A 144,179-nucleotide genomic window follows, 5' to 3' on the forward strand; every position below is an offset into this window, starting at 1 on the left:
GTTAATTACCTTTGTTTACAATACAGTTGTAATTAGACATTAACGTTCCCACAGTCTTTCTGTGTTCACTTTTAAACCGTCGCTGATAAAATAAAATAAAAACTGAATCCTGTCATCTTTCTTCTTATCACATGGGTTTTGTGTTTTTTTCTAACCTTATTGATGTTCTTCATTATCTTAATGGTGACTGTAAAAAATCAGTTTATGGTGTTGGAGTTGGTGTTGGTGGAATCTCCTGGTTCAGTGGGAGGGGAGGGGTTGGAGTCCCACTGAGATGGGGAGTTTCCCCTTTACCACCTGCAGTGCACACACACACACGCACACATGCACATACATATGCACACCATAATCATGACACACTCCTACACTGCTCTAATGTCCTTTCTTACCTGTTCTTACCGACAGTTATATAGCCTACATTGTCACTCTTATATTTTCCTATTCAGTACCAAACTACTGCTGTTTATCTTAGCTTAGCATAAAGACTGGAAACAGGGGGAAACAGCTAGCATAGCTCTTCCCATACAGTAGGTGACAGAAAAACAGCACCTTTAAAGTCCACAACTTAAAATGTTGGTAGGGTGGATGGATGGATGGATGGATGGATGGATGGATGGATGGATGGATGGATGGATGGATGGATGGATGGATGGCACAGAAACATCTGAAAAATTGCAAATTGTGTAGTATGAAAATGTAGTAGCCACATATTAACTGTGTGTAACTCTGATATCAGAGGCCCACACAGAGAATATGAGTATGTCCACACATGTTACAGAAATGTGCACTGACTTGCCATCTGGTGCAACAGAAACAGTTCGCTTATAATGCTTCAATTCAATGTAGTCTTGTGCCTTTGTGTTGTATTTCCCAGCTGACAGGCGCTGCAGAAACAAGTATTGTTTGAAACATGTCCGTTTATCCGCTCCACCTACCGGTCCATACAGGTACAGGTGTCACCTGGTGTCAGTTTGAATTTGAATCCCTCCCTGTTCCCTGGCACAGGCAGAGAGACTTTTACCGGTCACTTCATTCTCTCTCTCACTCAACACAAATGAACTTGAATACAATGTTATGGTTCGTGTGGTTAAGTATCTCCCTGCAGGAGATACATTTGCATATTCCTCAGAGAGATTTTCTTCACTGAGGGGTTCGCTCCACCTGCTGCATAAAATTAACAATTGTTTCCTACAGTTAGTAGAGATAATCTTTACATTTTGGACAAGTACTAATGTGAGTTTCTGTATCAGTTTACCTGTTTGTCACTAGAGCTGGCCGTGGGGACTCTAACTGCAGAACCTCATTGTTCCTCTTCCTAACGTTCAGGATGTACCTGATTACCTCTCTGTTCAAACAACCGTGTCTCTTTGTTTATGTACATCATGGACGAGCCAACAGGGCCTGATCACTGCAAGAAAAAGCAAACTACACTGAACTATCTAGAATGAGAGCTTTGAATACTGAGAAATATTTGAATAATAAAAAAAATTGGTGTAGTAAAAATCAGACTTGTTTATAGATTCTCACTAACTGATGCATTACTATGCTGAAGATTAACAAAGGTGCAAAATGTACAGAAAACAGGGGCTATTCAACAGTTTCAACGGTGCTCAGCCTCCTCCACACTGGGCCAGGCTGTGGTCACATCAGCGACAACAGGAGAAGAGATAAGACTAAGCCGCAGGTCGGAGGATAAGCCTTTTCTGCTGGGTGGCACTGCACAACCGGTCCTGGTACAAAGAAAGGAGTATTTATCAAACTGTGGAAGCTTTAACATGGTAACATGATCCACTGACTAAAGGCTCTGTATGTTGTAACTGCTACTAAATCTCATTGTGAAAAACATCCAAGATGTGAAATCATGTTATTCTATACTGACACTTGGAGAAGTTACACTCTTTGGTTGAGAAATATCAATTCAGTTACTTCCCGTTCTTCATCGACCCCTTAGGTTTGATGGAAAAGGTTGTGACGTTATGCTGCTTCTCTGGAACAACTATGATAAATGATCTGTTTTGTCCATGGAAAGACATGCTCGTATTTGCTCAGAAACCAGTTTACTTCCTGGGGAGGGGAAGCCGGCGCTGCCTTCTCTCTTTTCTCTGACATAAGACAATAATGGACCAGTGAGGTCAGTGTTGTATTTACCCAGGCTTATATCATCTAATCCAGCCACGACAGCTACTGTTGCTGCCCGGCGAAACTTTTAGAGATACTGTGGTTTTGAGTTGATCCTATTGAACCTTAAAGCCAAGCCAAGCCCCCTCCTTTTGACTTTTTCTAATCCACCAATCAGTTTGAATTCAAATCGGGGTTTTGAAAAGTACAATAACACAAATGAAACCGATTGTGCTCAGGCCACGCCCTCGCGGCGTCACCTGGTAGATGTGAGGTAAGTGAGACTGAACTTCTAGTCGGACCAGCTGGCAGCAGATAAGAGAGGTGAAGCCTGCTCTACAGGTCTGACAGCACGGAGCCACCTGCAAACACACCTCTGCTTTCTCTGTGTGTCTCCAGAGAAGAGAGCCAAGCCATTGTCAGGAGTGCGTGTGTGTGTGTGTGTGTGTGTTTATGTGTATGACAGCAGGCCTAAACTGCCATATTCAAATCTAGTCATGTTTAAAAGTTGTTGCAAATCTGATTGGCCCTGATCGTGCCTTTGTATAGTCTGTGTTTGTGTGTTCTCATCACATTGCACTATTCCCGCTCTCCGATATCAGTCATAAACTATTGCTGTTCACTCTCTTCTCGACAATGATGCCACAGAGTTTGTGACAAGCGATCGAGTCAGAATCAATTTGGAGGTAATAAATTAATAAATGATAATTAATGGAACTATGACTTCAGAGACATCCATTAATTCATTGAGCTTTTGTTTAGCTTTTAATATTAATCATGAAAACGAAGCAAATTGTGAACGAGACCATCATCTGTTTTGACTCTGATGACTCCATGTCATGTTTACGTGGTGATTCTCCCTATCGTTGTGGACCATCCAACTCCTCCTCCTACAGACGGCTATGGATGGATGTCGTGACAGGCCTGCTTCCTTCATGTCTGATAATAGATAGGCATGTGCAGATATGAGCACCAGGGATAAGTGTGCCTGCTCTGTAATCTGCTTTTGTGGAGATGCGACTTTTGAAGATGCTATGTCATTTGTTCAGGAGTTACCCTCATGGCTGCCACATACCAGCAGCATGAGCTCCACTTGTTAAATGACATCAGAAGTAGGCTATCACTAGACAAGATTAGAGAGGATTAGAAAACAGTCAATATGAGGATGAAGGATGGAAAACTGTATGACGGTCTCACCTGTGTTCTTTGGAAAACATGGTTCTTCCCTGGTAAGCGCTGTGAATGAGTCACCAAGAGGAAAACAACCCGTCTCTAAATTACCACATGAGCTCAGGTCAGACTTTTGAAACCCCACTTACAGTTTATTGAATGTATACAATAACATGAGAATGACCTAACACCACATGATTAATCTGTAGCTACCCCTGGACTGAGTGTCAACAGTGAAGGAGTGAGGACCATGTATCACTCTGGCTGTGAGAGGCCCCACAGCAAGTTTCAGTGTTGTGTCATCATGAAAACATGACGCACCAATGTGACAGCTGTGGAGAGTTGTTTCCAATCATGCTAAGCTAAAAATAAGCTAAGCTAAACTAGCTAAACCTGGTTGTAGTTTACCAAACACGCACAAGAGTAGTAGCCTAAATCTGGTCAAGGAAGTGAATAAATAGGCTACCATCAGTTCAGTTTAGTTCAATGTTGAATTTTCAACTTGACAAATTTGTTCTGAGGGAGCGATTTAAAAAGCACCTTAAAAAGCACGTTAAAGGGATAGTTCAGCTTTTTTGAAGTGGGGTTGTATGAGCTACAAATGCCCATTTACTAGCCTACACTAAATGCAGTAGAAATCCCCCCCCCCCCCCCCCCCCCCCCCCATCTGGCCGGGAAAAAAAGTTTGTCTATCTGGAACTAACCAACTCACTCAGTATTCTTCGGTAGGCTACTCCTCCAAACCGACAGGCTCCACAACGCGCTGTAGATTAGATTAGAAAAATGATATTGTTTTATCACAGAAAATCATCTTTAGCGTGGCTCAAAACATTAAAAGAAGACAGACACTCCTCAGCCATGATAAAAGAAATAAAACAAAATCAGGTGTTCATACAGTATGGGGGGGGGGGGGCAGCTTTCTACTGTAGATTTTATACTTTATGTAGCCTAGAAATCTAGACGCACCCTAGCGGCAGCAAATATATTTGCTCCGTAGGTGGGTCTAGAAACGAGCCATAGGAAGTTTTTGAGTCTCGAACACCGTTTGTGTTCACCAATCACAGCGCTCTATCTGTTTTAGAGAGTCGTTGGGCGGGCTTAACGCGATGCCGACTTACATTTTAATTGGCTTGTCAGGCTAATGTCATCCTGCTCTTTGCTCTGATTAGTAGGCTAGTAGCGCTATCCTATTGCGTGCAGATGTAGCCGATGTCGATCTGGCCCTCTGCGTTGTGTTTCTCACGGCCTGCCCTAGGTGGGGTTCGATCCCACGACCTCCCGCACCGGAGGCGACGATACTAACCTCTTCGCCAAGAGGTTGACAACCACTTGGCGGGTTGGTTAGCACGTCCTTTATGGGTGGAGTGAGTGCACATCCGTTACGCAGAGGCAGTTTGAAAGACAGCCAATCCTGCCCCCTGGATTGAGCCGAGGTCTAGCTACCGGTTGTTGCCAGACTATACATTTCAATGATATAGTCTGGTTTGTCAGGCTATACTTTATTTAAAAACTGAACTATCCCTTTAAACATTTCTCCAAAGTCACATTATTAGGCTGTGTGAAAATGATGTGGATCCTTCTTCCATCCACAGACAATTCGTTGTCAGTGGAGCAGCTCCTGGCTGTCTGTAACTCACTGTGTCCATAGTCTTTTAACATTGAGGGATATGGTGATTCATATGAAAGTGAAGTTATCTCACTCTTTCTGGGTAAATGTGCCCCAACCACACGCGCGCACACACACACACACACACACACACACACACACACACACACACACACACACACACACACACACACACACACATGCACACTGCTTTGATGGTGGTGACACAAACACACTGACTAAGCCGATTTACTGTGACTAACCGGACAACAACCAGTCATTCTCTGTTGAACAAGTCCTGACAGAACTTATCTCAGAAAGCTGAGTGAAACACACATTATCTATTGTCATTAACCCATTAAACGACATCATGTGTCGGCCAACAGTCATCCCCTGTCTGCCTGTCTGTGTGTACCCATCACAGTCACACTCATGCTGTTCACCTTTGCCTTTTTGCTGGTGTTTGTATGTTTGTTGAACGTATAGTATGTGTGCGTATCCACACGTGTGTAAAGCAGAGGTTTTGGAGCTGCGCTGACTTGCACAGTGTCCTCGCTTGCTTCACCGCTGCCATGTGTGATGCGTAGATGTCACAACATCCCCCACTTGCCTCTCTCCTCTCTTCACCCGCCCCCCCCTCCTCCTCCAACACCGCTGTGAGAACACCTCACCCCCTTGATTCCCAGACGTGGACACACCCAATATACAGACTCACCGCCAATCAAACCCAGCACTTCCCGTATGCAAATGGTGCCGAGTGTTCCCTCAATAACTGTCACTTGTCATATTAAACTCTCCTCTCTCTGGTCCAGTTAAGCGTCAGATTAAGATCCAGCTTGATAAACAGCATGAAACCAAACTAATGTCAATAAGTGTCATATAAGTGTAATATTAAAGCTTTAAATTCACTTTAATGTTAACTTTCACTTACTTGGCACAGTAGGGAAGGATTTATTCCTTAATGGTGTCATATTGGATCTTTCCTTTTTTTCTTTATCCATCACAGTAATTCTGCTATATATATATTTTAATGAGCTTATTCTTGGAAGAAATCCCCCATTCTGTCCAGCCAGATCATTACACAAACGATCTGAACCAGCCAAAATCTCCCCTATTGTCTCACTACTCTTGTAAAAAGGTCAAACACTTCCAGCTTTCTTCAACCATGTGCTGCGAATGTATTCTGTCACAGTCACATAGAAGTTGATGAGGAAAAGAAACTCATTACAAAGGCCGAGACACTTTTGTTTTTAATCCACAACCAATGTGTATCTCACACTTGGTAATGATGACCATGCAGTCGTGTCACTCGCACAACCCCCACCAAGCTTTTCAGGACAGATAGCGTTGACTCTTTTCATTCAAATCAGAGGGAAGGTGTTAAGATCTGACGTTGTTGAGCACCACTCTCTATTCTGGTCAGATAATACAGTTGTTTATGGGTGATCTTCAAGACAATACACAGGCAGATGTGTCCTGTAGAGAGGACAGTGTGTTGATAAGACTGTGACACGCTCAGTGAGTAAACCATCACTCACACTTCTTAGCTTTCACAAGATGATAGTTTCACAATATACAACATCAAAGATTTTACAACATCACATGATAGGTGAATCTACAATAACATTCAAGATAGTACTGTTTAAATGTTGTATTTAAGTAGCCTTTATATTTTTATAATCTTAGGACTTTTTACAATAACATTTCTATTTTCATACAATGGGTGGGTGTGAGTCTCAACAGACTGTGTATAATGATTATTTGACGTTGTGTAGGCCTAACACGAGTTACAGCATGGTGCAGACGTACAGGAGTACGATATCCAGAATTTCTAGTTCTGTGAGCTGCTTATTGCTGCATTAATTGTCCTGTGTGTATACATAAGCCGGTTCTCACATCATGTATAAGTTGTGCATTGTGGTGCTGCTTATTAGTGCAGTCAGTCATATAATGATTTGTCACAGGACGGTCGTGAATTCAGGAAAGGCAAATATAAACAGACCTGCTTTCCACACTTTACACCATAAACACAACTGTTGATTGCACGGCTTTCTCACAGCTTCCAGCGTCCTGTGTGTCCCGAACTGAATCGTTTTTCAATGTGTCTGCAGGTCGTCAGTGAGATAATGAAGCCTGAGATGAGGCCTGAGTGAAGTGCTAATGTCCTCGTCACTGGCTGAGTGCTGAATGCGCTCTTCAGCCGTCTCATCTCACGAAGCTGCATGTGCTTCACTATAGTACACGGCTTTGATCATGTGTGGTTACTGATGGTCACTATGAAGTCATTATGTCCCCTGATGACTGAAGATTAACTGACAACGCACTGTGGAACTGTGTCTGATAATGCAATGAACGGCCTACATGTATTTCACACCCTTGGATGTGACATTTTGTGGTCTTACAATGCAAAACCAGCAACACATTGTAATGATCCACAGCTGCGGACTGTGCTGTTTGCACGTCAGCCTCCTTGTGTTACCCAACTACACCAATGACGAAGTCAGCAGATTAAAGCTGTAAACTGTGGGACAGGAATAATAGTTGTTGCCTCCAGGCATAGTCACAATCAGGAACTGGGACAATTCTCACTGGCTTTGCTTTAGACCGAAACTGACAGTTTATGTTTTGAAGAGGATAATGACAGGGTTTTTAATAAACAGACACATGCAGTTAATGTGAGTGATAGGTCAGCTTTTCTGATGCATTAACTCTACATGTGAATGGTATGGGAAATAGTAAGCAATACACAAAAAACACTTTAAAAACATACTTTTTTTTAGATTGATAATGTACACTATTCCTCGGACTATCTTTGGTGAAAGTGCCTTTAAAGCATTCACACCCTCATCCTGGTATAAATTATAGAGTCATATTAAATTTGATTACCTCCCAAATATGGGAGATTTTAAAGCTAAGATCAAGGACTATTTGACTACTGAATGCACATGTCCTCTTACCGAACGCAGCTGGTGATTATAATGTAATGATGTGATTTGCCAAACTGTTTGTTTTGTTGTTGTTTTTCAAGTGTATTTTTTCAAGTGTTTATGTAGACCTACTGTGCTGCTCTCTTGGCCAGAATCCCCTTGCAAAAGAGATTCTGAATCTCAATGGGATTATTCCTGGTTAAATAAAAGTTAAAATTAAAAAAAAAAAAAAAAAAATGTGTTGTCTGATATGTTTGTCTGTAAACACAATTTTTCATGGTTATGTTTTATCCTCATTTGCCTTTGATCATTATTCAAATAATGTCACACACACCTGTCACCTTTTCTCAGAAATACAGCCAGTCAGTTAAGGTGAAAATACAACAATAACAACAACATCAAATCACAACACAACGTTTTTTTTTTCTCTCTCTCTGTGTGAAAGGGACACTCGGAGCCATGCCAAGTCCTCCCCAAAGCGTAACTGTTCAAACTGCCAATTGATCTGAGTGAGCGGCAGCAGCGCTCAGCCAATGGGCTTCGCCCTCATCTAGGCAGACCTGTCTGTGCACCTGCTGATTCCCAGGCCTCCTTGCCAAACTTCGACTACAGTGAAACCCAGCCGAGTGAAACTGGCCCGGAGCCAGAGGAAGAGTTGGTTGACTACTCCTGACACAATCACTAGAAGCAGGGGATCCAGGGAGGAGGACCAGCCCTGTGTGTGGATGTGAGAACCATATGACTAACCATGAGAAGAGAAAGAGAGGAGGAGAAACACTTCACTTAACTCCTGGGAACCTAAAACCTGTCTGACATGGGCTTCACGATTGCTCAATGAGTTTACTATGACTGCACAGTGTCTGTGTTTGCATCTTGTGTGTGTGTGTGTGTGTGTGTGTGTGTGTGTGTGTGTGTGCACAGCCACATGCATGCAGTGCTGTTGAACATGTCCCCTATTTGATATTTCTAAGTAAAATAATTTTACAAGGCATCTGTGTTTTTCCTTCAATGAGGAACTGGAAGAGTCATAAATAAGACGTGACACTCAAGTGTGTTTATCAGAGAGTCTCACGACCTGTCGTGACCCTGAACTGCAACCTTTCAACCATGACCATAGAGCTCCTGACTTTCATCTGCCATCGCACAAAACCCAACATCCCTCACCTTCACTTTCAGCAAAACACAGAGACGCATGGAGTGATCACATTTCAAAGTGTTACTCAGTATTACTCCACATTTAGGAACAGTCTATCACAGCCTTATACATTAATTGCTGAATTGTCAGGGCAAGAAACACAACAATCAGACAGGTTGTAAACAAGACAAGACATTGGTTTAGCCACAGGTTTAACTTAACCACTTGTAAATGGAAATAAAATGGAAAGTGATCGGCACAGAAGTCATCTAAGTTGAACCAAAAAGTCTGTCTAAACTGTAAAGTGGATTTTTAGATAATAACTCTGTTGATGTGTTTTCCAGAATTTTAATTTAGTTTTTTTTTTCTGGCTACTTTCCATAATCATAACTTGTTAGCAAGTAAATCTAGTGGTCATCATTATAAGTGATCCCTTACATGTTCATTTCATTCATTTGATGAACTGAATATCCTTCGTCCTGTTGTGCTAGCTTTCTGCTACCATGTCTTGCGTTAGGGTCGGTTTTGACCCCAGTCTTAAATTCATCTCTTTTTATTCACACATGCAACGATCATAATTAATTGGATAGTCACATTGTAGCCAATTTCAGGTATATGAACTGGTCTCCTGGGGAAGCTAACTGAAGCTTATGGTAAGAGCCAAATCAGCTGTAAAACACAGTAAAACAATTATTTATCATCCCATTTGTTTCTCATCTCTTGGTTACATTGTCAGGCTTCCTTATCCATGAAAAGGTTGGTTTTGCGCTTATGATTTCAATTTTAACTCTCATTATTATTCTTATTGTTATAAACGGGTCGTAACTGACCCTAACAATAAATGTCATGATTTTAACCAGAGCATTTTAGAATTTTGTTAAAAAAGAATTTTGTTTTATTTTGTTGAAATATAAGTTCCTAACAAAGTCAAAACGCCTTTATGTGGTCCTTTTATGCATTAAAAACCCTAAAAACAGGTCAGTGGCGACCCTAACACAAGAGAAAGGATATAAGAATATTGATTTGAGCGGTTCTTATTCCTTTTAATATGTCAGTAGAGCAGCACATGTGATAACTACTCCCTGAAAGTCCAGAGATAGTTCACGAGTCCACTTGTGTCAGATGACAAAACGCCACAACACTTCCCCTGTGGCCTCTCCATGTGAGGTCAAAAGGCCGAGGAGGAGGACGTTGTGTCTTTGACCCACTGATAACAGCCGTTCAAACAGAACCCTGACACATGACTGTGTGACGGACAGCGCACTGACTAATGGCAAACAGATTGCTGATGTATTGGGGTGAGTGCATGTTTTTTTTTTTTGTGCATATCTGTGACTCATCCACCCTGCTCAGAACAAATAGACTGTTGGGCCTACAAGTGTTTTGCAGCTCTCTGTGCTCCATCCCCATGTGTCCCGCTGTCACGTTCACCCAAGCCTAAAAACAAGCTGAGCTGCCTTTTGTAAAAGTCATACAGGCTGTTAAAATTCATAAACAATGCGCCAGCTCCATTGTAAAAAAAAAAACAGCAACTGCTATTTAATTGTAACCAGTGAGTCATTCTCCTCTGAATGTCACTCTCCCATGTCTCTTTGGAGCAAGACACAACCACACAAAGCAATCAGTCACAGCGTGGCACTGCCAGACTCCATCAGCAGTCATGTGGATTGCATTAGAATTGGTGGCACAGCGTGAGGCCAGAGGTTACTTATCATATCCTTGGGACAGGGAGACGGTTCAGGAAAGGTACCTGGCGTGGTGATGAGGATTATTCAGACTCCTGTGGAGAGCTGCGCCGCTGCTTTTCAATGCTTTTGGTGTCTCTTTGTAAAAACTCTTCCCTGAATGTAAAGTAGCTGCTTCTATCAGATGCGATCGCAAAACATCGCCATTCTAAAAATACACATAACACAGGAGGTATAATTTCCACTTCATTTATTTGCATCACATCCCTGTGACATGTGCTAAACAGTCACATGTTAGAGAGGATATGGATATGGATACAAAATAGAACAACAAAGAGTTTATGGAGTACATAGATGCATTTAAAATCCACATCTTATCTGATATTTCATAAACATATACACAACAAATAAACTGTTTTTAACAAACAGACTAGAATATACATTAAACTGACTTCTACAAGAAGCATAGTGAATCTTTGCTCTGTCACATATATCCACCAGATTATTACACTGCGTTTGAAAATATGATCTACTGCTGTGCAGATGTCACAGGCACAAAGCTCCTTTACCTACACTTCCATTCACACAGAGGCTGTTTAGCATCTATTCAAGAGAAAGGGAGTGTATTGAGCATGTAAACAAAGAGGGGTGTATAAAAAAAGCCAGGCTGATGGTGGAGGTGGTGGGAGGATCAGCAGGATGGAAGTGAAGCCTCCTGCAGTGCTTACTTTTACAGATGCAGATTGATGAGACAGGAACAAAAAGCCAAAGGTTAGAGTTCCCGTGGAAACCTTTCACATTAGACAAGAGGATTTTCAAATTAGTTCCTGCGCTGATCTGAAGATTCAAAAGAATGATCTGTTTCTGATTTGCCACAAACAAATGCTCCGCCTGTGCTTCTTCTTTTTTTAAATGTTAAAAGAGCCGACAGGACTCAATGACTGACAGGTCAAAATGAATGTTGGTGTTGATAAGTTTGTCAGCTGAATAATTTAAGGTCCGGTAAAATATCCACCCAAACCAGCCCGGGGAGCTTCCATACACACACACACAGGTAAGAATGTGGCACATTCGCACTGCAACCTGAACTTGCAGCTGCTGCATATCAATCAGCTGCAGTGGCAAAACATAAAACAAAGAAGTGGCTGACACCCATCTGCTCAGATACAGCCAGACACTTTCTGTTTCACTCTCCCCAACGTTAAAAGGCTGCAGTTGCTAACAAAGCACACCATGCAAATTCATTGAATTTACATGATGCCCATGGTTTGTCTCTGTGGCTGCACATTCAGCAGGTTAACTCGATATGTTCACCTCCTCCAGGTCTCAGTTCAACATCACATCCTCTCTAATGGTTCACCGGCGATTCATATTCATGAAAACAGTATTCATATCTCTTTTTTCATATGTAAACTTTGTATTTTCTGTTTGGAACAATGATTAATTTGAATATTATGCAAACAACATTGCCTCTAATGGGTTGTGTGATCAGACCCTGGCTGAGAATAACCCACAATCCTCTCCGTTGTCTCCACTGATGTTCGTTTCCCAGTGTCCACTGCACCAATCTCTCGGTTCCCTTGCGCAATTTGGCATCCCAGTGTGAAATAAAACCAAATACTTAACAGGGACAGATGCTTAACTACCACCAATGGGCTTGTGACATTAAGTGAAAGTAAAGAATTTAAATAAATTAAGATGTTTGTTCTCAACCCACAGGGTTAACAGTCAGAGTTCAGATGAAGCAAAAGAACTTCTTCCAGCTGCACCTGGAGAAAGCTTTGGTGCGTCTGTCAGAAAACCTCCTCTTCTTGGTTTTCCGTGTTTTGTTCTTAATGGCAGCAAAGATGGCTGCGTCGAACGCCTCCTTCAAGTTCTTCTGCGTGAGCGAGGAGCACTCGATATAGTCTGCAGCTCTGATCTTGTCCGCCATGCTCCGTGCCCGGGAGCTCAGAACCGGTTTGACATTTGACTTGTCCAGGTTGATGAGGACGTTCACGTCCAGTAAGAGGTCCGACTGGGTCCCCACGAGGATGATGGGAGAGGACGGGTTCTGAGCCCGGATCTCTGGAACCCACTTCTTGGTGATGTTGTGAAACGACGTGGGGTTGACCATGCTGAAGCACAGGAGGAAGACGTCGGTGTGGGCGTAGGACAGAGCCCTGAACTCATCAAACTCTTCCTGGAGGGAACATGACAACAAGAAACATGAGTTAGTGTCAATCAAATGATGAACACTCACATGAGTGAGTCACTACAGCATTAGAAAAAGATCATCCATCTAAATGCATTGTGAAGCCTTGTTACTGAGTCACACATCGGATTAGGCAACAAGCTTGTGACACACTTTGTACCGTCATAGCTTATCTGTCATAACATTAAATTAATTAGTTTATTCAATTAATGTTGGTGGTTTGATGTTATATATTATGTGTAACAGATTTAATTATCAATAATTAGCCTACTTGTTACAATGAACTCAACATCTGAAAGCTGAAGACATTGGGACTACACAGTGAGAAATCACATAGCCCGTAAAATGGTCTTCTGGTGATTGTCTACATTATGTTATGTTACAAACAAACAGTCTTACCTGTCCAGCAGTGTCCACAAGCTGAACTTTAACAGGAGCTCCTTCTACTTGGACCTGACCTGTTGGAAACAGAAGAGATTGATCAGTCAGTTTATTTCAGAAAACACATTACACTCGTAGATAGATAGCCTTTATTGTCATTTCACAAGGTACAACAAAATTGAGGATTATTATTATTATTTTAGATAGATAGATAGATAGATAGATAGATAGATAGATAGATAGATAGATAGATAGATAGATAGATAGATAGATAGATAGATAGATAGATAACCTGTAAGGTGCGACACACTGAAGAACAAACATATGTTTAAATTCTACAAGTCCTGCTTCAAATGAAAGTCTCGCCTTAGAGTCTGTCAATGACAGGAAGTCCAACACTCCCAGAGAAAACCTTCACAGCAGCATTTGTTTAGTTTCAAATAGGCTATAGGCCTATTGAATATACCTGTATGCAGTAACATTTCATTTTTTTTTATTATAATAGTTTATAATACACACTATTGAACCTAACATAGTAAATCCCTATAATATTATACTTTCTCAAAATGACCTTGGAGGGTGTGTAAATGCAAGAGTGGGATGAAAACACTGACCAGAGAAGACATCGAAGCCGGTCTGTCTGTACTCCGCCGGGTATCCGTTGGAGGTGTAGCTGACGACCATGCTCGTCTTCCCGACGGCTCCGTCTCCGACCAGCATACAGCTGATTACCCCGGGCTCGAGCTCATCCTCCCGGGTCAACCCGCAAGCGGAGGGGACTCGGGACTCTTGGTAGAAGTAATCCATCTGAGGTGGCATGTCGAGCCGCGCATTAAACTTCTGACTGCAAACTCTGTCCTGTCTGATACTGTGTGAGGGGACTGGATACCTGGATACTGAGAGGCAGCTGAGTGATGAATCTCACATACCTGCAGGCTGACGGTCTCTTGACTGATAGCGACATTTGGGGAGGTGGGGTAGTTTCTAGTGCGCGCAGACAGGTTGTGATTTGCATAGACACGCCCACCGAGAAAAGAAAAAGAAAGTCACAGATCTCTCAGATAGGTCTTCAAATTTCTGACTTTAATTTATTTCAAATTTAATGTAAACTTAGGTATAATATAATCATTTTGTTTTTCATGTTTTTATGCTATCTGCAATAGTCATTGTTGAATATAAATTAATTTCATACAGAATAACTTTGGATAATATAGAATAACTTGCCAGTACAATACATAACGTATAAAGTAAAATAAGGTAAGAATCGCTTTATTAAAAATTAAAATTCATTTGTCTGGCAGCTAATTATCAGTAGGTTAATTCTTGTAATAAAAACATCACAACAACGAACCTGTGGTGTAAATCTGGACAATCAGCGCCCCCTGGTGTCGCAGACTGACACTACACTGAATGTGAATCACATGACTCCGTGTCACCTGACTATCCGAGTCCACCCTGTGTTGTCGTGCGGTTGGTAGCTAGGCTAACAGCTGTTGTGATAATATGAATGGGATTGTATGTATACTTTATTTTTCCTGAGATAAAAATCTACACTTTTGCTCTCGGTTCAGACGCTCGTGCGGGGCGGAAGTGCGCCGCTGAGCAGGGGGGAAGCTGGGATAGCTAGCAGCTAGCCATTTAGCCTTTTAGCCATGTCGTCTTAGAATTGACTGTTCGCCTTCAGTCTTTTATCTGAAGAGGACTTGTTTACATGCGTTGTAATCAGCTGAAATAAGCTTTGCCTCACCATGGCTTCAATTCTTGACGAGTACGAGGACCAGCAAAACACGAGGCAGAGTGCGCAGCAGCACAGCCGCCTGTCAAGCACCAACATCGGGATAGCACATTCAGGTGGGTCGGTCTCCTCTCAAGTCATGGTCTGTCTGATATAATACATACATAGATACACTTTAGGGCCGTTAATGTGTTATAATCGCTATTGACCAGACTATAATTATTATTGTTAGACTGTCTTTGTTAACACAAACATGTTCTTTCACGTCAGGTTTTGTAAATGTGAGACTTGAAGAAGAGAAACCGATATTCAACAAGCAAAGGATCGATTTCACTCCGCCGGAGAGGATCAACCACCTCGCAGTCTGCAACAATCAGCTGTGCATGAGTCTGGGGAAGGACACCCTGCTGAGGCAAATAACACCGTCATACACGCCGTGCTAACGGTCACTGTGGTTGTGTGGTTCAGATGGGCGTTGGAGCTGATGTCTGCTGCTCTTCACTGTCATTAGGATTCATTTCCTGTTGTGTTCTTACCTTATTTCTTCCAATCGCTGTGATTCATTCCTGGCAGATCTTTAGCCAATTTACTGCACCAGACACCCACCACATGTTTGTCTGACAGATTGTGATAACTGAATGGATCGTTTTGCAGAGGATGCTCCATCCATGAAAAACTGTTTATAAGATGAAGAGTGACAATTTCACTGAGAATCAACTGATAATTTTTCATCAGTGAGCCATGTACAATTGATTTTTGTGCAGATTTATGGAGACTTCCACACATGTCAGACCAATAGAATTTGCTTTTAGGAATTCCGATCTCTTGTTATTGATGAACTTATTGTGTATTACTAGTTAATGTTTGGAAAAATGTTCTTCTCTTTTGAGAACTGCGCCATAAGTGAATGAGTAAAAACTGATAGAAGAGTTGTTATTGCTGATGACATTAATGTGTTCATGTCCTGGTGTATGCAGGATTGACTTGGCCAAACCGGATCAGCCGAACCAGATTGAATTAGGAAGGAAAGATGACAATAAAGTGCACAAGCTGTTTCTGGATCCCACAGGTGAGGAAAGCCACAGCTCAAAGTATTCAGATTGTCTTCTACATACACTGCCCACAGGCCACATTTATATGACTTACGGTAGTCATTGTTGGTTATTGTGTTGTAACTCGCGTCGTAAAATATATGGGAGTGTTGAAAGTCATGAAAGTTCTGCATGTTATGGGTTAGTTTGGATTCATGCAATGTATCTGAAGCTACACTGACATCAGCGACCCAAGGTTGATGCTACTGCATAATTTATAACATTAATCTTGCAGTGTTGTGGTTATGACTTCTTACCAACAGCAGCTGTATCCTCCTCCATATTTTTTCCACCACAGGCTCCCATGTGCTGATCAGCCTGAGCACCAGTGAGTGTCTGTACCTCAACAGGAACACCCAGAAGGTGCGCAGTCTGTCCCGCTGGAGAGGCCACCTCATCGAGAGCGTGGGCTGGAACAAGCTGCTGGGCAATGAGACCAGCACCGGGCCCATCCTGGTTGGCACCAGTCAAGGCATCATCTTCGAGGCTGAGATCTCTGCCAATGAGGGCAGCCTGTTCAACACCAACCCAGACCAATACTTCAGACAGGTCAGGGGATGCTCAGTTACCTGAGAACGCAGTGTATTGCAATAAGCCAGTGGTTCTCAAAGTGGGGTCCTTGAGAGTGTTCAAGGTGGTCCCCAACTTTTCCTTGAAATTTCTCAAAATTTTTCTAGAAATTCTATGACTTTTTTTTTCCAGAAATATTACATTTTCTTCCAGAAATGTCTCTAAAATCATCCACAAATTCACGCCAATGGTCCTAATTTGAATATACATTGACTAAAAAAGTAACATTATTCAGTCTTAGAACAAATATTTACGTATTTCTGATGTGTGTTTCAAAATTTTGTCCAGTGGAGGTCCGTGGTCTAATTTGTGTCGGTTTAGGGGATCTTGATGTGAAAAAGTTTCAGAACCACTGCAATAAGCAATAATATGCTATAATTGGTGATGATGCTAGGTTTGTCCCTAAACACCGACCTATATACTTTATTTCTTCCTAAACATTCCCATGTTTTTCTGCTGAGGCAGGTCCACTCCCTGGAGGAGGATGGGAGGCCAGCTCCTGTCTGCTGCCTGGAGGTGGAGCGCGGCCTGGAGAACAAGTACTTCATCATCGCCACAACGCGCAAACGCCTGTTCCAGTTTGTCGGTAAGGTGGCCGAGGGCTCGGAGCAGCAAGGCTTCAGCTCCATCTTCAACCAGAACCAGGACCTGTTGCCGAGCTTCCAGGAGTTCCCGGCCAACATGGGCTACAGCGAGATCACCTTCTACACTTCAAAGCTGCGGACCTCTCCTAAGGCGTTTGCCTGGATGATGGGTAATGGAGTCCTTTATGGTCAGCTGGACTACGTCAGGCCTGATTCCCTGCTAAGTGATGTGCAGGTAAATGTCTGTGTAGGAGAATCTCCAGATATCTCATCAATGTTTAGTTCTATGGACCCGTTTACAGCCTACGTCATCGAAAAGCTGTGCGTGCAGTTTGGTAACAGCAGTACTATTTTGCCCCAGCCATTCTGTCTACAGCATCAAAATGTTGGGTTGTTGTGTTACAGTGGGTGATCGAGCACCGGAGCAACCACATGATTGGCGCCTCTGGTATCTGAAGTTCTGTAGCCTTCGTGACCGTAGATAATAGTGATTTGTATGCTCATACACGCTAGGTTTCTCCACCAAATACATGTCACAAATAGTATACAGATCTGAAAGCCGGCTGCCATTTGATAAATTAGGTTTATTGTGGTAGCATTCTCGATCTTTGCTAGATAAAACCCTATAGCTGACAAGCTGTTATACTTCCGTTACCCGAATGCGTGCACAGCTCACATTCGTCATCATTGCTTACAAACAGTAAATGGGTATATAACCTCATTTCTCCTACTTCTCCATATTTCCTTCCTCACAACTAAACAGGTATGGGAGTACACCGCAGATATCGACATTAATCTCAAGAAGCCCATCTCCATTGTGCTGACCCAGTTCCACTTCCTCTTGCTGCTCCACGATCGAGTGAAGGCCATCTGTACTCTGAATGGACAGGTGGTATTCGAGGATGTGTTCCCAGATAAATTTGGCCCTCTCAAGAGGATGATCAAGGACCCGGTGGGCGGGTTGGTGTGGATCTACACCGAGCGGGCAGTCTTCCGGTACCACATCCAGCGCGAGGCCAGGGACGTGTGGCAGATGTACATGAGTATGAATAAATTTGACCTGGCCAAGGAGTACTGCCGCGACCGGCCTGAGTGCATGGACATGGTGCTGGCCAAGGAGGCTGAGCACTGCTTCCAGAACAAGCGCTACCTGGAGAGCGCCAAGTGCTACGCGCTGACACAGAACTACTTTGAAGAGATAGCGCTCAAGTTCATCGAAGCCAAACAAGAGGAAGCCCTGAAGGAGTTCTTGCTGAAGAAACTAAATAATTTGAAGCAGAGCGAGAGAACGCAGATCACCCTGCTGGTCACGTGGCTGGCCGAGCTCTACCTGAACAGCCTGGGACAGCTGGAGAGTGACGGCAACAGCATCATCTTCCAGGAGACCCGCGATGAGTTCCGCCAATTCCTCGGCAGCCCGAAACACAAAGAGTGCCTCTACAACAACCGCAGCACCATCTACGACCTTCTGGCAAGCCACGGCAACGTGGACGACATGGTTTACTTCTCGGTCGTCATGCAGGACTACGAGAGGGTGATATCCCACTACTGCCAGCACGACGACTTCAGCGCAGCTCTGGATGTGCTCTCCAAGCACTGCGACGAAAAGCTTTTTTACAAGTTCTCCCCCGTCCTCATGCAGCACATTCCCAAAAAAGTGGTGGACGCGTGGATTCAGGTGGGCAAGAAGCTGGATCCGAAGAAGCTGATCCCGGCTCTGATGAACTACAGCCAGATGGGCAGCACCCAGCAGATCAACGAGACCATCCGCTACATGGAGTTCTGTGTGTATGAGCTCAATGTGACAGAGGAGGCCATCCACAACTACCTCCTGTCACTCTACGCTAAATATAAGCCGGACTCTCTGCTGTTGTATCTGGAGCAGGCGGGGACACACGCCTCAGAGATACACTACGACCTCAAGTATGCTCTCAGGTTGTGTGCTGAACACGGTTACCTCCGGGCCTGTGTCCTGGTGTACAGGATCATGGAACTGTATGAGGAGGCAGTGGATCTTGCATTAAAAGTAATTATTTAATTATTAAGGGGATATTTCAACATTTTGGCAAACTTACCTATTGCCATAATCCCTGTAGTAGGAGTAGGTTAATTACCTTTTATTGTGGGTGCAAGCTGTTTTTAGATCATCGGGACAGAGACGCGAGCTGCATGGTATTTCCACGTTTCCCTCATCAAACTAAATACACAATCCAACAACTCCAAAACGCTCTGGTGGACAAGTTGTTATCTGCACATTCACCACGCTATGAAATAATAACGTATAATTATGTAACATTACGACACATGAAGCAAATACTCAGAACTACTTGTTTTTGAAATCACTCCGCCCAGCAGCCGTGTCTGGGATGTAGTTCTCGTTATGCATTTATTTGCCTCGAAAACAACTCCGTCACGTAACGTTACATTATTATTTCATAGCGTAGTGAATGTGCAGGTCACAAATTGTCCACCAGAGCGTTTTGGAGTTGTTGGATTGTGGTTTTAGTTTGATGAGAGAAACGTGGAAATACCATGCAGCTCGCGTCTCTGCTCTGCTGATCTAAAAACAGCTTGCACCCACAATTAAAGGTAATGAACCTACTCCTAAGACTATAGGGATTGTGGCAAGAGGAGAATTTGTCAAAATGTTGAAATATCCCATTAAAATTCTTTACAGATTATTATCAAAATTTCCTGTTGGCAAAGTTTGACAGTGCAGCTAAGTTATTATGTATTTATTACTTACAGGTAGATGTAGACTTGGCTAAATCATGCGCTGACCTGCCAGAGGATGACGAGGAATTGAGGAAAAAGCTTTGGCTGAAGATCGCCCGGCATGTGGTGCAAGAGGAGAAAGATGTGAAGAAAGCCATGAACTGTCTGTCCAGCTGCAACCTGCTCAAGATAGAAGACATCCTGCCCTTCTTCCCAGACTTCGTCACCATTGACCACTTTAAGGTTAGTCACCTAGTCTTTACTTGCATGTTTTATTTTTTTTAAGGAAATCTGTCATTGTCACTACATATTATTATCTATTTACTCTGGTTCCTCAGGAGGCCATCTGCAGCTCCCTGGAGGAGTACAACCAGCACATCGAGGAGCTGAAGCAGGAAATGGAGGAGGCCACAGAAAGCGCTAAACGCATCAGAGAAGATATTCAAGAAATGAGGAACAAATACGGCGTAGTTGATTCCCAAGAGAAGTGTGCTGCCTGTGACTTCCCATTACTCAACAGGCCCTTCTACCTATTTCTGTGTGGACACATGTTCCACTATGACTGCCTGTTGCAGGTAAGCATTTCATTGAAAATCAGTCAACTCAATTAAAAAAAAAAATCCAGTATTTATTATAATAATGTTACTCATATGTTCTTTTCTTTATCTTATAGGAGGTGAGCCCTCACCTGACGGCCTACAAGCAGGGCCGCTTGGAGGAGCTGCAGAAAAAGCTGGCTGCAACCACACAATCCTCCAAGTCACGCCACCGCTCAGTGCCCAAGGACGAAGGAGACACTTCCAGCCTGGGAAAGGGCACTGCAGGAACAAGCCGGGAGCAAATAAAATCAGATATTGATGACATCATTGCATCTGAGTGCGTGTACTGCGGTGAACTGATGATCAAATCCATCGACAAACCTTTCATTGATCCAGTGAAATTTGAGGAGGAGAAATCCAGCTGGCTGTGAATGAAACCTCCTCTTCTCCCAGGGTGGAAAACTTGACACATTAACAGCCCACTATCTGTATGTTAGTGAAACTGCATCACCCACATGACAGTCAGTCAGTGGTACTACTGATTTCCTCTTGGCAGTGCCTATATTGTGTCGGCTTCAGTTGCTCTCTACAGAATGCACCTTTTTTGTTGGCAGTATTTGAAGCTGATGTAAAGACCTTTGCACTTTGTATGGGAGCATTTTGTTAAAGGTGGATATGAATTGACAAGTAATATAACACCAGGGCTGTTCAGCGTATACATGTGCCTGCACCTCTAATTATTACAGTGGTAGAAAGGTATTCAGATAATAACTGCACTATATCTCTGTTAATTGCATTAGCTAATGCTCTTGTTTTGGCCAATAAACATAACATGCACTTAGACGATTATCTGTGTCTCCTTAACCGAGATCAACCGCTCTAATCTACAGCCCTGTGTTAATGTGAGACAGATTAACAAACTGTTATTTGTTATGTTTGCTGTTTTGCAGATAAATTGATGCACATTAAAGCTTGACCATACTGATGGACTGATTATTTTTATTTGTTAAAGCACAATTCATTTTTAAGAAATAAATTCAGCTGTGGCTGAGGAGGTAAAGCAGGTGGTCCGCCCATCAGAGGGTCCTGTGGGTTCACTTAGCTTCTCCAGCCCATATGTCAGAAGTGTCCACAATCAAGATACTGAACCCCAAATTGCCTCTGATATATCATTGGTGTGTAAAAAGTGGGAAAGCACTATGTGAATATGTGAACATGACTAGTAATATAAAGTGCTTTGAGTGATTGTCAAGACTTGGAAAGATCATCCTTCATCACAGTTCCTCAGAAAGCCATCTACAGCTTAGTATAAATTAAAAGGGGGCAGAGGCAGGATATGAACCATAGTAACACACAGGATAAGATAAAACAAGGTAATTAGTGGTTTGGGTTCAGGCTGTGCTTTGACAGGAAGGTCTGAGCCTGAATCACAGTGACAGTACCATTATGTCTCTACCAGCTTTATGATTTTCCTGAAAATGTGGTCTATATCACAACAAAGTGCGTTTTTAAATGTCTTCGTATGAATAACTTTGTCATGTATAACCATTCCTGGACTTAACTGTCGCTTAATTAAGTCAGAAAATAACTTTATGACTGTCATTTTTTGTGGGGATCCAACTGCCTCACTTCACTTAAAACGGTGTTTCCTTCTGATGACGTAAGACGTAGCTCGGTAATCTTCGCAGTGGGCAGACACTATTAATCAACATCGGAAATTCATCGATGCGTTTGTAATAGTTGTGCATATATGATCCCAAACGGCTTATATGGCAAAGATGTATCTCACTCTTTCGCCGAGAGATAACAGTGAGGTTTATTATCGCATTTTCGTCCTGGGAGAGCTCGACTAGCGTACATCCCTCTCTCTGCGATTGATTAAAACGCCTGCTCCTTGCTGTACCCTCGCCATGGCGTCGTGTCTCTGCTCTCTCAGTAACAGAAAGTGGCCGCCTCTCTGCTGTTGCTGCCGACTCAAAGCTCACAGACTCGCTCGGCGCCTCAAACCGCCATTTTGGAGTCAGAGAACTGAGAGTCGGCAGCAGCGACGAGAGAGACGAAAAGGGGGACACGGGGCCGAGGTGAGATACTCCGTGGTGGTTGTTATGGCGAAGGAGCAATGGGGGAAGATGGCCGGGAGGGAGAAAGAATTAAAACATGGGGATCATTCGTTCACCAGGCAACCAAGTCCCCGCTCGCGTCCGCAGTCAGGGTACGGGAGGCGCGGGCGGCGGGCCTGGCTGCGGCAACTAGCCAGCTAAAGAATCGACATTAAACCAATATCATATCTTAATACATTGTTTAGGAAGGAGGTGGTGGCCTTAAAGAGACAGAGTCGATTTGAATACTTCATATTAATGGTGTGAGAGGACGTCTGAGTCAAAACGCCTTAGAATGTCATAAGCTAACATTAATGCTGGAAAGCTACATTAGACAGGAGGTAGCAGGGAGGCAGTGTCCCTGTATCAAGGCGCGGAGGCTAAGCTAAACAAACACCAAGGCTAAACGGTGAATTAACCGTGGTCTACATATGCTAGTAAGCTGTCTGCAAGTGCATACCAGCACCTTGACCCTTTACAATCATTGATCGGAGGCTGCTTGTGCTTACATAGCGAGGCAGCTAACGGTCGTTAGCTGGCCAGCTACAATCCAGTGCACCATCCAAGGTTAGCTAGCAAAGACTAGCGAATGCTGGATATGCTAGTTAGCTAATGATAACATATCGACATGAAATGCGGCATAACACAGCTCTCAGGTTTTCTTCATCTTAAATATCAGACCAAACTCTTGTTTGTCCATAGACTCAAGATTCAAGATACTTTGTTGTCATTGCACTGGTGAAACAACACAACGAAATTTAGTTTGGGCAACAATCCATCCATATAGCAGCATTTGTTCCTACACATTTATTATTCTATACATAATGTGATGTCTTTGTTGCAAAGTGTGTTAAAAAATAACCTTAAAATTAAGCCTATTAAAATAACCTTAAAATAGTCAGAATAACCCTTCCCCCCATAATCATAAAAATAAAAGAATAGAATAGAGAGAATATTGCACTGCATATTCCTGGGTCCACTGTCAGAGGGAAAAAGTTCTTTCCATTTGGCTCCATGAGGGGCAATGAACTTGTTTCAGAAAGTCTGAGTGGTAATTACAAAGGGCAAGTTGTATAACTTAACCATAGCAGTGTTACTATCGTAATAATCTCTGTCCACAATAGAATAATAAGTTGTACATTATAGTCATTTATCAAAGTATTTACTCATACATTTCCCCCGTCCGATTTTTAATAATCTAAAACCAAAGTAAAATAGTGAGCTGTATAATTGCCTGACATATCTTCACTGGATTTATAAAGACATCCTATGAAGTAGATAAAGAAATAACTCAGTATTCCTCAGTATTAGTGTGTATATTACGAAAGTGATCACTTACTATAAATCCATAGTTGTGAATGGTGAGCTGTATTTATTTGTTCATCTTTTACATTTTTATATGAATGGTCCCTTATTTGAAAGCCACACTCACATTTTCTGTAAGTCATAATAATAACTCCTTATAACTTGTGTAAGCACATCAGCTTGACATAGACACTTAACACTTGTCATTTCAGTATCAGTGTATGATGGCATGTTTTGTGTTTTACAGGGTTATTTCACTTTTGATCATTAATCTTGGAATCGAGAACAATGACATCCTTTACTGAGAAGGTAGGTCCTCTACATGTACTACTGTTTTGAACAACAATTAACTAGATGGTGCAAAATTGTTGTTTCTTTACCTCCGCAACATCCAAGATGAAGATGTGATGATTGCTTTAAACAAAGGCGAATATCTCCCGTATACAGTATTTGAGTAGTTCTGAAAATGTGGATTAGCAGTGAACCATTTGCTCATCCCTTTCCCTTTGTCTCCTCAGTAAAAGTTCCTGCCCTGCTGGGCAGAGGTGTCTGTGCTGCATGGCGTCAGGGCAGGGTGGCCGTCTGGAGGTTGGGGCATCAGGGAGCTCCGGCCTGGCCAAACCTCTCTACCTGCAGCGCTTAGAAAGATCCCTGAGGTTGGACACTTTCCTGCGCCAGACCGACACCGTCTTCAACAGAGACATAACCAGGTACAGACGGGAGGGAGAGCTGGGAGTGGACACAACATTTAGCTCTACTCAAGCTGCTGGTTCCTGCCAAGGCTCGGTCTAGGATCAGTTTCAGTGGGTGTGAGACTTTGAGACAGCTCCTGCTTGGATGTAGGGATTAGTGCTGTAAATGCAATTTTGTTGTTACTGGGTTGTAAGCTGAACCGATTGCAGCTAAATGGATTAAAAGCGCATTCTAGCAATATTTCATCCTGTTTGTAGACTAACTGTGAAATTCCAGCATGACTTATGCTCCTATCTTTTTTAGATTACATCCAGTAGATCAGGTGGTTAATATTCTACCAAAATATGTCCCTCTGTCTGGATTATAGTATTTATACTGTCAGATGCACATCCAAAGAACAGATACCAGATACAGGATGCAAATTGTAGGCTCATGGATGCATATTTCTGATATTTTAGCGATGACAGCGATGACAGCGATGATGCACTGGGGACGGGACTATCCCTGGACGGCTCCACTCAACACGCAACTTTGACAGTGAAGAGTGAGCCATGTGAGCAGGTGGATGGGTTGGCAGAGGGCAAACCCCTCAACGGGGTTCTGCTGCAAGGTAAAGGTAAGATACATACATTTATTAATAGTGTTAATATATTACTACACAATCATTTCTTGCTTCTGCCTGTCGCCTTGTCATCGTGGATGTGGTCAGGTCATATGTGTGATGCCTCTCTCTCTCTTTTAAACCCAACAGACCAAAAGGCAGATAAAACAAGTCTCTATAATTTCTCCAAGCTGAAGAAAAACAGGAAGTGGCTTAAGGTATTTAATAAACATGCTCCACATCGCAGTGAATAGTTAAGCAATGAATGAGTAGATGATGATTACTAGTTGCATCCCTTTGCTGACATTTTCCCCTGCAGTACCTCTTTGTTTACACCATTTCATTCCTGTTTTCCTTCCCTTTCTTACCAACTACCCTCAGCTTCCTGTAACCACATTCTTCTCCTGTCTCCTGCAGAGCATCCTGTTGACTGATGACACCACAGACTCGGACACAGACTCCGATGACTCTGATTTCTGTTTATCCCGGGAGGAGCTGCATGACATGCTGAGGCTCCATCGCTACACCCGGCAGCATCAGAGCAAGTTCCACTCGGACCGGGAGGTAGACGCGCTCATAAACACACTGCTTAGAAATATTAAGGCTACTATTGATTTATGTTCTTGAAATGTCATTACTATATTTATTTTCCTGTTTGTATATATTTGCCCCGCAGCTTCACCAATATCAGTACTACAGCACTGGACTCCTTTCTACTCATGATCCCTTCTATGAGCAACAGCGCCACCTACTGGGCCCCAAGAAGAAAAAGATCAAAGATGAGAAGAAATTCAAGGGTAAAAAACAAGACAAATCTATAGCCATTATTATATCAACACAGCAGGGGAAAAGAATGGGCAATTACTGTGGAACCAACAAGATTTTTTTATTTTTTCTTACATTTTTGTCCTTTTTTCCCCCCTCTAGCTAAATTAAAAAAGGTAAAGAAGAAGAAGAAACGTGGAGAGGGAGAGTTTTTAGACGAGGGACGTTCTTATGTCACCAAGATCTTTGCCAAGTTTTCCCATGATGCACCGCTGCCCGTGGTAAAGAAGAAACATCTGACTATTGAGCAGCTGAACGCGCGGCGGCGGAAGGTGTGGCTCACCATTGCCAAGAAGGAGATCCCCAAGGTTAGAATGCATGACAACAAACAGTCAAAAATGAACGCGCATACATTTTCTGTTTCTGTGAAATGTTCAATAACATTTTCTGAAGTTCATTTCTTCTAATCGTCCCATTTATTTCATTTTTGCATTAGACTTTCAAGCAGAAAACATCTGCCAAGAATCTAGTGCTGACCAATGCTAAAAAGGTAAACCGTCCACTCTGATGTGTTTCAGAGAAATTGTATCACACTTTCCAGCTGAGAGTTGACACTGACTGTGAAGAGTAAATCATGGCTTCCTCTGTTTTGCTTTTACCAGCTGGCTCATCAGTGCATGCGAGAAGTGCGGCGTGCAGCTATCCAGGCTCAGAAGAACTGCAAAGAAACGTTACCCCGAGAGCGACGCCTCACCAAGGAGATGATGCTGTACTGGAAGAAATATGAGAAAGTGGAGAAGGAGCACAGAAAGAGGGCAGAGAAGGAAGCCCTGGAGCAACGTAAACTGGACGAGGAAATGAGAGAGGTAGATGGATTAGTGAAGTCGGTCATTTGTCTTTTGCTGTCTACAGCTGATTATTATTTTTTTTCGGTACTACCATAATTATAACCTGTCAAATAAAGCTAACAAATGATTTAGTTCAAAATTTTACTACACTGTGTTAGAAAATCCTAGATGGTGACGAATGCCTTTCTCCGTCTCTCGCAGGCCAAGCGTCAGCAGCGCAAACTGAATTTCCTCATCACCCAGACGGAGCTTTACGCTCACTTTATGAGCGGTAAAGCCACCGCGGGGGGTCCAGGGGGGGAAACGGCTCAGGAGGAAATTCTTAGCAAGCTCGAAGACACTGGAGCTCAGAGACAGATAGACATCGGAGGAGGCGTGATGGTCAACATGGGACAGGAGGACTATGGTATGAACATCTCAGTCAGGTTTGCAGTGAATCAGTTGGTAATTGAAAGTCAGTTGACATTTATACATCCTGAGTCTCTCTGTGGAAATGTTGACCAAGTTCTCTGGAGCTACATATCGAGTGTCAAATTAAATGTCACTGGGCCCAGTTATCATTGTATTTATTGCCTCTTTAGCCAGTTTCCTTTCTGTAGATTATATTTCATGAGTTTTCCTTCCTGTAGTTTGAGCCAGGGGCTACTGAAAATATCAAGAAAGTCACTTAGGGGACGAGCGTTTGCCAGCGCACAGATTACATACCACTGCCAATAACAATCTGTTATTACTAATGATATTTTAAATTTGTTCTCTGATGAATTAGAAATACACAGTAATATTTTCCCCTAGAATCCCAGTGATGTTTCTGTGTGTTTGGCAGGATGCTCTTATAGTGGGGGAAAAAAAAAAAAGGTCTGATGGTTTTATGAACAAGTTAATGATGTGATTTCAGATAGTGAATACTACAAGTCTCAGGCCTTGAGGAACGCCAAAGAAGCCTACCAGATTCATCAAGAAAGAGTAAGATGATGCAAACGCAGCCTCATGGGAGCATTTACCCCCCCCTCCCACACACACACACACACACACTGTGCTAATATCTGCTAATGCTAACCTCTCCACCGTAGACACGAATGTTTGATGAGGAGGCAAAAGACAGCCGCTGTGCGTCTCTGCACGTAGCTGTTGGCCCGTCCTCAGGTCTCGGCTCTGGGTTTGGAGAGAGCTACAGTCTGTCCAACCCGTCCATCCACGCCGGTGACGACATTCCTCAGCCCACCATCTTCAACGGCAAACTCAAGGGATACCAACTTAAGGGCATGAACTGGCTGGCAAACCTCTACGAACAGGTAACATATGTCTGATTCTGACCTGCGTATTTTCTGTAACCTTTATTATCTTTCTGAAATATTTATGTGGACCTTATTATAGAAGTTTGGAAAAGTTTGAGGTTATGAATTGCTATTCAAGCGTTAGAAAGACTTGGAGTTGTTCACTCTTATGATGTGAAACCATTAGCTACAGTGTCATTTTTGCCAAGCAGCGGTTGCATCGATTCCTAGTTCAAGATTTATGAATAGAAATTTATTTTACAGTCAACGCAGGATATTTTTTGGAAGTCAAAGGACTGTGCTTATTTTTACCCACTGAGTGATTTATTTTCTCCTTTGTTTTCTTATCTCTCTTCAGGGAATCAATGGAATCCTGGCAGATGAGATGGGGCTGGGGAAGACAGTGCAGAGTATTGCACTTTTGGCTCACCTAGCAGAGGTGAGAGAGCACTCCGGGCCAAAGGGCTTCGTTTGCCACACAGCTCACAAAAACTGAGCGGAATATTTGATTGTCTCTGCTGTTAGTACGTCCTTGTGCACCTGCATCCTTTAAATAAGTTCTGAGTTTCTGGCCCAGCTTTTTGCAGGTGTTGGAATATTTCACCCAGTGAGACAGATGAATTATATATCATTGTTGTGAGAAGCCCATTCGGTCCCCGAACTCCACAGGGAGAAAACGTGGAATTTAAGGGGAAATTTGAGCATTTCAGCATTGAACTGTCGCTGACAGGAAGATGTATGAGCGTGTTCCTCCGGGGCTTCCTGTTATTGGGTGCCCGGCGCTCGCACAGGCACACACAAAGACCACCTGTTTCGGCGGCTGACGGCGTTTTCTCTTTTTTCTGTTCCTGCGCAGAGAGACAACATCTGGGGTCCGTTCCTGATCATCTCTCCCGCGTCCACGCTCAACAACTGGCACCAGGAGTTCACCCGCTTTGTGCCCAAATTCAAGGTGAGAACCAGGCAAGCGCCCCACCCAGCGGAAACACCTGCTAAAACATGTCTGAAGGAATCCTGCCCTCCTCTGGTCTGCTGCTATTTTGTACTCCTCTAATAAACCCAGTGCTGGTTTGCTCAAGCGAGAAATGCTGTTTAAAGGGATAGTTCAGTATTTTGGAAAAATTATCCTGTTGCCATAATTCCTATAGTCATAGGAGTAGGTTCATTACCTTTAATTGTCGGTGCATCTGTGAGATCCGCAGGGCAGAGCTGCTAAGTGCCTGTCCCTCATCAAGCTCATTAAATACACAATCCAACAACTCCAAAACGTTTGGTGGACAAGTTGTGAGCTGCACATTCACCACGCTATAAAATAATTATGTACTATGTAACATTAAGACGCATGAAGCAAATATTCGGAACTACTTGCACTTTTGAAATCCCTCCGCCCAGCAGCCATGCCTGGAATGTAGTTCCGGCTGCATTTGCCTCTAAAACAACTCTGTCTCTAATGTTACATGATTATTTCATAGTGTGGTGAATGTGCAGGTCACAACTTGTCCACCAGAGTGTTTTGGAGTTGTTGGATTGTGTATTTGATGAGTTTGAAGAGGGACAGTGGACCTGTACCATTCACCCCCATTGTGTTTACTGAGCAGCTCACGTCTCTGCCCCGCAGATCTCAAAACAACATGCACCGATAATTAAAGGTAATGAACCTACTGCTATGATTATAGGGATTATGGCAATAGGCGAATTTGCCAAAATGTTGAACTATCTCTTTAACAACCGAAATCAGGTGCAAACATATGTGGAACTATCCATTAGGGGGCAGTATTGTAGCACAGTTTACATTAACACACACTTCAAAGATGTAAGTAGCCAGATTGTTGGGTGGCTGTTGTGAAAAAAACCTCTTGCATGCTTTTACAGGCTGTGTGCATTCTTTGAGAACATTTATCAAACACATCAATGTGTCAGCTGTGCTTGAGTGCACACACAAACACACACACACACACAATAACTCCTTGTGTTCAGCACTCAACTATGCCCATTTTCTTTGCTCGTTTGGAAATAAATCAATCTCAGTATGTTTTGCTAATGAGGTGTGAAAAGACCCTATTACACAATTTGAAGATAAGCTTCCTGAAAACTCAAAGCTGGACCGTCTGAAAACAATGGAATGCCAGCTTGCGTTGAGCGATGTAATGATGTGTAAATCTTTTCACATCGCATTCTATACCAGCAACTCAACAACTGAGGCGGTGATTCATACGTGATGCTATGCCTAAATGTTTCCTCTGGGTACATCAGCGGAGCTCTGGTTTCATTGCATTGCTCACTGCCGTACTGTGGAGCAGGCGTGGAATATTATAGATTAGATGAAACAGATTCACACGCACCATCAGTGCCTCTGAAATGTATCGACAGAGCTGACCCACTTCTCATTGATGCGTCCTCCAGGTGTTGCCGTACTGGGGAAACCCTCACGATCGCAAGGTGATTCGGAAGTTCTGGAGCCAGGTGAGGACGAGAGAGTTTCTCAAGATTGCCATGGCGCCGCCATGTGTGGCTTGGTCAGTAGAAGTTGAGCTCCCTTTGTTTTTCTTCATCATTTTAACCTGTAGCTCTGTGTCTCCCTCTCTTTGTGTATGCTTACGCAGAAAACCCTTTACACACAAAATGCACCATTCCACGTGGTTATCACAAGCTACCAGCTGGTGGTCCAGGATGTCAAATACTTCCAGAGGGTCAAGTGGCAGTACATGGTTCTGGATGAGGCCCAAGCCTTGAAAAGCAGCACCAGGTAACGTGTTAAAATACAACAGATAATAGATGGATGGATGGATGGATGGATTTACCACCTGCAGTCTACACACACAAACACACACACACACACACACACACTCAAACTATAGTCATAACACACTCAGCCTAGTGTCCTTTTGTACAGAGAGTTATATACATATCTTTTCTATTTTACTATTTAGCACCAAGCTACTGCTGGTTAGCTTAGCTTAGCATAGCATAGCATAAAGACTGGAAACAAGGGGAAGCAGCTAGCATAGCTCCTCCCGTAGATGACAAAATCCACCTACCAGTACCTTTAAAGTCCACAAGCTAACATGTTACATTTAGTTTGTGCGGATGGATGGATGGATGGATGGATGGATAGATGGATAGATGGATAGATAGATAGATAGATAGATAGATAGATAGATAGATAGATAGATAGATAGATAGATAGATAGATAGATAGATAGATAGATAGATAGACTTTATTCCAGACTGAAGACTTCCAGACTGCTTCCAAAGCTGAGATTTTTAGAATCATTTAGTCGACAAATAAACTTTTCTCAAAAGTTTCTCCAAACAGTTTGAAGAGTGTTTAGTTATATCGAGTTATGAAGATGAGTTTCAGGTCTGTATGTTGCGAACATGTAGAGAGGTTCAGCAGCTGTTGGAAGAGAGGAGCCATGCATTCCTCTACACATACTTCCATGTGCTGTGGGAGTTGATGTCAGTAATGTAAAGGAGCTCAATTTGTTATAAATTGGCCACAAAAAGCACAACAACCTTTTTTTTTTTTTTTATAGTTTGGAAATCAACAAAAAAAATTCGGACAGATTGTGTAAAAAAAGTTCTTGTTAATGTGTTACAACTGCAAAGAATGCATGGCTTCATGGCGCCCACTGGACGCCAACCAAAACCTATAAATCTCTTCAGAAAATGTTTTGAAAAAGTGTGTGTGTGTGAGGAAATTGTCATCCCACGCATACAAACCAGTTTGAGTAATTGTTGGGATTACAGTTCAGTTAAGCGTTAAATAATGATGATAAACTTGTGCAGCAGATCACCCGTCAATGTTTCTGTCTGGTTTCAGCGTTCGGTGGAAAATCCTCCTGCAGTTCCAGTGTCGGAACAGGCTGCTGCTCACCGGGACGCCCATCCAGAACACCATGGCTGAGGTGTGTGTGTGTGTGTGTGTGTGTGTGTGTGTGTGTGTGTGTGTGTGTGTGTGTGTGTGTGTGTGTGTGTGTGTGTGTGTGTGTGTGTGTGTGTGTGTGTGTGTGTGTGTGTGTGTGTGTGTGTGTGTGTGTGTGTGTGTGTGTGTGTGTGTGTGTGTGTGTGTGTGTGTGTGTGTGTGTATGAGAGAGAGAGTTGGTATGTAGTGACACAGATGTTGACAAGTGTATGTTATTACTGTCTCTCAGCTGTGGGCCCTGCTGCACTTCATCATGCCTACGCTGTTTGATTCCCATGAAGAGTTTAATGAGTGGTTCTCCAAGGACATCGAGAGTCACGCTGAAAACAAGTCGGCCATCGATGAGAGTGAGTACAACTCTGAGAAAAAGAAAACAATGCTGCTCTTGGCTGCGTGTTCGACTTCTCTCCCACTTCTCCAGCTGACAACACAAAAATGTGTTGTTGTATTTTTTTTCATTCTATTTGTGCAGAAAATTCTATTATTTGTGTGCCAGCACTGATCTCTGATTCCCGCTCACTGTTGCATGCAATATATTTTGGACCTAAACAAAGCTGTTTGAAATTTGTATTTCAGACCAACTCTCCAGATTGCACATGATCCTGAAGCCTTTCATGCTGCGCAGGATCAAGAAGGACGTGGAGAACGAGCTCTCAGACAAGGTAGAGGAGTGAACGCTCTTCTCTCTGCTCACTGAACCACTCTGCTCCACAATGACATGAACACAGTTAAATACAGACAAAAGTTCAGTTTCTGTAGATAATTTGATGGACAAAGGTGTAAAATCTCACGTCAATCTGATCAAATTAAACAAACAAAAAAGAAAATACAGTGCACTGAATGTTCACGCCTGTACACAGTCAGTACGTTTACATGACAGTTGAAAAAACAGATTTATTGCCCTAATCCGACTATAACTGGACAACTGAAGTGTATGTAGTTAGTCCGACTACTACCAGACTTCTCCAAATCTGACTAAAACACCCGGATAATGCGATTGGAAACCAGTTTTCTTCTGCATGTATACGCCTAAATCTGACTGAAACTGGACAATGCATGTTCGCATGCTTCACAACAGCAGAGACGGCACAAAGTGAAGCATAGAAGCCGGCCTGAAGGAAAGGAAGCCAGAGGTCCGACCTGTCCAGAGTCATTTGTAGCCTACAGACCGGCGCGTCCGGTCGAGAACTGTAGTTGAGAACTCCAAGTTATTTATTTTCAGTAAGGCCTATTTATTAAGTGACAGAAAAGCAGTGTTGGGCACGTTACTTTTAAAAAGTAATTGGTTATAGTTACTTAAACTTAGTTAGTAACTGAATTACTACATTATAAAAGTAACTAATTGCCAGGGAAACAGTAACTTACTTGATTACTCTTTACTGAGAAAAGTAATGCAATTAGTATCACCGTTATTTTATAACACCATTATTCCCATCATTGCAGAAAAGTCAACTGTAAATTGGGACAAGGACAGAATTCCAATCAGACGCTCAAATAGAGCCATGAGCATAGCTCGACTTAGCTGTGCATGTGAACATACTAAGTGTTTGACGTACTACATAATAAATACAGCATTATATTTAGTCAATACCATAAGAAGCCTGACTTGTTCGCTCCACCAGTCGTCCATTTGTCTTCTCATACACCAGTGTGACACAGAAAGTGTTGTAATACGCCTGTGAGCGATGCTGCTGCTGGCAGATCCTCCCGACAGATGTTGGACTGTGGGTCTCTCGCTGTCACACATACTCACTCATGCGCTGTGGGAGTCTCCATGCACAGAGTCAGAGAGGGATGGCAGAGTTCACCACACCCCCACATCTGTCTTCTTCACTTCCCCCTCGCACCCACACACAATCCTGCCAGCCCACTTTTAGTTCCCTTTCCCCTGCTCTGGTTGGTTCCTCTTGTTTGGTCGACCTCCTGTAGTCAGTAGTGACTGGTCAAGTTCGCTCACGGTTCATGGCTGAATGTTTTTTTATGGTATGTTGCTGCTCAGCTTTCACTGCTTTCAGCAAAGCAGGACGCCTGATAAAACCAGAGATTTTGATGTGTGTGTAAAGAATGTGGGTTGAGCCGGGCATGAAGTCAGCAGCCGTAATCCGTTTTTGGTTGAACCCATGTGAAAATACTGTATGTGTCTCAAAGGAGGAGCAATATGATGGTAAATCATAAAGTGGATAATTTTCTTTTGCTTTAGACTTACTTTATGCATGAGTCTTCTGTCCTAACCAGAACCAAGTGAGAATGAGACTGTTCTCATATTACAGATTCTCTCTTTTTTTAGTCTTCGCTGTTTACGCCCTAAACTTCTCCTGACTAATTCAAGACAATTTACAGACTCACTCGTTAATCGGAAATCACTTTTGCATCCTAAACATTCAGGTTTGAAGAAGAGAGCTAATCTCCAACCATAAATTCTCCAATAAAAGCTGAGTCTCACACCGGTCTCCTATACTGGTCGGATCTGGCTACGGGTTTGAGCAAATGGTGTCAATTGGAAGCCGGGTCTGTTTCTATTGTCTGCAAGTTCTTATGAATGTACAAAACCTCTCAAAGCCCTCGGTCGCCCAGTTTGAGCAGTTTCTAACTTCTTAATTCATGCTAGAGTTCTAAACGGGCCTTAAAATTAAGACCTGACCCGATCCGAGCTGCGGGTGTTGAAGCTTGGACCCGATGCGGCTGAACTCATGAGCAGTAATTCTTGGCCCGGACGCAGCCAAAAACAAAGGAAGCCCGTGGTCCGACCCGGCCGGAGTTATTAAATGTTTTCGACCCAAACCCGTCTGGTCATGTTGTTGGGGCTGGTCCGGCCCAATGAAATCTCCGACTGGAGCCTATGCAGTCAGTGGTCTGTATTTACAGGGTTATTCTGTTATTTACAGGGCTCCAGACTGCCCCTAACATTTGGGACTGTGCAAGTAAATTTTTCATCTACTTGCAAACAGCAAGATTTGCTGGGGGTGACTCAAAGAATCTGGAATCTGTCATTACAGGCCAGTGTGTGTGAGGATCTGCAAGTCGATTTACAGTGTGTGCCGCTAAACTTTCTGCTTTCACTCCTATAATTTTAAGTTAAGGGGCCACTGTGCTCCTAGTAAAAAAAAAAGTAAGTAAGTCTGGAGCCCTGAAAGAAGTGTAATTGGTGCAGTTTAAAGGGGCTACGAGGAGTTTTGGAAAGCGAAGTGTTTTCACACTACATTTCCCATGAGCCTCCGCGCACACGGTGAAATTCTTGGAACGGCGCAAGATGCACGAAAGCGAAAACATTTGCCAAGAATGTTTTCATTAATCAAGAATGAAAGTCGGAGTTCGAAGCTGATCAGATACCGTCGTAGTTCCGACCATAAACGGCGATTTGGCGGCGTTATTCCCATGACCCGCCGGGCAGCGTCTGCGAAACCGAAAGTAGGAAATGCTGGGCGAGCCGACCACTAAATAATAATAACAAAATAACGATAAAGACTAAACGATATATTTATCGAAAATGGACCCATGAACAAGTGTGGGTAACGTAGATTCATCCACATTAATATGAGACTTTTTTATAACCAAATACAAACTCCTTGTAAACTTGTAAATGAATGCATTTACTTCTCACTCTTTAAAACGGTAGGAACGATTTGACTGTCTTTTCCATCCTTGCTGAGCATAGATTTGTTCAAAATGAAAGAAAAGCCTGTCTCATATACTGTAGACGCCTATCTCTAACATACGCAGGGTCAGTTCGGTGAAGTGAAGCAAATAGCAGCCCGGGCTTTATTTGAGAATTTACGGTCCATTATTACGTCAGTGTCAGTCTGCTGCTTTAGACACACACACACACATCACATCTCATCCCCTGTTCTTCTTCCACAGATTGAGATCCTGACCTACTGCCAGCTGACGTCCCGGCAGAGGCTGCTGTACCAGGCCCTCAGGAACAAGATCTCCATCGAGGACCTGCTGCAGTCGTCCATGGGCACGTCCCAGCAGTCCCACACCACCACCTCCTCCCTCATGAACCTGGTCATGCAGTTCAGGAAGGTACCCATTCTTCCCTATTAGACCGTCTCCTCGGTTACCGCTCCCAAAAACAGCATGATCTGATTATTTGTCTAACGCAGCAGTCACGATGATTGATGACAGCTATTGACTTAATGATCTAATAAACATTTTCAGTGTCATGTTACTATTGTTCTGATGACTAAGCTTTTCAGGAATTTGAATGTTCCGATAGTCATAAAGTCACTACACCTCATCCCTTCAACAATGAGTTGTCAGCTGTAAAATAAACACCAGTGATGCCTGATCCTTTGTGTGTTTCACCCACTGCCCCGTCTCTCTCTGTGTGTGTGTTCTGTGTAGGTGTGTAATCACCCCGACCTCTTCGAGCGCCAAGAGACTCGCTCTCCTTTCCACATGTCCATCAAGCCCTACAACATGTCGAAGTTCCTCTACCGTCACGGCCTGATCCACTCGCACAACCAGGCCAAGAACAAGTAAGTGGTACCACGCGGATACCAGCCCACAGGCACGCTCGAATCGCGCCGTGGGTCTCGACAAAAACACCCATCAACTCCAACGTAAACCATTAAAGAAAAATTTCCTCCTGCGTTGTTTTTTAAATTGCTGCAAATTTGCCGTCAGCACTGTTTGTTTTCTCAGTAAATCTTGACTCTTTTGAATATTTGCTGATCTGGGAGCCTCACAGGGCTATTATCCCAGTTTGAGCTTTCACACAGACATTTTGTGGGTTGGATTGAAATCACTTTGTCATCCCACATTGAGTCGCTTGCTCTTTTCTCACATTCAGCGGTGTAACCCTGTCTTCCTCTCTACATCCTCCTCAGATTACTTCAGCTGCTGTTGTCTCCCTTCTCTCCAAATCACATCCAGCAGTCTCTTTTTCACAGAGAAGGTGAGCACAGATCACGCTTTGATCCCAGACTACACAAGACTCGTGAAGTGTGTGTTTTCCTGTGAGACGTTCTCCTTCGTTTGTCCTTCAAAGCTCAGTCTCACCCCAGTTTCCCCCTCTGTCCTTTGATGTTTTTTTGTTATTCCTTCCTCCAACAAGTTATTTCCATCTTTTGGCTTTTCCTCTGTATGTGTTGCTCATTGTCATACTCTTTATTCTGCATTTTATTTTTACTCCCCCAGGTAATGACAAAGGAAGTTGCTTCTCCTTCCTGCGCTTCATCGATGTATCACCAGCTGAAATGTCCAACCTTATGCTGCAAGGCACCTTAGTGAGGTGGGCGTCGAGTTTCCATCTTTCCATCTGTTACTTACTCTTACTCAAGGTCTCTTAGAAAGACACACAGAGTCTGCCAGTAAACCCGGAACTCCGTTAGCGTTCACCGTACTAAAAGTCAATACGTTTTTTGAATGGGATTTTGGTAAAATACCTCAAAATTTAGGTCTGTGGTTAACAAAAGCTTAAAGGGATAGTTCAACATTTGGCAAATTGGGCCATTGCCGTTATAATCCCTATAGTTTTAGCAGTAGGTTCGTTACCTTTAATTGTAGGTGCAAGCTATTTTTAGAACGGCGGAGCAGAGCCGTGAGCTGCTCAGAGCTACGCTACGGAGGCTCATGGGATTTCTTGGTTTCCCTCGTCAAACTCATCAAATACACAGTCCAACAACTCCAAAACGCTCCGGTGGACAAGTTGTGACCTGCACATTCACCACTGAAACTCGCTGAAGCTTTTGTTAACCACAGACCTAATTTGAGGTATTTTACCAAAATCCTGTTCAAAATATATTGACTTTTAGACAAGAGAACTGGGAGCGCTAACAGGGTTCTGGGTTTACTGGCAGACTCTATGTCTATCAGAGAAATAAGTGAGGGAAATGGGATGGGGGTGAGGGCAGAAGGAGAAAAGGACACATCAAAGCTGTTGAGTTGTTTAGATGTGTTATGATTGCTTTTTATAAAAATGGTTGGGATTGTTGGAGTCAACCATAATCAACAAAAAGCAACACTTTCATATCATTTTCTAAAATGAAGGTCGTCACAGCCCCCTCATGTAGTTATTACTTATTACAGCTGTTTTGCCCTTGAACTACTAAAGAACATACTTACACCTTATAGAGATGGTATCATTATCCATGTTTCATATTACATTATATCTAATGATGGCAAATCTCACTCAGGTCTTTTCTTTGACAGTTCTCTTTGTAATTGCACTTCCTTCACAGATGGTTAGCCCTTTTTCTGTCCTTGAAAGCTGCGTACCGGCTCCACTATCAACGCCTGTTTGGCCTTGAAGAAGAGAAGCGGGAGGAAGCCGGAGATGGGGAGGGGGGCAGCGGGAGGTCGGAGCCCAGGACTAAGTGTCTGTCTCGCAGGGACCTGATTCTGTGGCTGAACAGACCCACCTCCTTCCCCAGCGCGAGCACCAGCCCTGTCTTCCAGGTGAGAGACACAGAAGACACACACACACACACACAAGCTGCCCCGTCGAGAAGCCATCTGCGGGACACGCTGCTGTGTGACAGATAGGTGAAACTCCAGTAGGGTTTTTGCGCGTGTCGCTGACGTTGCTGAAATTTCCCCCCAGAGCATGGGGCCGTGTTGGGCCACACAGCGCGCCCTCTGCCCCAGGCTCCCTCTCCCTCCTCAGGGATCCGATGTGGAACCTAATCCCCGCGTAGCCCTGTGACCCAGTAACACTGTCCTCCTTCTCTCTGTACTGTATGTTTCCAGGCTCAGTGCACACCAGAGCAAGGTTAACTTATTACCGTTAATGAAAACGAACAAAATGATGAAAACTAGAATTGGAAAAACATTTTCGTTAACTGAAATAAATAAAAACTATAATTAAAAGAAAAAACGATAGCCAACTGAAACTTTATTGTGTGTTTACAAAACTAACTAAAACACACTGAAATTATAGATAAAATTCCCTTTATTTTCATCTTTGTCAATTTTGGATTGATATGAAATCGATTTATTTTGCTCAAGCAATTTTTCGGAGCTGCCGGCACCTCATGGCCCCTCACGGTCCGTCACTTCTCGCTTAGAGTCGGCTTCTCGTCACCACTCCACTTGGCAAAACAGCGACAAAAATTAGGAGAAAGTCCTCTATGGGATTTACTTGAATACGACGGCGAGAAAGGAAAAAAAAGCAAGTGCAGTGTAGGTTAAGGTCATATTTTTTTCTCATGGCACAATTCAATTGGATCACGAAAACATTTTTTGACTACCGGTCACTTACATGGAGATTTTTTCCAAATTGAGGTTCCATGGCAACGTTACTTCCTGCTTCCGCTTAGGCTCTCTATACCATATGCCATCCAGTTTTTTCTTCACTGTGATTGGTCAGCTGATAACAAGCTGTCGACGTTAGAGTGGATCCCATCAGGTTATATGTCAAACATGTTGTGACAGTTGTGGAAAAATGTTAACAAGTTGTCAACTGAACATGTGAAAGAAGGGTTTCTTTGTTTGTTGTGTAGTGATACAAACTAAACTAAAATTGAGCATTTAGAAAAAATGAAAAGTAACAAAAACTAGCAAACCCGCTTTAAAAACTAATTAAAACTAACTGAATTAGAAAAAATAATAAAACTAAACTATAATGAGAAATCCAAAACTATTATAGAATAGATAGAATAGAAAAAACTTTATTGTCTGTTAATCACAGAAAATCATCTTTGGCGTGGCTCAAAAACACATTAACAGAAGACAGACGCTCTTCAGACATAATAAAAGAAATAAAACCAAGTTATTTTTATATTTTAAATATTTTTATAACCTTTTTATAACCTTGCGCCAGAGTCGGTCTGTGCTCTTACTGACAGACATGCAAGGAGAAGGCTCCAGGAATCATCAAACACGTGTCAAGATTAAAAATTAAGATTTAAAGGAGATTAAAGGTCACGTCTACGGTGACGGCATCCTCTGAAACACTTGTACCTTGTTTGCCAGAATAGGTAATGGGCGTGTCCACTCACAGTAACTGTCCATCAACATGGCACCCCATCTGTTTTTGATTTACTCTTTTAAAATCAAGCTATTCTCCTGTGTTGTGATGTGATATGAAAACAATTTGGTTTACTGCTGCTCCCTCGGTACCTCAGAGACTGAAATGCTCAGCGAAACAATGGAGGAGAAAGATTGAAGCTGAAGTAGCAGTTGGTGTGGATTAGATAGATTGTTTGTTTACAGCATCATTATCCAGCAGTAGCATCTGTATCTTTGGGATGTAGTACACTGCCGTTCTTTTTAGCTGCACTCACATGTTTTTATGTGTTGGATGCTGCAGCTGAGGATCACAGGCTTATGTTGAGATTTCCTCTGTCTTTTTTAAATTATTTTTTTTACGGGAATACGGGAATCTAATTGTTAGTGGGAACGAGACACTAAAGAGACATAGGTGCCAGTTCAAATATACAGACAAGCTGGAAAAATGTGAACAGCTGCATGGACGCTGTGCAGATCCTCTGCTCTAAGACTGTTTTAGTCACTCAGCTTAGCTAAAAGAAATCAGTGAAAATACATCTCATCAGACCGTTCATCCAGCAAACAGCTTCCCATTTCCAGATATGTATCACATTACCGGCCTCCGCTAATTCTAACTTAACTTGCTGGGTGGAAAATACTCCGGAGAAAATGCTGTTGGGCCGGGGTAATTCCATCCCACTCTTCCTCTCCTGGCCTCATCACAGGCAGCTGCCTCACATCTTAGGTCCAACCCCCCCCCCTCCACCCCCCACAGCAGTTTAAGAACTAAAAGACGAGAAAAATATAAGAAAGTTTTAAAATATGAGAGAGAAACAAAGAAACTTCCTGACACCTGGAGAGCTCCTACTCTCCCGTATGATCATGCTGACCCTGGATTCCCTCTTGAGCTTCTAGAAATGACTCTTTCCCCACAGTTTCCACTAACTTCTCTCAGCCCCCGGTTCTTCTTTTTGAAGCTGCACGTAGCTGGCACACAGTGTCTCTCCTCTTCGTCTTGGCTCATCTCTGTCTGGCTGGGTACTTGACAGTGTGGTCAGCGCTGCTCTCGGCTCTCCCGCTGCTCCTGTCGAGGGTTTTTGAGAGAACCGGGCGACTTGAAAAGCTCCTCGCTGTGCCCCGAGGTTTCAACTCTGTCTGTGGGGCACTGCTTCACATGGTCTCTCTGTCTCTTTGTATCAAATCCATCCCAACATGACTCACATCTGCCACTCACATTACATTTGTAATACGTTTTTTTTCAGTCTTCTTCTTATTTCTTACTTCTCTTATCATCCATCTATGCCGCAGAAACGCTCCTCCTGCCTCTTCCGTTCCCTCGCGGCAGACCGCTGGAACATGAGGCTGCACTGATCCCACTGTTGCACTGTCAGCATCGTTTCTAAATTTCCGTCTGATACTGAACAACAGTATCAGTGAATTACCCCTGAAAACATGTATCAAAAGTTCCTGTTTTTCCATTTCGACTCAAACTCTCAAGGCTTCATTTTGAAAGAACCCAGTCTAATGTTCCAGGAAAATCCCAGCAGTGTTGGTCAGGCATTGGCTTCAGAGACCGGTATTGTTCATGTTGTTGTTTTGTGTTGTCCGTTTGTCTGTTTTCATCCATCACAGAAAACAACACAGAGAACTAAATACTTGTTGACCAGCAGTGTCTTTAAAGGTGTTCAGAAATGGCCGTTTGTCCTGTTTGTCGCGCCTCCTTCCACGAGTTCCCATGAGTTTACTTGAGTAAGGAAAACAAATTTGATTGGTCGTTATCGAGCGGGCGGGATATTCAATGTTTGGGTGGGCGAGAACGAGCTCGGTGTGTGTGTGTGTCTCAGACGTTTGATTGACGGATGACGGATCCAATATCAGTGGCTGATGAATCGTGCGCAGGCTGACGCATAATCCGTGTGCCTGCATTATCCAATGCGAAAAAAAAATATTCCACTTCCATCCCGGATTTACTCGAAAATAGAATTTTGCACAAAGTTTGGGCTACATTGTCTAATAGATGAGTTATTACACTAATGTTAAGACCCACAGTGGAATCAAATTCATTCATTCATTTTTCTTTTCTGTGCACCTTTAAAAAAAAAAAAAGAATTGACCATTAGGTGGCACTGTGTTTCCACCACTGCGGTGTGCTCACACTGCACACATGCAGACAAACACTTAGATATTCATTAGGCACCTACAGCTATACATTCTACTCAAGCTTTTCATCCTCGTCTCCTCATCCTCAACGTTGATTCACACCGCGCTGCGCCCATATGTAAGATCACGTGATCAGCCATCCGTCCAGTTCATCCTGTGACATATGCACCGAAAAATCATATAAGCTGCATAATCGTGCATTTTATGTAACATGTAAAGCATTCTGCTGAAAATGTACATAATATTTCAGGCGTGTTGCCAGTGAAACTAGAATAGAGTCTGTGATGTCCTCAGTCACCTCTGTGTGCTTCACTTTCTTTCCCTCCTTTTCTCTTTTGCTGTTTCCTACCTATAATTTGAGGTTGATGTTTTCTTTCATCTTCCCACACAAATCCAATCAGGAGTCGGTTCAGCAGGAGGTATAATATAATATAATATCACTCGCAGTGTTTTCTGAAATGACTGTCATTTCAGAACATTTTCCCCCCACTCATGTAATTACTGTAGTGGGGCAGTTTTCAGCATGAGTGAACTGGCATCCTGAAGGTAATATTTATTTATTTATTTATCTGTGTGTGTTTCAGGATCTGGTGTTCACAGCCTTGAGACCTGGTGTGGTGGGACACGCCGATGTGAAAATCTACGGCAGAAATCCTGCCACTTCCACGCTGCGGCCCTGCCAGCCCGCGCTGCCACCAAAGTTCCTGCTCGCTGCCACACCCAGGGTATGTGCATGTGTGTGTGTGTGTGTCTGTGTGTGTGTGTGTGTGCACGCTGCTTGCACTCTTGCAAAGCGGTCCGTGTGTTTGTGTTGTCTGTGTGAGATGGACGAGCGTTTGGGTGGTCGTGGAGAAGGGAAGAGGGGAAGCGCTGTGTGCACTTTGCTTTTGTAGGCTTTCAACAATGAGCAGCTGTGTGTGTGTGTGTGAGTGTGTGTGAGGGTGACCACTGCAGGTTCCAGCTGCATTTAAAACAATCAAAGCCTCTAAAAAAGAGCTTCTTGCTCAGGTTGTTCCCTAGTTGTTTAAAGCTTCCTCTTGACCTCCTGCTACACACACACACATTTACGCACAAAACCTGCTGATTCAGTGAAACCAACCTCATGGGGTGGTTTCCCTCTACATGGGAAAGTTTAGACTGTCTCTGTTCTGTTGCATTAATATTTTAAACACCACCTGCAAAATAAAAAGGAAGGATTTGCAATGATAAATAATGCAACATGATGTTATTATTTAAAAATCCTCCCATATCGAGAGTCCTGTAGCATGTTGGCTTGAAATCCTATCTCCTTCACTATCCTGTCTTTGAAACCATATCCTTCTCTTTTGGTTTCCTAGGTGACAGCAGTTCCCATGGAGCGGTATTGTGCCGACCGCAGCGCCGAGTACGAGTGGCGGGTGACTCGCAGCGGAGGGGGCGCGATCTTCAAACAGTGTTTCCTCTACGGCTCGCCGGAACTGGCTTCTGACTGGCGAGTGAGGTCCAACGCCTTTCACCCACAATGCCCTGGGGGCGTGATGGCCCTCTACCCGCGCCATGGATGGTCCTTCATCCAGATACCTGGTAAGAGTGTGTGTGTGTGTGTGCGTGTGTGTGTGGGATGGGTACCTGAAGTAGCGTCAAACTGGAGCCGGATAAATGATCAATTTCACCCGGAAGTCGCAATTGTAATTGACAGTGGCGTCAAATGGTTGTCCGGATGTTCCACCGGTCCCGTTCTTCTGACTTTACAGCAACAAACATGTCGTCTGTCCAACCTTTTCAATACGAATCCAAACGTAATGTTTGCGAGAGTGACAACACACGAAATACGACTCAATCTGAGCCTCAAAATGAAGAAAATCAAAGACACAAGGAGGCGAGAGATGGGCAAAATCGATGGTGTCAGTGTAACAACTGCGTCGTCATGACAACCGAGAGGGAGAGGGAGAGATGTGTTGTCGAGAGCTATTGATGTAAGATTAACCATAGTCAAACATGAATGATTTTAGAGATTAGCGTTATTTTATTCAGACATGAGCATTATAGTCCCATTATTTACAGCTACTTTATGAGGAAATGAATGAATTTCCCTGTGGGGATTAATAAAGTAAGTCATATTCGTATCTGTAGGACATAACAGTAAAACGCAGACAGGATGCTACGGGTTTGATCTTTTATGTAGCTATCCCGTGCTTCACAGCACATCAAATCTTTGATGCGGTGTGCATTAACTGGAAGGTATTATGGGCTGCCCTCATCAGCCTCCCTGACCGGGAGAGTGCTGGGCTACCAAATCGAACCGGGTCACCTACAGGTAGCTGAAATCAAAACATTAAGCTGTGATCATATAATCCTGTGATCGTCTTTCGCCTTTTATTTGGAAATTACAACCAAACGCAGCTCAATGTGGTGTTGTGGTGATACTACCGGGAGGTAAACATGACATAATGCTGAGTAATGCATACATAATGATAACTAATTACATTATTCAACTTTTATTAATACTTAATAATTTATTAACTAACTTTGAGTAGTAAACATTAATTAACTGCTTACTAAAAGGCTACATTAATTAATGTGTTTCCTAATCCTAAGTAATTAATTCATGCTTAATAATGTACACTAACGTTAATTAAGGGACCCTTATAAAGTGTTACCCAACCTTTTTACCTCACTGCCCCCAGGGTGCATTGCGTTGCTAGAACAATGGCTGCCTCCGTAGGTAAAAATATATACTAAACAATGTGGATTTTTAAAGCAACAACAACAGTTTATCTGTTTCTAAAATCATATTTAACAAATCTGATAACAATCCTGGTCTATTCAGGCCTATAGGTCATCATAGTCGGGGTTCCTTTTAAATACCGCAGCCTGTGAGCTCTCAGCAGCAGCCTGTGCTGCCGTGGGAAAAGACAGCGATGCTCACTACATCTCGTATTCTTGGTCCAGATTCTGACAATACAGATGATGCTGTCAACAAGTTTGCTCGAAATTCATTTGTTATAGTTCCATATAGCTCACAGCTCTTGTCAAAGGATGGATATACAGTTTTGGGGATAAAAGGAGACGCTAGCGGCCCATGGGAGAGTCCAGGCGAGGTCGGTGCGGGGTCAGCGGGGCAGAGCGGGGGCACATCGCCCTCCTCCGTCTCTGTCAACAGCTCAAACCTTTAACACGGCTGAGATAAAGAGCTTGTGGAGAAATAAACAGCACGCACCGGCAGCGATTTCCACCGAGGTGTGAATACATTACTGTATCACTGCGAACGTGTACGTGGGAGTACGTGTGTACCGAGAAGCGTTTTATCAGCGGAGCTTGGCTTGTTGAGTTTAAGGGTCAGCTGGAGCAGAGTGGGAGCTGATTCGCTGCCAGGATTCAGATGACTGATGGATGTCCAGGGTGAGAGAGGCCATTACAGTCTTACAGACAACACTTCCCTTCTCACTGACCCGCTCAGCCTCTCTACCTCTGATAAACTGTCTCTGTCATGGATTATGATGACGACTCCCTTTTTTTTGTTTTGTGCTTCAACACAGGTTCCCAGCACAGAAAACAGATGTGTGTCCCTTTTTTTTATATTCGCCTGATGAGCTTGCGATACACACATTTTGTAGATTTTGACACTTTTAAGACGCACTGTTGCTCATGTTGAGTATTTTATTATCACATCTTTTATCCCTGAAAATCCTACAAGCACATTCACAGATTGCGATATTTTAATACTTGATTTTTTTTTCTCCCCTCCTCCTGCCTGTTTGTGTGTACTTGTGGTTGTGAGAGTGTTTGTGTGCAAAAGTGAGAAACAAAACAAGTATTTGTGTGTCTGTGTGAGAACAGTCTGAGAGCTCTTGTGAAGTTATACGGAGGCAGACAAAGCGAGGAAGTTTAGCTACTGGTCATTGTTCAAGTGCTTAGTTAGGTAACACTAATAGATGGTCCTTCTGTGTGTGTGTGTGTGTGTGAGAGAGTGTGTATATGTGTGTGTCTGTGTACCGTCGAGTCCATTCAGGGAACTGCGCAGCGCTCACACGGGGCCCGAGGTGTCTCTCACCTCTCCCCTCGCACACTCTCCCACGCTCGGCAGCGCCGCCTCTCCTCCCCCCCCCCCCACAGACCCAGGACCAGCTTCGCCTCCATCCCTCCCGCTAACCGCCAGGGGCCGCGGGGCTGATCTGAAATCAGCATTTTAGCCCTCGGCCCCCCTCGGCAACGTCTGGTCTCCCACTTCTTTCTCAGCCTCGGTAGGAAGGAAGTGACCCAACACTCCGGCACCCGTTCCTCCGCTGAACACATTGTTGCCACATCAAGGCTCAGATATGTACAGTAGCCCAGCTGAAGTTTCCCAGCCTCCCTCTCCTCCGCACTCCCAGCCCCACACCTTTCAGAACAAATGGCAGAGCTGAATAACTGTTTGTTTTGAGCGCCATGGCGTGAGTACGGCTGCCCACTGATATCAATGGAGGAATCTAATCAGAGGACTTATTAGGAATCAGGCCCCAGAGGAGGAAAAAACAATTGAGGCAGCGACGTCTTTGGCCTTTTTAAAATTTTTGATCTTATTGTAACGGTAGAATATCACTAAAAACGAAGCCATTGTTCATTTGAAAAAGGTTGAATTATCTTTGTTAATTATATTAACATTGATGTTGTGATTCTCCCATGCGTGAGACGCACGCAGGTTGATGTCAGCTGATCGGTGCAGCCTGAGCCATCAACACACTTTAGGAGAAGAGGCTTCCACTGTAATTACTAGGGTTTCTGCAGGGTCAAAAAAGTCTAAAAATTAAATAAAAATCCAAATTTTAGGCCTTAAAAAGTCTTAAATTAGTTAAAGTATTGTGATCAAGTCTTAAATCATTTTTCATTTCAAACCTTTATTTATTCAGGGGAGCCAATAGAGAGCCGGCTCTCTTTTTCAATGGCGCCCTGATCACAGAGATAAAAAACAACACTATTACATTATATATATTTTAGACAGGTCTTAATTTTCTTATACCCAATGTGAGGCTACCTCAAATCCCCAATAAAATGCTCCTGCAAATGTATTTACAGCTACAAAAGAGCCCAACACGCAGTTTATATATTGCAGCCAATTTACTTTGCAAGTAACTTTATGACTCCTTTTATGAATCCTTCTGTACGTTTGTCCTGATATAGGTCTTAAATTTCGTCCATAATGGTCTTAAAAAGTCATAAATTTGAGTTGTTGAAACTTGCAGAAACCCTAAATTACAGAAAGGTTTCTGTCTTGTTTGTTTGCTAAATGTGTTGACTTCTGTGGTCACTGCTCCCAAACAACGCCTTCGCCCTCAGTGATGTGATATTTCAGGTTAAAAATCAGTTTGGAAGGAAATACTTTTGACATTCCAGTGTCACAGAAATAGCCCTCCTGGCTGTCTGTGTGGCCCCGGTGCTGCTCACAATAATTAGAAGGGACCTTTCCACAAAATGACGGCCTTCTTCTCGCTAAAGCTCAGATTCCTGCCTCTTTTTCCAGCTTTCATTGTGAGCTGGGAGTCGACTGTCACCGCCGCGGAGAGAGTGTGAAGGAAATGGTATAGAACCGGCTATTTATGTGAGTCAGCCGCAACTTATCGGACTTGGGTGTCGCATGTTTGTGTGTTTGCGTATCGAGTTGGCTGTAAGAGAGAGAGAGAGAGAGAGAGAGAGAGAGGCTGGGTGGTCAGGTCTGGCCCAGCAGCCGACATCAGGCTGTGGGAAATCCAGTTCTCTCTTCCTGTCCCTTCAAAGAAACTCTGCTCTCCAGCAAAATGGCAGGAAGCTTCCCCCGGCCCTCTGATAGACAGGCACAAAACAACACAGACAGCCAGCCTCACCACATCACCGCCTGACTCTGCCCTCCTCTATCTGCATTAAAGCTGGCACCGCTAACTGTCTGTGGAATGCAGCCCCCCCCCCACCTTTTTTTTTTCTTCTTCTTCTTCTTCTTTTTTTTGCCAGCAAAGAAAAAAAAACAAAACATAACAAAATATCCAGCCAAGTGTGTAAAGGGACACAGATGTTTTGATTTCCTGGTCCAATTCATGGCTACGAGTGTGAGTGTGTCCACAAAAAGGGAAAAGTACTAGCGCTCACCGACACCGAAGAGACTCATGTGTCAGAGCGGACTGAAGGGGGAGACATTAGCCGCAGCTCGCACCCCCGTCACATCCAGCTCGCTGCGCCTGTTAGCCAGCTAGCTCTGCTCCGTGGTGTGTGTGTTGTTGAGTCAGTACTGGCCGAGGGTAACTAGCAGTAATCTGTCTTAATGACAGAGCTGACAGTGGTGCGGTGAGTGTGCATCAGACTGTCTGTCTCTCCCCCTGCTTAACCGCTCCTGGAGGAAACCAGGGGGGGAAGTGCTGCTCTTGCATGTTTGAGGGGAGACAGTGATGTACGTGCAAAAACACGCTCCCCATATACATATATATATACTTTTCACTGGCACGCAGGGGGGGCTCACTCTCTCTCTCTCTCTCTGGAATGCATGTTTGCATTCTGGCCAGGCTCCAGGACTCGGCCGTTGTGGCGAGCCTGCGTTTTCAGACTTTGGCGTTGAGCATCTGTGAGACTTCAACCGAACCCAAACAAGAAGCTTGTTGGTTGATCCACTTCTGTCTTCCCACCGCCGCCACCTCCCGCTGGCATCTGGCTCTTAGCTGATCCTGATGCTGCCACTTTGAGAAAATTAAGTTTCAGGCGGATCTTTGTCGATACAGGCGGAGGCAGCGAAGTAGTGTCGGGCTAATATTTCCATCATCAGCGCTGCTGAACAAGTGTTGCCCATTGACTTATTGATTGCACAGTGTAATGTATCATTATACAGTGAGGAGCCGATGCTGGGTTCGATCGTCGGGCCGACCTGTTCCCCTGGCCCTCCATCTGTCTCTCTTTCTCACATAACCATCCATCCATCTTCTTTCATCAGCTCTTCATGTTTTTTTTTCTTTTTTCGGGGGGGCGGTTTTCTCACTGTGCAACCTCACTGCCGTACGTCTCATCTTTTTCAATCGCATCTGGCCTGCTTTAAGAACTCAAGGATTCATGGAATCTTTATTGTCATTTCTACACATCATGTTAATAGATGAGGTGGAACCAAATTAGTTACTTTGGTCCTGGTGCAAACCCAATAACAGAATCGGTAAAAAAAACAAAACAAAATAGCAAGATAGAGATAGATAAAATGTGCAATAAATAAGCTAAGTTAGTAGTATAAATATAGAAAATCTAATAGTATGAAAATATTCCCTCCCTTTTTGGGGGGCGGCGGCTTCGCTCTCGGGTTTGGCAGAAGCAGACGGGAAGGGGACAGGACAGGACAGGACAGGACAGGGCAGGACAGAAGATTGTAGCGGCGTATTAATGAAATTAGCGGCGTAGTTGGTTTGGGAGTATCAGGCGCCAGGCACCAGGGCTGGGCCGGGGTTAATTAGCTGGCAGCAGGCCTCTAATTGGGTCAGGACCGTGTCAGGCCCCTGGCTCTGGCCCTACAGGGATTGGATTACACTGTCGGGGGACAGACAGCAGGGGGAGGGAGAGGGGTGCGTATGGGGAAGTGTGTGCGGGGGGCGGGGGTGTGTGCGGGGGGACGGAGAGGGAGCTGGAGGGCGCAGTGGATGATGATGATGTGGGTGGGAAGGGGGAGAGAGGAGGGACAGGGGAGTGAAGCCTAATCTGCCAGCAGGAGGTGAGGAGAGGAGGAGGGCAGGCTGGATGAATACCGCTGTTAGACTAGATTGGATTGAAGCGTTGGGGGGGGGCTGTGAAAGGGGGGCAGGGCAGGTGGTGAAGCTTGATATGTGTATCCATAGCAACGACAGAGTGGTGTGACACCACATGGGATTTGCTTGTGTTTTTTTGGGGTGTGGTCTCTCAGCGCACTCGCCCCTCCACCCCCCTCCCCATGTGATTATAAAGTTGTCGTGTGTCATTTCAAATCCACATTTTGATTTTTTTTTTTTTTTTTTTTTTCTGTTGGTGTATTCAGAGAGAAATCTGTCATCCTAAAACGTCCTGCTGTCTGGTTTTTGTCTGAGAATGATTTGAGGCTCCTTTTGTTCCCCCCCCCCCCCACCACCACCACCACCACCCTTCAGCTTCATAATAGTGCCGTTACTATGAGAACAAATGTTCGACAGGGCAGATCTGGATGGCTAATTCATCTGAAGCGCCACACACAAGCTCCATGTAAACACATATCCATTAGAATCCCTCTAAGCCGGCCATCGTTCCTGCTACATGGATGATGATGTCTACATCCCAGTTTGCTCACATTCACATGACCAATGGCCCTGCATTTCGCCGCGGCCACATGAAGCTTATAATGTAAGCCATAAGTGTTATGTTGGAATGAGACAGAGCACCAAAGCCCTCCCAAATCACTATTATTCATTCCCTTGGCTTGGCTTTATGGGCTATGGCAGCGATATTTAGAAATAGGGATTTTCTGTATGCAGCAGTAAATGTTTTGAACTCGGCCACCTCTCTCTGTCAGCCACATCGCTGGGCTTCAGGGAGTTGGGGTAGTTGCAGGGGTGGGATCTTTTTTTTTTCAAACAATATCGCTGTTTCTGTTGGACATCTGTTTCCCTGCCTTCCTTTGATTATTTAGCATATTTTTTTTTTACACTGATCATTTCCCTGAGGTTGAATGCCACTGAGATTCAAATAGTGTTCAGTGATCAGATGCCCACAGCCAGCACATAAAGATCAAAACATGTTAAATGTCATCAGCGCTGGTTAACACCAGAGGGGGGCTTTGTTAAGGAGAGGAGCAGCTCCCCGTCATAATCTGACGTAAACAATGTGATTACCCTGACTGACGTTTTCTCGTAGAAAAATAAAAGTATCCAACTGCTTAATAGGGGATTTTCAGATTTGCAGTATATGCCCTTCAAGAATTAGTTTAAATACATACGATATTTAGTCCTGTTAGGCCACAGAAATCCTCAGCTAGGGGCTTTGACCCATCTTCAAACATGACATTGGAGTCTGGAGGCTTAAATATAATCTGCTAAACAGAAACAGATTGGTGGCAGGGGTTGAGCAGCGTTGCCTTATATGAGCATTTGCGTCTCTGCCAAGCGGTGGTTTGCATCTGGGTGGTTGTCAGCGCGGCCCGCAGCAGTCGTCGGTGCCCTCGGCCCCGAGCAGCAGCAGCAGCAGTGGGCCCGGTTAGACTGGCACCTGCGGTGAGGAGGCCCCCGTCTGATCCCGACCACAACATCACCGCCGCCGCCACCGTGCTAATACGGCCTGAGCGTAGCCGGAGCCACCACAGACCCCCTTCACTCTCCCCGTCTGGTCTGGACCTCTCTCTCTCTCTCCTCCGCGTGAATCGCTCTTTTCCTCCTTTTACTTCTCAATCCTTTCCACTTTTTCCCGACGACGCCAAAGACAATTACGGGCCTTTGATGGTGGGATACAGTTTTTCTATCTCGGGGCTTTCTGGTCTTTGTGGTGTGCACTCAGCTGAGCCACGGCAATGTTTTACAACTTTGTACCTCCCAATAAATCTAACATTGTAGCTTTTTTTTTTCTTGTCTCTTGCTATTAGTGTATCATAACTATATTTTACTGTTCTCCTGTGTCGCCTGCTTTCCCCTCATGTCTTGTACTTCTGCATGTTTCTCCAGCTCGCGTCCTTAATTGGTAGAACGTAACAAGGAACAAGAACAATCATCAAAAGCATATAAACCGATGTCAAAATGTCAGCACAAACCAAACAAATGAATTGAAAGACATAAATACAACTTCAGATTCAATCAGACCTCACCATGTCATCACTTTCTCATGAGCCGGAGGTCTGTGTGTTTGACGGGCTGACACCACTTCACACTGACCCGTAGGTGAGGTTTCCAATGCCTCCCCAGAGTGTTTCCCTTGTTCATCTGTTCTATTAGTTCCTCTTTAACACCTCTGCGGGGCCTGACCTTTTTTCGGGGGGCTACACCAAAGGGTCACGGGTCAGGGTTCAGTCCGAGTGCTCATTAGCATAGATGGCCACTGGTTTAAAAAGTCGAGAGAGATCCAGTTGGTTTTGGGAGTTGCTGCTGGATCGTGGAGCAGTTTCTTGATCGTCTTTGACAAATGGTATGTTATCAGTGTTCCACAGATATCGTGGCAGGACGTCTTCGTGTTTTATTACAGCCTCAGATTGACCTTCGTCTTGTGTCAGCTTTCTGCTACCAGCTCTTGTGTTAGGGTCAGTTTTGACCCATGTCTTAAATCAGCTGTAAAATACACTTAAAACATATTTTCTTCATCCAATTAGTTTTTCCTCTCTTGCTTACATTGTTAGACTTCCTTATCCATGGTAAGGTTGGTTTTAATATTTTTGGTGTGGGCTCCTGGGCCTTTTTTGTCAGTATACCGCTTGACTTTAATTTAATCTTCCTCTTGTCAGCTTTCTGCTACAGTACCATCTCGTACTCTTGTGTTAGGGTCGGTTTTGACCCGAGTCTTAAATCAGCTGTAAAACACAGTAAAAACAATTATTTATCGTCCCATTTGTTTCTCATCTCTTGGTTACGTTGTTAGGCTTCCTCATCCATGAAAAGGTTGGTTTTGCACTTATGATTTCAGTTGTAACTCTCATTATTGTTCTCATCGTTATAAACGGGTCGTAACCGACCCTGTCATAATTTTAACCAGAGCATTTTAGATTTTTGTTTAAAAAAAAAGTTTTTGTTTGATTTTGTTTAAACAGAGATTCCTGACAACGTCAAAAAGCCTTGATGCAATAAACCGCACTATTATGCATTAAAAACCTAAAAGCGGGTCAGTGGCGACCCTAACACAAGAGGAAGGTTAAATGAGGCTGTAATAATGTTTGTGTGGATTGATGGAGAACGGTTTTAAAGTGGTTGGTTACATTACATCGACACAGGAAATAAGGTTTAAATATTTATACGTCCAGGTTTTCACTGTACAAAAAGAGGCTTTGGAACAAGTGTCCACCTCAAGAGCGAGGCGTCCAAGCCCGACTCTCCCAGAGGGACTCTCTTGTAACCCCGTCACCTGACCCTGGACCTGGCCTTAGGTTCTCCCCGCTCAGGGTCCTGACCCCTTGGTCAAACACCATAGTGTGGCTGTCAGTGGGTCGATGGCGCCCCGGCCCTTCTCTCATTGTGCCATTGTGCCAGATGACGTTAATCCCTCATCAGCTGGACACGGATGGAGCCACTTGAACAGCAGACCCAGGGTCAGATTGCTCCCCCATTTGCCCCCCGTGGTCGATCGCTTGAAGGCTGCCGAATGCCTGATATGGCGGTGGAAGTTACGTGACCGAGAACAACTGCCAGGCCGGTTTGTTCATCTTTTGTGTCGCTCTGTGAAAAGCAGTGTAAATTACTTTTTCTCTTTCTGTCTTGCTTTCTCTCTCTCCATCTCGCTGTTTCTCATTCATTCTCTCTGTGGTTCTCTCCGCTCTCCTCAGCGGTCTAGTCAATAAGAGCACATGCTCTATTTAAACAGGCACCAGATCAGGGACAGATTTAGGCCCATTGATCCCCAGGCTGAATACAAAGTCTTATCGAAGAGTTGTATTGATTAGGAAAGAGTTAATTACCTCTGCATTGAATGGTGCTGCTTTCAGCTTGTGTGTGTGTGTGTGTGTGTGTCTTCACTGTGTTCCTAAGACATTTAGCAGGAGCTCTTGTGGTTTTTTTGTAGTCGTTTTATTTTATCTTTACAGATGTGTTCCTTCAAATCACAATAAGGCCGGGATAGGTGTAATGGAGTAACCACTGTACATAGGATTCATAATGTTGAGATGAACAAGTGTATTGTAGCTGGTGTGATCCCATGGCTAGATGATCCTGTCTGATTGTGTGCTGGGCAGTCTGGCTGTGTCAAATGAGTAGAACGACCACCACACACTGATAAGACTCTGTGCTGATACAATTTATTGTGAACAACGCGTTTCGCTAGTGCGTCGACTGGTTCGCCTCTGGCGTTGCTGGGCTGGGTGTGTTCATATACCTTCTGGTCACATGACCCAGAACATACACAAATGTCAATAAAGTTTAAAACTCGTAAGTATAATGTATGTGCGTGACATGCAGGGCCTTTTGTATAGAGAAAGGTGATGATAATTCTAGGGGACCAGCACCCAGTAGGGCCCACAAAAAACCCCAGTAGTCTAATCTATGTATGACTGAATTATTCTGCATAAGACCCTGACTAATACTCATAGTAATGCTGCATTAGCATCAAAACAAAGTAGGCTAAATAAAAAATGATAATACATACGTACGTAGTCTAAGAAAAAAAGTGGAAAAGTCAGGGGCCCACTTTAGTATTCTTTCAGAGGCCCCAGAATTCCTTTCAACGGCCCTGGTGACATGAACAATATAGCAACACTCAAATAAAATAGAAGCAAATACACCCACCACATACAATAGAATACAATACAATAAAATAGCCTAATTATGAGTGCCGCACCACAATCACACTGCAAGAAAAATGTATAACAACAAAACAGTTATCACAACAACCAAGTTTAGAGAAAACAACTCAGGTCCTGTGAGTCATTCATACCAAAAGGCTCGATGGTGGAGAGTGCGTTGATTACTCCTGCTGCCCACCAGCACCTGAGGAATTGTGGCTGTGCAGGGAGATTCGTCTCACTTCTGTGTCAAATGAGTATTAGGTTGTTCTGAGTCTCTCTCTTTCTCTCTCTGTTCCAGATAAGGAGAGTCTGATCACAGAAAGTGGAAAGCTCCACACCTTGGATATCCTGTTGAGTCGGCTAAAGGCGCAGGACCACAGAGTCCTCATCTACTCCCAGATGACCCGTATGATAGACCTGCTGGAGGTGTGAACGCACACACACACACACACACACACACACACACACACACACACACACACACTGCACAGTTTGTCAACATTGTGATTTTTGTTGTTTTACTATAATAAAAAACACACAGCTTTAATGTCTTTTTGATCTGCAGATAGAAGTTGTTTAACTGGCAGAGCATTGAGCTCCTCTAATCAGCCTGCCTGTCCCTCGTTAGTGCACTCATTAGACGGCTAATTAACAGGTCAGAGCTAATGAGTGGGGTCTCATCTGCAGGGGAGGGAGCCAGATGGGAGGGATGGCTGGAAGAAGTGTGGAGAGGGGGGAAAGGTGGAGGTGGAGAGAGGGAAAAAAAAGGGCTGGGGCTGGGGGTAGGAGTGTCAAGGGCTTTGGGGTTAGAGGAGAAACAAATAATTCAGGGAACTGGAGAGACACAGGGGCAGGTGAGCCGGTGAGGGGAGGAAAGATGGAATTAATTCATGACAAATGAACACAAAATCTGTTTTTTTTTTTGTTCTCACAGCTAGGAATGAGAACCTCCCAGGGTGATTTTAGGGGCTTGTATAACCTTTATCTACACAATAGGTGCTGCAAGCTGCTTGGAGTTATTAACAAGAACATTTGGGTTCATGTTGCACACCACTACACTACACTACACACGTTTTCTCTGTGTTTTAAGCTTCTTCTTTAGCTCTTAATTTGATTTGAGGTCAGCGACCACCAGGGCTGAAATTTAAATTAAGGATGGAGGTGTAATATTTGCATCACTGCTCTGGCCATAGGGAAATAATATCCCTAAGCAATTTTGCAGGTGATCATGTGTCGACAGCCTCGGCGCGGCGCTCTATTGTTGCTTCCATATTTGTTGCAAACATCACTATGGAGCCAAAAGCCTCTGGCATGAAGTCATTGGGAATTCCTTCCCCATTCACACAGCGCGGTGCTGTGTTTCCACGGCCAAATCTTTTGATGGCAGATGGACCCAGCCCAGGTGGTTAAGGACCGTCTTCCTGTGTGTCTGGAAAACAGCGGGAATGCCTTGTGTTTTAAGGCCAAAGGAAAACAGCGATGGTGAGAATGCAGGAGATGGCTCAGATAAAGCAAGCCGGCCCCTCTGCGGTAATGTTCCACCTTCAGTCGTCCCTCCGAGCTGTGATTTCCTGCTCTAATGGGGCCGATGCTACAGTCCCCTTGTTTCTCAGTGACCTCATGCAGTAAGTGGGGGCTGTGTGACAGCATCTCCTCTGCTCCACTAATCGGTTAAAGACACCCACAAATGAAATCATGTACAGTACTGTATTGGCCCAATCTGGCTTCAGTTTTCCTCGACTGTGTTATCTCGCTCGTTTTTGGTCGGAGGATAAAAAAAAATCTGCAGATGGAGTTGATTTCCTGAACGTGAGACTGTGACTAAGAGAAAGAGGCCAAACAGAGCCCGATGCTAATCTCTTGTCATTAGAGTCATTGTTTTCGTCGCCGGTCGGCTGCTGGTTCTTCTGGTGACATCACGTCATCGCGGTGATGGATCATCGAGATCCTGGTGGTCTGGAGGAAAAAAAAAACAGCCAGCGCCGGCTCTCCCTGGCAGCGGCCAATCGTGGAGCTCTAAGTCACTACCGGTCTGTTTGAGCTGTGAGTCTGTGGCTGCTCCGGCGGCGCTTGACTGCTCTGCCAGTCTGCGGCTTCCATTACAGCTCTGATTAAATTTGTCCGTCACTTCCTATTTCTCATTATTAACCAGCATAAAGTGGGATAAAGTGGCATATTATGCAATACAGAACATGGATTTAATTCTGTTTATTATAGGATCCCATCTGACTCTTTCATTATGTATTTATGGTCTGTTGTGAGTGTATACACAATAGAAAGAGGATCATGGGCCACTGAGTTTTATTTGTTGCAGGTGTCAACTGTGAGGATCTAATGGTTGGATGAACGGGTTAATGTAGCTTTTTCCTCATAGCAATAATCTGAGCTGTGACAATGTTGTGAAATTTGGGGAGTTCATAGCATTCAGTTCAGTTTATTAAAAAAGAAGTGTTAAAAAGTCTTAAATTCACCTCACAAATAATTTATCTTTTTCCCCTTTGTGTTGTTTTACCTATCCATCCAAAAAAAAACAGCAAATATCCACATTTATTTATTTAATTTTTTTGCTTGAAAAATCTCCAACTAATCAATTAATTGACCGATTGTAGCAGCTCTCAAAATAATTAATTATTTTTAATGGGTTAATCCATCCATTGTGGTGCTTATCTGGGTCCTGTTCAAATTAATTAAATATCTCGTTAGGAATTATTGTAAGGCCCTAGACCACTGGGAAACACTAAAAAACTGATTATGATAATAAGTAGAACTAGGCCATGTTCCTTCCTACCTCTCACACTGAGAATTAGTGTGGAACTGGTTTTAAATTTCACTCCGCAAGCTTTTAAAAGGTGTGATTCGGCCCAGAGGCCGATGTTCCTGTTCACTGATCTGAGATCACTTTACTACTCCAACACTTGCAGTGCTTTAATACAAAAGCACTGTAATCAGTGCAGCAGAATATGTCAGAAACATTATGAAGGTATTATTATTGTTATAATAGAATATTCCAAATCTGCTTGTCTACATTACCCACAATGCAACTCAGAGATTCGGCTCGAAGATTATGATATGATATTATAAAGACTCACAGTGCTGGCAGTCCACGCTGCTCACCAGCTGTAAATGTATTCACTACATAATGATCTTTTCTTGGGTTGGCAACGGACCGTGACCACGCACAGTGTGTTAACGACCTACACACTGACCACACACTTTGTAGAGCTTTTTTTTTCTTTCTTTTTTCCTCAAAAGAAACCTGGCTGCCGCTTTGTGTTTGCACTGAACGATGGTTGTTATGCTCATCGTAGTGCCAGCTCCAGAGACGTGAAGTAAAAATGCAATCTGAGCAGAGACAGGAACGTTTTACAGGAAACGAGACATTTCATCAGGCTTTTAAAGACGTCTCTGTTCTCACACGTCTTTCCTCTCCCATACATCATTGCAGCTGGCTTGTCGGCTATCACACCCGTAATGATTTGTTTTTACTAAATATGATCTGTAATAGGCTGCCGACAGTTAGTTCAATAAGATTAACATTTTGGCCAGTTAGAGGTTGACGTGAACCTACGTCTTGATTTAAAACATTTGCAATGGAACATATTGCGAACTCGGTGACAAACTGCAGAAGTATAGCAACGCCACTTATGATTAACACTGACTGCAACAAAATAAGGGGGGAAATAGCCAGCTGCTGAGGTACAGAGTTCAGTAAGTCAACAGCACACAGCCCTGCTCTACAGAGCTTTCTACCATCACAGTGAGAGGTCTGAAACTTTGATTCTGATGACTTAGATGAACATTAAGGAAAGCTGAGTAAGGCTTTTTATACGAGCAACAGTATCTGCAACATCCTGCTGGCAGGATATCAAAACCCAACTCAACAATGTGAGCAGCATCTTGGCGAGCACGGGGGATAATGTTCCCTAATGTAGTGTTCACTCAGAGCAGATGGGGCTGCTGGGAGCAGAGCCAGACACACGCACAGAGGAGGGCAGGCCCTGTCGGGACCGGTCCCCCCACCCCCACCCCCCATCCCACCCCGCACCCCCCGGGTATCAGGACACGGGCTCAGGGAGGTCACTGAAAACACAGTGTCAAATCATCGATATCATCGGGAACGATTGTGTGAGGTGCGAGGTGATGTGCGGCGGTAGCGGTGACGGGTCTGTCGGTTCAGGGGCACTGACGGGGGGGCAGGCAGGAGGTCGGGGGTTCAGGGCAGAGCTTAAAGAGAGATCAACATGTCACCTCATCAACCACTGTTGCTCTGACCCCCGCGCTGAAGAACGCCTCCCATTAGACCTAACACCCACACACACACACACAGCAGCTAGTAGACTTTTGGGAGATAGAATAACAATTTCTGTGTTTCTCAATGTCTCTCTGGACTGAGTTTAGGTTTCAACTCCAGAAAAATCCGCATATAAAATGTGGGATTTTCACGTTTTGGACACAAAGTTGCTGTCGGACAGAAATTCTTACATTATAGATTCATATTTTTTGACCCGCGGAACTCAACAAGTACACCTGCAGGGGTTTATCTGCTCCTGAGAGGGGGACTCAAATAGAATTTTGTATTTGAGCACTTATTAAATTTGCTGTGTAGATTTTTCCTGGTGCTTATTCCCTGAACAGAGGCTTAAAAACAGTTTCAGACTCTTATTTCCTCAAGTTTGGATGAAAAATCTCTCAGTTTGTTGGTTTCAAAATCAGTGCTAGAGGTGATCCAGGAGGGTTCAAGGCTGCAGCTTAATGTATTCAAAAGCTTTATTCATGAATTCTGTGCAGATCTTTCAAAGTTTAGAAAAGAACAACTTTAGTTCCTTTGATAATCATCAAATACAGACACTGATTGTATATGACAACTGTTGAATATTTACATTTTTGGGAGAAAATCCACTGATCTGAACTCTGCTGAGTCTTTTTCTGACAAACAGCAGATGAAGTGGAGAGCTGGGTCCAGCTCCACATACTGTAACTGCCTGGTTGGTTTCTCTAATTATTTTTCTCCTTTCATTCCAGGAGTACATGGTTTATCGTAAGCACACCTACATGCGCCTGGACGGGTCCTCAAAGATTTCTGAACGCAGAGACATGGTGGCTGACTTCCAGAGTCGGTGGGTAAAGATTAATGAAGTCTACAGTATGTGTGTGTGTGTGTGTGTGTGTGTGTGTGTGTGTGTGTGTGTGTGTGTGTTTAGATTCGGTCCACACGCTCTGTTTTACATTACCATGCAGCTCTGAGGCGCTGCTGTTGCTCTGGCTCTTGTTGCAGGTGAGAGCGCTTGTGGTTTATTCAAACAGCTTTATTGTGCAGGACTCTACAGTCGGTGTGAAGTGCGTGTTTGATTTCCCTCCCCGCTCCTCTCTGACAGCTCTGAACGCGCCGTCACGCCCGCTCTCTCTGCTGGGTGTAACGTTGTCTTGACATTTGGGTTCTTAACTCGCACTGTAACTTCATTTCATGCCATGACGTATGGGTGTTTGCATTGCAGCTGCATTTGTAAATGATACTATGATAAAGTGTGATTTTGTGTGTCTCTCCCACCCTCTTTGTTCCCCGTCCTCCACCCCCACCCCTTCCACTACCCCTCGCAGGACGGATATCTTTGTGTTTCTGCTGAGTACGAGGGCCGGAGGGCTTGGCATCAACCTGACTGCTGCTGACACTGTGAGTCATCCACACACTCTGGGAGAAACACTTGACCGATGCAAAAGCAAAAGTTTAAGCAGCACTAATGTTTCCCATATTACCCGTATACATATTTATATGTAGCCGATAGCCAAAAAGACTGAACGTTCTCCACTACGTGTTTTTCTTTTACTATCAGAGCCAGGAAAGAGGAATCAGGGATGATCTGTGTTAATAATATGTTGACTTAAAGCCCCAGTATGTAACTTATTTGGCTTTTTATTAGCAAAAAGCGCCTGTTAAAACTGTCATCACTAGTATGAGGAAGGACGGAGGCATTGATGTTGCATTCAGGTGCAGTCAGGCACCTGAATGATGCCGTCGGCAAACCAACCGGATGTCATTTTACTCTACAAGATAAAGACGGTAAAACGTGGTTCAGGTAAACAATACGACATCACCATGACAACATAGTCACGCCTGTATTGTTTTGTCTCGTGCTGTTATCCTGTTACATGCAGCATCTGTTGTCTGTCTGACGTCTGCCTGATTTCACGTGAATGCAACATCAAGAATACGTTCCGATATGCAACCGCACCGCTAGATGGGGGTAATTCCTACATACTATACCTTTAACGATGATAAACTATAGATGTGCATAAACTGAAAGGGGGTGGGGTGGGGGTCCCTGTGCCTCCCAACATCACTCAGTGTAATCTCCCTTTGTGTCCCTATAAGGCCGTTCAAGTGGGATTAGCTTTCTGACAATGAGACTGAAGTGATTGTTACCACAGGACATCTGTCATGTTAAAGGGCAGTTCACATGGGACAACACATCACTGTAATTAGTCTGAGAAATCACAGGGAAGAGGCGGTCTACATCCCATCATAATCAGATTGAACCATGTGGTAAACAACAACAACAGCAGGGGTGGAAAAGGGAATTCTGAAAATGTGACTTTGATGTATTTGTGCTGTTTTTTTGCCTCAGGTGATCTTCTACGACAGCGACTGGAACCCGACCGTGGACCAGCAGGCCATGGACAGAGCTCACAGGCTGGGTCAGACCAAGCAGGTCACCGTCTATCGCCTCATCTGCCAGGGAACCATCGAGGAGAGGATCCTGCAGCGGGCCAAGGAGAAGAGCGAGGTCTGAAACACAGTATATGGCGCAGGGTTTGGGGTTTTTAAAAAGCCTCTTTTTTTTTGGGACAGTCAATAAATAAACAGCATCATGGTGTAGATTTTAATTCTGTTCTGTTGTTGTGTAATAAGATCCAACGGGTGGTGATCTCTGGAGGCAACTTCAAACCAGACACACTCAAACCCAAAGAGGTGGTCAGCCTGCTACTGGACGATGACGAGCTGGAGAAGAAGCGTGAGTCCAACACACAGTTTAATCTTTGTCTTAACGTTTTCTTTTCCTTTAGTTCACATAAGCCAACTCTTACCACACAAGCACTTCACTTTATAACCCTGACATGATCTAGCCCAAAACTACATCAGGGCCCGTTTAGCTCCTCATAAGCCTGGCTCAGTTGTGGTCTTCTGCTCAGGGCCATTGGGAATTTATAGTCCAAGTCCCCGAACTGTGGAACCGTTTACCTTCGAAGATTAGGTCTACTGATTCTGTTACTGTTTTTAAATCTCATCTCAAAACGTTCTCTTTTTATGGAAGCTTTTATTTCTGCTTGAATTCAATTTTTTGTCTTTGTTAGGAGTGTTTTTATTGTTTTAATGCTGATTTGTTGTTGTTGTCTTTTTAAAAATTCAGTTTGTGAAGCACTTTGCAGCTTTCTGAAGAAAATTACTATATAATTAAATATTATTACTAGGAAGTAACACACTGTGTCCTTCCCTTCAGTGCGGCAGAGGCAGGACGAGAAGAGGCAGCAGGAGGAGTGCAGCAAGGTGAAGGAGCGCAAGAGGAAGAGGGAGAAGTACGCTGAGAAGGTGCGTTACTGTGCAACCTGAAACCCCTGCAGTCTTCTCTGTTTGCAGCTGGACGCCACAGGAAGGACGGGCAGAGTGAAATAAGAAAAGATAAAACACATTTAGGGTGGAGGGCAGGAAGTAACAAGGTGAGAAGGGAAGGAATGATGTAATGTAGGAAGGAAAGGACACATTGGAAAGAGAACAGAGAGGGCTGCAGCTTACTGAGGAAATCTCATTTAAAACTTAATTGCAGTGTGACTCAAATCATTTTTGTATTCTGGTGTTAAAGGGACATTGTGTAACTTCTCCTGTTATCTATTCACGAAAATCTATTATTTTGATCAAAATGAATCAGTAATCACCCCCATCAACAAACTGAAGTGTTCCGGTAAGCTCTGAATTTGTCGTTCATATCATTCATATATACATCAAGCGGGTAAGCTCGGTGCTGGCTGCCATGTCGTGTCGCCATGTTTTTACGTTCAGTGGCAGCGTGGCGGTAGGAAACCACGGAAACTCACCGGAGACACAGGAGCTGTCGGCTCAGGTGGAGGTGGCATCTGTGAAAAGTCACCGCGGTAACGCAGTGAGGAGGAATTGAGCGTTACACTGATGCTGCATTCACGTGCAGTCGGGCAGACGGCCGTCGGTAACAAACCAGATGTCATTTTAGTCACAGAAGTTGAGAGAAAGCCGGTAAAACGTGGGTCAGGTAAACAATACGACATCGCCATGACAACATATTGTCATGTGTATTTGCCTCGTGCTGATGGACCACTTGTTTACATAGAGGCTTGTTTATGCTGTTACGTGCAGCGGCTGTCTGCCCAATTTCACGTGAATGCAGCATGAAAAATACGACTGAGTTGCTTGCGATATACAACCGTAACGCCAGATGGGAGTAATTCCTACACAATGTACCTTTAAGGTGTCACCCCAGACATTAAAAGTTAAATATCCAAAGGAAGGAATATCCAAAAGAAATCCAAATATTCATTGGAGATACCTTGTCATTGGGCAGAGTAGTTGAGATGTGATGTGAGGGTCAGAGGGGGTCAGAGAAATCGTTAGAAATCATCCTCTGGGGACTATATCCATACCAGGTTACATGGCAATCTGGCCCCTGGTCATTAAGTTCTGGACAGACGGACAGGCCAAGCACACACTGACTCCATATAGCCGGTCTTAGGGCTTCAATTAAAACAAGAGCACCAAACTTAACTTGTCCCCCTCCCTCTGTCCTGCTGCTGCTCCGTGTGTCCAACCTGCAGAAGAAGAACGAGGAGTCGGAGAGCAAGAGGAAAAAGGAGGTGAACTTGGTCATCTCCCACGCGCCCTCGGCCGACAACTCCAACCTCTCTGCAGACGGAGATGACTCCTTCATCAGCGTGGAGATGGACTCGGCCATGCCCAGTCCCTTCAGCGAGGTGAGGGACTGAGTGGAGGAAGAGGAGGAGGAGGAGGGAGCGATAGAACGTGACAGTGATTTATCTTGTAGTGGATTGTTAGTGGCTGCTTTGGCATGTATCCATAAACTCACTCTCTTGTTGTGCATCTTTTGCTTTTAAACTTTCCAACCCAACTTCCTCTTCCCATCCTCTGTCTCTTCCCATCATCTATTATTGATTCCTCTCCTTCCATGCTTCTCTCTTTTATTTTTCTCCTCTGTTACTCTTTCTTTATCTTTCTCTGTCTTTTTTTGTATTCCATCTTTTCCCTCCACCTCCTCTCTGTTCCTAGAACCTCTCCTCCACTCTTTCCCTTCACTGTACTGGCCCGATCTCTCCTGTTCCCCGTGGCGCTGACCCCCAGCCTGTGTGTGTGTCTGTGTGTGCTCCTGTGCGTGGTCAGATCTCCCTGAGCAGCGAGCTGCAGCCCGGCTCGCTGCCGCCGGACGCCGACGCCGACGAGAGCAGCAGCGACATGCTGGTCATCGTGGACGACCCGGTGTCTTCTGCGCCGCAGTCCCGTGCCACCAACTCTCCAGCCTCCGTGTCTGGATCAGTCTCTGACAACATGAATGGTGAGAGAACAATGAGTCTGGCTGACCTTTGACCTTTGAATTCAGAGGGAGTGGGTATCTGCAACATGTAACCAAAGATCCTCTATATACTAAAAAGATGAAACGGTTACACTTCCTGTCTGGGCATGGTCACACACGCCCCCCCACTTCGTGTCATAAACGTGTGTGTGGATTTATAAAAGTTGTAGGTAGATGAAAGTGAGATATTTATATTTTTTATGATAACATTAAATATTTACACAGCTAACAGTCATAGTTAGCATGAGGAAAATTATTAAAATAATTAGAGCGGGCGTTCGCGAACATTTGTTTGACGTTGCCTAGGAGATCTGTGCCAAATCTCACGAGAGTGTGTTGTTGAGCCAGAGACAGGTCTGGAACAAAGTTCATTTTCTCCTGATTTGTTCGTCTGAAAATTGCCATTTTTGTGTCAAAATGTTCAGAAGAGATGTGGCTTGTGAAAAATGAGTCCAGTATTTACTTCAGTTCCTAGTGGGCGAAATAATCAGCCATAATCCGTGTTCACGTTCTATTCTCGCATCGGAGTCAATAGACTCAAGACTGCTGCTAGTCTCCAAAAGGGGCGGGGCTGTGGAGAAGCCCATGTGACATGTATACAGGAAGCTGACTCGTCATGGGTCGTCTTGGTTTCTAAACCGTCTTTGATGTAACCAAGGAATGTACAATTCTGAGTAAATTTTGTATTTGTATTTTAATATTTTCATTTTATGCAGCTGTATACTTCTACACTCTGTGGCAACTATTACAACATTTTCTATTTAGAATATACATGTATGATCAGCATTGTAGCGCTGCATTATGTAATAATATCAAAAATGTTCATCTCATGATGTAATAACGCTGCATTTTGTCGAATCTGCCACATTTTGTAATAAAATTCTTGAACGCAATATGTAATAAACTTTGCCACATTTTGTAATGAGTTGTTACGTAATGCACCAAATTATTACATTTTTTTTCATTAAAAAAGTGCAACACCTGCATTTTGTAATAATTCGATGCATTATGAAACAACTTATTACAAAATGTTTATTACATATTACGTTCAAGAATTTTATCACAAATTGTGTCGGATTATTACAAAATGCGGCGTCATTACATCATGAGGTGAAAATGTATGACATTATTACATAATGCGGCGCTACAAGCCTTTAAAATGTAATGCTTTATCATAGGTTGTAGTTCACAGCAGTTTATGAAATAGTTCAAATTAGCTCCACCTTGGCCACCTTTTAATATACTATACTGTACACTTGGACTGGAGCCATGGGCCATTTAGTGTAAAGAATACTTTTATTTTGATATGTTGGAGTACCTTTAGCTGGTAATGCTCTAAAATGTGAAAGTTTTGCCAGGTTATTACTTAGCACCAAGAGAATATCATTAAATTGAAATATATCAGTCTACAAAAACAGCAAAGGTAGTCGCTAAAAGTCGAAGGACCCAGATCTATATGGATCTCCAGAAGCTTTAGTTCAACCCCAAAGTGCAGGATATTGAAGCTCTTATTAGTTCATAAATGACAGATTTTGGTTCATATTTCTTTTTTCACCAGTAGTATGACTCCCACTGTCAGTGTTCATGTTTGATGGCTTCCTAAATAACAGTAATCTTGGTGCACGTAACCTCTTCAGATGGCCTTCAGTCTAAAAAGCTGCAGACGTGCCAAGTGAAACATAACCTGCGTGTTATCTGAGAGATAGAGTTATTGTGTTAGAACGACGCTCGGTGCGACTTACAAGGAGGTCGTTCCTCCACACAGAAGTCCGTATGTTCTCTCCACTATCAGGACTGTGTGTTTTAACAGGCTGGTGGTGTCCATTCAGACAAGTGGTGTGTTAGCTCACATGTTCATTATGCAGCTGATTATTTAGATTTATGAGGGTGTTATTTTGTCCTGGTTGCAGTGTTTCGTATGTTCTGTGCTACAGGATCCAGAGAGATATTGAATGTGTTTTGCTTTTTTTTCTCCCTTTTTTTGCCTCCATATCTGAACCCTGGATGTGTTGCTGTACAATAATCCCTCTTAAATACATGCTGCCTCATTGAAACCCATTAATGATTTTCACTGCCATGCTAAGAGGCTCCTGCCAGTAAGATTATTGATGGCTCCTGCTCGCCTGGGATGCAGATGACGTTATAATAAAAGGTTTGGGAAACAGCATGAAGGTTATAGCATCAGGGAGCAGTCGGAGAACTTGGGAGGAAGAGTGAGATTAAGGGCTCTGAAGGGAGGGGTAGAGCGAAGGATTTGCGAAGCGTCGTTTGATCTGTGCCTGTGTGTTAGTGATAGGAAAGGCTCCCCTCCTCCCCTGTAGACAGGTTTCATACCACATGCTTTGAAGGTAAACATGCAGAGAAAATGCAGAGGAGTGGAGACTAGACATGAGGATCGGAGGATCCTGCGTGTTGGTGATAGAACAGGCTCCTCTCCTCCCATGTAGACGGCTTTTATATGACATGAAACATGCAAAGAAAATGCAGACGGGCGGAGAGACACGAGGAGTCAGGGAGAGGGGAGAGGATACTGGAGGATTAGGATCAAAACCAGAGAGCCAGACATTGGCTCTGATCCCGCATACAGTGGAAAATGAGAGCATGGATCTTATTTTTGCTCGAGTCTGTACTTATGGTAATGATGAGTAATGATTAACGTGTAATAATTTGTCTGTATTACAGTAGAATTACCACAGAGTCCCTGAAAGCCTGGGCTAAAGTCAAGCCAGACACAACATGTGTCCTCCAGTAGAGTATTTCTGCCCACCATGTAATAAATAAATCAATAAGTAGTTTAAAGGGATACTTCACCCAAAATAATAATAATAATTCACCATTTTTTTATTCACTGTCATGCCAAGGACGGGTTGGGGGAACTTTTGGAGTTATCAAAACCCTTTTGGAATTCCGGGTGGGGGGGGGGGAGATGGCAACAGATTTTCATATAATGGCGGTGGATGGTGCTCACTTTTGAATCGTCCAAAACACACACTATGTGTACATCCAAATACCTCCATACTGCTCGTCTGTACTGACGCAAGTGTCCTGAAGCCCCGACATAAAAAAGTTGTTTGGAAAAAATTCTGTGTTTACATCCATGGTTTACAACGATAGGCACTCTAACAATGATGAATGAACAATCTCGCAGCAAATCTCGCACATGCGCACAAACATCAACAGAGCCACTGGGAGCTACTACTACAACAAGGGTAAAAACAGAGATCACGTTAATTTTTTCCAAACAACTTTTTCATGTGGCGGCTTGAGGACACTTGGGTCAGTACAGACGAGCAGTATGGAGCTATTTGGATGTTTCATAGTGTGTGTTTTGGACGATTCAAAACTGAGCTCTATCCGCCGCCATTATATGAAAATCCGTTGCCAGCTGGACCGCCCCAAAAGCGTTTTGATAACTCTGAAAGTTCTCCAAACCCTTTGTTGGCATGACAGTGAGTAGATGGTTGGTGAATTATCAATTTTAGGTGAAGTATCCTTTTAAGGCAAAATTTACTGTCATTCCACCAGGAGGGTTATATATATAAAAAAAACTGAAAAAACATGGCATATTAAAATTTTCCTCTCATGTGTTTGCTTCTGTCTTCAGGTGTTTCAACTTCAGATGCCATCAGTCCCGGCAGAGGCAGGTCGGGGCGGAGCCGGGGGCGGCCTAAAGGATCCGGAGGCGGGGCCAAGTCTGGAGGAAAAGGACGTGGGCGTAAATCCACGGCGGGCAGCGCGGCAGCCATGGCAGGGGCGATGGCTGGAGCAGCAGCTGCATCAGCTGCAGCTTATGCTGCTTATGGCTACAGTGTTTCTAAAGGTCAGTGGATTGTTGCATCTGCTGTCAGTCTTTGTACACACACACTGACACACTGTGTACACGTCTGTTTGTGATGGTTGTGGACATGGACTCTGTGTGGTCACAGGCTTCACTCTCCACAGTTTGACATGTTGAGGAACACTTGGTTTTCAGAGAACCAGTAACTGTAGCCAAAGGCTGGCGAAGCTAACCTTGTTTTTCTGAAAACCAAGTTACAATTGAAAGGAGAAGTCTTTGTTAACTGACATGTGGGAACATTGTTTCTGTCAAGTACTCAGCCCTGTGTGTGTGTTTGTGTTTGTGTGGCGTTTTTCTGCCCAGCACCATTCTCAGAACTTCTTGTTGAGCAATTTTGTTGTTGTGGTTAAGAGCTGCATTGAGATGTTTTCAAACTAAGATTAAAATTTCTGTCAAATAAAAATGTGACAGGCTGCTGTTACTTCAGCCCAGCTGTAGCTGTGTCCCACTTTAGAACAACATGATAACTCTTAACAGACTTTGAGTATGTACTTAGCAGTGTTGGATCAGTTTACTTAAAACTATTTTTTGCTGAGTGTAATGTTGATTGGCATTTTTTTTTTCCCATGATGCTTTGGCCAAAACTTAGCCAGCTAGTTGTGGATGAGGCTGCCAAAACAGTTTGCTGGGACATGAAAGAACAAATAAATCTGGCAAAAAAAAAAAAACATATCGAGGGGGTGGAAGAAGTAGTCTGCTGTGTTCTGGACATTACAAGTTAACTTATTAAAGTAGAAAATGTGAAAATTCTGGTTCAGTTCTTTTGGAATTCTGTTGAGTTTCTGCTCCGTCCCTCCTTTTCCCAGCAGGCCTCGCTGCATCCAGTCCCCTGCAGCCTTCCCTGGGCCGGTCTGGTACCAGCCCTGCCTTCCACCCCAACAGAAGCTCGTCCCCCCAGGCCAAAGGAGGCGCTTCCACCCCGAGCCCACACAAACAGTTGGTCCACAGCCACCACCACAGCAGCCACGCCGCAGTCAGGAAGGGCAAGGGCCCCGGTGGTCCTGGGGCTCGATGATGCACTCACAACGCACTGTACATGCATTAATATGCACACACACACACCCACACACACATAAACTGACCTTCTCTCACTGTGATCCCCACAGACACTGTACGCTTAAACTAATCAATAGGGAGTGCAGTATTTATAGTACCTGGAGGACCATGCTATGTGTGCAGCAACTGAAAGGACCCCTCGACACACACACACACACACATACACAAACACGATCATTTAAAGACACACTTCCTACCAGCCTACACACATCTTGTGTCAGTTTTATTTTCATGTGTCCAGGTCAGTGGACAAGATCTGCCTTGAGTATTTTTGCTTGCATTGTGACAAGAGCATTTCCAAGTTCCTTGTTCCTTTTTGAGAAGACAAACATACTTTTCTACTGTTGACAGGAAGCTCTCTTGATTTGCTACCAGGCGGCAATGTTGCAACAAAGACGTGACCGAACATGTAGCGTAAAGGGCTTTGAAATCCTTGTGTTTGCAGCACAGTGAGGTAAAGGAATTTCTGTCAAATGCACTGAGCCACGTCTTCCGTTTTTTTTTGTTGTTGTTGTTGTTGTTGGTGTTATTGATTCTCATACATGCACACTAGGTTATTTAATTGTTCTGTAGATTTGCTCAAAACAAACTGGTGGATGATACTGCATTTCACTGAGCTTAATGTGAACCCACACTTTACCAAACAATGTCTACAGCTTTTCTACTAAAGCTCTTATTTTTGTAATAAAAGATGCAAGTACCCAAACCAACATGGCAGGACTTACTGTTTTGACAAAGAAAATTGTCCATAAAATGTATCCCAGTACAGAAAATAAAATTGATGATATATTTTTTGCCCAATGTGAAAATGAATGAATGAATGATGTACAAATGATACTCCAAAATGAGGGTACTGGTTGATACACCAACGCTGCTAACAGTAAATTTATGAATTCACTCAGATTATTTGGTTGTCTAATATTTAAGTTATTTGAGTTAAGTTAATTGGAATGGGAATTCATGATCATTACGAACGGGATATTCACCTGTAAAACTGTAAAATTTACTGAAGCCATTTTCTATTTTTCAGAAATAGTTTTTGTGATGAGGAGTCTGTGGTTCGCTTTGATGTCATTGATGTTTTAGGAACAGAAAAAAAGGTTTGCATCAGTGTCCTACGTTGAGCACTACATCTGTTATAGGTTTGTTTGTTTTTGTGTTAATAGTGTGATTAAAATATGATGTTCTATATTGATGTACATAATGATGAGAGTGGCTTTTCCTCTGTCTTCTCCCTCATTTGCCTGTCTATTTTTATAGGTTGTGTACATATGGAAAAAAAAATGCATCTGCCATTTAACTAACAGGAGAAGCCAACTGAAAATAAAAAGAGTGCTAAAATGTTGTATTTGTTGTGTTGCATTGCTCGCTCAAACATGCATTGTTGCTCAATACGAAATTAAAGTCTTTGGGCTCGAGAGGAAATTTATCTGTTCATGGAGGACAAAATAATGTGTTCCTCTCCAGACATGTTAACTACACTGCTGTGATGAATTTCCCTTTGGGGATTAATTAGGACCTAATTAATAATATAATAAGATAATAATATTAATAAGAATACCTAATTATTAGGTAATTCTTGTTCTTATTAATATTCTTCATTAATATTTTATATAACAAAAAAACAATGGACTAATGAAGCAGGAAGCATAACTTCCGGAGAGATTCACCCACTTTTGACCCTCAGATCTTGAATCAGGACTTTGCTGAGCTATGAGACGTTTGTCGTGGGAATAGAAGACTTATCCAACTGGTAAGCTTGTTTATGTTGCTGTAAACAACCTGTTAGTGGATAAGCAAACAGAAATAAAAGGCGTTGGGTTTAATATGCCCCGTCCTTGCAGGTAGTCCCCCTTTCGACGTTTCTTGTGGTACCGTGTGGCACACGCACACCTGCCGTGTCTTACCTGCCATCAACCTCTCGCGAGAAGACGTATCGCATTTTGGCGCCACACCGACATCAACACCTTTGGCGTAGAAGAAGCTAACGTTAGCTAGCTCATTACTTTCAATGTGTTCCCTGTTTCTGAGGAAGAGGAGACCGAAGAGGACAGAGGACGAGAAGAAGAGAGGGAGGCCAAGCCAAGGAGCAGACGAGGGTCAAAGTTTGGAGCAGGAGTTCAGAGAAAAGCCCTTGGGTGCAAGAAGGACCAATGCTGAACCGGCCATCTTGTTGCTAGACTAGTAAGTACAGTAATGTCTTTGTGGCTTATGTAGGCTTTACTGTCTGTGCTAGAGTATCTTTGGTTATGTACTGTAGGCTTCAGTTTGTCAACAAATACACAAACATTGATTCATGTGACATGAATCACTGTTTGTGAGTACGGCTCAATCCATGGTTAGTATTTATGACAGCACTGTGAATGGGACACTCTGCTCAGTGTTTTTTGTTGCATTGTTGCATGTTGGGTTGAAGATGTTTGGCTAAAAGTAGCCAGAAATCCATAATTAGGCATGTAGTATCACATGACTTGAGGAATCATAATATTTTTCAACAATCAACACTATTGTTAGTTTATTTCCTAAACAGCTGTTAGCTAGGCTATCATTTATTTATATAGGCCTAGTGCAGTTGAAAGGTTGAGCTTCACAATGTCATTCTCACAATAAAAACAATGAAATATCTGTAAGAAAAGACACTTTCTTCACTTTTACAGTTCTTCTAAAGACTTGAGTGATGTCACTTCTTCAATGGCGAGGATGTTAGACTGAACCATTATTTTTGAAACTAGGGAATTGGTATGTTATATGAGGTTACGGGAGTGATTCTGGTCATCAAGGACATACAAATTTGGCTGTCATCTACTTCTCTACTTCTCTTTATTTCTGTTGCTTTTTTGTGTTTGATAATCCAAAAACAACAATTTACGGCCTGCACCGAATTTAGAGAATCAGGACCCTGAGAGCAAAAACACAGTAGGCCATAAAAAGATTTTAGTCTTGATATATAAGTTGCTGAGTTAATCATAGATTAACTTTTTCTGCAAACTGTAACAGGCTGACAAACAGTCTCCCAGGTCATCCAGCCCTCTGTTCCTCCTGGACCTCCTCCAGCAGCTGCTGTAGACATTAGCTTTGTATGAACCTAAAATAGTTCTTGCAGAGATTATCACAGAGGATCACTGAATCAACTGCGGCTTTTTGGAATCGTACATTTGTAGTCTTTGGCAGATCCCTCTTATACTGCGCACTGCAACATACACAAATAAAATCCCATTTGTAAAACCTATTGTCATACCCAAGGGTCAAATTCAGCCCTAATTTCATTTGCGGTGCTCGCAATATTGAATAAAAAACACATTTGAAAAATTCAGCTGTTTATTCTGTTTCCAACAATAATGTCCCTGTTCCTGTGGAAACTCTGCAGACCTCACCGTGGACAATTTTCATTGGACCGACCCACTAAGCTGAAAGCTCAGTGGGTTAGACCTCAGTGACTGTGGTGTTGTTTTTGGAGACACGCAGATGTTGAGTTTTCAAAATGAAGATATTACGTGCTATGAACAGCAAAAAAAAACTAATTGCATTTATTGCCATTGTGCTGGGAGGGAATAGGAAACCGAAGCTGAAATTCTTTGTGTGTTGGTGTGTATGAGTCAGGTGAAGTGACCCTTGAACAGATACACTAGTGCACCTGGATTCCTGGCAGTGTGTTTGACATCTGGATGAGCGGCATAGCAGCAGCAATAGCAGCTTGTTCTTCCTGGTGCTCTCTAACAGAGACTGTAAACACAGGACTTCCGGGTCTGGGCTCGTTCCCAGTCTGCAGTTATATAAGGCCCTGCATTGAGATTGACTCTTTTGACTTGAATCACATCCAAGGTACAAGCTGCTCCTGCCAATGTTTGGGAGTGTCTGATGTATGTGTTGTATATGTGTGTATTCTAGGGCAGGAGTATGCTCCAAAAAAGTTACCTGACTAACGCTGATTGACATCCTGTGTTTTGTTGTATCTTGTGCAATGACAATAAGTTCGCTTCTTTCTGCCCCCTTTCATTCAAGAGTTACAGTATTGTCATAGTTTTATTTTTTATGCTCGATGAATGAAATAAATAAACTGAACTACAGCTTTTTTAATTGAAATGCTTTGGCTGGAGTTTCCCCAGCTATTAATATGCATTTCAGGGATTTAGGGAAACTTGTTTTAATAATTTTTATATTCAATTAATGCCTCAGATTCACTATGGGCTAGTTAGTGGGTCTGGACCTCCTGCTAGTGTTTTCTTAAAGAGGTATTATAACAGGATTTTCTGTTGACGTCAATAAAAAAAAAAATGTTCCTCATGTTCCCACTAGTGTTACCATCAGACTCAAAGACAAAAATAGTACTTTGAACTTCTTTTAATTGGCATTTTCGTTCACACTGCACAGTACATGTGTACACCTTTTAAAAAACACATCACAGCAGCCATTTTGGTTGAACAGATTGTTAACGACCACAATAATATCGCTGGACGGAATCTGAACTGTGCAAATGAAAAAAAACAAAACAACCGTTTATGTTTACAGTCGTGGATGTTTCAGCTATCGCAATGATGTACCAGGTTTGACACATGTAAACATGAAATCATGCTTAAACAAAAACACCACCACACTAAATATCATGCTTTTGTTATCACTTAAGTAGCATTCAATGGAGTACACTGGATTGTGTAGTGTGAAGCTCAATTGCACAACTTAAAAACATGGTTTGACTGACAGATGAATAGCCTCAGTGTGTGTTAGTGTGTAGTGTACTAGTGAGACACAGGGTACGAGCTACTGGTTAACCGTTAACAGACAGTACACCGTGCTCAGTGCTGCTTCCTCGATGGAGAACAGGTGATGGTCCTTGACGTGTGGGCAGCTGGTCCTCATGAACTGGGCCAGCCGGAGCAGGTACTCCAGGTTGTGGCCCGTCTTCCCCCTGCACACAGCGATCTGGGCCCCGATCACCTCGGGGCTGGCAGAGCCCAGGAACAGGGGGTTGTCGGAGGTGGCGATGTACACCAGGGCCTGGACCGGTGGCTGGTTCTCCCCCTCAGGGTAGAAGTCCACCATCTTGGTGGCGTAGCCCCCGCAGACCGTCTCGCGCACGTTCAGGTATTTGAGGGACTCCTCCACCTGGGAGCCTGTGACCTCGAATGCCACACCCCATGTACTCTCCTGTTGAGAAAAAAAGACAATTAATGATCAAGTCAAATCAGCCTGGAAACTCCCTGCAGTTTCTACAGCCACTTGTTAACCAATAGGAAGTAGAGCTTTTCCACTTACGTCATCATCTTCAATCAGCGTCACCACTCTTCCGGGCTGCGGAGAGGAAGAGAAAAGGGTCATGTCAGAGCCAACGCCTGATCGACAGTCTGAGCCAAGAAGCTCAAAATAAACTTAAATTAAACCTAAAACCATGTGTCAGAGTGAGTTATAAACACATCAGCCTCTCACCATGTCGTCATCCCCGCGGTGGAAGTTGTCTCCGTGCCAGAAGCGCCTCTTGTAGCCTCGGATGTACCCGACCTGGCTCCTCCTGAACCTGAAGTCGGGCTTCCACACCAGAGACCCGTACCCGAAGATCCACAGGCTGCCCTTCCCGGACACGATGTCTTGAGGCTTCATGTTGATCTGTAGTGTTGATGACGTTCAGATGAATTAATGGATCGCTCAGACGCCGCTAGGGCTAAGGCGACTAGCTTGCTGCTAGCGTTAGCTTCCTCCGGTCCAGGAGCAGAGGTACCGGCTGGCTCGCAGGGATACCGCGGACGGCACTGGAGCCCAACTGCCAGGCAGTTGTGAAGATGGAGTGACGCAGGTTGTTTTGCCTTGCATGATGCATTGCCTTTGCATTAGTGGAGCCGCATTATGCCTTAAAAATCCATGGCAGCCGCTTCGGCCTGAGGTCAGTGGAGGAAAAAAACGACAAAAACGGTTCGGCCAGCTGCTCCGCCGGCCGGGACTGGGTTAGAGATGAGGTAGCGGATTAAACGGTTCGGGTTCGGGTTCGGGTTCGGTTCGGTGGTTAAAGTGTTTCTAACGGCTGGCCGTCGGTTTTGTTCCCTACTGACGAACCCGATGATGTGAAGCGTTTCCTCAATAATACACCGCGTCCCCGCTCACGCCTTTATACCATGCAGGGCAGGTGGGCGGGTCCATTCGAGCTTCTTCGGCCAATGATATTTAAGGAGACTCGTCCTTCCATCACGTTTCACCCAATCATATCTCGGTGCGCCCCATGAGGCGGGAGTTCTACTAAAACTCGTTACACCATTGGCCCAAATGTGATTTGAACGGAGCACGCGTCATTCAACGTGATTGGTCAATGAAACGTCAGTCCAGCTGGTTTTGTTCATGATTGGTCAACTGCGCTGTCACTCTCTGAATGGATTTCCATATCGTACGGCTGATGCAACTTCCAACAGCATTTCAGGGCCTTCACAACGAGCCAGCAACACACCAAGACATTGCATCAGATTGAAATCAGGAAGAGATGCCTAAACAGGAGAGGATCCTGTCCATCTGAGATATATCACCAAGAGAATAAATAAACTGTGATCACATTTATATTCTAAATGGACATTTTAAGAATAAGTAGCCTATTTCTCTCAGGTGGCGATGTGACCTGACCTTTTTTTTTTTTACAGTCTATGGACCTGACACATGACTGATGGAAGTCACTCATGTCATGACTTATACTACATGGATGTTTCCATGGATGTAAGAGGACAGATCTAGTCCCACAGATCCAGACTTTAGTAATCCCCAAAGGGAAATTGTTTCATTGCTCTATATAAAATATACAAATATGATACATAAAAAAAACAATAACACAACCCCTCACATTTAAATTATAAATCATACCATGTTAATAGTAACATTATATTGTGCACAAAAGAGTAGAAAAGGACATAGACAAAAGACAAATTAGTCCCATAAGCCTATGTGGAGATAGGCTTATGGGACTATCTCCACCTATCTCCTGATGGTGTTTATGTACAAAAGTTATTTGTTAATACTTTGACCCAGACAGGAGCCTCACTGACACAGGGCAGGTTATTCACACTGGGCCAGACTGTTATCATTTATTGTCAACAAAACACACGCACGCACACACATATTCCTGTTAATACATTATAGCAAAGCAATAGACAGAAGCGAAAGCAGCAGGGTAAAAGCAAAAGTGAAAAGATCGAAATGGTAAAAGTACAGTATTTTAATTATTTTTTTAATTTCTTGATACAGTTCAATGTACAGTTCAGTTTTTTCCTCATTAGTGATATTCCAATGCTAATTTTCTCCATCTTTTGTAGATTTATTATTTTTATGCCACTCTTATGACTATATTTTTTCAGCCAATTGCATTGTCATAGAAGGAATGGCTTATTGAGTTTAAACCTGAGTTCATCCCAGGTGTATGGGCAGGACATGTACACAAATAAATTGGTAAAAAAAAAAAAAAAAAAAACAAGGGGGAAAAAATGTCAGCAATAAGAAAAATACTGTCATGTACCAAAACTGGAACAACACTGAGCACAGTGGAGACATGTCACAGAAATAGAAACAAAATGATGAGAACTATATCAGACCTGATCAAATGTTCAGAGATGCCCACCACTCCTAGTGGATCTGATATAATAGTAGAGGCTTATCTGTTCTCATTAGATAGATTATCTATAAATAGCTGGCATTACCTGCCTTGATAAGAGGCCAGGCAATAAAGCACCACACATGCCTGGCCTATAATGACCCTGAGTCCACCCAATGATGCCATGGCATTTCATGTCCATCAGAGCAGATGCTGCAGCACCACAACATGCTTTTGCAACTCTGACGTTTAGACTAGTTGTTGTCAAATACTCATTTGTTTATTTGTTTTTGCTGTCAAACCAATATATTTAAAGTACTGTAGATAATTTAACACCTAAACTAGTGTTTTGGACATTTACGTTTTTGTTGTTCAGCTCAAAAGATATTCAAATTTTAATCTGGTTATAGACATACAACACAGAGTTTTCCTTCTGCAGCACTGATGGAGGTTGTTTTCCATCTACTGTAAACACTCAGGTGTCAAGAATTTGAAGGCAGGTTACTGGAGCAGGTCAGTGGCATCTAAAAGTAGAAGAAGAAAAAAAGACACAACAACATGGTTCATGCAGTTGGTTTGTCTGAATGACAGGATGTATGCACCATGGATTTATGCTTTAATGGCTAAACTCATTGGCTGTGTTGAGATGAGGTGCTGCCGTTTTAGACTTGAACTTGAATGTTCCTGGGGTTTTATTTTGACATGCACTGACCACTTGTTTCCTGTGTGTGGGTTTCTTACTGACACCTAGTGTTAATTAATGAGACGACTGCAAGGGCAGAGCGGGGCAAGGTTATGGAGCGCTGGAATGTACTGTCATATTCTGTATCAGTATAATCTGCATACAAGTGTATATTCAAAAAGATCCATGAGGCAAAATGAGTCAAATCAGGCCCCGAATAAAGCCTGGACCACAGGAATACAACAACATTCTTGAGTGTGATTGATTCGACACAATCTTTGGGGAAAAAAAGAGTGTTTTGTGGAGGGACTTCCACATTTGTCATAAAGAGATAGACAGATTGGTATTTCAAATCTGCTTCCCGATTCTCTGCTCATGACATCAATTCATGTATTTTCCCCGTTTCCTTTTTCAGAGTAAATAGTGCTGATTAGTTTGTGTGCCTGCGCTCTCTCTTGTTTTGAGGTTGTTTCCTGAAAACCCAGAGTCATCTGTGCGAGCAAGTGCCGACCGAAGAAAGCAATGCGTGAGAAAAACAGTTGGCCTGTGCCGGCATGTTCGGCATTTTTTAATCACGGAGGAAACAGGAACTGATGTCACTGGGTCACAAACAGGATGCTGTGATTATAACACAATGAAAATGCCTGGCCATGCTATGGAGACCCAGAGGCCAAAGAGCAGGGCCTTAGCATGTGTTTGCACTGCAATGGAGTGTGAATGAGGCGGTGTGGCTGCTGTAGGTGTGAGTATGATGATGGTGGGAAGAAACTCTGAGTAGTACCATCAGTCTGGGTCAGGTAATGGATGATTAATCATAGTGATAACATGTATGTTTTTCTTGACCCGGGCCGGAAGCTCCCTTTTCCAGACGTTTTGTTTTGTTTTGTTTTAAACACACTCTCATAAGGCTTTAGATGAGGATGCCCAGGTCAACAGGTCAACAGGATGTATGTGAGGGAACAGCCATTGAGGTCCTCTGCCTCTGAGTGTTGATTGCTCCTGATTAGCGGCTGTTGACTGTTGCAGGATTTCTGTTAATTGGAGGCAGGAGGGGTTTTGATCATGATGTGTTGTTGCCTAGACACAAAAAAAATGAATTTTCAGACACATCGGAGCCAAATTTTAAGACGAGTGTGTCATTCACTGAGAATGGTGGTATATCTGGAACAAACTGTACGGAACAGCAGTATTTTCCCAAAAGGCAAGAAGGTGAAAGGGCAGAAAGGTCGACCAGACTGCTCTGACGACTCAACTTTTCTAAGAAAGATTGTTTTATTTATGTGGATTCATGGCAGATCCACTGGCTCCCATCTGCTCCCCCCCCAACACACACACACCCCTCCACTAACAGACCCAGTGCCAGGTCTTCTCCCCAGCTTTGTCTGCAGGAGTGGGTGGTACAGAACCGGGCATTGAAATATTGCTCTTAACCCTGAAGGGGAGGCAGGCAGGCAGGCAGGCAGTTGGGGAGCATGTAAGTGCTGGGGTGTGTGCATGCATGTGTGTGTGTGTGCTTTTTTTAATGGGAGGTCTGTGCACTGTGTGTGTGTGTGTGTATGTGTCATGCACACGGGGCAAGAGGCCTGGCATATGCTGCTGTTTTTATGGCACTACAGATTCACTCCGTGCTCCCCCACGGCATCTGTTTGATTGGCTGTGTCCGTGTGTGTGTGTGCGTGCGTGTGTGTGTGCGCAGACGCGTGTGCAAGCATTATGAGGGGTGTGGTGAGGAGGGGGGGTGTGTGTTCCCCTTTGCCCTGTGCCTGGCTTTGTTTCGCCATTTCCAGCTTGAGGGGGTGGTATCCGTGGAAACGGATTTGAATTTCAAGCCAATTTAGGGCCAGAGAGAGAGAGAGAGAGAGAGGACGAGGGGCGGGCGAGTAGAGAGGGAGCCAAAGGCGTTTCCAGGAATTACTGGAGGTAGAGATGCTGCAGTCAGGAGCTTTATGTTCTTGCATAAAGTCCAACACATCACACATGATGTTGTGTGGATGTGGGAAAGCAGCTGGATTTCATCTTCATAAACCTGCTCACAACTTCAGTGAAAAAAAAAGACAGGATGTAATTTTCAGTTCCCTTTTAGATGAAATCTAGATAAAAAGAAATACAAGACACGTTTAATCTTCATTTGTACTCAATTTCATTATTTAAAAACACGTCAAAAATAATTTCCTTTTCCATTTACTGACATCAAATTAAAAACAGTTTCCAAGGAAGTTTTATTCTTCAGAAGTTTGGTCCTTATAAATATGCATTATATACAAAATAATATTATAAAACATATAAAGAGCAGTGTGTCATATTTAAATTAAACTCTGGAAATAATCATTTAAAAAAATTACATTATTGGTTCTGTATTTCTGAACTTTATTATAGGCAGGCAGTGGCGTGACAGTCTTTTCTCTTTGTTTTCCTGTTGGGTTGCATACAAACACTTTTCGATGCACTCTTCCTTTCTCTTGGATCTTGCTGGCACAGCACTGACGTTTGCGCTCCTGTGGTCTACTCTTCAAATCGCTGTGATTAAAAAGTATTTTCCCCCCACTGTTTTTTTTTCTTTTTTCTCTTTTTCTATTTTGTAGTGCAAATGATCCAAGAACAGACAAGGGCACAAATTTAGCATTCAAACCCCCTCTTTTAAGGCTTCTAGTGAATTTGGGCTGCATACAATCTTCACCATTGCGTGGAAAAGTCCAACCAGTCATTTTCACGTGATTGACAGTTGAAGATTAGTTTCAGACATTCTCAGTGTTTGTGAGGTTGGATTGCGACGGTGGGTGAGTTCACTCGTCTCGACCCTGAGTCTTGCATAGCAGGCGAAGCTGGCAGGAGTGAGTGTGGGAGGGAGGAGGGCGGGGGCGGGGGGTGTCGGGTCACATCTTAGGCACCTTTTTTAACTGATTGGTTGGCTGTCAGAGTCATGATTATCACACAAGGCCGGGTCAGATACGAGGGGCAACGATCCACCTGCGCCTCCTTTTACTGTCCAGGATGGCTGAGATTATAAATTAATATTTTTACTGAAGCTCTGTCAGTCTTCACACCTTGTGTGGTCAGTCCATTTAACCATTGTCACAACTAAGAGAGGTCCTTCACTGTACATGTTTTGCATACAAACACTCGGTCGACGTAAAGTTTCTCAGTTCTGTTCTTTTTGTTTCGCAGAGCAGAGGTTTCTGCCTTCTCCAGTTCTCAAGTGTTGCAGAGCAGCAGTGGATCTAGAACAATCTCCAGTCTCTTCTCAGCATTTGTAAACAATCCAGAATATTAGATTCTGCCTCGATTGTGTCTTCTTCCTCATCGGATCCCCTTTGCTTTCAGACCCCTCACGGTTTATACCTGTAGGGAAATAAAGGGAGGACAAACTTGTGTTAAAATACAAATGCTACAATGATCCCACTGCTAAAAGCTCATGAGGTTTTTTATTGCCCTTTTTGAACTGTTACTGCTCACATGCTCCTCTATCGCCATTATGTTTTGCTTGGAAATCACATCTTAAAAATTCCTCTAATTGCCACAGCTGTAAAACATAGCACCTTGGAGACCGAGCGGAGCCAAACATGTGTGAGGAATCAGTCCACGTTCTGAATACAGGTCATCACAGCCAAGATAAAGAACGGCCGATGTAATTCACAGAAACCACTAATGCAGTTGATTGGGCTATCCCAAGCTCAGGTCCAAGTATCACACCACAGTCTTTCTAGAAATAGCATCATCCCTCCATCATAAATGTTGGTGCACTAGTGAGGGATAGAGCACATGGGACGACATGATGCATTTGAAATGGGCGATCTGCGGAAATGCTGATGAAGAAGTGATTGTTTTGGCTTACCTCGGTCGCTATGACGCATTCCCTCCTTTCCTCTGCTATAACAAATACCGACTGGTACATGGAGTCTCTTGAGGAACATATTGTTGATATCCTACACTCTGGCTTTTCACTGCAAACACAAATCACACTTTGCGTTAACTCAAATGAGAAGCACATGGCGGCGCTATGCCTCAGACATACATACACATGCACAGTGAGGTCAGGGCCTGTTTGCAGCACAGCAACTGTCAATTACACGTAAACGCAACATGAATGAGGAACAATAGGCCGTTTCCAAGTTTGACAAACACAACCGAGGCTCATTGTTGGGTTCATACAAGTAAATCATGGCATAGCGTGAGTGAAGACTATCATTAACAGCAGGCTCTATGTATACACTGCTCTATTAAAGCAATAATAGATGAGGCCTATGGAAAGTTTCTAGTGCTTTGCCATGGAAGCCATTAGAGTGTAGCTATCGGGGACAGGAGGGGGTTAAATGTGAGGTGAGATGAGTGGTTCCTCTTACCTGTACATTCTACTCAAGGGCATTTTATCTTCTAAACACTTGTCATAAATAAGACTTTTATCCTCTTGTGACTTTTCATCTTTGAACTCCTTTGATTTCGAGTTGTAAGAGTCCAAGTGATAGTTTTTATGGATAAAGTTTGATTTTTCTGAGTCACAGTCCACCTCCAGGCCGATTTTCTGGTTGGTGTTTTTCAGCTGCGACGCCGGGATCAGGTTATCCCTCTGAAAATTCGACAGGTTGTTCATAGTCTCCGTGTCTCCGCTCTCCCTCTGGGCCTGCCTGTGGATGTGTCGCAGCGCCAGGCCCACCATGCACAGGAGCACCAGCAGCGCCACCAGCCCCACCGCCAGAGACACCGCCGCCCACTGGAAGCCGTCTGTAATCTCCGGGGTGGTCACGGGGGCGGTGACGGAGGCGAAGAACTCGCAGCGGTGCCCGGTGAAGCCGGAGGGGCAGATGCAGGCGGTGGGAGGTTTGCCGGGCCCGCCGCCCCCGGTGCACGTACCCCCGTTGAGGCAAGGCTGCAGGGAACACTCGTCCAGGATCCTGTCGCAGTTGCGGCCGCCGTAACCCGAGGGACAGGTGCAGGTGTAGTCGTTGATGCGGTCCTGGCAGGTGCCTCCGTTGAGGCAGGGGCTCCCTGCGCATTCGTTGACGTTGATTTCACAACGCTGGCCGGTAAATCCTGCACGGCAGCTGCACACGCTGGTCCCGCTGTGGATCAGACAGAGGCCACCTGCAGCAGAGGAGGTGGACAGTCACTATCAACAAGTTGTTTTTATCTATGCAGGCAGGAAAATCTTTGTAAATGACATTGCAACATCGAGATGTTTCTAAATCAGAAGGAACGCAACCTCCATAAATCTTCCCATGAGGCCCTTGCAGTTCACACATCTCCATCAAATCCAGTGTGACCGCAGCACTTTATACATCTATTGTGTACTTGTACATGTATTGTTCTCCTGACACAGAACAATCCCAGAGCCCCTCCATGTTTACAACAAGACAGAAATCGAGCTACGCTGGAAATTTGTCCCCTTTCATCAACAACCACAGTGAGCTGTGGTGACATTTACAAGCTGCTGCTCTAAGCTGCCGAGTGTTTATATGGAGGACAATAGACACCAAGTTCCCACCAATTCCTGTTGTTCTGCACTGCTTCCAGTTGCAGGAATTCGAAGGGGGGAGAAAGAGCGAGGGGAAGTTCAGAATAGGGGGGCAAAGAGGGGAGGAAGACCGTACCATTAGCGCAGGGAAGCGACGTGCACTTGTCCACTCTCTTCTCACAGTTGAGTCCAGTGTAGCCTCGGGGACACTCGCACATGTAGCTGCGGCCATTGTCCTTCTCCCAGCATTTTCCAAGGTGGAAGCAGGGTGAGTCAGCACAGGTCAGCAGGCTGTGTTCACAGTGGGAGCCCGAGAAACCCTTCTGGCATTTGCACTCGTAGCCGCTCTCCAAATTCTGGGTGAAACAGAAGAGGTGGAGTCAGTGAAACGGTCGCCAATTAAAAAAAAACCCCACAAATACAGTTTGTTGTTTCGTTTCCAACTTACTGAGCATTTCCCTCCGTTCCTGCAGGGGTTGCTGTCACACTCCTGCATCTCCATCTCACAGTTGATCCCTGTGAAACCGGGCAGGCACGTGCATGTGTAGCTTCCCTGGCCTGTGTTCATGCAGGTGGCGCCATTCTCACAAGGATGGTTATGGGTGCAGAAGTTTAGGTCTGCAGAGAGAGAGAGAGAGAGAGAAGGGAGTTTGTTTACAGGGAACTATCCACGCCGGATGTGTACAGACTAGAGCTATGAATGGAGCACTTCAGAGGAAAACCTCATTCACTAATGCTTTCAAGTTAATTCAAATGAAAACAGTGCGCAAGTAACATGAGACCATCTACTAAAAAGGAACAACAGCAGTGGTCCAAGTGGTCTGGTTTACCTTGGTCACATAATAGGCCTCCCCAGCCCTCCTGACAGTTACACTGCCATGGCAGCTGGCAGGTGCCGTGCATACAGGCCGGGTACTTCTTACACTCGTCGCAGAACATGCCTTGCCAACCGTCTCTGCATCTGCAAAATGACAAAGCACGCTCCTTGATTAATCACTCACTGGTGTTTTCGGTCTGAAATTGGCTCTTAAAACTGGTCAGTGTAATTTTTTATTAAACATGCACTCTGTTAATTTGGATGAAATGAGAGCAGACAGCTCGGCTTTGTAGGTCCGTCATGGATTAGCTGCCTATTTCATTAAGAGATCGGTCATTTATCATGTAAAGTGACATTAATAGCTTCACCACAGTTGGATACAATCATTAAATTCTCATATAAATCCATCATAGCAATGACAAAAAAACCCTAAGTGTGCTACTTGTGGGGCCAAAAAAGACATCTTGAAGTAGAACAGTGTTTTCAGAGGGGATACAACAAGTGGGTATGAAATCAGGCCACTTTGTTATTCCACAACCTTCTTACATCATAAATTACAGGCAACATTGTTCTGTGAATAATGATATCAGCACTGTCAACATCACACAGTGTGAATTCAGAAACAACAGAACAAACACATGCCAGAGTTGGAGGTCAAACAATCAAAGACGTTTACACGGCATGAGGATAAATACTAGGATAATATGAATGTGAAATATTACTGCAAAGACTTTTGGCATCAAGCCAGCAGTCGACAGTTCTACCCTCATGTTTCCCATGAATATCTATTTCTCAGTCCAGTGTGCAGCCATCTTGTCAAACTGAGAGATTGTGGGACTTAAGATGTACTTTTAACGTTCCAACGTTTTCTGCTGAGTGAGCAGAGACATGGGAGCAGCCTGACGGTGTTGGTATCTGGAGGGTTCAACCTCAGTGCGGTGGGAATGGAGGGTTTGTGTCTTAAAAAAGAGGGCCGTGCAAGGAGGAAGGTTCTCACAGAGGGCGAGTGTGTGTGAATTATCTCTGCTGCTGAGTGAGGGAACGAGAAAGTCCAGCGAACGGGAGGGGAACATGGAGGCAGACATGCGAGTGAGTGACGCAGGGAGACGAGAGCAGGCACCGACCGAACTTCTGTTGGTTTAGTGAACTTCAGCCTCTGTGAGTGAATGATGTGGGTGTAAGAACAGCTGATGTGAATCTAACTTAAACAAGAGAACTGGAAAATGAAAACAGAACTGAGAAACCCACAACCGCATGGATCCACACCTATTTCAATGCTCCGTAATAATAATAATTTTTTGAATACTTACACACACTCTCCAGGTCTGGAGCAGTTTCCAGTCCTCTCGCTGCAGCCCTCCAGACAGATCGCTGAGGAAGGAAGAAACACAAACACACATCAGGTCTGAGAGCCCACCCAGCTGCAGCAGCACAACCTGCATAACTGTGATACTGAATAAGTAACATTTCCACAACAAGGGGAAAAAAAGCCTGTAGCTGCTAAAAAAGCCTTTAGAATAACAGTGTGGGAGCAGCTCATTACAGCAGCCGAGGCCACAGAGCCCTGCTCTCCTGAAATAGCAAACTGTTGAAGAACATGAGGCCTCAATATGTCTCAACTTTCCTCAGGAGCCATTTGATCATTTGATCTAAACCTGCCTCCGCCCGCTATTGAGTGTGTGCGTGCATTTGTGTGTGTGTGTGTGTGTGTGTGTGTGTGGGGGGGGGGGGGGGGGTCCTGTTTTTGCAGGACGCAGGTCTTTGCATGACACTGATTCGCAGGACAACATGAGGCGGGTGACGGTGAGCGGCCGGTTTAGTGCAGCAGCAGATGCTCGCTCTCAATAGCAGACAGCTGTCTCTCTGTCGCCATTGTTGTTTGTGCTCTAACAACCATATTTGCAGCTGCTACTCCACCGCGCGCCCAACAATGGAGGGGACTAAACATCGGTGGCGCGTGGCGGATAATAATGCCGCGATTAACCTTGGCGCGTGCAGCCGCCCGGGCTCCTCCTATCAGTGCCCGCGCGCACCCTCCCCCGCGTGCGGATTAAGTTACCGGGCACGCGCGGTACAGTAGCTACTTTCAGTCATTTCAATATTAATGTAATTTTTTTTTCTCCCCTATAGAAACACAAACATGTTCTCTCCTCTGAATTGGTTGTGACTTCTTTTTAACACGTTCAATTAATTGCCAGGTAAACGCACACCTGTGGGTCATTAAGGCTCTACAGCTGTGCTAATTAGCCATTGTTTCGAGTAGCCTATAATTAGCATTAAATGTGAAATTCTGTAGTGGGTGTTAAACTTTGGAATTCGTTAACAGTGGAAGAAAAAAGTTGTTCAAATGTGTTCAGTTTAAGAGGCTATACAAGGAAAAGGTGAGGAATTTATATAGAAACAAGTTTTGATGGAGAGTATTGGTTGTGGATTTTATTTTTCATTTTTCTTTGTACATTGGTGGCTGTAAATTGGCCTTTGGTCTGATGTGTTCTTTTGTTTTAAAAAAGGAGCAGGTGCTATAAGTTTTCTTCATCCTGCTCCATCCCAATCATAGGATTGGAACAAATAATCAATGAATGAATGAAAAAGAATGAATTGTAGCCACCGTTAGCCTGCTGTGTGTGTTTCCGCTGCATTGTTGCTCTATAGCTCACTAGGCCCAAATGACAAGGCTTGTTTAAGCTGATGTATGGCAGTGTGAGAGAGAAGAGAGATTATAGTGTGTGAGAGATGCCCCATCTATCTTTCTCATGTATATTTTCTGTAGTCACTGACGATTGATGTGTCTGTAATTGCAACACGTGAGCCCATCTGGTTAGAATTTGGCGCCACAGTCAAAATAGCACATGCCAATTTCTCTTTCACCACCAAGTGACATGGATGACAGATCCGCTGTCACCCATGTGGTCACACATCCAGCACATGGTAACTATTACTCTCACGGTGCCTCCTTCCTTCCAATCCACTCTCTGATTAATTTGTTTTGGTGAAAAGGGCCCTTGGTTATTGTGGAGCCAAATGGCACTGGGCCTCCTCACAGGGCCTGTTCAGAGCCGTCCAGAAACATGGGAGTGTTGGCCTATGATTTCGCCAAGTGGGTTTGCACAAGTATAATGTGCCTGTTGTCATGCTAAGCTGCCTGTCCCTCAATCCATATTAAATGAGTGTTCACAAAACCACAAGCAATTATACATCCGACTTATATGATCACTAATTATATGTGGCAAATATCGAAAAAAAAAAGAAAAAAAGCACTCTGCACCAAAATTGCCCGTCACACTTGCCAGTTGTCATCACATCATGGCTTGTAATAGTGCTCAACATCCTGTGGCCTTAATGATAATGACATGTGTTATACAACTTACATTTAAACTGCTGATTTGTGTGACTCACACACACACACTCACAGATCTTTTCTCATTTCAGGCACAAGCCGTGACACCAGGACCTGGCTGAGTTACAACTTTTTTAAGGTAAGGACTAGTCATTGCATCTTACACAGGATTCACAAGCTCCCAAACTAAAACAGATCCATAATGACAAACCTCTGTGTTAAAGAATAGACAGGCTCTCTGAGCAACACTCGACTACACAGCTCCAGTATCAACAGACAGAAATGTGAATTAGAGATCTGGGCCAGAGTGCTGATTAACAGCCAGTTGTGAGTAGTGGGAGATATTTTGTTGATAGCTTACGTTCTTCGCAGTATTTCCCCTTCCAGCCAGGCAGACAGGATAACTGTCCGTCTCGGGTGCAGGTGTAGTGGCCAAATCGGTCGTCCCTTGGCGAGCATTTCTTGGAGCAACTTTCTCCGTAGTAACTTTCGTTGCAGATGAAGCGGTAGGAATACCTGAGCTCTGTCTGCTTTTCCATCTGCGTATGCTGAGACCAGTCGGTCCCTACACCCATCTGTCTCCGGATGGCAAAAAAGCTAATCAAAAAGTCTGGGTTGTTGGTGTCTGAAAGAAGAAAAAGACAAGGCAAAAGAGGGGGGAGTCAGAATTAATGCAGGATCTAAACTTCTAACCTGCATATTCTGGGATTTATGTCATGTACTGCATCATAAATGGCCATGGGTTCAAAAGTCGTCCACTTTCGCTTTAATAATCTGCCCAGTACCAAGCTGCATCCCTTATCAAATCCCATACAGCTTAGATGAAAGATAAACTCAGGTTGAAATTTCCTCTTTCTTTCCGTCAGCAAAAACATTCCCAGGCCCAGTCCCCTCTTCCAAAGGGCGGAACAGAGTAAGGTGTAAAATACAGGAAGATGTAGTCAGGGGTTTTTGGCAGGCACTGAGTATTCTCACCAAAGCCCACAGCTCTTTCCCACGCCAAAAATAAACCAGAGGAAGTTCAATTGTATTGGGTATAAGAATGAAAAAGGTGTTCTGAAGTTCATAACAAAAGAGTGAATAGGCGTGAAAATGTGTGAAATTATGAACAATTAACAAGAGGTGGAGGGGGACATTTGAATGACTAAGCTGCATTTAATGGCCCAATCTTTGATTCTTTTGTGCAAAATAAAAGGTAAACTGCTGTGAGAGGCTCATGTGTTAAATGTACAGGCAGAGCTCCCTCCTGTGGTAAAAGATGTTGCACTTACCTACAGGTAGATTTCCATAAGGTGAATGCCAGGCTTCAATTATTAATGAAAATGAGCCCTAAGGAGAAAACACATGCATATAATTAATATCCAAATTATGCTCATCATTTAAGAAGAGAATCTGACATCTTCTCTATTAGCATGCATTAGTCTGACTGTCTCAAACAGCTGTTTTAGTGCCACTGAGGGCTGCATGGAGATATGTGCTACATTGATCACTGCATGGCCCTTGTGGATTCTGAACATGAACGACGTGGTAGCAGTCCAATCTGTTCGTCCACAGAGTGTTACCTAATGATATGGATTAGATGAGCTGACCAGTAACCGGTGCGCTCCCAAAATGCACAGCAGCTCCCTGAAAACAACACAACAGCGGTGGCTGCAATAAAACAAAACAAAGTGGATGCACTGCTCCACCTCTCTTACCGGCCATCCGAAGTTGAAGGGTATCTGAATGCGTCTAGGTAAAGTGCCACTGTCCTTGGCGCTGAGAGAGTTCGTCCCCAGCACCGGTGTCATTGTACTTCCAAAGATGCAGTCACCTGGCGAGACCACAGCCTGATAGTTCTTCAAGCAAATAGTGAAATAAGTCCTGCAGTTGGGTTTGCACGCGTTCCCGTTTGCCAGCAAACCTTTGTGATTTTTAAATTCGTGAAGATCAAGCTCAAAAACACCGGATCCAAAAACCTAAAAAGAGAAGGAGATATCATTTAAGAAAACGTCGGCACGGTTACATTTAAATCATTCTTTTAAAAAAAAGAAAAAGAAAGAAAAAAAAACCCTAAAACAACTGGCTCTCCATGTGTTTGGCGGAGGTCTCTGGGACCACCGGGGAGATGTATTATCCTCCTTCATACCTGTGTTATCAACGTGGTGCTGAATGCGATGGTAAAGGTGAACCAGGCTGCCATCCTTCTGCTTCTCCAGGGCAGCCGCGTCACCAGCCAAGAAAGCAGCAAAACCTCCAATTCCAAAGTATTTACACCGAGGTAAAGAAATGTACAAGAAAAAGAAAAAATCTCTACAGCAAATAGAAATCCTTATTCACTCCCAGGGAGTTCTCCAGTAGCCCCTGGTTGCTGTGCGTCAGAAGCGTCCAGAGAAAGCGCCTCCAATCTCCAAGTTATCCAAAGGTGAGAAAGACTAATATCCACAGCCGAGCCTCTGTCTGTGTGTCTGTCTGTCAGCGGGCGTCCTCTCCGTGCACGGTGTTGTACTCCACAATGGTCAGTCCGCGGTGTGTGCGCGGCTCACAGCTTGTTTTGGTGCTGAACTTGGTGCGTCAGTGCGCCACGGATGTTCATCACTCGTCTTATTACTAGTGAATGAACCGTGGCGTGTCTCCTCCCAGATATATAGACTTGCACTGCTGCTGCTCATTACATAAACCGTCAGTCACCGCGCGGACACGCCCACTTTACATACTATTACAACCCCCTTCCCTTCCAACCCAACAACAATTATCCCGATTTAATACTCACTGGCACTGCACTGACTGACCACCGTGGACACTGGGCGATTATTAACAAGCCCCAAACATCTGTTGACTTATTTTTAGCGCACAATACGCCGGACACACATTCACACATGATGGACAGTGAGGAAGGACAATGAAGAGGAGGCGAAACTCCGAGAATAGAAAGCTAAGAATTCATCTCAATCACCACCGCATTGCTCCTTTGCACCCGTTTGCTCCTGGTTCCACTCAATTGCATCTAATTAGCCCCGACTGCAGCTTTTGGAGCCAGGCGCACTATTTTCTCTCAGACCCTCCTCTTTCACTAGGGTCAGAGGTGTGTGTATCACAAATAATGAAACAAAAGCAAAAAAAAAAACGATTAGGGAAAACATATTAAGTGGCCATTTGGTTAAATTGCAGTGGAAATTCACTTTCTTTATTGTTTTCTATGTTTTAGAAGCAAATAAGATTCATAATATATCCCATTCATATGCAGAGTGATTGTGTTGATGATAAAGCATCCTAAATTAAACCACTTTTTTTTTTTTTTTTTGTTCTTAAGTTCTTCTCAACACCTTTGAAAATACATCAGCTGTCCGTTACTTTTGCGCGCGGATGCACATCATATCCACTCTCACATTCATTTGTACTAAGATGTTATTTGGGGTGGTGTTTCATCTCAGCGGTGGCGTGTGCCCCTTCATGCCCACCCATGCGTTTCACGGTTTAGTGGCAGCGTGCCTCCTATTGTTGCGGCGCGTGTCCCTCTCTCGCCCTCATGCGGGTGTAATGTGCGGGACGGGAGACAACTATTCAGCTGTATGCAAATGAGCTCTCTCTCTCTCTCTCTCTCTCTCTCTCTCTCTCTCTCTCTCTCTCTCTCTCTCTCTCTCTCTCTCTCTCTCTCTCTCTCTCTCTCTCTCTCTCACTAACACACACTCGCGCGCGCACGCACGTCACCTGCATCCGTTAAATTGGTTTATTCTTCCTCGTGGCCTTAGAGCTATTACGGACGACACTGCTCGCATCACTGAGATCAAAGATTTAATTTGATGACCTGAAACTGACAGTGATGATGCCCACCACAAATAAACTGCATTTCCAGCCACTTTGATACAACAAAAACAAAAAACAAACTTATTTTCTCTTTAATAATCAAGGATGATATTAAACACATCTAATTAGTAAATTCCCCCCCTCCTTTATTACCTCTTAAATGAGCAAATTGTATTTTACTCACAAATGAATACCAGCAGCACAGTCCACAGGGAAGTCCCCTAAGAAATTAAGTATCAAATCATTTCCATATAAACACATTAAATGACCGAGAAGCCCTGGTTTAGAAAATGAATTGTTTGGATATCTGGCGAATAAACACTTTTCCTCCGCGGTTCTCCCCTTAAACTGGGGCTGTTTTTGACAATCTGATTGGTTGTATTTGTTATTCGATAGCTCGTGTCTCTCTCATTTACCATCTGGTGGGAGACTGGCAGCCCCGGCGCACCGTTTTCTCTCGTCTGTTCAGAGAGGGGACAAGCCAATTCTCTCCAACCTGTTCATCTAAATTCCGTTTGGCATCAGTTGTGCATTTGTGAAAAAGCAACTACAGTAATCCTGTAATAACATTCAGAGGGATGTGTTGTTTCCCATGTTGCAGACGCTGGAATGATCACACAAGTTAATGCAACGCAGCAGTAGAATTATGCCACATTAAGGATACAGACGGCTTCTGTAATATATGATAATAAGGTCATTAATAAGACATGAACAAGTACCAAAACATCAAATATCACTGTCATATCAATGTTTTATTAGTGTTGAGCATGTGAACTGCAGTTGTGCATCTATGTTCAATGTTGATATTCCAAAATAACATGCAGTGATAGGAAAACCTTTGTTCTACCTGTTCTCTAAGTGGTGACATTAATACTATCAGAGGGACAGAAGCAACACTCGTCTATCTCACTGTGCTGCTGTGTCACCGACTCAATTTTAATTTGAATGCTGACGACCTACTTTGTGAATTTGTTAAGATCAAGCAGGTTTGGGAAGCTAACACAGCCTTCCTACTTCTAAGAAAAGATAAAGCTCTAACAGACAGGCAGACGCTTCATGTGGATTATTTGGGAAAAAATGTAAAGTCAAATGCATGGTCTCTTCAAAGAAAATAACTGTCACGATTTCTCCTTGAACTCTGCGTGATCTCTGAATGCTTGTCTTTCATCTGTTGTCGGCGTACAGTAACTGTGGGCTGCCGAGAGTGAAAATGGAGAGCATCTATATTTATTCAGTGTTTATACGGGGCAGACATAGTGGATTGGTTGAATGCTTGTCATATTGACACACCTGTTGTGTCTCCAGTGGGTCCACAGAGACACAATGGCATTGGCTCGAGCCAGGCTGCGCGCCACGCAGCGCCTCTCTGTGTCCACATGCCCTCGCCTGCTAATTCTGTGACTTGTTGACTTTGCAGTGTGGACGACTCTTTGTGATTTGATAAATTGATATGTCAGATTTCAGGTCCTAATGCTCACCATAGATTAAAAATGGTCTTTGGCACAGTCAGTCTCTTAATGTGTTTGCTTTTTGCCCTGGTGGGTGAATTTCAGCTGTGATTCCAGGTTTGCCCTCATTATTGCATCGCCTCTGCTGCCAGTAATGGTTTCTAATAGTGAATATAACCCAGGCTTATCTCCTTTTATGGCCGTATGTCTCCAGTCCAGCTATCATGAAACTGCCATAAAAAGAGTGGCAATTGCAGTTTATAGTAGGTTTAGCAGGTGAGGGCAGCTGATAACACGAAACTCTGTTCACTGTGAGGATTAGTGAATGACATGTGAGCCGTATGTTCTTTTCCACACAGCTGAAACAAACCACACACACACACACACACACACACACACTGGCTGTACCTTATCATAATGCTGTCAATGTTAGATGGCTTCTGCTTTTATTATACTGTGTGCACTGGACACACACATCTCACATTGATTTACCTGTAAACAACCTAAATATAATGACACTATTATGTTTCGTTTATGTAAAAGAAGTTGAGGACAATTTTTAAATCATAGGCAGAAATAAATCAAAGGCAGGAAAGGTTTGAAGAAGGATTTAAAATGTGCACAGATGTTGCTCGATTTCTAGAGTCACAAACATTTCCAAAAGAGGAGATGAGGCAGAGCTGAAGCTGCTGTCAACGAATGCTTTCTGTGGTTTTATTTATAACATGCCTCCCTGAAAAAGCATTGTATTATCACACTCTTATGCAATGCCAGGCCAGTAACTGGAGCCTACTACAAACCAAGTGCTCTTGTGCAGCTCATACCAAGGCTATTTGGACCCATTCACCAAACCACAAGCTGGGACCCGGCATATATTAGGATGCGGCATCAAAGCTCTTTGCTTTCCAGCAACACAGCAGGGTCTGACTGACCAGACTTTAGTTCATGCTCGAGTCTTCATCCAAAAGCTTTGATGTTTGCATATGCGTGTGTGAGTACAAGCTTGTACGTGGGTGTCGTGGAAGACAAAGAAAGCATCTTGTCTCACGTCTCATCTGCTTCTCCCTCGTCTCTCTGTTGTTCAGAGAGACAACCCACGGGTCTGCAGGTTCAGCTTCAGATTGTTCTGGCTGCTTGACGGATGCCTCTCTGGTTGTTTGTGGATCTGAGGGCCGCAGTTCCTGTTCTCACCATTCTGGCCTGTTCTCATGAATAAACTGTGATCTTCTGACAAGGAAGTGTAAACAGTTGCGGTTGATTGGTCAGCGAGCGGACACGAGAATATCTATTGTTGTCGAGGGAATGTGAAGAATGCTGCTGTATTAAATATGAAGCAAGAATGCCGCCATGACATCAGCCTCCTGTTTTATCACCTGCTCTTTGTGAGTCATCTGAAAATCAAGTGTGAGAGAGAGCTACTGTTCGCACAACTTGAAATTAGTAACTTAATGTCTAAAAGCAAAATTTTGGAAGACCTTATAATTCAAAAAGGAATAGTGAACTCTTAAAGCACAGGTATGTCATGGTACGTTTTATTATAACTCTATATCATTCACTTCTGCATGTTCAGCAGACAGCGAGGAGAAGAAAGGAGCACATCTGTGAGGGAACACATGGATTCACTTTAAGCCTTGACAGTTTTTACATGTCTTAGCTGAGACATGACTTGGACACAAAAGTTCACACAAAAGTAATAGAAGCACATCAGGTGAAATGGATTCAGACCTCACATTATATGACAGCTAAGCGAGCTGGCTCTTTATACTACACGTCTGTGTGGTCAGTCATATTTATCTGATCCTGTTAAGCTGGCCGATGTGCCACCTGTTATATTGATCAGGAGGCCCTGGCCATATTTGCTCTCCTCCGCACAGCTTATGTTTGAAGTCCAGCTGGGCTTCATCGTAAAAGTATTATAAATCTTGATTTAAGCGAAGGGAGGCCAATATGTTGCAGCAGATTGACAGTGACGTCGGCAGTAAGACCGGAGGAGGGCATGCAGGAGATTTATGAGCTGCTCTTTAGTGGCACAGGGCACAGGTTCAGTTCCCGGCTGTAGGCCTGGTCCCTCAGAGCTGCACATGACAGAGCTCCCTGAGGGAAGTCATGGTGACCTACTTAAAAGAAAGTCACAAAGAATCTGTAGATTTGAGTTTCTCATTAGGAAACGACCTACAGAGGTCAAGCAGTTAAAATTTCCTGGTCCCTGACCGTGATGGACGATAAATGAATGTGGAGGTTGATGCATCAAGCCTCCTACAACCTGAAAGCTTTTATTTGAAAAGAGAAACACATGCTTCCAGCTTTCCGTTAAAAGGAAGAAATCTCAAGGTCATTTGTTTCTAATTGACATTTAGGAACACAATGCCCCTGAAATCTCATCCGTCTGCCTTGATAATGCACTCTGTCTATGTGCTGTTTTGGAACTTTCCTTCCCTTTCTCTGACTTTTTGCTGTTTACTACAAACAGCAGTGTACCAGCACTGACCTGGCCTTTTAACAAGTACACTGGCAACATGAACCAACAGGGCTGTTTGGCTGTGCTGGGAAGCTCAGGGAAGGTGCCGTCCTCATGCCTTTTTCACCTTTTTCTGAGAACATCATGATCTGGAGGCGGTTGAGGTCAACTTCCCTGAATTTGTGTACGCTGCGAATACATTTGGCAAATGTTTTTTGATAATGAAAAGTTGATTAAAGTGAGGGAAGAATCTAAATTGTTTCAGTTATGGCTTTGAATGTTAATTCTATCATGTATAGCTTAAAGGGATACTTCACCCAAAATCGATAATTCACCAATTTTCAACTCACCATCATGCCAAGGAAGGGTTTGAAGAACTTTCAGAGTCATCAAAACGCATTTGGGTCCGGCTGGCAACAGATTTTTATATAATGGCAGCAGATGGAGCTCAGTATTGAATCCAAAACACACACTATGAAACATCCAAATACCTCCATACTGCTCATCTGTACTGACCCAAGTGTCCTGAAGCCGACACATGAAAAAGTTGTTTGGAAAAAATTAACGTGATCTCTGTTTTTAGCCTTGTTGTAGTAGTAGCTCCCAGTGGCTGCACGAGATGTGCATAGTGTGTTTTGGACGATTCAAAAGTGAACTCTGTCCGCCGCCATTATATCAAAATCCGTTGCCAGCCGGACCCCCGCTGGAACTCCAAAAGTGTTTTGATGACTCTGAAAGTTCTCCAAACCCTTCCTTGGCATGACAGTGAGTAGAAAATTGGCGAATTATTGATTTTGGGTGAAGTATCCCTTTAAGTGCAGTTAAAAAAGTAGCTTTTTGTGAAAATCAAACCATGCTTGAAGCAGCACTCATGATTGTAGGGAATGTCAAATACACTGTCCAGTTTTTTTTTAGGAATTTAAATGGCTTCATGTTTAATGGAGGCCTTTTTTTTTTTTGCAAATGATGGTCAAAGTGGACTGAGAGGATTTTGGAAAGCCCCTTTAAATTGACTGCAGTATGTGGGTGAGCTAATGAAATTTCTGAGGGTGTGTGTTACGAGACCCAGGTGGAAATGATCCAAATGTCCGACACACATACTGTGATTACTGACATGATGTCAGAGGGTATAGATTGTATGAATCTGCTGCCTTCACTACACTTTAACTCTTGTATCCATGGAAACACAGACTATATGGGCTAAATATAGTGGCAGCCGCTCCTGAAGTTCATAAAAACATGAAATACCGTTCGCCATGAACAGAGAGCCGTTATTATGCATTCAGATAAGTGGAAGGACCCACACAGCTCTCTGATAGTTAATGCTGAAAATGAATTTATGAAGCATGTAGTGCAGGATAAAGGTCAGTCTGAATAGATTTAACATGCAGTGAATGAAAACTAACTCTGGTATAACCAAACTTAACTAGTGTCACTGCTGGATTTGGTTGTTTTAATATGAGAAAACATCCCTGTGTGCAGCAACTGTATTTACAGTATGTATGTGTATCTGTCATTTACAAATCAGATCAAACCACCCATAAGAAGAGCAGTGCGTGAGAGCCCACTGCCCAAATCCGTCCTCGGGCATGAACGTCCCGGTGGATTGGTGTCACAACTGCGAGTGTTTGGGAGTGAGAGTGAAGTGGGTGTACACAGTCTCTCCAAAGCTTTAACCACAATGAGATTAGTGTCAGTCGGCAACATTAATCCCAGTAGTCTCCCAGCAGCAGCACCAAGCTGGCCCACCGTTGTTAGCCGAGGAAAACACGGCGGGGAGACTGAAGGGAGTGGGCTGTAGAGACTTAACCAAATAATGGATTAATCAGATACAGCTAGAGCAGGACACGTCTCTCTGCTTAACATGTAAAGCAAAACAAATGCCAGTGTCAGATGGAGGAAGCTCAGTGACGTCATGGAAGCAGGTTTGGTTTTGGTTTTGGTTTTTTATTAGGGTCCAGCTTTGGAGGATCAGACCTAACAAATCCCATCAACACAAATACTTTGACCGCTCAGAAATTATGGTTTTCAAGTTGTGAGTGAATGTGCTGCGTCATGGAAATCTGCAGCGATTAGCTCATTAATCAATTAGTTCACTATTTCCAGATTGATCCATCCATCCATTGTCTACACACCAACCCCCAGTTCACCAAGGACAGGGCTGCCAGTCTACCACAGCACAACACATGATGAACAACCTCACACATATTGGTAATTTAGAGTCTGCACTTAAACCACTGTGGACTGTGGGAAGGAGTCGGAGAGCCTGGAGAGAACCCACACAGGCACAGTGAGAACATGGCCCCTCCACCCAGAAAGGCCCCAGACCAGGAAATCGAACCCAGAACCTTCTTGCTGTGAGTCAACAGTGTTAAATGCCGCCCCACCATGCTGCTACTTTTTCAGATGCCAGACATTCACTGGTTCCAGCTTCTCACATGTCAACATCTGCTACTTGTCATAATTGAAGATCTTTGAGTTGGAGTGCCACTTGATAAAAAACGACAACAACAAATCATCTGACAACATCTCTGTGTAATTCTCACAGCCATTGGCCATCATTTTCTTACATTTTATTATGAGAAACTGATGAATTGGTTGATGATCAGCACTAGAATGGAAGACTCTTGGCTCTGTGTCTCACTTTGATTGGTACTGTCTAGCACTAATATATCTGCTGAGTTGTGGTTGAAAGCTGAGAAAGACTAACCTTTAAGCTTTTGTTTTACATAATGCTCCCAAACATCAAGAATGTACTTCCATGTTCAAATATATTAATGATGTCTATTATTATTAGATCAGTCAAAGATGAAATGCTGATGGAAGGGGTTTTAGTCAGTGTTGGTGACCCACGTTTTAAAAACACACCTATCACATCTGTTTTTGCAGAGATTAAACCTGCTGCTCTGCTCTTTTGGCAAAGCCATAACTCCTTTGCCTCTCTGTGCTGCAAAAACTCTGTCCTACCCACTGATTCCCCACCAGAGACATCCCCCGGCTCCTGTCCCCTCCCTTCCCCTCCGACGTTGGTACGATCCAAAAGCCCGGCGGTTTGTTTGCTTGGGAAAGGAGAATATCCTCTGAGGTCAAGTCAAACAGGATGTGCTAGAGTGTGGTCCTTCTCTCCTATTGGCTCTTTGTAATAACGCTCTCAGTGGGGCGAACACACACACACTCACAAACACGTATGACCGTGTGCATGCGAGTGTGTGTGTGCACATACGCGTCTGAAATGCCATAGCTAACAACCACAAACTTGGTTTTGTGAAATGCCTATCTGACAGGCTATCCAGTTGTATTTACCTTAAAAGAGGAGTTTGTGATTAAAGCAGCGTGCTGGGAGCAAGGCTTGTTTGAATAAGACGCTGCGTTGGGAAAATGTCAAACACTAACACTAATAAACAGAAACTGCTGCAGATGAAGACACCACTTAGTGAAAGCAAGAGCATCGCAATCAGACGAATCGCTGCATCAGCAACTGGTCATGGCTTACTTGAAGTCACAGATTTCTTTTCACTTCTAACCCCCAAACAGAGTTCACCAACAATCCTGCAAATGTTTGTTAAGTCAGTGTATCTAAGCAAACATAATGTTTTTGTTATTTTCAAACTGTAGATGCCACAAAACCTCGAAAAAACCCTTCGCCCACTTCGGCCTTCAAACCAACAGAGCAGGAGGGAGATAGAACAAGCAAATTGAAATAGTTTATTTGCTGTGGTCTGCAGTCTTTGTCAAACAAATGCACAATAGATAAGGTCTGCTGATGTGGCTTATTTTCATAGAGGATTATCTGCATGAGTGGACTTTCATTAGTTTGCCATATTATATAGAAATGTTTCAATAAGGCTGATCGCAGACCTGATAGAGAGCATCAAATGTAAAGTTTATACTACTCAGGAATGTAATGATGAAATCAATCACTCATCCACACTTGAGAATTATGATCCTTGTGGTTTGACTCACAATGACATGCTTTGCCTTGGGCAATGTTAAGCAATACTCAGCTGGGGCGGTGAGACGTTGTATCTCTACTAGTTTTGTCAAATTTGATTAGTGTTTGCACAAATGCACAAATTCGCTGAATAAATAAACAGACATCCGAACAAACAGAAGGAGACCAATCTGGAGTCCTCATAACTCGTTTAATTACCGTGATGTCATATAGTGTTTACATGCACACAGAAACGGGTCTGACTTGGGTTGTTTATGGACGTAAACACCCATCTGACATGTTTCCTTTGTGTTTCAGTAGGTTTCATCATGGAAAATGACCTACAACCAAACATCCAAACAAGGGACATGTCATGAAGATGTACATTTAAATTTTTAACCATCAGGATGTCAGAGTAATAAACAGTGTTGAACAATCATCACACATGCATACGACTGAAGCAACAGTTAGTTCTGTTATCTACCCGCTGCCTGTTTTGTGTGACAGGCAGTCTGGAGCCTTTTACAGGCAACGCCTGCAGGCAAAATAGTGGTCACATGGTGCCGGCCACTGGCCTATCTGCAAGTTATGACACAGGCTTTTGGTGGGTAAATGATCCAATGTGAGTTTAAAACAGCACTGCAGCTTCTAAAACTATAGTTAATTAGAGTCTGAATAAACGGGGTGGGGGGGGATTTGAAAGAATTAAGTAGATAAGATGAAATGTCAGATAAGATGAAATGTCAGATTTACACAGCTGCAGCACAGAAGACAAAATATTAGAATATTAGATTCCTAAACACGGCCTCCACCACATAGATATGTATGATGTTGATCTATTGCCATAGATGTGGTTTATTTTTTCTTTCTGCTGTTAATTCCACTACAGAGATAAAGACTATCATCTGTATAATGTAGGGGTGGGAATAACCAGAGGCTTGATATTATCACAGTACATTGTCTCAATACGATATTACTGCGATATTGAAAATATTGCAATATGCTGTGATATATTTGTGATTTATTTTTCAACTGGAAATGATGCCTTCAAATGAAAACTTTACTCACATCTGTTTTTTCTAATAAGATAAACTTCTTAGTCGATACTTGGCGTCTGTATATCGATACAATATTTCCATGCAAACTCTCTCAATACTATGCTGTATCGATTTTTTCCTCCATCCTTATATTTACATATAACCTGCATATGAATATTTTTTGAGACTGTTCCAGGAGTCTCTGAATTCATCTTTTCTGCATGTTGTCATTTAGCTGAGGCAAACTGGAGATGACTCAACCACCATATATTCTCATTTTCCTTTTTTCCACGTGTAGTCCCACATCTCCTGTGTTCTGCTTGAGTTGAGTGGATGACGCCACCATGTCACTGAAAGGTTAAGTCTGTCATTTAAAGGTTATAGTTGCCAACAAACTCACAGGGAGGATTATGTGCATTTAGCTGACATCACCTGTGGATTGGATGACAATGCTTAGAAACACAAAATCAGATCTCCCAAGTGGACAGCACGAATTTCTCCTTTTTTGGAGACAAAGGGAAGAGATATTGAATTGGAAATTAGACCCATGAGGTATGGATCTATTATAACATGCTAATTGGAGACCAATGGCTAGGAAATTGAATCAATTAGGAAGAAGAGGTCAGAGGAAATGACCTCAGGGTCAGTGAACCCTGCCCTCAGCCACAGGAAGGACTCTGTCATGATGCTGTTCACTGGAGCTGAAGGAGCTGAATGTAATGAAAACAAAAGGTTGCATTAAATATGTGTTATTGATGGTTCACTCTTTCTAATCAAGATGTACACCCCCATCATCTTCTTATGTACATAATTTTCATGCTCAGCTCTCAAACTTGTGATTCCTGCCTCTGTTGTTATGATGCAATGCAAAAACCTTGTTGCATCACTTCATATGAACCCGTTACAGTAAAGGAGCACATAGAAAAAATCAGAGTCATGCCTTAGCCAAAAGGAGAAGCACTGGCTTCGTGTCAGGGTGTCTGCTCTGCTGGTGAGGGGCTCGGCTGCTCTACTTAGCGCTGATTAGTCTAGCAGCTAATGAGGTCTGTCGTTAGACCCTGTGCTTTCCTGACCTGAAGGCCCTGCAGCTTGACTAAGTTTCCTCGATGCTGAGTAGTCGGTGCAGAGGATGAGATGGAGGAAGTATGTTAGGAAAACTGTCCTGAGCCGGAGGATGAGAGTAATGATATTTCTGTTTATCTGCGGAGATGGTCCTGCGGTATTTTTGGATGGCCGCTGTTTTTTCCTCCGTAAATTCCAGGTTCCGGCTGTTTTTCCTTCTCCTTGTTCCCAGCCTGTGAATGCAGGGCCGCTTCCTCTCCCTCCTTCCTATTCTGAGCCTCTGATTGCATAGAGGGGGGGTTGGTTAACAGGATAGAGTGTATATATGTGTGTATTTGTGTGTGTGTGTTAGCAAGAGGGAGTTATGCGTGTTTTTAATCTGGGGGAAGGAATGTTGCAATATGTATTTTTTCTGTCAGTGGTTTTAAACTAATGAAGGCGTGTGTGTCTGAGTGTCTCGGGTGCTGGGTGTGGAGGATGTAACCATTAAAGAGATCAGCGTGTCAACTGTTCCCCAAGTGGTGCTTTCTCTGATCCAGCTGGCGATGGGAGGTGTGTGTATGCGTGCGTGTGTGTGTGTGTGTGTGCACTCTATGCCCTACACGCTCCTCTCAGCACGGAACAGACAGATGGATCTTTGCTTTGGCCAATGTTGTCTGAGTCTGGCTTCTGATCTAACTGTACAGTCATGCTGCAGGCCAAATTACTCTGCATCTTTCCCCGTAAATTAACCAGCTTTTATCTAAATGTGTGACAAGCTGCAGAAGCCAGAAAAGATACATTCATCTAAATGCACAGGTTGCATCTTTATTGCATATTGTTTATATAGGATCAAAGTCAATTTTCTGCAACTGCATTTGAGCATTGTGACATGCTCTGCACTTATTTTCATGTGGTTGCATGTCAGGCAATAAACATCCCATAAACAACATGTAGCATTTGCTCTGTTGCCTTTGGTTGCCATGCAATCACACTTGTTGATACATCGTTAATCTTGGTAAAGCAGTTTATTTGACATCTTGGAACAGGATTATTGGGCTGGCACGTCTTATCTGCTGATGTCTTCATTTTGTATCATTTTGTTGTGTTCAAAAACAAAGAATCTTGTTCTGTTATTCTGTGATTTTCTTCCAAATGGAAACATTTACATATTTGAATATGATATTGCACCCGCGATCTGATTGATTGCCAAAGGTTATTGTAAACACGTGAAAAAAGCGGAGTCTAGCACAGAAACACATTTCTAATCCAAAACAGCGAGGCTCTGCAGTGTCAGCTCAGCCTCTAAGTTTCTGTCCTTTGCCTGCAGTAAAGAAGGGTATATTTCTCCTGTTGCACAGCCCAAACATAGTAACACATGACTCACACTGTACATAACGTAGGCCAAAGTACAGTTGAATTTGTATTTGAGTTTCAGTGAAATAAACCTGAAGTGCAACTGAAAAAAAGAGAAGTACATATCTCATTCATAGCACGGCCAAACTCTCAGTCAGAAACGGATCTTTTTTATTATAGGCTATATACTTTAATTCAATTCTGAAAGTAAAACATTACTGTTAGTTTGCTTTGTTATGTTAATGTTATGTTAATTATTTAAATGGTAAGTTTGGCATTGATCTTTATGAAGCTATAGTGCTAGCCTGTGAGGAACTTGGCTTATAAAGGCTGAATGCAGGGGTAATGGCTACTCTGTCCATATTTTTTTTTAAAAAGAAGAAAAAAAAATTCTGCCCGCCCACCCCTGTAAAGCTCCCTAATTAACACATTGTATCTTGTTTGTTTTATCAGTTGCCTTTGTGCAGACTGGGCCTGCTGTTCTCCTGTTCCCCTTATGCTAAGCTAAGTCAAACTGCTGCTGGTGGTAGCTTATATTGAGCAGGCAGATATGAGTAGAGGTTTCTATCTCATCTAAGCAAGAAAGGAAATATGCTTACTTTCCAGAATGTCAAACTATTATTGACATTATAGTTATATTATTGTCCCTGCCAACGCAAACCACAGTTAGAGCAGGTGTCACAAAGCAGTAGGTTAAAGGTGAAAGACAAAAAGACATACGTGTGTCCTCTGGTCGTCTGGATGAACAGCTCAGTGTTGACATGAAAACAAAGGCACACTGCAGCCTGATCCTCTGTTTATTGCACAACAAGCCAGCCACCGCCATATTTAATTTTTCCTCTTGTCTGCAGTTTTTAGCTTCATGACGGAGCTCCGTTGTTTAATGTGGAGTGTAAACATGATGACTTGCACTCGAAAACACACACACGCAACAAACACAAGGTGTGTAAAGCAGCATGTCGGGCCTGCTGTCTCACTGTGGGGGAGGTCACCCATTTATCTTCTCATGTCTCCAGACTGCACTTGAGTCTCTTACGCTGCCTGAGATATCAGATTTACAGTGTGATGAATCTCTCCAGTTCTTCCAAAGTAGACGATTTCCCTTTAGACTGGTGAGGTAAACAGCAAAGTGGTGTTTCCCCATTTCTGCTTTTACCATCTGTTGTCTTTCATGCTCGGGAGAGTGCATGGTGAATTTGTGAAAACTATTGTTTGTATCTCTTCCATCAATCTCACACAGTAAATCTTGCATCTTGCTCTCGGTCTGCTTCCTCTCAGGGACTTTCAGGGGTATTTCAACCGACAGCCGAGATGCTCTTTGTCATTCTAGTTGTATCTAGACGGCAGATAGAGGCCGTAGCATTTGCTGGAGATTATGAAAAATGTTTCTTCTCAAGACAGCCTCTTCGCTTTAAACGATATTCTCTTATCCTCCTTCCCTATCAGACGCTTGTCTGGAATTTGCAGCTGAAAGTGAGGCGATAGCGGCGGTGCTATCTGTGTTTAGACTGTAAATGTTTATGAGGGATACATTTTGGAGTGTAGCAAAAAACAGAGCTTTTGTGTGCATATTTTGCTGTATGTGAGCATGCGTGAAGGCCAGAGTTACAGGTTAGAAATGGAGAAATAGGCAACTCACCACAGCAGAGTTTGTTTTACAGGGATAGAAGGAATTTGTCTTTTCCTGGACTCGTACATCAATATGGCAGATGTTTCCTAAAGGATGGATCGTGAGGCCTTTCAAAAGGATTCATAAACTACCTTAATTGCTGTTTGTTTTGTTCAACCCCCCTCCCCCTCCCCATTCTCGGTCTTGCGTCAAACATCTGAGGAGCATTTTGAAGAACAAAAAGGAACTCATATTGCTGCTGTGTATTTGGCTCTCAGACACACACACACACACACACACACACACACACACACACACACACACACACACACACACACACACACACACACACACACACACACACACACACACACACACACACACACACACACACACACACACACACACACAGAGGGAACTGGGTATTGTTTCCAAGCTTTTATCCATCCACCATTTGATCTTGGTTCCCATCCACAGGCTGAAATGCATTCAGCTTGCACAAACGCTCTTATTTTAAGTGAATAGTGAATCCCATTCATGGTGTTTTTCCATGCCTGAGATGGGTATTGGGTGCTGATAGGATATCAAGCACACCTAAGTGCTTCCCTTTCCTCCCTCTCTTTATTTTCTTTCCTTTTCTCATCGGCCTCTGCCTCTCTATCAGGCCCCCCACACATGCTCTGTGTCACGTCCTGTCGCGAACAACAGCCCTACCTTCCCTGGAAGGCTTCCATAGATCAATCCTCTGCATGTGTGCGGCACCGATGGAAAACTTGGAGAGAGATTTACTGTGGACATTTTTTGGGAGACAGCAAGATTAGTCATGTTTTAACTCTCCAACCCTCATGTTTTCTCTCATTCTCCACCCTTTTCCTTCTGATTCAGGCATACAGAGACTCATTTATAGATGCCTTCATCTTTTTTCTTTCTTGCTTTTCCTCCAATCATTCCCACACTGAAATTAACGCAAAGATCCTGAGAATTTTAGGCTCACTCTCATTTTGCCCTCTCACTTCTGTGTGTTTATTGATCTGTAGCCATCTTTCAGCCCCCATTATCATCAGGTAGGACTGTGTTTGTTGATGTTGTCTTGGTAACAACATCGGTTGCCAAGAGTCGTCTGACCGATTCTGAAAGGGAGCAAGACCTTGAACCCTCGTTTCACAATGCCAAGACAATTAGTGTCATTCTCTGAAGTTCTTAATGAAAATTAATGAAGACTCTTTCAAATTGCATGTCTTGAGATCATAGAGAGATAAATAAAGATCTGTCATCATCGCTCCCAGATTGTCTGTCTTCAAAATCTTGCACGATATATTTACTGAGAAACAAGCTTACAGGACAAGCTGTATCCTGACTGGCATCTTGGGTTCACGTCCAACTGGGAAAAGGAGGAATGACCTCATATTCATGTGACTCAACATTTGTCTTAAGTAATTCTCTAGCTGCACAGGAAGATCAGTAAATGCAGCACAATAATGAAATGCAGTCCAAAATGGGGCAGTGATGCACTTGACTGACTGGCATTGCTTTACATGGAACTAACGGGAAGGAATTAGCTCATTGCAGGGTGAAAAAGTATACTGAGTAATTGGGCTATATGTGAGTTAGGAGTGTAGTTTATAGCTGCTGCCAGCCCCTCGCCCTCTCTGTGGCAGCGGTGATTCATGTGATTGAGAAGAGTGTGGGAGGGGAAGTGGGGTGGAAGGGGAGGAAGAGAGGCAGGAAGTAGGGGGGAAAAGCTGGTCTATCAACGAGGCCTGATAATGGAGACCCACAGGAAACCGCTGAGGAGGATTTTCCACGATGTCGCACAGGAGCCCTGGCACTAGAATCTACTGACACACACACATACGTATATGTATATACAGTATATATATTTATCTGTATGTTTTTAGCCCTTCTGAATCCCCACCTCAGGTCTATAATCCCTCACAAACAGGGCCACACACCCCCACATGGGTGTGCTGTCATAGAGCAGCATCTCCTCACATCAACCATTTCAATCAGTGGTTTTTAAGTTGACCGGCAGATCTGTCAGCATGCTCCCCCTTATCTCCTATTCTAGCTGCACCTGCTCCATCAGAGCACCGTGCCAGCTCCCATCCTGGGCCTTGTCATTGGCTGTGGGGTGGGGGGTTGGGGTTGGGGGGGCTCTCAGGACCACAGCCCAAATTGTCCAATAAACAAGATGAAAAGTGAGTGTGCACAGAGATAAAAGTGACCATCATCTCCGTCCTAATCCTGAACTTAAAGCTGCAGGTTGCGGCGAGCGGAGCCGCACAGCGCCGTCTGATCTCACATGAAAACATGTTCTTCAAATATGAGATGTAGCCAACAAAGCAGACTAAGAGAAAGGTGTCCAAGAGGACCTTGGCTCCTCTCCAGACCGGTCTGAAAGGAGAGCGAGGAGGCGTGTGTGTGTTAAAGTGTGTGTGTGTGTGTGTCCAACATGTTTGTCCCATACTCGGACAGGGAGGGGTCCTTGTTTTCCTTCTGCTCTTCCCTTTGGTTACACTGTTGTTTCCCAGCCCCCCCCCCTGTATACAACACATCCCATTAGGAAGGCTGCTGCTGAGAGACCTCCTTGTTACACACACACACACTCTCACACACACACACTCTCTCACACAACCCAGGAGGAAAATCAATGCTGAGAAGACCTTGCTTCTCTTCCTATGGTGCAGTCGTTAGGGAAATGGAGAGGCAGTTCCATCTGCGCCGCCTGCTGCTAACCACATCTTTAGCTTAGCTGCCGCTGCTGCTTTCCCAACCACTGGCCACGGCTAGAGCATCATCAGCCATGGTATAGCCCCCCACCCCCCACCCCACCATTAACATAAACAGCTGCTTTTTGAATATGTGCCAGATGGAGATGTAACTGTTACAATTCCCTCTCCATCAGCTTATTGATATTTAATGTCTGTTTTGATGGATGGGATATTTCTGCCTGCAGTCTCTCATCAGCTGTCATGCTGTTCAGTTTGTGCCTTCAGGGCTTCTATGATCATTTGTATTGAGGGTGAGCTCTGTCAGTTGTGTGCGTGTGTGTGTGTGTGTGTGTGTGTGTGTGTGTGTGTGCGTGCCTTGACGTGGTGTGTGGCTCGTCCCCAGTTTCAGAAGCTTACCATTCTCAGGATGTCCTGTAGAGTAACCCCCCCCCCAACACACACACACAAACAGACACAAACAGACATGAACATGCACACACATACTTCATTTGAGCGACCCCCCCCCCCCCCCCCCCCCACCACGACCACCACCTCCTTCTCTCTCACAGCTCTAGCTCCTTATCTTCATCGTCCAGGCAGCTGCGTGTTTGTCTGTGTGTGTGTGTGTGTGTGTGTGAAAGAGGGGAGACAGACAAAGTGTATGTATGTATATGTGTGTGTATGTTTGTGTGCATCCATGTGTGTAATCGCTTTAGTGTGTGAAGGCAGAGGAATAGGTGTGAAGTACAGTCACTGAGGTTGCCTTTCAAGTCCTCCTTCCCCCTGTGACTGTGGTCAGGAGTCGGAGCTGGGAGGGAACAGGATTAACAGCTGCTCCGGCTCGGCCCGTCTGTGGGAAGGACGCTGACTGGCCACAGACAAACGTCTCCTCCACTGAACTGTATTAGAACCAGAGTTCATCCTAGGACTTAGTCTGACTGCAGAAGAGTCCACAGTGATGTCACCTTAAAAGGCCAGACCATAATCAATCAACGTGGGACTTTTCAGACTTGAACATCATTATACACACACTATTATTTTTCTGAAATGGACATTTTTATCCCTACTTAAATGACTGAATCTGACTTGTATGATTTCCCATTGAGATTTACACAGGGCCTAGTCATTGTTTCAATACCTTTACCTCCCCACGCTATGACATAATAATGGAGTTGTTTTCGAGGTAGATGCAAAGCCGGCGATGCGTGTTCCCGTCGGGGGCAGTCGTTTTTCGGCACAACACCAGCTTTGCATTTACCTCGAAAACAACTCGACGTTCCAATATTATCTCATAGCGTTGTGAATGTGCAGGTCACAACTTGTTCATGAGAGCGTTTTGGAGTTGTTGGATTGTGTATTTGATGAGTTTTGAGGGAAAGCAGGAAACACCATGAGCCTCTGTAGCGTTAGCTGAGCAGCTTGTATCTCTGCCCCGCCGGTCTCAAAACAGCTTGCACCGACAATTAAAGGTAACGAACCTACCCATAAGACTAGGCATTATGGCAATGGGCGAATTTGCCAAAATGTTGAAATATCCCTTTAAATCTGATAGTTAGAGTCATGGACCTATGGGGTGTTCACAGTCTAAAGACTTAAACAGCTCTTTAAAGCTTAATGGTAATGTGAACATACTCAGACAAACAGTACAGGTGCAATGTTTATTAGGTTCACCATCATGGTTTACAATATTAGCATGCTGACATTGTAAACTTTGTGCACAAAACACAAAGTAGCTGATGAGTGGGCGGTGTGGTGCTTGGGCACAAGCTAAGTTATTGAACAAAATTACGTTTTTAAAATGATAACGGGGCCAAATGAAAAGTCAAGAAATCACCAAAGTCATTCAAATTCATCCTGAAGGGAACACAAATCTCTGTATGAAATTTCATGGCAATCCATCCTCAGTTGTTGAGACGTCCTATTCCAGATGTCGTGCTCAATGAGGCTTATTGCATACTAGTGATGCCTGACTGTCTTTGAGCTGCACCTCCAGTATTTTATACTGTAGCTGGTAGTTATCGAACACAGATGAAAAGGGGTTAAGTGCTGACAGGTGGTTTATCTTGTTGCTGTCGGTGGATAAGTCAGGGAATCCCTACAGTACGCTCCTACGTCTGAATGTTTATAGCGCATTAAAACATTGGCTCCAGCTGTTTACAGGCAGAGTGAGAGGTTCAGACTGGATTTATGTGGCCTTGACACAGATCAGGTGGCTGGGAAAGGGAGTCATACCATTGAAATGAAGCACGCAGGCTGTAGTATGATGCTCCTGTGCAATCTGTTGGGCTTTCCATGAAGGTAAAATGTCTCGTTTTCAAGTCCTACGTGTGAAAGACATGATGTGTCCAAGTGGGCTCCGCTCTGTTTGTCACACTATCCTCTGTTTACACCTTTGTGTATCCTTCTCTGCACACATCTTTAGTTGTCTCTACATGTCTGAATCTCTGTTTACTGGATTGTTTGGGTTCACAAGTCTTTGATTTTGTGAATTGGTGCATTTGATGTTCTCTTCTGTTGCCGTGCCGCTGTCTTTGTGACAGCGGGTTGTTTGTATTCCTCTGGTGTGTTGTTCTTGGGTTTGTTGTAAGTTTGTGCAAGGATTCGGGGTCGCTTGTCCGTGTTATCTGTCACTTTGTGTCTTGCTGTGATTTCAGATTGTTTGTCTGTGTTTTTGTCTTGATTATTATGGGATGCAGCTTGCTGCTGAGCCACTTCCTGTTTATTGCCCTCATCCTGGCCTCGGGATCATCACTGACATCACAAGGTTGTTTACGGTGTGGGAACCAAGGTAAGCTATATTTACCAGGAGTGTGAAGCCATCTCTTAACCTCTGACCTTATAAACTGGATCAACTGTAGTATTTTTTTCATATTAAAGTGCGGCTGTAGAGAGAGGAAATGCATGAGTGGATATGTGCTGCAGTATGTTTTTACAAGTGCACCCTGCAGTGGATCTAAACATTTGCAGAAAACCTTGACTAAAACAAATCACTCGCACCTCATATGAACCTGTAGCCTAATGTCAGCATGTCAATTTTTTTGGAACATACTGCAATTTATGAGAATGTCCCAGAGCAACATATTTTACATGTCTGAATCTTGTTCAGACACCGTCTCTGTCACAGTCAGACGTCTCATAAACCTCCCTACAGTATATAAACAATTAGCCTGTCTACTTCACCACAGTTTACACATGCTTCACCACATCCTCTTTTATTGATACATGATGAAGTATCACTTTAATTTCTTACATTTAGGTCATAAAGCTAACACTTTGCATGAGAAGCCCACTAGGCGTTGTAATACCAGACTTGTAAATACTCTTTTGACAGGGGTCAGTCGCTGCAGAGTTTGGAATGTGTATTTGTCAAACAGGTGTCAGGGTTCACAAGAATACATATGTCTGCAGCCCATTATTAAAATATAATTTATCATGGCTGCAGGAATTTTAAGTCCAAGTGTGAAGTTTTGAGAAATACGCTTTATTTCTGAGAGTTAGATGAGGAGATACATCCAACTGTCTGTATGTATTGCCCTCCTGACCTAGGGTGTCCTTTTTGTTTTCAACCATTTTTTTTTAAATGCACTCAGTATTTTTTACCACATAAACTGTAAAATTACTTAAATGACCAGGGTTCCTACGCAAGTATGGAAAGTATGGAATAATATGGAATTTGATTTTATACATTTCCAGGTCTTGAAAAGTATGGAAAATGGAAACTATTGTATGGAAATATATTCATCTTAATACTTATTCAGTCTTATTCACATTTTGTATGCGCTATTGTAGGCTACCTAGCTACAATCTCCTGGAAATTATTTGGTTACATAATGACATACAAATTCAGAATAATGAAAACAAATTAATTGCATGATTTATTAACATGAAACACATCTATTGGCTCAAATGTCACAAATTATTTGAATTTCTTTACTGAGACACTGCAAAAACTCAAAATCTTTCCAAGAATATTTGTCTTATTTCTTGTCAAAATGTCTAATTTCTAGTCAAAACTAATCTCTTTTCACTTAAAATAAGACTCATCACCTAAAAATTATCTTGTTTTTAGATCATTTTCACTTGTTTCAAACAAATTTTCACTTGAAATAAGTAGAAAAATCTGCCAGTGAAAGCAAGTTTTTTGTGCTTGTAATAAGAAAGAAAAAACTTGCTCCACTATCAGATTTTTCTACTTATTTCAAGTGAAAATCTGCTTGAAAGAAGTAAAACAAGCTACTTTTTATGTGATGAGTCTTATTTTAAGTATAATGAGATTTGTTTTGACTAGAAATGACATTTTGACTACAAACAAGACAAATATTCTTGGTAAGATTTTGAGTTTTTTGCAGTGGAAGTCCGGAAATTAGGGTCTGGAAAAAGTATGGAATTTGGAAATGTAAAATGTGTAGGAACCCTGAATGACAGCAAAATTCCTGTACATTTATTGCTTTTAATCCTTTTCACTCTATGAATTTAATGTATTTTTTTTTAACCCTTTTACATATGGTGAATATGGAGCTCCTGCCAGCAACAAGTAAGCTCATGCCAGCACAGAGCCTGGAGACAAGGAACAACAGTTCAGCCAAGGCTAACCCCTTCTGTAACAATTAAAGATGTGGTGTCTTAATTAGTTAACTTCTGAGGTGTTGGAAGACGTACTTTGTTACCTCGTGACAGAGGAAGGCTAGCTGTTTCCAAACGTTGTAGTAAAGTTAAGCTAACAGGTCGATTGGATTTGAGCGTGGTATCAATCTCACTGATTTGTTCAAAAGACAACGGAGCCTAGATTGTAGCAATATGAGAAAAAGCCTTGTGAGCGGTGCGTCTGTAATGCAGGATGGTGTGGTGCTGCAGGAGAGAAGAGGGAGACAGGGGTAATGAGAGAAAGTTTGGCAGCGCAGCGTCCATTCTCCGTCACAGTGCAGGGTGGAGGCCGCCTGTTGCCTCAGTGCCAACCAGGCCGGGCGCTGCGCTGCCAAAGTCTGTTCAAACAAAACAGAGGAGTGGGGCGCCCCTCCCCCCTCCTCTCGTTCCTCACCCATTTCCTCAAGATTGCAGGCCAGCTTCCTCTGTCATCTCTCGCCTCGTCTTGATCTCATCCACCTCTGCTGGTCACACCGACGTCTGTGTTTAAAAGCATCAGTAGGGAAAAATAAATCCCCACTTTTCTGGTTCACTGACCTTCTAGGGCAGATAAGAAGAGACTTATCAGTTTTTTTATATTCAATATTCAACCACATCGCCAAATTTGCCCTTTCAATATCAGATATACTTGAATTTAAAGGTTAAATGTTCAACGAACGAAATACTAAGTCACCTTCGCACATTTGCTGCCCATATTACCCTTATTATTGTGACCGTCAGCATGTTTCGCTGTCTGCCACTGGAGGAAATCTTTTAAATGATGCCTGCCAAACGTGCACTGCTTGCAGGAGAAATACACTGCTTTTTATGTACTATACAGCAATTTATACTTATTTATGTAACACACAAAGAGCAGTTTTACTCACCTTATTTCTCTACTTTTCTCATTCTGCACAGCGCTGGATGGGAAACAACACCTCTTTCTACATAAGTCACTCCAAATTTTTTGAGATCATATTTTTGTTATTTGTCTATAACGCATGTTAGGATGCCAAATCCTCCCTTCGAGAGCCATGAACGCACAGTGCCACGTTTTCTCTGCATTCTTTATGATCTTTCTACAACATCAGCACAGATTTTACTGGGGTTTTATGCAAACACTCCAGGTTCACAAGGATATATAAAATAGTTATTGTGTGGAGCGAGCGGCATTTGCTGCACCAGGGATATAATGTTACTGGCAAAGCTATTAAAGCAGCACAACAGCATAGTTTTGTAGTTGCTGTAAATGAATTATTACCCAGTGCTTTTCATAGTCCTTCACAGCAGCATGACTCAGCTTCTATAGTATTCACCAAATATAGACTTTATTTTCAATTTAACATAAAGTAGTTGAGGGATCGAGTCACAAAACAAGGCCCTCGACTGCTAGAGCTGGAAATCAGAACTTTGTCGTGTCTGTACAGTATAATTGTGAAATTCATTCCTGACTTAACACAAGGGCAGCAATTCCTGATTCTCTTACATAAGTGAGACTTGATAGACCTTTTTTTTTTTCTATCATACCCAATAACTTATTTTGGGATATGGCTTATGTCCTTGGTGTACTCTTAAATGATGATTCTGTTTTATTTCCACTTCTCATATTCATAATTCAACATTTCTATTGGGTATGATAAAATTACAGACCAATTTCACCAATGTTGCTGGGATTGCTGCAACAACAGGGTTCAGATGATCAGCCATAAGCCATAAGCCAAACGTTTAGCCAGGACATAAAAATGACTGTGATGGATGTTAACAATACACAATTAACATTTTTTTCTTCCAAATAAATTTAAAAGAGAAGACACTGGGCCCAAACCACTTTTTTTTTAAACTATTTCCAAACCCTCATTTTATTAATGTTGTATCTCATAGTCTGCAGATTGTCAGGAGGCCACCCAGGCCCGTCCCAGCTGGGGTCTGCCGATCAGGGCCAACCGCGACCTCATTAGCAGCTTCCAGATATCCATATCCATATCCGTAGAAGGACAGCAAATACTTTGCTTTATTTCAGCTTTTACTTCCCTAAAGTTGTCTGAAAGAGCCACGTTGGGGAAGTAAACGTTTGCGTGCCAATGTCACATCATCTATTACAACAGCTGATTAGTCTGATTAGTTTTTATACAAAGAGCGGGAAGGGGCAACAATGTAATAATGAGAAGGGGGTTGAAGTGACTTTACTACAGTTCACTTGGCACTGAGTGCCCTGTCTGCACTCCCAGCTGGATGGTGTGACTGGCTGTTTGGACGCGTGATTTGAGGCCACGCCTCCTCTTCCTCCATCTAACTAATCAGCTTCAGGAGTCGTATGAAGTCGCCATGGCTACAAATGCTCCTGGTAGCAAAGGTTTCCTCTCCCCTCTTACCTTCCCTCTCCCTCTCTCTTTCTCTCTCTCCCTCCACGCTCTCGGCCTTATACCTCCAAGCCTGGGAGCGGAATTCTGGGAACATTTTTCCATGTGAAACAGCGAGGGTCAGTGCAGGGTGTGACGCCACAGCATTGTTCCCGCTGCGCGGAGAGGAACCGTGCGCCGTGAGGCCAATTCCTGTCCGCTCCAAAAAAACAGCCACTTTCTCACACCGCTTTCCTTCCTCCGCCAGACAGCTCAAAACAATCCCAGAGTGTTTGTGGGTACGAGGTACAGTGGAGCAGGCCAGAGAACAAGCGAACAGAAGGAGCAGGGGAGGGAGATGCAAAAAAAAAATGAAAAGAGGAGGAGAGAAAGGTCTTTTTTTTTTTGCTGGTTTATCCAGACTGTTTATGGGCCATTGAAAACAAACAAAGGGGGAAAAAAAGATCCCACTGTGCTCAACTGACACTCTCTCAAACAACTGGCGGGCTGACATTATATTAGTCTAAGTGGGCCTAAGCGGCCGGCTGTTAGCCCGCCCGCCTGGGTCTCAGCATAATCTGTTTTGTTGTAAAAACAATGAAACGTTCTTGTCGTAAAAAAAAAAAAAAAAAAAACCCTTCATGGCTGCTCCCTTTGCCTCAAGTTTTTCATTTTTTTTCCTGTCACCCACATTCTCATAAAAATTCATTAGATTGTATTCAAGTGGTTCCTCTGGGCAAACTGGTTAAATGTGACTGGTATTGCGGTGTTCGTGCGTGCATGGGAGTGTGTAAGAAAATATTTAAATGATGCTTTCCAGAACATCTTTAGCTTTTGTTGTTGGCCTCTTTGACTTGTGGCCAAATCCATTTTGATCCATTTCACCATAAATAGTCCCTGGAGAACCAAACTAGTGGCTGTAATCATATCTTACAGACATTACCATAACTCCAAACTAAAAGACTGAGCCCTATTTCTGTCAAGGCAAAGCTACCATTAAAGTTGTGGTGGTGACACTAACAAAAGGATGCGCTCCTGTTATCACATGTAATTAGTTATTTCCTATGCTTTGCTAAATTGAAGCATTGGTTTTTCTGTCAGGCCTCCACAGAGTCTTGTGTGAGGCGAGATGGACGTCCAGCACAGTTCAGGTCAGAGTAAAGCGGCCGCTCGTCTTCGGTTGCAGCCCTCCTCAGGTCAGCAGTTTAATAAGTTCCAAATGTGCGTCTCTGTGTGCATATGTGCGCTGTGTATTTAATAGGGGACGCATACGTCTCGGCACCGATTCAAAGGATCCCCCCCTCCCCATCGCTATTCTCGTCCTTAACCCCAGCCGTCTCCTCTCACGACCCCCTCGAGAGCCGTGATGTTCCCATTGTTTTAGTCTGCTGTGCAATCTGCACGTATAGACACCTCACATCCCTGCCTGCTTTATCACACTCAGTTCATGCTATAGAGTTGATAGAGAGCGGCCTGGCTCTGTATTGGACGTATGCTTTCCTGCACCCTGCCAGGAGGAAACATGATAGGAAGGATGAGCCCTCCAAATCCCTCTCATACGCAAAACTGGAGACATTCCTATTTCGGTGCTCCGTTTCCTTTTAATACTTTATTCAAGGTTTATTTGACTTTTTCACCAGGCTCCTGTTTACTCTCTGGAGTCTTTTTTTTGTTTTGTTTCATGACTGTGTTTTTTTCCTACCTGTTTTGTCCAGAATGGAAACCGAGAGCATGAAGGAGGAGAGAAAATAGCTGCGGCTGCTCTCTAGAGTTTCCTGCCTGTTGTCAGGCTTGTCTGCGTGCGTGCCCTGTCCTCCGTCCTCCTTGGCCTGCTTGTCCTCTCCACCCCGCCTCTCTTGTCTGAGGATGCATGCATGTGTGTGTGTGCGTGGGCTGGATGTCTGGGAAAGCCTCTGACACAGCTAAGGGAGGAGATGAGCAACAGGCCTAATATAGTTTCCAAGTGTGTGTGTGTGTGTGTATTTGTATATGTGTGTATGTGCGAGTGTGATGTGTATCATTAAGGAAGCACCTGTCCCGTGTGACCGTCAGTTCTGTTGCGTTTATCTGACCCCTCTCACATCAGGTGGCTTCCTGGTTTGCGTCAGATGCTTCTCCCCAAGGCCTGCTGGGATTGGTCGGCGTAAGCTCCTCCTGTTCCTTTGCTGGTGTTCATTGATCTTTAGAGGGTTGTTACCTCCCTCACACTTCTTCCAAGGCCCCACACAGATCAGAGGATTTGTTTTTCATTCATCCTTCACACAACTGCAACTGTTATATGAATGCAAATGCAATTCATCACGTTTTCAAATTTGTCTGAAAACCTGAGACAGTTCAAATTCATAATAAAAGGTTGATTTCTATATTCAGATATTTTAATATTCAAGTCTTGATTTGATTTGAAAATCTTTAATGTCCCCGAAGGGCAATTTGGATTGCAGCAGTACTACATACAAATAAATACATAGAGTCATCACAATTACACCAGTGCATCGTTCCCATCAGGCTCGCCTACAGCTTATTTAAAAATCCAATGGCAGATGGATCGAAGGATTTTAGATATCTATTTGATTTGGCCTTAACAAGCTTAACACTTGCATTTGCATCAGAGTGAATTATCAACACTAACTAACCAAACAGGCTCGGTATATAGAGGTTTCTCTTCTGTGTAGCAGCTGCTCTTGGGCGCTGTTGCTGTTTAATTTATTGACTTTGGAGAAATTTGTACTTAAGCAATCCCAAACTAATGTTACTGATGTTTTGCCTGTCAAACACATTGCTGGTTAGACCTCACTCTGATATTTGCTTGCGCTTGTTCTGAAAAATTGAACTACAGTGTTTAGCTAAATAGCTAATGTTTCAACAAAACTGACAGTACTTGCGCTGGCTAACTCATACTTTATATGAAACACGCTGCTGTTTATTTACTGGTTTTTGACATTGATGACTTCAGCATGCAATGGTGTATGCAGCCATCCAGCCCTTGCTAGCTTTATCCGCTAACCAGTCTGCCAACAACAGCTGATGATCTCAACCTGGTGGTCGTTTCAACAGACACAGCAGAGATTTCCTCAACCCCTGTGATCCCTGAATCTTTACAACCTCCATCAAAGACAGCCATCAGCTGGTAAACAGGACACTCGTGTCCTATTCTCATCCTTCTGCTGATTACTCGTCGTCTTCCCTGCTGGCTCTTTCCTACATTATATGTTTTTGATCCCATGGAGCACATGTTCCTTGAGCAATGGGCCGTAATGTCGACTGCATGTCAGTCTTCTGGATGCATGCAGATATTTGAGGATTTTATTGTTTTTGTACAGATTTTTTTTGTAATAATTGTGTTGCTGAGTATGAAAGCGGAAAGCCAACTGCTCTGTCCTCTTCACACTCTTTCTTGTTATTCTATTGTTTTATTCATCATGTGGACTCTTTCTCAGTCACCTGCCCCTCCCCATTCTCTCCCTCTGTTTGTGTTTCATGGATGTATCGGCCGTATACAAAGCCACCACAGTTCTTTAAATTAGCCCTGCATACAGAAAATGTCTTTTAACCTCCTGCCAGCGAGGTTTTGAACTCTGTTTGTTTAGCAGCAGGAGTCTTTCCCTTGATCCGTTCAAAGACAGCCTACTGTATTCTCTGATCCAAGCCCAGGACCAGACCAGCTGGGTTACTGCTCATATCATTTGGGGAATTAAATGATGGTGGGAGAACAGAAACAGCAAACAGACTCAGCAGCAGCGCCCACCCTCCCAGTCTCCCCTTCCCTCCTTCATCCACCCTATCAGACACAATCAGGTACTTGTGTGTTGGTTTTTCCTGCAGAAACAGACAGACTGTTTAATAATGTGATACATTATCTATCCCTATAATGCAATTATTTTGCCTGTCTCGCTCAAGGACACTTGTGTACTGTAGTGCAACTGACTAACTAAATCCATATCTCCAAGGAGCAATCAGTCGATTTATAAAGCCGTGTAGGATGTTGTAGAAGTTTCTTACCATTATCAGTCTCGGCCTCTGTGTTCTGTCTCTTCAGTGCAAAGAGCTTCAAGGTTTCCAAGCGGGCTCTGTGGCTTGAGGCTGTCTGCATGTTACCGTCAAGGTCAGACTAGGAGAGAGGAGCAGATGTGAGGAAGTGGTCTTAATATTAGAGACAAAATAATAAATTTGGCTGAAAAATGACTTTTCTTCGCCGTCCTTGCCTCGACAAGGACAAACCCTCCCCCTCATCTGCTAGAAACATATAAAAATCCACTGTGACACTGTATATTGACAATAACAGTTCACTGACAACCCCATATTGCTAAATTATACCTACTGTTATTCCTTAAGAGCATCCCGACTGCTGCTCCGACTTGACAAATGGACCCTTAGAACAGCTAACCTAAGTGCATTTATGAGTGTCAGTAATCGAATATGGCTTAAAGGAAGTGATTCAATTACTTTTGTGTGTGACACGGCGTGCCCTCTTCCTTTACTCTGTCAGTCTAATGGTATGGTGCCTGTAAAGAATGCAGTCAGAATGACTCCCTGTCATTGCACTTAAGGGGGGCAGTGGGATCTATATTTGGGGACCACCGAGTGCCTTTCAATATCCTAAAGTGCCTTCAACCTTATCTCTCCTTTTAAAGACGAGTAAATGCTAATTTCGTGTGTATATTGATCATGTCACATTGGCACATTCTGCAGGTTTATAATACCCTCATTGTCCGAACTTGTGTGACTCATGGTGTTCTCAAGGATATCACTCACTGATGTGGCCAACCCACCAGATGATGCAACAGAAATGTAATGTGTTACTTTGAAACAATTTTTTTAGGGGTGAGACAAAGCACAGCAAAGATTAAGGTCACAGCTGTGCCTCTGTGTATATATACTGTGTATATACATATATACAGAAAAGGAAAAGGGCCTGCGGCAAAGGTTTGGCCACCCTGCATAGTTAGTACCTAATAGCCCCTCCTTTGGAAACTATCACAGTGTGTAAATAGTAAATATCTTGTCTGATACCTTGGTCAAAGTTATCCGAGAGCTCAAGTCTCCTTGGTCTCCCATTCTTTTGCAGCCTGCTGCTTTATTTCCCCTTTTCACTCTGAAACTGTAGAAAACTAAAATAATACAGTGATATTGCTTAAAATATTGCAAAAGAGTGTTTCATGTTTAACTTTATGTCTTTTGGAGATCATTTTATCTTCCACTGTAACTGCTCACATTAACAGAAAGTTTGACCAGGGGCACAAACCTTTGCAAATAGTACAGTATATATTATAAATACATACGTATAGGTACATAGCAATTAATGATATCTAATGTCACTAAAATTTAATTTTCAAGTATTTAAGTGTTAGGGAAATTACCTTATTTGCCTTCTTGAATTAGATTTGAAGATCGATGCCGCCATCACATCTGTTTGTCTTTTTGCTAGCAGTTCGTAAGCAGCTTCTACGGCCCGATGTTACAAAGAACTGAATACCAGAACTTTTAACCTCTCACTTATTAACACTTTATACATCATTAGTTCAATCCATACAAAAAACATAACATGTGTAAAACTGACAAGGTTGGTTTTACGAGGGGTTATAAGCTGGACAAGTATTTTAGTGGGAGCAGAGCCAAGCTGGCTGTTACCCTGTTTCCTGTCTGTATCAGGGCTAAGCTAGCTCCTAAGCTGCTGCCTGTAGCGTCATATTTATCCAACTAAATACAACTACCTTTTGGCAACAATTTCAAGATCAAAGCGTTTTTATGTGACTATATGCAGTGAGGGCCACTACATCCATGCAGTGGGTTAATGCTGGCCCCAGACAGCCTGGTGTAGTAGGCTAGATAACAGCAGAGAGCCTTATCTCATCTAGATAGATCCTGATGTTGTCGTTACAGTCTGGTTTGTAACAAAGTTCACAAAATCTGCCCCCACAATCACAGCATCTCTGAACTTTGTCACAGTGTTGCTTTCTGTTTCTAATCAACAACACCGAGTCACCGCACAACAACAAGCAGGTTGCTTCCTTCTTGTGAACACGTCTATTTCCCGTCACTGTCCACAACAGCATTCAGGCACGTTGTCCTTGTTGTCATAGCAGGTGTTTAATCCCCACACAAAAGTCCTCAGTTTTTTGCCCTCCTGTAACACACTCACTGAAACAAGTAACTGTTAAAAGGAGCTGGTACCCTTATGGTGCACCATCCCCCCATCGCGGGAGAAAAAATAATGAGCCTAATTGACTTGGGGGTAATTTTCAAGCAATTTCCTTTTTAATGGGCAACGGTTTGATGCCATTTGTTTGGTAAATGGCATGTGCCCTTAATGGTCTCCCCCTTTATCTCGAGTCCCAAATGATCTTCAGATCCTGAAAGCGCTTAAGTTAAAGAAAAAAGTCCAATTTAAAGCTGGGCAGCCTGGGCTGTATACCCATGTGGGACAACAACAAATGTTACAGCAACTGCTAATTGCGTCCGAGGAGTTGGATGCGGATCAGGTTTCAGTGAAAGCTATCTCAGAGTCAGCGTAGCTACCTCAGCCTCAGATGCTCGTCCTAATTGCAATTAATCGATTCTCTATAGCTGAATTCTGCATCACAAAACAGAGACTTCTGTTTTTGTGTGGATATTTTTGTGTTATTGTTTTGTGTGACATTTAGTACAAGGGTGTGTATACACATTGGGTGTGTATACACATTGGTTGTGGAGGTTTTCCTCATCGGGGTCTTGGTTCCCAGGGATATTTACTCCCTGAGGCGCAGGAGTGACATTGGCCAGAGTGTGATTTGGTGGGAGAAACACAGCCCCTACATCATACAGTGGAACACATGGCCTTTCAGACACACATACACACACACACCCCACACACACACACACACAGCCATCTGGGCAAGGCAAATGTCAATTATATCCAATTCACCTCATGTCACTCAGGAATTGAAGTCATGGTGTAGTATCATTAAAACAATGATGTGTACTGTAATGACAAATGAGCAATAAATTTCTTTTCAGCTTACCAGTGGAAGTTGAAAGACGCCTCCACTAACACTAACAGAAAAACATAAAACGTGATGACGGCCGGATCACTTAGATGAATGGCACATCGGCTTTCGCTCTCGCCTCTGGACTTCAGTGGAGGAACTCGTGTTTTGTGATGTATTGGCTCAATTATCTCAAAAATGATGCAGCTGTGAGAAACAAATATTTTACCAGTTTTGTGATGTCAGAATTATGTATGTGGAGGTGAATGTGTGTTTCCGCGAGGGTTCTGGGAAATGTTCGCCTTAGATGAGCCAAAAGTTTTGGAGTGGTGGAGACCCCCCCCCCCACCTCATGGGTAATTTGGTGACGCAATTGTGTGAGTGGAGCTCACACAAGCCTTTGAGAGGTGGGGTCCTTGTGTGATGAATGTCGCTGAGGAGCAGTTTCCTTGTAAATGGCCCGTGCAGTTTTGTACAGGAAAGTGATGTCACTTGGACTCCACAGAAATAAATCTGTACTGCTACAGTATAAGCTCATTATTTATATGAATATTAATCATTGAAAAGTAATGAAATTCCTTATGAGTGTTTACATTTTTCTTTTCTCTATAGACCAAAATCAAGATAAAGCTATAGGGCTCCATGCATCTTAGTCATGTGCTATTTAGCATTTGATATAGAAATATTAAATGCAAGAGATGTAGAGATATTTATAGATGTGATATCTGTGCATTGTTGCACTGACTGTGTCTTTTTCTATGGTATTTTGGGGGCATTGTTTTCCTTTAATAGACAGACAACAGGAAATGAGTGGAAAGAGGGATGGAGAACGTCCTGCAGCAAAGGTCCCAGGACGGATGCAAACTGGGGATGTTGTGGTTCCTGTTGGGCGTCTCAACCCTTAGGCCACCAGGGCACTGTGACTGCAATGTGTGTCAACAATTACTATTTAAGTGTAGAGATTTATTCATGACCTTGTGCATGACCTTAGAGATGCGTATTTGTGGTAAATATTGTAAACACGAGGTTCACTTACCTCCAGGAGCTTTTGACTGTGTCCCAAGCTGTGGGATCCAGTTTAGATTGTGGTTTGAGTATTTACAACATGCATACTGTGAGGTAGAGTGGCTCCAGTGCCCAGTGTTAACCACTGGCTTTGTGATTTTTCATTGTTGTCCTGGGCTAAAGAAGTGAATCTGGGTGACTTGCAAACTTTTTTTCTTTTTTTCAACTGTTGTAAAACAGCAACCATGAATATATTTTTAATGCTCAGAGAAAACATATCGCTCCATATGGAAAAACGTGCCATACTACAAATAAATTACCGGTATATATTTGAATACAGATGAATTTGAGCGCACAAACATAAAAACACAATGTTGTCTACATGTGACCGCTAACATGTTTTCACCAAGTGTGACCAGTTAAAAATGCAACTTCATATTGTCCAACCAGAAATGATCTAGCAAGTCAAAAGAAGGAAAACAATTATTATTTTATTTTTTCCTTTGCTTATTGACACCCGGCTCACGGCGCATGTGTAAAATCCCACTTCTCGTTGAATATCAAGTCATCAATAGTTTTGCTGTCACTTATTGTATAGTTTCACATGCTCACATTATGTATATGCACTTGTTGCTCTTAGTTACAGTTTTGAAAGAGGACACACACAGACACATTGGCCCAGCTCAGATGTAACAAGGCCTAGATCTAGCCATTATCACACCAGAGTATTTTCCCCTTTTTTTCCTCTTCGCAGCAGTTTCAACATCACAGCCGCGATCCTGCACCAACATGCAACCCGTCTCCTACGAGAATCACATCAACCTCGTTTCTATCCGAGCGCTCACAGATCAGAGTCGGGGCACTTTCCTTATCGCCAGCTCTGTTACAGTCCTACACATGGACACTCTCCTTATCTCTTGTCCAGCATGTGCGATCTTGTTTTGGGAGCATTCTTATCTGTGCCTCCCAAAACCACGCACACACACTGCACAGATGTACAATCTGCACACAGCCTAAGGGAATTTGTAGAGTTTCGGGCTTTTTTCTCCGAGGAGAAATTCAATTAAGTGCATGGACAGGACTGTGTAGTTTGACTTTACTCGAGCAATGCGTGGCCTCTTGAGAGCCTGCATGACAGGAAGATTGATAGTTTGTTTATTTTAATCAGTTTTGCTGCAGTGATGCACGTCAATAGTACAATAGGCCTCATACAAGCAAAATACACACATTGCCCATACATAAAAGCATTTGAAAGATATTCTCTTGTATTGAATATCTGCCAATGAAGCGATTCAAGCAGAGAAAATCTGGTTTGGTGGACAAGCAGTCACTGCAAAGGGCTGAATAATACAGAGTAAATCAATTGTGTGTGGCAGCAGACCCTCATCTGCTGTCCCACAGTGCTGCTTCTGGCCTGAATCAGCCAAAGTCAAAGCGATAAGTCCCCTTCCTGTCTCGCGGTGTGTTTTTTTGCAGCCGTATTTCACACAGCGATGTGGATGACATCGTCCTCTAATCAATCCAACCGAACTGAAGTGTGTTTGACAGGCATGCCATTCTCTAAGGCTCTCCCCTGGATCTCTCTTTTTTTTAACATGTGAAATCAGCAGGAGGTTTTCAGACATTCCAGGCGCTGGAAGAATGACAGCTCGCCTGGTGATTGTCTGGATCTGGGTTTTGAGCGGAGTAGAGAGAAAAACACAGCAGGCCAAAGAGCAACAAGGGAGGAACCCTCGAAATGTAGATTTCCCATTAGATGAAGAGATGTTTTTGGAAATTCACAGTCCCATGTTGTATAAATCACACTCGGGATGCATTTAATGTACAGAAAGGTTAAGAGAGCTCGCTGAGATAGAGTAATACAATGACTCAGTGGAAAATGTGCAGTTGTTTGCGAACATACTCGCTCTTGCGTGACAATAACTGTTATAAATAAGCAATACCCAATGTGTCAGTCTGTGTAGAAGGCGTTGAAACAATAAAACCATCCATTTAAAACACTTTTTCAGCTTCAATCTGTTATCACTGGCTAAAATATTTCACATGCTCGTAGAAATATAAAAGGAATTTCCTCAGGCGAGCACAGCTGTCCAGATCCCTCCAGGGGGACATTTTCGTGGACAGCAAATGGAAATAATGAGTTGGTGATCATAGTACATGGCATTTAACAGGCTTTATTGCAAACAATGTAACACCACTCTGTGTATGATTATGAGTCCTGGCAGTATGGTGCCTTGCTCCGGCCAATGAATACTCACTGATTTCCTGTGGCTGATAAAAAAGAAAGAGAGAATATAACTTCATTAAAGATGCAGTTTGCCGCTTTGTGAGCCGAGCGCGGGCCTCCGTCGGTTGTCACGGCGCTGTATGGATGCATGTTTATCACCAACAGTCCAAATAGTTTACACTGACCCTTATCGAAATATCACATGCACATTTTCGAAACAGTCTCATAAACTGTTCTCTGCCACTTGTGTTCCCTCACGCATTGTTGTTCTTATCTTCCTGACACCGTGCCCCTGGAACAAACACAACATGGCACAATGAGAATTTGGAAAAAAGAAGTAGTGGAAACAAATGTGATCTTTGTGTGCCCTTGAAAACCATTTTGTGTGTATATGCATCCTAGGCAACAGTACTGCTATTTTAGAGCATACAGTATATTTTAGTGTGTGTGTGCGCGTGTATACAGTACACTAGCCTCTCCCGGAGATGACAACATGACAGTTTACGTTTCCATTATTTTATCGTAAATACAGCTTGGGGCTGAGGAGAAAGCTTGTGCTTTGAAAGTGAAAACACAGGCCGACACCTGGAAACCAAAAAAAGGAGGGAGGGAGGGAGGAGAGGGATGGAGGAGGAGGTGGAGGAGGTGGAGGAGGCCGAAGCCTGAAAGTGTTCCGCTCTGTCAACCAGCTTCATTCAGCTCCTCAGTCCATTGAGTGTTCAGCGTTGTTGGCAATCAGCAAGCTACAGCAGCGCTGATTAGGTTTCAGCTTATTGTGCGTTCTCAGCAGCTCTGTGAGGTGGATACAAACCTTAACAGTATGCACGCTTCATAAAAGCTTCCCCCCTAAACACCTTTTTTACTGCGCTTCCCGACTCTTCACAGGACGGATGAATTCTTCAGTAAAGCCCAACTCATATATTCTCAGCTTCAAACTCTTTTTTTTCTTTCTTTCTGGGACTACACTATGATAGCACGTCTGAAACACCTTCTCCTGCGCTTCAGGTGGCTCTCCTTCTGTTTAAACCATTAGTCTAGAAATGTGGTAGAGCACAATAAGCTCACGGGACACAATGGTGCCACCATATGCAGACAATAATGGAGTGAATTTATATAGCCCTTTCCCAGCCCCTCTAAGCTCTTAACATTGTAAAAGAGGGGGAACTCACACATGGAACGCTTACCACGGAGCAGCTCAGGTGGCTTAAGGAGCTAGACATGCACCATTGTTTGATCCTACAAAGACCAACGTCGACGTCTGGAAATCATAAGCCTTTTAAAGCTGTTTTAATGTTACAGTACAGGTCAATATTCTCCACTGGCGGGGGCCGCTTCCTTTAAGATCAGTGACTTATTTGGGGGGGAAGTAGGAAATTGTAGTTTTGCTAAGTTCACAGGTCAAAAAGCGAAGTCTCCTGACTGCGAGAGCTGCAGTTTGAGGCGTCGTTACCGATGCCTGACCTGACTGACCTGCCCATAGCTGTAATGTGATGCGCCAGCATGCGCTTCAACACTCATCGCTTGTTAAGCAACCCGTCCAGATAGAAGATGCAACAACTCAGGCATCAAAAGCTGTCTTAAATAACAAGCCGAGCGAAGGAAAAAGAAAGGTTTGCATCCAGAGAGTCCCAAGAGGTCAATCAGTCATAGCAGAAACATTTGGAGACGGGCCGTGTGTTTATTTTCCGTTGACGTGTTTGAGTGTATGAAGCGTTTTAACAAGTCATCTCCAAAGTAAAGAGAGGAAACACCTGATGCTTCTTCTGATGCATCCTCAATTGGATTTTTTATTTCTTTATCCATGTATCTCTTCTATTTCACAACCAACATACAATTTAATGCTGTGTCTGAATGATCTAACATGATGGATTGCCACAAACCTTTGTAAAGACATCCATGGTCCACAGAGGACGAATCCCACAGACTGTTCTGACTTTTCCTCCAGCTCCACTACAACAACATTTGTGGTTTTGAGTGAAACATCTCAATAACTGTCTGGATGGATGGACCTGAAGATGTGGTCCAGACACTTCCTGACACTTTGGTTTACCACACTTTGGTGATCCTGAGACTTTCCTTCTACAACTAGATGTCTTGTGTTCTGTTTTTTTTTTTTTTTAGCAAATGTTACCATGTTAACAAACTGCAAAACTAAAATCCTGGACATTTTAAACATCATAACTGCTTAGAATTAGCATTTTAGCATCACCATTGTGAACATAATAACAGACTGAAGTCAACGTCAAGCTCTGGAAACAGAGCAGAGCTGCTAGCGTGGTTGTAGCAGCTTATCTGCCATCTAAACAGTTCAAAAATATCCCTCAGGTAAAGACAGAGATGTTCATTTCTTTCTCGTGATCACAATCAACAGATTCTCCTAAAAGAGAGCCTCCTAAAGAGCAAACAAACTACCAAACAGAGCTAAAGGAAGTTTGAAGAGGCTGCTGGTTTGTAGTTTCATGATAGATGCATGGGAAAAAGTAAAAACATGCTCTCAGGGGTTTTTTTCTCCTCCCCCTCCATCATGACCTAGACGGGCTAGCAATACAAAAAGCATTTTTCCAAAATGAGTGTGATGAGCATACACCCCTGCTCTCTTAAAACTGCTCACCCAGTATGATCTTCTTTCTCAGGTACTTTCCTTACCCGTAATCGGCCATTTTTAGGGGCAGATAAATAGAAAACAGATGCCGGCTCACACAAAGGAGGCGTTTTAAAAGTTTACGTCTAACTGTTTGTGACATGCTGTGACGATGCGGCGGGCCGGCTCGGGGCAGCTGTGTGCTTTTTTTTTTTTTTCAGGGCAATGATAAGAGGCGTAGTCGGTGACATTGGCTACATCTTCACCTGTGTCCAATATAAGGATGAAGTTTTTGATTAGAGCGTCCTGTTGCAAACAAGCCGTGACCAAATCCAGGCCGCTGAACAAAAGGAGTCGAGCTTACAATGATTGGTTTAGCTGGAAGCAGGGATTTCTGTGGGTATAGTTAATTAAAGTTATGAAAATTTGCACACAAAGATTTAAAGTTTATTAAAGTCGCTCTGCGGAGGCTGTTGTTAATGTGTGTGAATGTTGGCGTACTTGGGGAGAAGACTGGGATGTCTTGGTCTTTGTTGTTCTGTTTGTGCGTGCAGATGTTTGTCACTGCAAATGTGTGTGTTTTTGAGCTTTTATGTTCTTTTTTTTGGGGGGGTTAGGAGGTCAGATTACAGTTTGGGTGTTCTCCTCTGGCCACAGAAAGCTGGGCTATCATCAAACAGAGATACACATTGTTCTCATTTAGCTTTGCATGAGAGAGTGGAGGCTTGGCAGAAAGCAGCAGAGGCCCCCGTCTGTTGATACAAAAAGGTCATTTAATATAATTTAAGTGACGTTCAACTGGAAACATTTGACAAAGCACTTATTAGAAGATGTAAGTGATGAGTTGAACAATAAGTATGCCACCTACTGTAGTTTTGGTTTTGTTTTGTCAAATTTGCGCATATGAAAGAGACTGTATATTAAATGGCGATGTGCGGTCTTGTCTGCAATTTGCTTCTCTTCGGTCTTGATCTGATCCCAGATCCAATTACTTTACAATATTTGTTGACCAGTGCTTGAGTCAAGCCTGTGTATTCCAGTTCCTGCATCTGATAATCAATGTCAGCTGCCTTTGTTGATTTTTACCAGATGTAATTCCAATTTCTCTCTCAGAAGATATGTTTAAAGAAGGGCCGCATTAATGAATTGATAGTTGTCCAAAAATCATAGTAAAACAAGAAGTTGCCTATAATTTATCTTCCTCCATCAGCTACATAGAATTTAAGCCACTGTCTGAAATGGATAGTTATAACTAAAAGTTGGCACCGTGGTGGCTTGAGGCCTCAGATATGTAACACAAATCCAGACATTGTCTCTTCCCACATTTGATATGTTAGTGTAAAAGCTGCTCCAGATGCCCCCAATAAAAAGGCCAAAAGCTGCAAGAGCAAAATGTGTTCATAATGCACATACTACAATACAACTGACATACAACACTGCCTGCATGGCACCAACGCAACTTGGACGTCAGTGTACTGTATATTACTAACATTATTTGAGAATTAAATGGAAATGTTTCAAGGAGCACGCTAGAAACTCAGTTCTGTGAAGTCAGGGAAGTTCCAGTTGATGGATTTAAAAAAAAAAGATTGGTGAACACTGAGTTAGTCACATGTATGAGTCAACACCCAAAGATGTGGGATCCTATTCTCTGTAACCATATCAACTTTACAACCCCCTCTGCCTTGTAAATTCTCACATCTTTCAAACTTATAGACGCTACACAAAACCTGAATCCCATTCTAAGATAACCTCGGTGACATGGTCAAGGTCATGCTCTCCTTTTGTTCTCTTCAGGAACACAACAGGAAATTATATAAAAAAGAGGCAACTGTATTGTACATTTAGTCTTAGATCACTAGCCAACAGTGCTATGGAGAAATATTTTCCACAAGTGGAACCACATTTTGTTTGTATCATGCTATTCAACAATATCATGTCAAATCCACTTTGGTTAGAAATCTCAACATTGCGCCTTTAACTTGTTTAGATTTTTTTCTTTCACTTTCCTCTTTTGTATGACACGTTGCATCATAAGTCCAAGGCTGTATTAGCCTTTTGTTCTCATCTCTTCTTAAGGTACCATACAGCAGCCTCTGACTTGAATAATCTGCTCATTCACATATGCAGACACATTTGGAGGCTGAGATTACGGTGGGGAGGTGTAATCCTCCTGTGATCACAGTTGTGTGGGTGTAAATGAGAGAGAGAGAGAGTGGTAGGAGTCTTGAGTAGCAGTGACAGTCTCGGTGTGGTCTGAAGACAGCTGGCACACGCTCACAACTCAGTTTGCCCTCTTGCTGATACTCCAAGCGCTTACTGTATGCCACTACTTTTGATTGGTTTAGCCCACAGTGGGTATGGAACGTGGTATGTGGTACGTCTGTGTTGCCACTTTATGTTAAAATTGATTGTTTTTTTTTTTTTTGCTAATTAATTAAAAAAGAAAAACTGAAATATCACCTGAACATATGTATTCAGACCTTTTGCTATGACACTCATGCAGGTCATTCAGATGTCATCAATTTCCTTTTTTCATCTTTGAGATGGTTCTTCACCCTCATTTGAGTCCAGCTGTGTTGAATTAAATAGTTTGGACATGATTTGGAAGGTACACACCTGTCTAAATAAGACCTTACAGCTCATTTGCATATTAGAACAAAATGAGATCCATGAGATGGAAGGAACTGCCCCAAGAGCTCAGAGACTGAATTGTAGCAAAACACAGATCTGGACAAGGCTGGAAAACAATTCTGCTGCACTTATTGTTTCTAAGAACACTTGGCCTCCATCATTCTGACATGGAAGAAGTTTGGGTCAACCAGGACTCGAGCTGGACGTCTGGATCAAACTGAACAGTTGGGGGAGAAGAGTCTTGGTCAGAGAGGTAACCAAGAACCCACAGATCACTGTGGCTGAGCTCCAGAGATCCTGTGTGGAGATGAGAGAAAGTTCCAGAAGGTCAGCCATCACTGCAGCCTCCACCAATCTGGGAAGTATGGCAGAGTGGCCCAATGAAAGCCTCTCTCACAGCTTAGGTGGTTGTTTGCAAACTCTATGCAGCTGTCTTCCATGACAGAATGATGGTGGCCACTGTGCAAGAAACAGTAAATGCCTTTTGTAGCCTTGTCCAGATCTGTGCTTTGCTACAATTCTGTCTCTGAGCTCATGGGGCAGTTCCTTGGACCATATGGATCTCATTCTGCTCTAATATGCAAATGAGCTGGAGGTCTTATTTAGACAGGTGTGTGTCTTCCAAATCATGTCCAAACTATTTAATCCAACACAGCTGGACTCAAATGAAGGTGAAGAACCATCTCAAAGATAAATAAAATAAATTGTCAGCACCTGAATGACCTACATGAGTGTCACAATAAGGGGCCGTGTCCACCAGACGCGCTCTGAGCACCCGCGACCAACGGCCGTGTCCACCAAAGGCGCTCTCTATCTCTCTCAGAATGCTGCCGTAACCAGGTTACAAAACAAGCCGTCTCACTTCCGAGCCGCTTGACAAGCGCCATACTGTTCCAAAAGTTGAACAGATTTAAACTCTGAGCGCTCTGAGCACCGCGACAAAAAAAAGAAGCGCCCAGAGCATTTTTTTACGGCGAGGGCACTGAGCGCTGTGAGTGCAAAACTCCATAGGATCTGAATGGAAAGTAGATGCCCAGAGCGCTGAAATCGTGTCCGGTGGACACAGCCCCTAAAGGTGATATTTCAGTTTTTCGTTTTTCATTCATCTGCAAAAAAAATCTAAAATTCTGGATTTTGCTGTCATGATGGGATGGTGAGTAATAGATTGATGATATTAACATAAAAAATGGTGAAAAACTGAAGGGGGTCTGAATACTTTCCAGACCAACTGTAGCTGGATGGAGTTCTTTGTGACTACAAATTGCAGCAGCTCAGTTTTTCTATGTAGAAGACAAGAGGTTGTTCTGTTCATACCTTGACATGTTTCGACAGATTCTTCCATCTCCCTCAGAAGCGTCACTAGGTGTTGGCGTGACGTGTCTTATCAGCTGATGTGTAGGCATGATTGCCCCACTACATTTGACAGGATGACCATGCCTACTGCTGTCAGGTGGCTCCTTCAGGACGGTGCTCCAGGTGTGTGACAGCATGTCGCCCCTTTGCCCCACGTTGGCCTCCATGATTCAGTGCTGGTGCCGGTTGCTTTCTGTACAGATGATTTTGGCCTTTTCTCAGTCCATGATGTGGTTTTCTCTTCTGCAGTGGTCTGTGATGGCTGATTTTTGTTGCTCCCTTCTGTCTTTTCCCTTTTTCTTGTTCTTTTTTTCCCCTGTTGCATGTTTTTTCACATGGAATTTTATTGTTTTGTTCGATTTTGTCTTTAGGGTGTATATTTTACTACACAAAATTTATTTTCACTACTGTCATGGTTCCTGACTGAATGTTATGCTACACTTAACTGGGATGATGGCTGAAAAACGTCCACAACAAAAAAAGATGAGAGTCAAGTTGAGTGTTTGCCAACATGCAGACTAGTGGGCCATTAAATTGGTTGCTGACAGTGGCAGCCACTACAGGGCCACTGAGTGTAATTGAGTGGAAAAGCTGTTTGATGCTGTAGTGTGTTTGTGGTGTGCTGACAGGTGAGAACAGTTGGAGTTTGGCTCTCACTTGGGGCTTGACTCTGTTAACGGGCTTTAGTGCCCCTCTGCTACACCTGCTCCGGCAGTGGAAAACAACTACAAACAAGTGTTTGCAAAATACTGACTCACACACTGTTGTGTTTGTGGTGCAGCTGAACCTCTCAGCGCTGTTAAGGCACAACGTTTTAGGAACATCACAGCTGACTATAGGGTGTGTTCTTTCCTCCTTTTTTTTCTTTTCTCTTTTGTGTTGTTGGACATACTGTATACAGGTTCAGCCCTTTTGCCCAGAGATTTATACCATTCCCATCTATAATATATATGAAACAACATCCAGGAGAGCGTTATCTTAGCCTAGCGAAAGTTGATTAATGGGAAACAGGCGACCTCTCTATCCTAAATTAACCAAATCCACATAATCTCTGGCAACACCACAAAATGCTATTTACATTTTAGTGCTTATAAAAACAATAACATATTCATTGGTGAATTTCTGAGGTGTTGCAAGACAGATATTTACCTTTGGATTGAGCCAGGTTGTTTAGCTCTTTTGACAGTCAGCCTGTACGCCAAACCAAATGTCAGCTGGAGCTTCTGTTTGTTGCAGATGTTTCCGCTCTACTGATATCCTCATCTAACCCTCAGTAAGAGCACCAAAAGGAGTGGTTCCCAAACTGTCAAACTAACATTTATTATTTACACTACATAGATTACTGAAAAGACACTTTGTCACTCATTAAAACGTCTTACCACTGTAGTGAAATGTGTCTTTGTACCAGCTGCCCAGAAACACACCTCTCCTTGCTGAATGCTGAGTCTTCCCCTGAAGGCCCACTTGTGAGGTGCTTTATCACACTGAGCAGAATTTACGCATCTTGAACAAATATATGTCAACTAAATGGTTGTCCTGCTCTCTCTTTCTTATAAGACCTGTATGTCAAAATTGAAGGAATATATCATTTTTAAATTCCCTTTTTATTGCGATTTTTCATGGTTCGCATGTTCATAAACAAAAAAAACCCCACAATTCTCATCCATTCATTAAAATCACACAGCAGTATTTGGAATATTTAAACATTTGAGAAGGTTCTTGTTTGCTGTTGTTGAGAAGATCAACACCACTCCTGATGTGATCAGTGTGAGTCTACCACCAGGAGATGGTTCAGCTCAGTACAGAGGCTGCAAACAGAAACAACATACTGTAAACGAACAAGATGTAACAAAATATATCCCGCTCAAGCCAAAAATCTAAACAGAAGTTGTGTCAGTTGAATCTGCTGTTACAGGCCAGCCACGCCGTCCAAGATGAGGATCGGCAGGATAGGTTGAGTGATGGCAGAGCGGAATTTTGTTGAAAGGATTTGAAAGAGGGTAGAGAAAGATGATGAAGCCGGGAGGTTACAACCTCCAAACATCCAAGCCATGCTGAAACATTTCAAGCGTCTTCTATCATCAAGTCTCTCTGTGCCACAGTAATATAAACACGGCCTTGCCAATAAATTTCTCTGACTAAGGACTAAGGAGTGCCCCAAAAATTGTTTAGTATTCTTTGTTGAGCAACCGGCAGACAACATTTGGCACCGCAGACCCACAAAAGCACAATCTGTCCAATCCCAGTAAACCACAGAGAGGTCAGGGGGAGGGCACAGAGGGCCAAAAGACACAAGCTGCTTTCTCACTTATCATCTCTGCAGTACACCCACCATTTTCCGTTATGGTGTGATTTAAAGCTATTGTGTGGGAATGAGCTTTTACTGGTCACAATAATGTCATTATATGATTTGCAGCTCCAGAGCTAGTGCGGCGGAGTCGCTAACGCTCCCGTTCCCGCGATGTGGAACTGTTGTGCTTGGATTCACAGGGGAGCTGTTTACTGTGGCACCACTCATTCTGGCCATTGTTTCTGCTCTCTTAATGACAGACTCGGCCACAATGGAAATCAAAATGGAGACTCTGTGCCAATGTGATATGCATGCAAACTGCAAGTTCATGGGGCCAGAGTTGAGGAGTGGGGCCTTGATGAGGAATCGAATGAGTAATAAAAGCTGAGCTGAGGAGATTCAGATGGATGTGGTGGATTATTACATGTAGATATTACATGGTAACATTCACTTCTACAGCTTTAAACCTTTTATCATTTATTTATAAATCACCCAATAGTTTCCCACTGCTTTATTTCATTATATGTGTTGTAACAGATGTCTACTTCCTTCCATTGAGTGATGACTATAATTAGCCAGAGCGCTGATGTCTGGATTGTCCATGTAATCTGCTCTGTTGGGTCTCTGGGATATTTGCACGGCCCTATAAGTGAATCAGTCAGCACATCTGCAAATTAATGGGGCATGCTGTGTACAATTTCATGGTTACCTTGCAGATGCAGATAATCTACAGAGATTTCTAATGGAAAATTTGTCATAGCCGACGAGTGAGGGGTTGTCTTTAAAAGAAAACACAAGTGAGGTGATGTATCTTTATGTTGCTGCAAAGTGTGCGGCGGGTTGTCAGACATGAAGCATGTGCCTCTGTATTATTATGTATAACACTTCAGCCGCCGCAGTGCTAATTAATGTTTCACCGCAGTTTACATGCTGTCACTCTTGTACCGAGTAATAACTACATTTCAATCTCAGTCTTGTTTGCCTGTCGTGCCGAGGCCAGCTAATGCAGCGTGAGGTGAGACGTTCTGTGGGGAGTTCCTCTATTTCGAAGGCTGTATTGAAAACACCGGTCTGACAGGCAGGTTTCCCCCTGCAGGCGTTGTCAGTTACCCCGCCCAGTCATGTTCTCCATGCAGCTGCTGATGGAGCGCCAAAGCTTACAGAAAACAAGATTTTGTAAGACAGGTTCCAGTGACCCCTCTGTCCTGCGTTTCCTGGTTAAATCAGCGTTTGGTTTTCACCCAGACGGAGCTCCGAGACACAGGGCAGAAGCAAGGGGAGGAGGTGCGACTGCTTTCACGTAGATAAAGACTTGTGCCAGGGCCTGAACAAATAAACAAGGGGATGATTATTTCAGCACACACGACTCGGCTAATTCAGAGTGAATTAAGAGTGGCCCCAGCTCACAGCGCCGATAAGCCAAACCCCCGTCGCTCTCAGCCCTCGCCTCTGTTTTCTTAACTAATGCCCTCCTCGCTCCGTCCCAGGGTCTGTTTAATCAGTTTAGGATCTGCGTTGGCTCTGCTAACCATTCACGAATGAAAACGTCAAAGCAAATTATGTGAATGAGCCACTTCACACTACATGTGTTTTCAGAGCAGGTCGGAGCGTTAAATCTCATCGCATATTTACTGTGTCTTCCTCTGTGGTTTGATATGATGTTATTTCCAAACCTGATGACACAGTGGTTTGGAGTCCCTCTGCTCCTCCTCAACCACAGACACTATGAGAGATTTGTGTGGATTTACAGTCATTTTCTAAACTTGACATGACAGTGTATACTTTATACTTACCCCTGGCAAGCAGGATTAGGATTTATTTTATGGGATGCTACATCACAGACATGCATTTGTTACACAATATAAATAATGATTCACTAAGTGAACAGTGCAAACAACTACTCCTTGAAATAATCCAATTAATCCTCCTGTTTTTGGGCGAGTTCCCTTTTATTTTGAGTCTCATTCCAAGCGGATGGTTTGCAGATGTTTCCTTGACAAGACTCATCAGTGAACTTCACTGCTGTACCAGGGGGCTTGGATTACACTCATGGCCTTCTCATGGAGAGAGATGGAGTTGAAGGTAGATAAAAGAAGGAGTGTTATTCTATGATTAGGGCCAAATCAGTTCCTTAATGACCCCTCCCCCCCTCCCCCCTTCCCCTCCCTCTTCTTCCAGATCAGTCATCGGCCGTCTGGTCTCTCTGGCCAGCATCACGTAGACCACAGACCTCTGGACCCCATTAGTCCTCCCTCCCCTTGTGCAGTATCTCTGAGTCCGATGGTTAAAAGACCCAGGCGGGTTCCGTTCCGCATTAGTTTTGGCCTGGTATCTGGCCTCAGCAGTGTGTTTGTGGCGCTGCCCTGCAGCACACCACGATGATTGAGTGGTGCTGAGTTTCCCCTGCTTTGATGCTCAGAAAAGTCCCCAGATAAAGCAAGGATAAACTGTAACATTTATTACAGGCTATTAGAGCTGTTGACTTGATAATAGTTGAAGATGTAAATGCAGCTTGTTGGAGTGGTTACTACATCTTCCTATGGCCTCACGCATTACCAAGGAGGTGCGTTTGTGTATATTCCTACGTGTTCCTGCCCGCTTGGTCTGAAGGCACTGAGTCAGAGGAAACAGAGCTGTGGGGGAAATGAGTGTGTTAGTCAGGTCCTGTTCCTGTTGTCGATGTTGTCACCATGACCAACAAGAATCAAATAGGAAGACATGACCTCATCACTACTACACAGGAGCTAGGTCTGCACCTTGACAGGATCTGAATCAATATCTCAGCCTGAATAAAGACACCTTGTCCACATCATTTCCACCTGTCACATGAGAGGGATGTTGTTTCATCTGTCCACATACACAGATCAGTATGTCAGACCAAAAAAAGATATAATCAACATACATGTAGTGGATTTAAACAACCTCAAAACATATTCTCAATATTGGAACAAGGAAAGATCAAAGATTATTTGTTGCCTATTTTCCATGTGCCAAAACACACAATATCAAAGCAAACTCTAGGAACAAAATGAAATAAATTATAACTCACACAAAGCCAACATTTTTTAGTTTCTAGTTTAGAGATCCAAGAATAAAACTGGAATTTCTCTCTACATCACTGAACTGTTATTTTAATTTTTTGGACTCTTTCATATCCATATTTCTGTCAAGATATTTGAAATCTGGATTGTAAATAATACACTCAGCTTTTCTTTGGTGCCTTAGCGCTGTGCCATGCTTGAATGTTTTTCCTGGTTGTCCTCCAGCCAGAGGACGAGGTTTAGGCTGAGACAAGTTGGTATCTTATCAGCTCCCTCTGACATAAATGTCTGATTATAGGGCCGGTGGAAAATCTCAGTGTGTGGCCGGCCCACGAGTGCCGGTGACGTTTAATTCTCACCCCTTCTCTGCCTCTACACGTCTCTGTTTCCTCTGTATCCCTACCTGATGGGAACTCAGCAGGAGTTGTTGCTGTGGAGATGATTGTAGAGTAAACATCTTGGAGCAACGTTATATATTTTAAAACAGTGTGATGCTGCAAATCACACAGTCTTAGTCACAGATAAAATCGTTTCTTTTACTGGATTTGTTTTTGTTTTTGTCCCCTAACATAAAAATGTCTTTACTTATACTTTCACAGATCATATGAAGGAGCACATGGCGTTATATCATGGTTTATCTGATATGCAAATGAGATAGCGATACTACAAATTTGCCTCCAACCACTTCCCCTGACATGTTTCCAATTGAACAAGTAGAAGCAGCCAGTATTCACAGATATACATATTCTAATTGTTCAGTTGCATAACAACAGTGTCTGTGATTGTTGTGAGTGCTGGGCCTCTCTCTGTTGTTCAAAATAGTACACCCAACCAATCAGGGAGCTCTCTGTGTCTCTTTCCATCCTTGGAAATCTGCTGAGTGACAGTGGCCATGGCAACAGCCTGGCTCTGAGCGGCTCCCTCGCACACCCGCTGTGCAGCGTTTGATGGCAGTTAAACGTGTTGTGGAGTAATTGGGTTGTGGACCGGATGAGATATGTCCCCTAAGGTGTGACAGAATGTGAGAAATGGAGCAGGTGGTGGAAGCCCAGAGGCTCTCCCATTCGCATCGCAGCGTTCAAGCCCGTGGTTGTTTCCTCACCAGGTGTAAACCACTCCGCTCTGTCATCCTGTCTGTGCAACAGCATGAAGTGTGTGCAGGTTTAGAACATAAAGTCAAGTTATACTGTTAGACGAGCATGTGACACTGTACTGTGATTGGGAAAAAAAAAACACAAGTTTGTGTTTGCAAGTAATATCATGTGCTGTCTCATCTGCAACTTGAAAATCAACGACCTAATAAAAATGAGCAGTTCTACAAATGTACGTTTTTTGTTAGAGTTTATTTATTTATTTTTTGGCTTTTAGTCAGGAAAGGGGGAGGCAGAGAGAGGGGGAATGACAAGCAGAAAAGGTCTGCCCGATGCGGGATTCGAACCGGGGCCGCCTGCAGTGAGGACTGTAGCCTCTACATGGGGCGGCCGCTTTACCCACTGCGCCACGCACCGCCACTGTTAGAGTTTATTTTTGTCCTTGGAAACAGCAGAATAAAACAATTTGAGCTGAAGGTCCATTTGCTCATGTTCTGTAGTTTTCAAGTGCAGCAGATGAAGTTTGCTCAGTTTTCATGGAACTGTAGATGTTAAAGGAGACATATTATGCCCCTTTTCCACAAATTAAAATAGTTCCCACGGTGTCTTAAAGACATGTATGTGACATGCTTCGGTCAAAATACCCCAAGGATCAAACATCACAGCTCTTTTCATCCTCTCAAAACAGCCCTGTTTCAGTGCCTGTACCTTTAAATGCAAATGAACCACAATTTGCCCCGCCTTACCCCTTCTATGGTATCAGGTAAACTAGTTACATCATTGGAAGACAACTGAGGGAACAGCTCGTAAAACCACATGGATTTCAACCTAGGGAGCCATTTCTCACATTTTGGGGGCCAGAAGGCAAGACTAACACCCAAATATATGTCAAAGAGCCTTCAAAAAGTGATATTTCCATAATATGTCCCCTTTAAGACTATTCTGGATTATTTTCCATGTTGGCCTGAAAGTTGAGAACACAGTGGGAGGACTACATGCGTACAGTATGTGTGTTGCATTGCATTTGTTGTATATTAAGGTGATAAAAGAAATCGTAAGCCACTGGCAGCATATTCCTACAGCAGTCAGTGGCTTCCCCCAAATGCACACCTGATCCACCTCAATCAACAGAAGCGATCTGAATGGATCTGCATTTCCCGAGTCCTGGCAAGTGACGAGTGCTGTAACTGAGTAGCATAAGCCTATCAGCGTGTGTAGAGACGACATCAGACGGATGCCATGTGAAGGGAATGAGCTGTCACATTACACTTGTACCAACATCCATGAACAGTGCCAAGGCCATGCCAAACACGATCGGGTGTCGCGGTGGCAGCAGAGGCCGGCCAGGTGCGTGACATCACCCAGTATCACAGTCCAGAGGGCCGATGCCAGCCGGGCGGCCATGTGGCACAGTGGGAAGCGTGTTAGAAGGAGGGCAGGGCCAGGGACCACATCAGTGGGTGTTCTCTCTTTGTTACATGGAAAGATCTAAACTCTGAGAAAGTAATATAAGAATAAGAAATCCAGACCACAACATAAAGGGAGGGTTTGCTGCATTTAGTGTCTTGTTCCAGAGTTTTTATCAGTCTTTGTATAGTTACAAAAAAGATCCAGAGAGGTTGTCCCGTCCTCCGTGTTGCCTTTCAGTCTAGAATGGACTCTTAAGATGCAGTCCACCATTGAATCCAGTCCCTCAAATTAGGAGACACAATAGTTTTCCAATGGCTTAACTCATTGAGTGCCGCGCTCCTTTCCAAAGTTTTAGTCAAGTGTACCGGCAATTTAGACCATTTTTGATGATTTTTGTAGAGCCACAGTGTATTCTATATTATTGCCACCAACACATACTGTGGCTCAATTGAAAGGTTTAACTTAATGCTTCAAGTGGCCACAAACCGTTTGTTTCTACGTGCCTCCGTTCCTGAGAAAAGTCAAGCTACACATGGCTGGGTTTCACCAAAATCCCTCCTTTTTTTCTAGAAAAGGAGATAGAGCGTCTTTTATGAAAGCTTCTCTGTTTGTGCCTGTCGCTCTTCTCACACTCGCATTTCTGGATCAAAGGGCTCGTATAAGATAAATATATACAACAATTGTTGTTCTATTCACAAAACCACCATCGGGGGCGGGGGGGGCGCCACTAAACAACAATAACACAGACGCACCGTGCCGTGTCACAGCTTCTCCCCGGGGAACGTGAGGGTCTGTCGGCCACCGCGGCTCGGGAAGACCGGTCCCGCCGGTGGTCGCGGTCCTTCTGTGGTACGGGTCGGTGATGCCGGTCTGCTTTGGCCCAGAGACCATCAGATTTTACCGCGGGAGGACTTTGGGGAGGACACGGTGTTGCTCCAGATGAAGACCGGGCGGGACAGTCGGCTGAGAGCTTCCTGGTTCAGCTCCGAGCAGCTCGAGCAGCTGGAGCAGCAGCGCGGGTGAGAGCAGAGCAGCTGCGCTGCATCTGCATGCAGAACTCCGTTTGCAGAAGCCGAGTTATGATAAAAACTTCCAGATCATGAGCTGTCATGTGACTTTGATCGTCATCTATTTCAGTTCTCCTCGTCGTAGAGTCCCCAAATTTACATATAATGTGTATTAAAGTGTCTATTTTCATAATTTAAAAAAAAGCAAAAAACGTAAAATTACGTTTTTGGCACTCAACGCATAGGAACGAAAAACGAGAAATTACGTGGTTGGCACTCAATGAGTTAATATAACTTGGGGAGCTGAATCCAAGCCCACCATAATAACAGAGTTTTTTTTTAATTTTATTTTAATTTTTTTTTTTTTTTTTAACTTTTTTTTCATACAAAGCATCTATTCAGCTTTATAGATTCAAACTTAAAGCAGAAGTAAGCGATCCGGTCGTTTTGGCTAATTTCTTGTCAGCCGATGGAGTTAGCAGCCCCTGCCCTCGTCCCTACGTCACCACATGCAGGCGCATCCCTTGGCCGCACACACAGAGAGGACCGCCCCTTTATGCCGTTCTCTCTCCTCATTGGATAAAGGTTGTAGGATACAAGGAAAGTTTTCTCCTCGGCTTACAGCAGAGCAGAGTGACTGACAGACCCGTGTTTCAGACCAAACACTCTATATAAGTGATTGCTGTCCGAATATATAACTATTTAAGACTTATATTAACACAAACATTCCGCTTACTTCTGTACTGTCAATGAAAATGTAATTTGACAGTCATGTCAGATACAAGTTAATGTCAATAATAACAATCCATTATCTCAGTATATAAGAGGACTGGATGTATGTGCATATGTTTGGTTTATTATAAATGGCAGATGATGTGGCAGAGCAGCAGCACTGGGCTTCAGCATGACTAAAAGAAAGAAGTTTAGCTACTCTTTGTGTTTTTGGGCACTCTTACACTTATAACACCTCCTCATGGCTCGAACAAACGAACAAAGTGAAGAAGTTAAATTGCTCCCAGCTTCTAGAAATATGCAAACTGTGATGAAGGGTCAAGTGGTGGCTGCATGGGAGTGTGTTAGAGAAGGAAAGAGCGTCTCGCAGTCTACTCAACAATATCCTAAGTAAGAAATGCTAATCAGTAGATCACCATGTAACATTTTCCTCATGCAGTCACACTGCTTGTGTAGACATTGGGTATGCAGGCGCACAAAGGCTTTGCCTAAGCCTTTGGAGCCATGAACCCAAACTGATAAACAAAAGACTCCCAGTTCCTGTGCTTGGCACCATAAATCTCCAGTGTCCAGAGCATGAAGGAAGTATGTTTAAATCATCAGTGAAGTGCTGCTGGTCATTCATTTGGAGAAATGCATTTTCATAATACCTTTAAGGATAAACATAACTACCGGACTGAGTGGGATACAATGGTGTGAAATTGTACCCTGGTGCAGGACATCTAGCCGACATAGCAACAACACAGTGTGCCAGTCAGAGGGATTAAGTTGTTTTGAAGCCACAGTTGATTGTAGAGCACATAGTGAGAAGGAGAGGGCCGGCCCATACAGCCAGATAATGGTGTGAGATATAACCTCCCACAAGGCCGCATAGTCAAGACAAGAGCCCCGCTACACTGAAGAAGTGTGTCTGTATTTGTATTTGTGTGTATGTCTGCGTGTGTTTCACGTGTGCTTACGTACACACTTCCATCTGTTTACACATGGTAATCTGAATCAACCGTGAAACCTGAGCAGGCTCGCCCACCACGTGTTTAATTATTCAAGGTGCTTTGGCTGAAAACTCGATCACCTGGAGGATCCGTTCTTATACCGCCACAAGCTCCCCCGTTTGCTGCTGCCGCCCCGGGGCGGGAGGGGAGGAGGGAGGAGGGGGGAGGGGAGGAGGGACAGAAAAGGAGACCACTGGAAAGGAAAGAGGATACTACACTTGCTCTCTGTGGTATGTTCACCTAAACAGGCCGAATGAATTATCCAAACATGGTGGATAATACCTAAGGAGCCATTTGTAAATCTGCTGAGCTGTCGCTGCCATGCACAGGAATTATTAACTAGACTGAGAGATTGCCAGGTGATTACAGACTGTAACGTCTGCTCTGAGTTTTCTTAATATTTTTCTAGCCATTTTCTTAAAATTGGTGTGTCCCTGATGGTTGGAATCAAAACATGTCAACTACCAGTATCCTCCTAATCCCCCACAGTTCTCCAGCAGCTGCCTTGATTTCATCCAATCTAATTTGCAGAGGAAAGCGAATTGTGGGCATTTGACCATCTGGTCCTACGCCTATTCCCAAAAATAGTCTTTTCCTGCCCAGTCAGAGGTCCCAATTTTATTAACAGCATTGGGCAATAGACACCAGGGAATTAACCCTCTTCCTAAGTACACCATGGGGGCAAGAGCCCCGGCTCTGGAGGGGAAGTCGAGCCATGAAAATAGTGATTTGTCAGTGTTGTAGCTGTGAAAGGCGTCTTCCCAGGGAGCAGAGTTTCTCTATAAGCCTCCAACTGGCAGGGAATTACTTGGTTCAGTAGAGCAGGGTGCTGAGGCTGTTCAACATCCCTGCGCCATACAGGCCTGCAGGATCATGAAGATTCAAGAGGTCCAAAAAGCCCACAGCTACTTACTCGGGTTCCCGTCAGGCCAGCCAGCTCCCACCATGGTTTTGATGAAATTCTGTGGTGAACCTTTCCAGGAGAATTTTAGGGCTAAGTGTCTGCATTTACTGCACAGTATTATCATAATGTAGCTACGCCTGGCAATGCATGGTTTTCTTTCTTATTTTCCAACATCCCAGGGGCACGGGGAAAATATACAGTCATTATGAGCCAATATTCTGTGGTATGATGTATATTATGTAATGATTTCATCTAAACAGTGTGCATCACAAATGATGTAGTGCTCATGAGAGACATATCCTAAAAACATGTTACATTTTTTACTGGCAATAAGAGGAACCTCATGTGTTTGAACGGGCCCCTCAGTCCTCATATAAAACCCTGAGGCAGCAAGACAAACATCGGTGGGCCTATGATTATCTGGCCAGCTTAATGAATATTCACACTCAGCAGACTGACTGTGAAGCCGAGATAGCAGCTGGGGCCCGGGGCCTGGGGCCGAGACACCCTGCAACTGCTCGTTGGAAGGGCCACTATTCATCTGTATGAGTAGATGGCCACTGGAGCCAAGCTCCCCAACTGTTGCCAGGACAGGACTGGGCTGATCACGCCAACACGACTGGGAGGACAACAAAGAAATAGGTTGGCCAGAATTATACATGGTAGGAAAACTCCACCTTGGCTTCACTGTCCTCACTAGTGGAAGGACATTTTTATCAGACAGCAGCAGCCATGGAATGGTTTGATGGAAATTATGCACAGTAATGTACACAATTCAATTAAATAGAAAATATGACATTAACTAACACTGATATAGTGGCTTGGCCTCTTCCATTACCTTTTCAGCATCCCTGTTAACGTTTACTGATCACACCACAGTACACATTTATACCCAACAAAGAGGCATCTTTAAAAAAAATGTCTTTAGTAAAATATTTGTTGAGGTTTGGTTTTAACAAACTTTGTATTAATGCCTGCCTGGAATAATAAGAATTATTGTTACAGTATATATTAAGTTAGTTATATACTAAGTTAAACTGCTACTGTATATGATTAAAGACAATTGTTTTCCATCTCTGATCTTACACATTTTCTGTTCTTTTAAAATTTGTGAATCAGATGGAAAAAAATATTTTTGGAATATTGGAACTAAATAAGTTTCATAGCATCTCAATATTTCATGTGACATCATTTTACAGAAAGAAGAAACATGTTGTTTCTGATCTTCCATGATTTATAGTCTGTACCTGTCCCTTGTTTACATAATAATGAGCGGTGATGCAGATATAATGAAACACCTGTCACGTCTCTCACAATAATGACATACAGTAAAGTGGTACGACTGAACCAACTGCATTGATCACCCTGGCTTTAATTGCTACCTGGAAAACACACAGGTGTACGTTATCGGCACACACAGGTCATAAAACAACAGTTTGAGCAGGTCTCTGTTTTTCATAATAGCCCGACAGATGTTTTATCAGTGATTTAGACTGATAGTCCTCCATTAAACTATAAACTGGCCAAATGCTCTGTTTAACACTGGAACAAGCTTTTTTTTTATTGTACCTTTCTTTGATGGTGTTTTTATAGTAAGTGTTTTGTTGGCTACTATACAAAAAAAATAACATTAGCCCTCCAGGTTTATATACAGTAGACCTATTGGCTTATTGTGGATCTGTGTGATAAGATGCTCCAGTAATAGGTTGTGATGTTGGAAAGTTTTATTTGGAAACATCAGTTCTAAGATTCAGTTTATCCTAAAATGGCAGCGTCATATTGTCTCTGAACTGTTGTAGGTGTATTTGGTTCAGTTACAACGGTTGCTTTATTGTCTTGGGAGCTGTGGGTTTCGTCTGGGTGATCAGGTTTCCTCCCACAGTCCAAAAACATGCAGGATTAGTGATTTAGGCTCTAAATACCGTTGTGACAGTCTGTTAACCTTCTCCTAAACTGCTGATCTGGACCGTGCCTCTGAATAGGATACACTGATGGATGGATGTTGTTATAATTCACCTATTCACTTGTCAATACAGAGCCAGCTTACTAAGTACGATTAGGACAGAATATTTAAAGATGCCTTGTCTTATGCCAAGACCAAACATGCTTTAGCTGCTTGAATATCTAACACACACAATGAGAAAGCTGCTTTTAGAGCTGGTTCTTGTTTTACGAGGCCATTTGCCGCTGCTGTTGTCACACGCCTCTCCGTTTATCACTGTAAGTAAAGTGTGCCTGGTTTCCCCTGTCCCCCCTAATGATGCTGTCCTCTGCCCTAGTACCAAACAAAGCAGTAAACATCCCCTCGCCGTTTGAACCCTGAGAAAAGGAAGACGCTTTGATCATTTTTCCTTTTCCTCTTCCTCCTCTTATCTATGTTTTTCTCACTGACAGAGATTTAGTGATGTAGAGGTAAAAAGCATTGACTCAGAAACAACATGCGTTATTTCAGATATCATGTACGATAGAACAGAAGGGATAAATTAAAGACTTTACAAGTCTAATTTCATTATGTGGGACAAAACAAAAGGACAGTATTGGTGTCTGCATAGAAAGGCTTAAGACAATCATCCCACATGTTTTCTTTCACTGTGGGAAAATATTTGGTGCCAATGCAAGAGAAGAAAAACAGTTTGTCTCTACATCATATCCCTTTGATCTTAAACCAGCACAATAAATTCATCCACAGCCCCAAGTCTGCAAGGGTAATGAAACAAGATTGAGACTATAAATAAATACAGGCCTTAAAAATGAATCTACCATTAAAAGCCACATGGCAAATTAGATTGAAACTTAAAACATTCAACACATGACAAGGTCCAACTAAAAAGTAAACTTTAC

General features: G+C 43.4%; 5 protein-coding genes across 7 annotated transcripts; 2 read left to right on the forward strand and 3 right to left on the reverse strand.

Moving 5' to 3' along the window:
• Positions 1–12,318: 12,318 nt before the first annotated feature.
• rhov (ras homolog family member V) lies at positions 12,319–14,151 on the reverse strand. Its single transcript, XM_084000503.1, has 3 exons — positions 13,831–14,151; positions 13,235–13,293; positions 12,319–12,823 (listed from the first exon to the last, which is right to left on the reverse strand). Exons 1-3 carry the CDS (start codon positions 14,033–14,035, stop codon positions 12,377–12,379), a joined length of 711 nt encoding a protein of 236 aa, XP_083856629.1. The 5' UTR covers positions 14,036–14,151; the 3' UTR covers positions 12,319–12,376.
• A 506-nt stretch (positions 14,152–14,657) lies between these two features.
• vps18 (VPS18 core subunit of CORVET and HOPS complexes) lies at positions 14,658–21,418 on the forward strand. The gene is made up of 9 exons (XM_084001015.1): positions 14,658–15,067; positions 15,222–15,363; positions 15,929–16,020; positions 16,341–16,591; positions 17,078–17,431; positions 17,960–19,222; positions 19,945–20,154; positions 20,250–20,486; positions 20,585–21,418. Exons 1-9 carry the CDS (start codon positions 14,965–14,967, stop codon positions 20,879–20,881), a joined length of 2,949 nt encoding a protein of 982 aa, XP_083857141.1. The 5' UTR covers positions 14,658–14,964; the 3' UTR covers positions 20,882–21,418.
• Positions 21,419–22,402: 984 nt separating this feature from the next.
• Positions 22,403–70,228, forward strand: ino80 (INO80 complex ATPase subunit). Of its 2 annotated transcripts, none has more exons than XM_084000650.1 (37): positions 22,403–22,531; positions 24,102–24,163; positions 24,373–24,564; positions 25,006–25,163; positions 25,299–25,366; positions 25,566–25,712; positions 25,825–25,945; positions 26,076–26,281; positions 26,410–26,463; positions 26,576–26,779; positions 26,963–27,167; positions 27,657–27,724; positions 27,832–28,053; positions 28,394–28,474; positions 28,892–28,987; positions 30,439–30,498; positions 30,639–30,781; positions 31,859–31,943; positions 32,190–32,307; positions 32,537–32,622; positions 35,819–35,986; positions 36,308–36,441; positions 36,793–36,860; positions 37,103–37,196; positions 38,146–38,362; positions 42,637–42,777; positions 43,390–43,615; positions 54,724–54,851; positions 59,448–59,542; positions 60,024–60,096; positions 61,049–61,207; positions 61,333–61,435; positions 61,922–62,010; positions 63,264–63,419; positions 63,844–64,015; positions 67,638–67,853; positions 68,678–70,228. In XM_084000650.1, exons 3-37 carry the CDS (start codon positions 24,413–24,415, stop codon positions 68,884–68,886), a joined length of 4,722 nt encoding a protein of 1,573 aa, XP_083856776.1. In that variant the 5' UTR covers positions 22,403–22,531; positions 24,102–24,163; positions 24,373–24,412; the 3' UTR covers positions 68,887–70,228. The 2 variants fall into 2 exon arrangements, with proteins under 2 accessions (XP_083856776.1, XP_083856777.1); XM_084000651.1 differs by having other exon boundaries at positions 68,681–70,228.
• A 3,025-nt stretch (positions 70,229–73,253) lies between these two features.
• On the reverse strand, positions 73,254–74,992 carry chac1 (ChaC, cation transport regulator homolog 1 (E. coli)). The gene is made up of 3 exons (XM_084001125.1): positions 74,352–74,992; positions 74,181–74,216; positions 73,254–74,072 (listed from the first exon to the last, which is right to left on the reverse strand). Exons 1-3 carry the CDS (start codon positions 74,520–74,522, stop codon positions 73,686–73,688), a joined length of 594 nt encoding a protein of 197 aa, XP_083857251.1. The 5' UTR covers positions 74,523–74,992; the 3' UTR covers positions 73,254–73,685.
• Positions 74,993–79,413: 4,421 nt separating this feature from the next.
• dll4 (delta-like 4) lies at positions 79,414–89,347 on the reverse strand. 2 transcript variants are annotated; one of them, XM_084000868.1, is made up of 11 exons: positions 88,899–89,347; positions 88,468–88,728; positions 88,042–88,099; positions 87,132–87,395; positions 84,744–84,804; positions 83,447–83,577; positions 83,065–83,234; positions 82,753–82,972; positions 81,508–82,246; positions 81,000–81,108; positions 79,414–80,506 (listed from the first exon to the last, which is right to left on the reverse strand). In XM_084000868.1, exons 1-11 carry the CDS (start codon positions 88,950–88,952, stop codon positions 80,501–80,503), a joined length of 2,073 nt encoding a protein of 690 aa, XP_083856994.1. In that variant the 5' UTR covers positions 88,953–89,347; the 3' UTR covers positions 79,414–80,500. The 2 variants fall into 2 exon arrangements, with proteins under 2 accessions (XP_083856994.1, XP_083856993.1); XM_084000867.1 differs by lacking the exon at positions 79,414–80,506 and having other exon boundaries at positions 80,864–81,108.
• Between the last annotated feature and the right edge of the window lie 54,832 nt (positions 89,348–144,179).

The sequence above is a fragment of the Trachurus trachurus genome, assembly GCF_905171665.1.
Source record: "Trachurus trachurus genome assembly, chromosome: 24".
In the NCBI taxonomy this organism is placed as follows: Eukaryota; Metazoa; Chordata; class Actinopteri; order Carangiformes; family Carangidae; genus Trachurus; species Trachurus trachurus.

Bases quoted from the DNA above. Each gene is read 5' to 3' on its own strand.
- rhov (XM_084000503.1), bottom strand. From the start codon at position 14,035: ATGCCACCTCAGATGGATTACTTCTACCAAGAGTCCCGAGTCCCCTCC. The intron at 13,294-13,830 runs GTCAGTGTTTTC...TGTTTCCAACAG, and splicing joins CGGCTTCGATGTCTTCTCTG to GTCAGGTCCAAGTAGAAGGA. The intron at 12,824-13,234 runs GTAAGACTGTTT...TGTTCCCTCCAG, and splicing joins TTGTGGACACTGCTGGACAG to GAAGAGTTTGATGAGTTCAG.
- vps18 (XM_084001015.1), top strand. From the start codon at position 14,965: ATGGCTTCAATTCTTGACGAGTACGAGGACCAGCAAAACACGAGGCAG. The intron at 15,364-15,928 runs GCAAATAACACC...TGGTGTATGCAG, and splicing joins GGGAAGGACACCCTGCTGAG to GATTGACTTGGCCAAACCGG. The intron at 19,223-19,944 runs GTAATTATTTAA...TATTACTTACAG, and splicing joins CAGTGGATCTTGCATTAAAA to GTAGATGTAGACTTGGCTAA.
- ino80 (XM_084000650.1), top strand. From the start codon at position 24,413: ATGGCGTCAGGGCAGGGTGGCCGTCTGGAGGTTGGGGCATCAGGGAGC. The intron at 24,565-25,005 runs GTACAGACGGGA...CTGATATTTTAG, and splicing joins TTCAACAGAGACATAACCAG to CGATGACAGCGATGACAGCG. The intron at 28,988-30,438 runs GTGAGAACCAGG...TGCGTCCTCCAG, and splicing joins GCTTTGTGCCCAAATTCAAG to GTGTTGCCGTACTGGGGAAA.
- chac1 (XM_084001125.1), bottom strand. From the start codon at position 74,522: ATGAAGCCTCAAGACATCGTGTCCGGGAAGGGCAGCCTGTGGATCTTC. The intron at 74,217-74,351 runs GTGAGAGGCTGA...TCCTCTCCGCAG, and splicing joins ACCGCGGGGATGACGACATG to CCCGGAAGAGTGGTGACGCT. The intron at 74,073-74,180 runs GTAAGTGGAAAA...TTTTCTCAACAG, and splicing joins CGCTGATTGAAGATGATGAC to GAGAGTACATGGGGTGTGGC.
- dll4 (XM_084000867.1), bottom strand. From the start codon at position 88,952: ATGGCAGCCTGGTTCACCTTTACCATCGCATTCAGCACCACGTTGATA. The intron at 84,805-87,131 runs GTAAGCTATCAA...TTCCTTCCTCAG, and splicing joins GGGGAAATACTGCGAAGAAC to CGATCTGTCTGGAGGGCTGC. The intron at 81,109-81,507 runs GTAAGAGGAACC...TTGTGTTTGCAG, and splicing joins CCCTTGAGTAGAATGTACAG to TGAAAAGCCAGAGTGTAGGA.